This window comes from Peromyscus maniculatus, chromosome 1, assembly GCF_049852395.1.
Source record: "Peromyscus maniculatus bairdii isolate BWxNUB_F1_BW_parent chromosome 1, HU_Pman_BW_mat_3.1, whole genome shotgun sequence".
Taxonomy (NCBI): Eukaryota; Metazoa; Chordata; class Mammalia; order Rodentia; family Cricetidae; genus Peromyscus; species Peromyscus maniculatus.
Window position 1 is genome coordinate 51,437,037 of NC_134852.1, and position 118,971 is coordinate 51,556,007.

Sequence of the window (118,971 nt, forward strand, 5' to 3'; positions counted from 1 at the left end):
CCAGGACTCATGATGGAAGGAGAGAACCAACTCCGTTCTTTGAGATGTCCTCTGACCTCCATATGCACACCATGACTTAAACGTGCACACAGGCATGTGCGCGCATACACACGCACACACAGAAATAAAATGTAATAAAATTTAAAATAATTTTAAGATTAAGTATCGTACTAGGTATGCAGCAATGGACGGGGAGGGTCATATCACCCTCATGAGACCCTCCCCAAGATTTAAGTCCCCACTCCCTCCCGCCTGCCCTTCTGGTGCTGGTACTGGAGAAGAAGTGGGAAACTGACTGAGAATGAACTTTTTTGGGGTGCAGCAACTCTGAGTTGCCCACGCTCCTGTTAGTAACCCTAATAAAAGTATTTTCTGGCTGGGCTGGGCTGGGCTGGGCTGGGCTGGGCCGGGCTGGGCTGGAGGGAAACTTTCCTTGGCCCGTCATCTCCCTTCCTGTTTGGGGTGGACAAACAAACATTTCTTTCAGCTCTCCCCAGGAAAATCACAAGACGCAAGCAGCTGAACACACCAGGCCTCGTCACACCTGTGACCTTGAACCTGACGGCCAACTTACCCACACTCCCCCAATCCACTCGTCCCCTCTCCCGACTCCAGGACACCCTGTCACTGGGCCTAAATCCCTGCACCAATGCTTTCTTTTCGACATCTTTGGTCCTCAAGAGGCTACCCCTGACCATCAGCATCATGGGAAGCTGTGGAGATGCACAGCAGTGGGGCCTACCCTGACTGTCCTTCTGGTAAGTGTCAGCCAGTCCTAAGACAGCCACAGATCTGAGTCTGTGTCCTAGTTACTTGTCTATCTTGTAATAAGACACCATGACCACGGCAACTTATAAAAAACATTTTATTTGTGGCCTACAGTTCCGGAGGGCCAGAGTTCTTGACCATCATGGTGGGGAGTGCTGTGGGATGTTCTGTATGGCAAATGTGTTAATAAATAAAACACTGATTGGCCAGTAGCCAGACGGGAAGTATAGGCGGGACGAACAGAGAGGAGAATGGAGGGAACAGGAAGGGGAAGGAGGAGCCTGCCTGGAGCCACCGCCAGGACAAGGAAGATGTAAGGTACCAGTAAGCCACGAGCCACGTGGCAAAGTATAGATTAATAGAAATGGGCTGAATATAAGAGTAGAGCTAGACAATGATAGGCCTGAGCTAATGGCCAAGCAGTTTAAATAATATAAGCGTCTGTATGTTTATTTTATAAGAGGGCTAAGGAACTGCCAGGGCTTGGTGGGACCCGGAGAGAAAACTCCACTTACAGGGGAGCATGGCAGCCGTCAGGCAGGCATGGCCCTAGAGCAGCAGCTGAGTGCTTACATCCTGATCCAAAAGTAGGAGGTACAGAGAGCCAACTGGGGATGGCATGGTGTGTTTTAGTTTTCTTTTCCAAGGTTTGTTTTATTTGTGTGTGTGTGTGTGTGTGTGTGTGTGTGTGTGTGTGTGTGTGTGTGTGTGTGCGTGCATGCGCATATGAGCACGTGGCTGCAGAGGCCAGAGAGGGTGTTGGATCCCTTAGAGTTGAAGCTGCAGCCAGTCATGAGCCACCCGATGTGGGTGCTGGAAACCAAACTCCGGCTCCGTGCAAAAGCAATCACCTTCCCAGCATCTTGCTTTTCTTCTGAGTCTCACTGTGCAGCATAGGCTTGAGGGGGTGGGGGATGGTGGCGGTGCCAGAGCGGGATCCAAGACCTTGTGTATAACTAGGTAAGCAAGTGCTTTACCACTGAGCTACATTCCCCACCAAAAACTTTCTTGACAAGTTCCCCCTCCCCCATTTCCGTGCTCCTCAGTCCACATCCTGACTGACAGACACAAGTAAAGCCAGGCCAGGGCACGACATTCATCTAAGGAGGCAGGGTCACACCCCAAAGGCTCTAGGGGAGTACAGTGGTTTGCATGCAATGTCCCCATGCTTGGTCCCCAGTGGATAACAGTGTTTGGGTGCGTTTAGGAGGTATGGCATTGTTGGAGGAAGTATGTCACTGGGGGTAGGCTTTGAGGTTTCAAAAACTATGCCCTGTTTCTGGCATGTGGCCTTTGCTTCCTCTTTGCAATTTGAGATGTGAGGTCTCAGCTGCTGCCCAAGCCGCCATTCTGGCCCCTGTTGTCACGTCATGCTGTCCCCACCATTATGGACCCTAACCCTTTAGGACCCCGAGCCCCAAGTTCATCCTTGGCCATGGTGGGTTTTTTCTTTTTAAGATTTATTTATTTATTTATTATGTATACAGTGTTCTGCCTGCAGGCCAGAAGAGGGCACCAGATCTCATTATAGATGGCAGTGAGCCACCATGTGGTTGCTGGGAATTGAACTCAGAACCTCTGGAAGAGCAGCCAGTGCTCTTAACCACTGAGCCAGCTCTCCAGCCTGGTCATGGTGTTTTATTACAGCATAGAAAAGAAACTAAGATGGGGTGTCTCAGTCCCAGTCCCAGGAGTCTGGACAGACTCATCCTCTACATTTGATTGGTGGATTTATGCACGCCCACCTCAGTGCCTTGATGAGGGTGTGTGGTAAGGGGTACTTGCCCTGGATTTCACCGTGCCCACTGCGTCCTCCCACTTAGACTGTTCACTGGGTTGGCTTCCCTCATGAATGCTGGTGGGACTTCAGCCCTGTCTCCTTCAAGAACTCCAACTGAGCCGTTATCAGCCCTGCCCGCCTCGGGGGCTCTGCATTGCTTCCCACCCTACTGGCTCCTCCTACAGACAAAATCTCCCAGAACATCCTTGGCAGTCCCTCAACTTCTGCCCGGCAAGAGAAAGAGTCCCGAGGAAACCCAAACATCAGTTCACAATGTCCCGGCAGCTTTGATTGGCTCCTTCTTGAATCTGTCCTGTAGCCTGGGAACAGGATTCTCCAATTGGTGTCTGCCTGACCCAGGCTTGGCCCCTGGGGGCATGGCCTGGCAGAGGCTGGGATGAGGTTAGTGGTGGCAATAGGTACTGGCCAGTGCCCAAAGGACAAATGTCCACTTCCCGTGTCCTCGTCTTGCTGCCAGGCAATCTTTGTCAACAGCATTAAGCAGTTTCAGCAGTCACTGTGATCATGATTTTCAGTTCCAAGGACCAAAGCCAGGGCCTTGTGCATGTAAGAGAAGACCTCTACCACTGAGCCACACCCCAGACCCTCACTGGGGGATTCTAGGTAGGGGCTCTACCACTGAGCCACACCCCAGCTCTTCACTGGGGGATTCTAGGCAGGGGCTCCACCACTGAGCCACACCCTAGCCCCTCACTGGAGGATTCTAAGCAGGGGCTCTACCACTGAGTCACACCCCAGTCCCTCACTGGGGGATTCTAGGCAGGGGCTCTACCACTGAGCCACACCCCAGCCCCTCACTGGGGGATTCTAGGCAGGGGCTCTACCACTGAGCCACACCCCAGCTCTTCACTGGGGGATTCTAGGCAGGGGCTCTACCACTGAGCCACACCCCAGCCCCTCACTGGGGGATTCTAGGCAGAGGCTCAACCACTGAGCCACACCCCAGCTCTTCACTGGGAGATTCTAAGCAGGTGCTTTCCACTAAGCTACATGCCTAACCTTTTTGTGTTTTTTTTTTCTATTTTGAGACCAGACTTGCTAAGTGGTCCCTGCTGGGCATGAACTTCCCATGCTCTCTCCTTAACCTCCAGTGTAGTGGAGATTGCATGTCCACATTGCTAGGACCGGCTCTGCTGTTGTCTTTTTTTCTTTTTTCTTTTTTTTTTTTGGCAGGGTCCCAAACTATGCAGCTCAGACTTGCCTTGATCTTATATCCTCCTGGCTCAGCCTATCCCAAGTCCTGGGATTGCAGTTCATTCCATTCTCCTTCAAGGTAAGGAATGTCTCCACTTGCCTGTGCAGCGTTGAGGAAAACCCAGATCCCAAAGCCAAGCTGCCTGGATGAGAACCCAGCTCCACCACTTTCTGTGCGCCCCTGGGAAAGTTGCTGAACACTTCTGTGCTCTGTACCCTTTAAAATAAAAAAATAAAACAAAATAAAAACAAAAATGTCAAGAGTGAGGCTGTCACGCCCACCTGTGCAGTCGTGAGAGTCGACCAATGAAGGGCCACACAGCCTGTCAATCAAGGGCTCACTGTGGGTGGGACTGACACTGGGGGAAAGAGCAGACACTGAGACACAGGTCCAAGCCAGGCGCGCCTGCGCACTCATGTCTCTACCACTAGAAGGGGGACAGGAAACACAGCACTGCCCACAGTTTAATCCTGCCACATCAGATGCAGCTGCCAGCCACAGTAACTCTAAACAGTGGCAGCCTGGGGTGGCGGCCAAGGCCTGTTAGCCTAGCACTCAGAAGGCTGAGGCAGGAGGATTGTGAGTTCACTCCAGTCTGGGCTTACCTCAAGGAAACAAACAAAAATTGAGTGTGAAATAGCTCCAGGAAATGTGAGGTTTCTCAGCCCCTAAAGACACAGGGCCTGCCCTGGCTACTGGGGGCTGGTGGCCACGGTGCTGGGTGGCACACACTGGGAGACCTGCCCAGGTGGCTGAGCCGAGATCTGAAGCCAAACAGGCAGGCTGCAAAACCTAAGATCTAACGAACGGCCACTCCCGCTGAGACAGGATAAAAACTGTTCGGGACTTTGGCCCGAGGTTCGGAACTGTTTCCAACAGGGCACAGGGAGCTGCAGCGGCTGGCAGTGAGGGCTGGCCAGGACAGAGGCCTGGAGGTGGCCCTGCTGAGACCCTGTGGTCTCCCAGCTGCTGGCAGGCCACTAGACATGTGGAGTCTTTCAGGGACAGGCCCCATGGGAAGCAGCTCACGGAGGTCCTGTTTGTTTCTTTTCTTCTCATTTAGTTGTGATGATAGGTTATTTACTTTTTTGCTTGTTTATTTTTGCAGCCCTGAGGGCAGAATGCAGACCTCCTGCACGCTAGGCAAGGGAGCCACTGCTGAGCCGCACCCCAGCCCTGGAGAGCTAACAAACAGCTTCAGGCCCTTCTCAGTGCGCCTGGCACAAGAACCCCGTGGCCACCATCACCACCATCTCCATCATTACCATCACCACTACCACAGCCATCACAACCTCCACCACCATCACCATCGTCACCCCGTACATCCATCATCATCACCATCACATGGCCACCACATCTTCACAGCAGTCCCTCTCTGCTCCTTTGGTACCCTTCTGGTAGGCAATGCCTCCAGCAGAGCAATGCTCAGTCAGGCAGCCCAGCTGTCTTCCTCTAGCACCAGCCCGCTCTTCCCACAGCCGCTGTCGGCTCTGAGACTCGTGTCCCAGCTCCGGTGCACACACTGCCCTTTGGCAGCTGCCTGGCACCCTGTCCAGAGGGCTGTCAGTGTGACTTGTGTTTTGTGCTCAGGGCCGCTGTCCGAGTGGCTCAGTCCAGCATGGCTGCCCCACGTGAACAAATGCACGTGTCCAGAGACGCCCTCTGGCAGAGTATGTGAGCCCCCCCCCCCCGTTGCTGTGGACGCTCCACCTGCACTGAGCTGCCCCCCATCCTCTGGTGGGTATGGGACTCCCAGGGGCACCTTCTGGCGCCACCCACTCTCTCCCAGCGCCTGTCACACAACCGGGTGCTCCCATCCCACCGCACTGGCAAGAGGACGCTTGAGTTCCCGGCCCCTACAGGGCTGTCTTTGTCTTACGGTTCCTCTTGCTTGCTGTGCTTTAAGGAAGAACAGGTCCAAATGCTCCGTGGTTCTTATGTCCAGGCTGGTGGAACCCCGACTGACTGAGGACCCCTGACCTGGCTGGAGCAAGCACTCACAATGTCCAGAGACTCTCGTACTGACCGAAGCCCAAATCACCACACAACGGCTCAGACTCAGTGAAAAACCATACATACTGTGTCTCCCAGTGAAAGCGCAGACACTGTGGGTCCACAGAACCCCTTCATACACCAGTTTGGTTGTCTGGGGTACAAATAACTGCAAACATCATTAAAACAAAACCAAAATGAGTCAGATTTTTCGATTATGTAGCTAATATTTCCAGGTTACAGGAACTGACCGAGATACTAATTTGGTTTCTTGGCTTTTCTCCTGGTCTGGGGTCTTCTGTAATATTAGGTTTGTTCTCAAGTTGACTTTTCTTTTTGAGGGGATGTGAGGAAAATCCCAGGCTGGGCCGTGGGTGGGTGCCACAGCATCCTCAGGTTGGGTTTTCTTATGGTGGGAAAACGCCCAGCCCTTTGTACGGCCTAAATTCTAATTTTTTTCCACTTTAGTTATGTGAGCAAATCCCTGTGACCAGGAGGTCACCTCAACTCTACCTCATCGGAAGGTGGGGGCAACCCCTCCCCAGCTTCACTGCCGCTCATAGCAAGGAGAGGGACATAGAAAGCCCCAGACACTGCAGTGTCTTCCTCTTCCAAAAACCAGTATTTCTTGTTGCAGTCTTCAAAGAATGTGACCGCCCTGGTAATCCTCTCTGAGACCTGGGACTTTTGTCCAAGACCCACAGGGCTGGACATGTTCCTCCCCCACCCCCCGGGGCCATGCCCACAAGGGTTCCTTTGTTGACTGTTGAAAACCCCACCGCTCCACCCCGCCACTCTCCCCTTCCAGGAAGGGAACCAGCTTCCAGAATTAGTCACGCTGTCTGTATCCCACACAACAGCCCCATTGAAGCCAAAAGGGCAGCCCTGCGGGGGACTGGCTATTATTATCCCAGATGCCACAAGGGGAAACTGAGGAGCAGAGTGAGAGCTGTGCCCACCTGAGGTCACATGACGAGAAAGTGTCAGCGCAGGGATCTGACCCCAGGTACCTGGCTGTGAGTTCTTTCCCCCTCCACCTACATAGGCTTCTGTATTCTCTCGGTGGTACCTGCCTTCAGGAAGACGGGTCTGGGACACCGGAGCTCACGAGTGTGGCTCTCACTCAGCTGCCCAGGAAATCATCTCTGAGCTGTTGTCAGGCGCCCGTGCTCTGTATGGGGCAGGTGGAGGCATATGAGCCAGCCAAGTTCCTTCCTCAGCCCCTTCCAGAGAGGAGAGAGACACAACTAATACCCAGATACTAAACCGTGTGCCAGGAAGTGATGTCAGGCAGAAAGTGGACTTTAAGGGGCTTGGGGGAGATGACTCAATTATGGGGACCGGAGTTTCATCCTCAGCACCCACATTTTTTAAACGGGGGCTAGAGAGATTGCTCAGTGGTTGACAACACATTATAGCTTTTGCAGAGGACCCAGCAGGCGACTCACATAGCTCTAACTCCAGCTCCTGGGGATCCGAGACCTCTGGCCTCCATGGGCACTCGCATTCTCTCTCTCTCTCTCTCTCTCTCTCTCTCTCTCTCTCTCTCTCTCTCTCTCTCTCACACACACACACACACACACACACACACACACAGAGGCACACATACACATATTAAGCATGCCTAGTACTCTGGAGGCAGAGGCAGGAGGGTCTCTGTGAGTCCAGGCCAGCAAGGTCTACATAGTGAGACTCTGTCTAAAACAAAACAGGAGCTGGTGGCTCAGTGGTTAGAACACTAGTTGTTCTTAATAGCCTGTCCAGAGGACCCAGGTTCAGTTCCCAGCACTCACATGGTGGCTCATAGCCATCTGTAACTCCAGTTCAGAGGATCTTATGGCCTCTTCTGGTCTCTTTGGGCACTGCATACACATGGTGCACAGACATGTATGCAAGCAAAATACCCACACACACACAAAGAAAAAAAAATCTCAAAATAAATTAAAAAACAGCGACAGCAACAAAACAAAATAAAATAAATCTTCAAAACAGAAAAAGCTAAACATGCTATTGTTACAGTCTAGGAATCCTAGTTGGGTTTGTTTTCTCTGCCAGTTAAAGAATTAAAAGGCACAAAAACCATCTCAAGTGCCACAGTCAGCAGTGGAGAAACTGTGAACCGTGCAGACAGCACCAGACAGGCCTGGCAGTTGAAGAAAGACTTTTATTAGGATGAGCAGCAGGCACACAGAAAGACAGACAGACAGACAGACAGACACAGAGCACTTCTCCTTGAGGCCTAAGTCTGAAGGGTCTTCCTCACCTAACTTAGGGTTAGAGGGTTTGAAGAAAGACAGGCTGGCTGATTGGCTCACAGTTGCTCAAACTGTCCAGATCTGGCCTTGACCTTGGTGAGCCAGTCCACCACTAGGGCTATTGGCAGGAGAAAAGGAAGCCCGCCAGACCTTTAGCTGCCAGCTTTTGTCTCAGGTCAGGAGAAGGGAGAGAAGTCAGCCATCTTCCTCTGTCTGCCTCCCAGGGAGTGTGTGCATCTTCTACTCCCTCAGCGTGTGTCTGCAATCTGAACTGGGGAGAAGAGGCAAGAGGGCCCCTGGAGCTCACTGGTCAGCCAGTCTAGAATCTGCGAGCTCAAAATCCAAAGTTAAGTTACTGAGGAAGACAGCCAGTGTTGACCTCTGAGCACCATGCGCGTGCACGTGCACACACACACACACACACACACACACACACACACACACACACACACACACTGTGACTTTAAATTGAGTGGTCTCCTTGGGAGTACCTGAGTGGAGTCCAGGAGGATGAAGATGAGGGAGGGATGGACTGAGCGCACTGTTAGGAAAGATGCTTCATGGATGTGCAAAGGCCAGGGGACCTGGGTGGCTGGCGTGCGGAAGGGACAGCAGAGAGGCCTGACACAGAGCTGAGTTGGTGACTCATGAATCCAGAGGTGATAAGGGGTCAGATGGAGGACTTACACGTGGTGACACTGAACCCTGGCTTTTAGCTGGAAGGAGATGCCTGGGGACAGGGCCGTGGGATCTGACTCAGCCATTCTGGCTTCCTCTGGCTGCAGTTGAGGACAGAATACAGGCACTGCAGATGGGGCAGGAGACCAGGCAGAGGCTGTTGTGACTCTGGGGTTGCGGGTAGAAGCTGGGTCTGAGTGAGGACAGTGGGACTGCTTCCGGATCACTCTCCGGGGAGGATGCTCTTCTCTACTCCGACTCTGTCTGTCCTGGGGGTCGGGGTGGCTTCAGTGGGACTCGGCTGTCCTTTGTCATTCACTGCACACACACACACACACACACACACACATATACACATACACACACACACACTACCTGGGTCTGACCCTTCATGGTGTGACTTGGCCCTAAGTCACAAGTCACTAAGCCAGTCACAGCTAGCCCGGGAGCCAGAGGCACTGGGATAATGCCTTGAAAATGCCAAGATAGTCAACCACAACAGGGTGTGCCTGGCTCAGGCACGCTCAGAGCTCAGGATTGGCTTCTGGGATCAGGGCAAGGAGGCTCAGAGCCACTGAGGATGCGGAGACGGGGCCAGGCTGCCAGCAGGGAGCAGGAGTGCCAGCCAAGCCCCGAGATCTGCACACTCACGGTCCGCACAGCCTCAGGCCTGGCCACATACGCAAGGGGTTAAGTTAGGACAGGGTGTTGGTTGCCAGGGGTCACCGGCTGGAAACTGATCCCTGAACAAAGACTACGAGGCACAAGAACAAAGGCTTTTATCTAAGGGGAAATCAATATGTTATTTAATATATAAAAAGATATTACTATGTAGATCACACATAAATATGATTTCTTACCTTCAACTAAACTCTTAACTTTTAGGTTACTCTATTTTTCCTTTTTAAATGTATTGTGTGTGTGTGTGTGTGTGTCCGTGTCCTGTGGAGGTCAGAGGACAACTGTCAGGAGTCACTTCTGTCTTTCTTACCACCATGTGGAGCCAGGGTTGACTCTGGTTTTCAGGTTTGGCGGCAAGTCCTTTGCCCCTGGGAGCCATCTTACTGGCCCACGGTCATTCCAGCCCACATGTCTCCGTTCTTTCCACACAGTGTGTTAGTCTTGTGATTAATATTGTTTTGTGCTAAGGATGGGCCTCCTCCTCTTCCTCCTCCCAAAAGACCAATAACAAAGACTCTCCTGATGAGGACACGGCCCTGTTCAGCAGAAAACAGCTGGGGCAACAGCTGCATCCCCTTCTCCCACCCGACAGAAATGAGCGAACACAGCCGGGCCACACCACTTCAGAAAGCTCCCTGTTGCTTACACAGTGACAATCCCCAAAACCAAAGCAACTGGTTTTTATGCATCCTTTTCTCTCTCTCTCTCTCTTTTTTGGAGATGGTTCTCACTATGCAGCCCTGACTATCCTGAAATTGCTGTGTAGACCAGGCTGGCCTCAAACTCACAGAGATCCGCCTGCCTTCACCTCCTGAGTGCTGGGACTAAAAGTGTATATCACCACACCTGTCCTCATTTTTTCTAAATTCTTGCCCTTTCTGCCCCGTGGGTCCTGGGTAATGGTTGGCCCTGAGAGGTGCTTATCAGTCACGTGGAGTTCTTTAATTCACCATACACCCCATTTCTCTGCCTACACCCAGCAATGGCCAACCGAGGGCTTGAAAAGACAAATCTCTGGTTCTCTTCTCCCACTCTGCTCTTTATCCCCAGCCTGTAGGTGGGCAGCAGGCTTTGGTGTTTACACCACTGACCCCTCCTCTTAGGGTGGCCTCAAGAAAGTCTGCTGCAGTCCAGCCCCTCCCTTTGTCTGTCCTTCTGGCTTTACAGGAAGACTGGGTTGTTCACGTGTTTATATATTTGGGGTGTGCCACAACGCACATGCAGAGGGCAGATGTTGTTGGTTGTTCTTGCTCTTTTACTCTTTTGACTTTTATTCTTTTGGGGGGCCCGCCACCCAGCTCCCAAGTAAACCACACACAGAGTCTTATTGTTTATAAAGCCCAGCCTTAGCTTGGTTTGTTTCTTGCCAGCTTTTCTTAACCTAAATTAGCCCGTCTACCTTTTGCCTCTGAGCTTTTACCATTTTCTTATTTCTGGATATCTTCCTTTCGTATTCCGTTGCTGGTTGTGTGGCTGGGTGGCTGGCCCCTGTGTCCTCTTCCTTCTCATTTCTTCTTTTCTTCCCAGATTTCTCCTCCTATTTACCCTCTCTGCCTGCCGGCCCCGCCCATCCCTCTCCTGCCTTGCTATTGGCTGTTCAGCTCTTTATTAAACCAATCAGGTGTTTTAGACAGGCAAAGTGACACAACTTCACAGAGTTAAACAAATGCAACATAAAAGAATGCAACACATCTTTGCATCATTAAACAAATGTTCCATGGCATGAACAAAGGTAACACATCGTAAAATAATATTCTCCAACAGCCAGAGGACAACTTGCAGGAACCTGTCCTCATCCTCCACCATGTAGAGCCTAGGAATCAAACTCAGGTCATCAGGCTTGGCAGCAAGCACCTTTACTCACAGAACCATCTCGTCTGTCCTTTTTTGTTTTTGAGACAGGGTCTTGATATGTAGCACAGGCTGGCCTTGAACTCATGATCCTCTGCAGGTCATGTCCAGCCCCAGGCATTTTGTCGGTTAATTTGCCAAAGCCTTTGGGAGTAGGAGGAAGCCCATATTATTTCCTTCTTTCTCTTTACTGTGGACAGGTGTGCCCTGGTTTCTAGGGCTCCAGAGACATCTTGTGGGGGCCTTGGCTGCACAGACATCCCCAAAGATGTCCTTGTCTAAAGTCAAGAGTCAGTCTCCATCTACAGTAATCCTCAATGAGAACCAAGGACAGATGGACCTGGGTCACCCTGGGGAGACAAACCTCACTAACTGCTACTGACAGGTGATGATGCCCAGTTAGACTAGGCCTTCCAGGAGAAGCAGGAAATATAGCTCACTGTGCTGAAATAGCCTGGTCTTTAAATGTTACCATCTGTCTTCCTCCATTTTCTGCCGTCCTAACAGAATAGCTGCGCAGAGTCACTTAGAATTAACTGGTCTGTGTTTGGCTCATGGTTCTGGAGGCTGGGAAGTTCAAAGGGTGTGGGGCTGGCCCCTGGTGAGGGCTTTCTGGTCTCATCACCCCACGGCAGAAGACAGAAGAGCGAGTGAGGGCAAGAAGAAGCATGCGGCTTGCTCTTAGAACAGTCCACTAGCGAGAACTAACCCACACCCACGGCAACATATTAAGCCATCCATCAGATCTAAAGCCCCGCCTCTCAACTTCCTTCCGCTGGAATCAAATTCCCAACAGACCAAAGCTCCAGCCACACTAGCTACTGTTACTTTTTTTGGTAACACTGTGTGAAGTAAAGGAAACTTACAGTGGTTGGATTCAGACCAGGGGTCTCCAGGTTGCCAGGATCAAGGGTGAAGGAACGAGCTGGGCACTTAAAGGGGAAGAGATCCCAAGAGGAGAGAATTGCTGTTGGGAAAGCAGGCGCCCAAGGTGGGGCAGGGGGCAAACTCCCCCGGAGCATTCTGGGATTAGTAGCAATTACTGGGATGATTGACAGTTGGGGTGGGCTGAGTGTATCTCTCAGTGTATCTGGTGCCCTCAGCTGGAGAGCTCACACTGGAAGCCCCAGGGCCGCATTCAACCACAAGATACATTTGTTTGGTCTACAACCTGTTAAGCACTAGCAGGTGTGTTAACTGCACACCTGTAGTCCCAGCAGAGGCAAGAGGATCATGAGTTCAAGACCAGCCTGGGTTACACTGTAAGCACCTGTCTCAGAAACAAAACACAAAATAAAAAAAAAAAAAAGAAAGAAAGAAAAAAGAAAAAGAAAAAAAGTTAAGTCAGCTTCTTGGGAAATCTAGAAAGGTCATCATAAAAAAAAATACACTTTTAAGGGGCTGGAGAGGTGGCTCAGCAGTTAAGTTCACTGTTCTTCTAGAGGACCCAGGTTCAGTTCCTAGCACCCACCTGGTGGCTCACAGCCATTTGTAACTCCATTCCAGGAGTCCAAGACCTCTTCTGACTTCTGTGGGCACTGCACACATATGACTCACATACATACACACAGGCAAAACATCCATACACAAAACACGTGTTAAAAATACACTCTTAGGGGGCTGGAGAGATGGCTCAGAGGTTAAGAGCACTGCCTGCTCTTCCAGAGGTCCTGAGTTCAATTCCCAGCAACCACATGGTGGCTCACAACCATCTGTAATGAGATATGGTGCCCTCTTCTGGCCTGCAGTCATACATGCTGTATACATAATAAATAAATAAATCTTTAAAAAATACACTCTTAGGGGCTAGAGAGGTGGTTCCGATGGTAAGCATGCTCGCAAGGTAAGCATGCTCACACAGCACAACAACCTGAACTCTCCCTTCCTTGTGTTCTTAGACTCAAAAATAAAAGAATTTTAAAGCAGACTCAAAAGGAAGTGTCCTATTAGGGTTTTGTTTGTTTGTTTGTTTGTTTTTGTTTTTGCTGTAAAGAGATAACATTTAATTGGGGGCTGGCTTAGAGTCAGAGGTTCAGTCCATTATCATCATGGTGGGAAGGATGGTGGCATGCAGGTAGGCATGGTGCTGGAGAGGGGCTGAGAATTCTACATCTGGATCCACAGGCAGCAGGAAGTGAACTGTCTTGAGCATCTGAGACCTCAAAGCTCACCCCCTAGTGACACACTTCCTCCAACAAAGCCACACCCACTCCAACAAGACCACATCTCCTAATAGCGCCTCTCCCTCTGGGCCCGAGGGGGCCATTTTTATTCAAACCACCACGGGAAGTTCGAGGGCAATTTTATCAGAGGTTAAGCAGCAAACATCAGGCCAGCAAGCTGTTGATCTCAGCAGCTGCCCAAGGAAGGAGATGGAGAAGAGGGAGAGACAGTCACCTCTTTGGGAATGGAGGTCTACAAGCACCTACATGGTAGAAGAGGTGGGGGCGCTTCAGAGAAACAGTGAAAAACCCTGAGTGCCGGGGAAAGCATGCTTAGGATTTTTGTCAGGTACGTGAAAGAAAAAGATAGTAAGGAAAGAAAGAAAACATTCTCTGGGGGAGGGGGAGCTCAGAAAAATTGTTAGGCTACAGTGTTATAGGATAAAAGACTTTCAAGCATCTGTACCAGGGAGGGGCTTTGGTGAAGGATAAATACATTATGGCATTAAGGGGTAATTATTCCTCCCATCTCCTTAGCATGGGTTTAGTGAAATCCTCTTTTTTGAGGGATGATCTGGCCAGGTGGTTGACAGGCCCAGTTGGATTAACTCTTAAGGGAAGTGTCCCAATTAACTTTAACTGTCAACTCGACTGCAGCCTAGATCCTGAGAATGGAATCCCAGTTGTGGAATTGCCTAAATCAGACTGACCTCTGGACATGTCTGTGGAGAACTGTTTTTAAAATAATGCAAGAGAGCTCAGTCTACTGTGGGTGACACCATCCCTGGACAGGTGATCCTTGGTTGTGTAGGAAGGCTAGCTAAGCGTGAGACTGTGAAGGAGCCAATCCAACAGTGTTCCTCCATGGTTTCCGCTTCAAGTTCCTGCCTTGACTTCCCTCAACGTTGGACTACAAGCTGAAATAACTGTCTCCTTCCTCAAGTGTGGCTTTTGTTCAGAGTGACAGCAACAAAAGCAAGCTAGAGTCGGAGGAGACAATGGCATGTCATGTTCTATCTTTGGAGCAGATCAGAATGTCATGTCTCCACCCAAAGCCAGAGGTGGATTCCATTCTTTTAACCAAGGGGCACAGCTTTTCCTTAACAGGCTGGGAAAGAGCCTTTCGAGCCACCCTCCAGGCCCCTGAGGGTTTCACTAATACCCATGCCTTTGACTCTGTGCTTTCATTGAATTCCTGAAAATGTTGTGATGCCCAGAGACCACTGGGAGGGTTGTTTTTTCTGAATTAAGTAAGAATACCCACAGTGCTGAGAAACCACAGCCTGTTCCAGGTTCCACAGGTTGCTCTGGGCCAAATGATTGCCAAACATGAGGGCTCTGGACAGATGATTTAGAGGCGAAAAGCTCTTCCTGCTCTTTCAGGGGACCTGAGTTCCATTCCCATCACCCATGGTGGGTGGCTCACAAAAACCTGAAACTTCAGCTCCAGGGGGATCCAATGCCCTCTTCTGGCCTCCGAGGGCGTGCGCACGCGCGCGCGCGCACACACAAATTAAAATGAAATAAAGCAACATGGAGGGAAGATACTTCCAATAACTTTATCATCTACATTAATACATGTTGTTATAAAATCTATGGTATACACAATCATCCCTCTGCACCTGTCAGTTCTGTGTAGGAAGAGTTCATCCACTCGGGAGAAGCACTCAGGAAAAACAAAGCTGTGTTCTCCTGAGGATGTCTGACCTTTTGACCTTGCAACATGATGTCTTCTACAAATATGTTGAGTAGTATTCATCGCTCTCTGGGGTGGACACAATTGCCAAGATAACAATACAGAGTAACAACTATTTACCCACTATTTCCACTGTGTTGAATATAACAAGTACTCTGGAGGTAAATTTAAATCTCCAGAAGACATGGCTAGATTCTGGGCAAATACTACAGCACTGTAAATAAGGAACTTAAAAGGTGAAGCATATGGGCATCCTGGCATCCATATGTGTAGACACTGAACGTGTATGTTTATTTTAGTTTATTATTTTAGTTTACTTAATATTTTTAACAACTGAAACAGGATCTTGCAACACACCCTAAGCTAACCTAGGACTTGCTGTGTAGCTCAGGCTGGTCTCATACTCAAATTCTTCTGGCCTCAGCCTTCCAAATGTTAGGATTACAGGTGTGTACCAGACTACCCTACCCATAACAGTTTCAATCAAGCTTTAAAAAAAATCTTAGTTTATTTTTAATTATGTGTCTTTGTGTGGGTATGTGCATGTGTGTGCACTACCTCAGAGGCCTTGGATCTCCAGGGGTTTTGAGCCATGGGTTCCGGGAACCGAATTCAGGTCCTCTTCAAGAGCAGCTAGCACTCTTAACTGATGAGCCATCTCTTCAGCCCCCTCAATTAAGCTTTTTAAAAAGATAGTATGTTTTCAGGATGCAAAATTCCAAAGTGTAAATGGAAGTACAAATCTCTCCTCCACCTTCTCCCAGGTCCCCTCCCCGCACCCATGGGTATGACTTTCCAGAGATATTTCATCCCTATACAAGTTACACACACATACACACACATCTCTCCACCACAGTGACATCATGCCCTGCTCACCCACGCCCCCCACCCCCCACCCCCAGCTTTGGTCCCTTTGCAAGAGGCCTGGAGATCCACTTACATCTGACCACAAGGCTGTCATTCTCACTGTGCTGGATGGTCTCACAGTCTCCGGCCTCACAGCTTACTCACAGTTCTCACCTGATCCTTCTAGCATCTGGGCTTTCACCCAGGAAGCACAGAGACCCAAGCCTCCCGCCCCTCCGTTCTCCGATGCTTGTAGTTCCTATGATATGCAGTAGAGGGAGACACCATCCTATTCTTGGGACCACCAAGGGTTTTGGTTGTTTTCCTGAGGGGCAGTCAAGCTCGTGGTGTGGCTAGGTACAAAGATCCCCTAAGAGGATCTGGGATCCTCTGCACAGACCCCTACTAGGTCTCTCTTTCCTCAGTTTCTATCTCTGCATATGCCTCTTACCCTCAGGGAGAGGTCTGCTCGTTTATGGGAGACAAGAAACTTTGTCCAGCTAGGGCTTGGAGCTCAGGAGTTGCCCCAGGGAACACAGGCCAATGTAGCTAAGTGAGCTACATCACTGAGGGAGGCCATGATGGGAAGTGCGTGTGGGGGGTCTTTTTCCCCCTAGAACGTTGACCCTAAGTCCCCTTTAAGTCTCCCACAACAGCAGCCTCTCCCTAGCCTGGTGCCTTAAAGCTCCACCCCACGGTCCTCACCATAGTGTTGGGGGTCGTCTGGAGTCCAGCTGGTGGCCGAATAGAAGCCACCCCTTTCCTGGTCCTGCCCCTCCCAGTGACCCCAATCCTCTGCCAGCCATTCAATGGTGCCTTGTTCTCCATCCAGCCCCCAGACAAAAGTCCTTCTGTATAAGAAGGCGGAATTTGGGGGGAGGGGGCACCCCCAACAGGGACCATGTGGGGGCTTGTACAGACCCCAGGCGGAAGGAGCGCCATGAGGAGGGGGCAGGAGGGAGGAGGACAGGGTCGGGGCTTGCAGAGTTCGGGGGCTTATCTGTAGTGGAGAAAGGCAGTGCTGACATCCACACCCACACCCTCTCCGGAGCACCCTCCCATCAGCCCCGCATTCCTGGGAGAAACATGGCTCAGGACTACAGCCTGTGCCCAAAGCCAGTTCCTTCCCAGTTTTCTGGGGCCTGGCCTATGAGCCCCGAGAACCACAACCCCACCTTTGCCCACCAAAGTGTCTCCTTCGTGTGGCAGCCTCAGCCATGTCAATGTCTTCTATTAACCCCTGAGTCCTGCCAGCAGACTCCAGGACAGACGGACGGATGGACAAGGGCTTTAACCCCTGTAAGCGCCGGCAATCCCACCCCACACAGAACCACAGCTGGTGCCGCGCACCTTTAACCCCAGGCAAAGGCGGATGGATCCTGATGACACCAGAGCCAGCCTGGGCTACAATGTGAGTTCCAGGCCAGCCAGAGCTACACAGTAAGACCCTGTCTCAAATAAACAAACAAAGAAAAAGTATCCCCAAACCTAAATCAAATAAATGTTCCACTTTAACCCTCCAAAAAGATGGTTTGTTGTTAAGGAGCTGGGAACCTTCCCCATAAACCCGGTCTCCTTGGGAGTTCAGGAGACTGGACAAGACATCTCCCCTCCATTGTGGTGCCAATCCCCAGCCCACCACAACCCCCTCTCACTTCACTTGAGGCTACTACAGCTAGAGAACGGGTAGAACTGTCTCTTTAAGGGAGGAATGGGGTGGGGGCGTCCCTCGCCTCAGGGAGACCTAACTTGTGCCTGCCTGCCCAGGTTTGCTCAGGGCGTGGCAGTTGTGGATAAAGGCTGCCCAGGCTCGGCAGTCCACATTCTGCTCTCTCCCTCCCGGAACCACCTCTCAGCCTGTTGAGCTAATCAGGTGAGCGGCCTGGGGGCCCCTTCCTCCCAGAGACCTTTGCCTCTGTCCCCCAACTCTCCCTGGCTCTCCTCTGGCTGTCCCTGCTACATAAAAACTGGGGTTAAAGACCCCAAAACCTTCCAGCTTCAAGACTTCTTTTCTGGGGGCAGGAGACTACCCTCTCCTGCTTCAGCTGCCTGTTCCTCACGGCTCAACTCTGTGGGACTGGACTAGACATCTGGGGTAACCCACCTGGCATTCACAGTGGGGATCAAGGAAGACTTGGGGGGGTCTGAGTGGATGAGAAGTCTGGTTTTGCTGATGGTGTCTGAACTGGGTGGGGGTGTCGGGGTGCACGGGAAATGATCATACTGTGGTATCACGATTGGGGGTTTCTCAGCGGGTGAGGTGGGAGGAGCATCTGGGGTAACTGAGCAGACAAGGAGTAGTTTAAGTGCATGGAGGGATGAAGTGAATGGGGGCTGTGTCTGGGTGGACAGGGAGTGGGGTCCATGGACGACGATGAATGCCAGGAAAGAGGGATGCTCTGTTCTAGGGAGGTTGTAAAGTGGGGCCTGGTTAGGAGACGTGGGGGACTCAGATGACAAGTGTGTACGCAGTGTACCCCCGCAGAAGTGGCCGTCCTCCACCATCTTGGAGGAGGAGAGAATGCAGGAGGCAGGTGGTAGCTACTGTCCTCCGACTGGCACAGCCAGGAAGTAGATGAGGTGGGGAGCATCCCAGTCAGACTTCTCGTGCTGGCTCCACTATGGCCCACTCCAAAGCAGGCAGCCTTTCTTCAGAAAACAGCATTAGCAGAGACAGGACAGTGAGGGGGGAACGGCGGCTTCCGGCTCCCGGCAGCCCTCCGCACGCCAGGGTCCAGACTGTGCAGCGGCAGGGCAACCCTGTCTTCCCCACCCCGGTTCTGAGTGTCTTGTGGGAATGGGAGATTGGGGGCCGGGGGGGCCTTGGAGGAGTCTATAGGGAGAAATGTAAGGGGTGAGACCCAGCAGCCGTGATGACAGCGTACAGTGTTAAGATGAACTCAGACGTGATGGTTGTGACAGCGGCGTGGAATAATGACAGAGCCAGCTTCATCAAGCTGTGATGATGATATGAGGGAGCATCATGAGATCCTGAGAAAATGCCCGCATGGGCTGGACACTCAGCAGGAGCACTGCCGTGGCTAGTGTTTTTACCCGAATGGGTAACAAAGTGTTAGGAGGCAGCCTTGGCCCGCAGACACCTGCAGCATGTACCCCTAACCACCACTTCAGCTCCCCAAAGCGCTAGCTGGGGCCCTAGACATCTGAGACACAGCCCCCAAATCTACTACAAAAAAAAAGAAATGCATGTTTAATCTAAAACAATGAGAGGTGTGTGTGTGTGTGTGTGTGTGTGTGTGTGTGTGTGTGTGTAAAATGAGTATTAAATATTAAATCCAGGGCCTGAAGAGCAGGCTAAGCAAACCTCCACTGCTGGGCCAATTCTCCTAGGCCCTCACTGGGAGATTCCAGCCAGGGGCTCTACCACTGAGCTACACCCCCAGCCCCTCACTGGGGGATTCTAGCCAGGGGCTCCACCACTGAGCCACACCCCAGCCCCTCACTGGGGGATTCTAGCCAGGGGCTCTACCACTGAGCTGCATCTCACGTCCTCTTTTGACTTTTTTTTTTTTTTTTTTTGGTTTTTCGAGACAGGGTTTCTCTGTGTAGCTTTGCACCTTTCCTGGAACTCACTTGGTAGCCCAGGCTGGCCTTGAACTCACAGAGATCCGCCTGGCTCTGCCTCCCGAGTGCTGGGATTAAAGGCGTGCGCCACCACCGCCCGGCCTTGACTTTTTATTTTGTGAAATCTCACCAAATTGTTCAGTCTGACCTTAACTCTGTATCCTAGGCTGGCCGTGCATTATTAGCATTTCTCCTGCCTCAGCTTCCCTGGTAGCTTGCATGACAGGCCTCCACTGATTTAGATTAATAGAGAAGCTGAAGGATTTCCCAGGCCTCTGGGGGTGGGCCCACGGAAATGGAGAAGTCTGTGTGAGCATATGGGACACCCCGCACCATCGGTGGCTGGCTCCACCTCTTCCGAGTGTGTGCTTTGGTGTGGGTAGAAAGGGCCAGCTCTGAAGGGTGACATTGGGACTGCTAGGGATTGAAGGAGACCCACAAGGTCACTGGACAGTGTTAGCATGTGGGGAATGGGGACAAATGTTAGCACTCACTGTCTTGAGTGTGCGTGTGCGTGTGCGTGTGTGTGTGTGTGTGTGTGTGTGTGCACGTGCACATGAGCTCACGACACTTGAGCAGGACCGGTGGAGAGGTGCAGAGACCAGGAGTCTATTACAGGCCTCCAGGGTGACGGAAAGGCAGACTGTTAGGGCCCGAGCTGTATGGAAAGGGGCTCTGGGCTGAGTGGGCCTCACCGGGGAACTACCGAGGGTTTGCTGCTAAGAGAAGCCCGCGGGGCTGCGGCTGGCATGAGGATCAAGAGCAGAGGCTGAGCCAGGGAGGGGTGAGGGCTAGGGTAGGGGCAAAACCCGGGCTTGAGCTGGGACTGGGGAGAACGCTGAAGGGACAGACCCAAGGGTGGGGCAGACGATGGAGGTAAGGCTGCAGCCAGGAACCCCTCTGCACATGTCCCACCAACTTGGCATTATTTCTGCCATACACCCACCCAGGAGCCCAGGGAGTCAGCTCAGGCCCCAGCTAGAAGCCTGCAGTGTGTGGGCAGAGCCAGGCAGGCTCCAAGCTGTCTGTGGGAGCCACTCCCGGAACCCGGGCCTCTTGCCACCTGGCTCCTGACACCCTACTCCCCAAAACACCCCGAGGCCCTCACAGTTCTGAGTTAGGAACAGCTAGTGGGGGACAAGGCATTGTTTAAATCCTGTTTTCTGGACCAAGTGATCTTGGACATCAGCTTTCACCTCTCAGAGCCTCAGTTTCCCCCATGGTACAGATAGGGATAATAAGCTGAAGGCGATGGTGCACACCTGTGATCCTAGCACTTGGAGAGCTGAGGCAGGAGGATGGCAAATTCAAGGCCAGCCTGGACATAGAAAAACACCACCCCACCTCTTCTCTCCAAGAAAAGATTCGTTACGGTAAAACCTGAAGTCGCGGTCCAGGGACGACAATGGCTGTTCCTTCGTGGAGCCCGAGTGCTCGCCCAGCCCCCACTTGACTTTGGGGCTCCTTATCTCCCAGCCCAGTGAGCTTCAGGCTCACTACCAACCTTCCTGTGTGTACCTTGGGCTGTGCTCCTGGTGAGCAGCAGGCGGGATAGGGAACCAGAGGCACATGGCCTTACATCCTGGACACTCTGCTAAGCCTGGGCCTCCTCTCTGGACTCTTCTAGATCGACGCTGCGACATGCAAGAGGTCACTCTGAGCCTGCTGGTCCTCCTAGCAGGTGAGAATCTGGCCACCAAAATGCCCTTTGCCCGGGGCCTCTCAGCTAGGTGATGACAAGCTGTGTGTATGTGTGTGTGTGTGTGTGTGTGTGTGTGTGTGTGTGTGTGTGTGTGTGTGTGTGTTTCCTTTGGGGAATGCCATTTACTTTTCCGTGACAGCAAGCCGAAGGCTCGGCCCAGTACTCTTGGGTGTTATGGCCTCCCTACATTGCCTTCCCAGATGCCTCTAAGAACCTATCAGTGATGTAGTGGGTAACGGGAATACCTCATGCCTCAGTTTCTCCATCCCTGAAAACACAGAGAACAGCAGCACTTGGTCACGGGTTTTGTGAGGCTTAAATGCGTTAATGTTTGAACAGCAGTGGGATGGGGCCTGGGTGGGGTGGGCCCCAAGCATTTGTGCCTCAGATATCATTAAGCCTTGTTTTTCCCTCCCTGTAGCAGAACTCGGGCCCGGGACGAAACCAACCAAGCTTCCGGCCAGAATTTAATCCTTACTCCTCACTTTTGCCCTGTCTTCTCCTTCCTTCCTCCCTCTGCCTCCTTTGTGTGTGCATGACTGTGCGTGCTCATGTGTGTGTAGCTGTTCGTGCGTGTGCATGCTTGTGCGTGTGGCAGCCAGAGGACAACCTTAGGCCTCGTTTCTTAGGAGCTATCCACTTTTTTTTTTTTTAATTATTTCATGTGTATGGGTGTTTTGAGTGCTTGGTGACTGTGGAGGCCAGAAGAGGGTGTCAGGTCCCCTGGGACTGCAGTTACAGATGTTTGGGAGCCATCGTGTGGGTGCTGGGAACTGAACTTAGGTCTTTTGCAAGAGCAATCAGTGTTCTAACCACTGAGCCATCTCTCTCCAGCCCCCCCCCCCCCCTTCTTTTTAAACTGCTTTTTACTTTATCATTCTTTGGGCACAAGTAGAATTCTATTTGGAAAAAGGATGTAAGAATGAATTGTTGCCAACCGTGAGTCATTTCAAAGTGTCAGAAGGTCAGCAACCCTGATAACTGTGGGGTGCAGCCGTGGGGGGCTGTGGGCACTGCTGCTGTGGAGCAAACAGGCCTGGGAACAGAAACCATCTGCTACCTTGAGAAGCAAAGCCTCTTCAGCAGGAGGTGTGGCCTGGCCATGTGTCTGGAAACACTCACTCACACAGTGGCCAAAAGGTACCCGGAATAGGATCTGTTTCCGGTGGCAAAATGCTGGCATGACTCACAGGTGGGGGTGGGTGGGTGAGCCCATATCTCCATGATGGCGCATGTCCAGGTGAGACTAACCAGCAGCCAAATCCTGTGCACTTTGGCGGTGGGGCTGTCCCCCCACGGAACATTTTTCTCAGGCCACAAACTGACCCTGCCGAGGGCCACCATAGTCACCCTTGTCCTTCCTTGTCCCCGCAGGCCTGCCTGCTCTGGATGCCAATGACCCCGAAGGTGAGTCAGAGCCCACCCCTCCATCCCACTTACCTCAGACCCCTGCTACTGTCTCAGACTCATGGTGTGTCCTTTCTCTCTCTGCAGACAAAGACAGCCCCTTCTACTACGGTAAGAACGCTGTCCCTCTTCACTTCTTCCCAGTCCTATACATTATTTTGTGCCAACGGTCCCACACAAGGGAGGCTGACAGTTCACAGTGACCCAGGGGACAGCATAGGGGAGGGTTTGAAATGGGTCCCTGAGCATCCAGGTATCTGGAATCAGCCGTGAGGGAGAATTCAAGACAGACACGGGGCTGAGTCCAGTCTGCAAGAGGCGTTAGGTTCAGTTCAACCACCAGAAAGTTGGTCACAAAAATCTCCCCAGAGAGGGTGGGGAATTCGGCCCCACTCTTCCTGGCAGCCACCCATCTCACGACCCGTGCACCTTTTGCTTGGACCACTGTCTTCCATGTGTCTTCAGGGCTACCTCTGTCTTCCTGCGAACTCCATCCCAGCGGGACCTCCTCAGGCAGCCCTTGCTTGACCACTCTCTAAAGACCCATACCCCGACTTTCTAGCCCCGACACTGATCCTTTCCCTTCAGACGGCTCCTCTGCCTCTGAACGGACATGAAATATCTTGTTTGCTTGGATCTTAACTGCAATGTATACACAACAGGGCGGGGCTTCTCCCTTTCACTGCTATCAAATGAATCGGGAGACAGATGCAGGGACCCGGGCCAGCTCTGAGGTCTCCCGTTTCTCTCTCAGATTGGTACAGGCTTCGAGTCGGTGGGCTCATCTGTGCAGGGATCCTCTGTGCCGTGGGCATCATAGTTCTTATGAGTGAGTACGGCGCTCTGGATGGGGGAGAGAACAGGGAAGATTTGGTGTGTTCCTCTGACCGTATCCCTCCCCAACAGGTGGAAAGTGCAAGTGCAAGTTCAGCCAGAAGCCCAGGTGAGATGGGTTCTGGGCATGCCCAAAAGGCTAGCCTTGTGCAAAGAGGACAGGCCTGGCTGCTCTGCCCTGAGCTCTCCCGGGCTTGGCTTCATGCAAATCATCCTCAGAAGGCTTTGGTCCCTAGCTCTGTATAAACCTACAGTGGAAAACCAGCCAAGAAACTGTCTAGGCAAGCTGAGAATACTTAGCCCTAAGGGAGAGAACAAAGGGGATTTATTTGTATGTTATCACTTTTCTATTTTCCCAGTCACCGTCCAGGGGATGGGCCACCTCTCATCACACCAGGTAAGACACTCAGGGTGACTGGGGGTGGGGTCTGGGGGTAAGGGTCACAAGTGGCGGCTGGGGTAAGGGGAGAAGGGACTGGATAGACCTTTGCAAACTGGCCCCATCCCTCCACCAGGCTCTGCTCACAACTGCTGAGGATGGACCAGTTGAGCACAGCACGCCTCTGGGCCAGGTCCTGGCTCTGGAGGTGGGCCTGAACTCCAAGACAGCCGTCTGTCCTCTCCTGACACTGCCTTGCCTGGGTCTCATCTTACCTCTCTCATGATAGCTGGCTCTTTGTTCAGTTTCTAATCTAAAATGGTTTTACATCGTGCTCAGGTGAACTCAGACTGTGTGCATTCTGGAGTGTGGCTGTGGGCAGTGGGGGGGGGGGGCGGGCAGATGTTGGGGTGGGCCTGGGGGCCTTGATGAGGTGGGCACTTGTGTGTCATGACCTGATGACAGGCATGAGACGTCCCGCTCCCTCCATGGGCAGCCTCCTGTGCCACTTAGATGTTCTAGTGGTAAACTAGGGACGCTTCTAGGGGTGAAAAAGAGCCCTAATCGAGTACAGTGTTGACATTGAGAATAATTAATAGGCCATCCTACCGTGTTGGGGCCGCTCAGATAGTTTAGCCCCACCCCGACCCCCACAGTGGCTTTCTCATCCATTCTGAGACCTCACTTTATCCTGAGACCTTTCCATATACCAACTGTCCCTGTGAAACCTTTAATTTCCCCAGGACACCCCTAAAAATATGCAGCAGGCACAGGGTGAGACCCTCCATTAACCCCAGGCTTTCTTGAGATTCCCCAGTATCCCTGATGCCATGTGACACCCTGGAAAATGCCTAAAACCTTTCAAAGCAAAACTGTTACCCAGGATCCCATCCAGGGCCATCACCCGCCCCTTAGCAACATTCACAAGACCTTCCTGCCATGAGCCCACAGACCGGGCAGGTCGGGAGCGCAGGGCATTTATTGAACTCACACACTTTCTGTTCTTGCCCCTGTCACATTCTGGGGACGGGGTACCCACGGCTTTCTCTGACACCTCTAGACTCAATTTTACCGAGTCACTTTTTCTGCGCATGCGTAAAAGCTTCAAAACCCCCAATCGGACTCTGGCAGCAGACATGCGCACAAGCAGCAAAGTACCAGTCCCGGAAACTGCCCAGCAACTGTGACGTCACAGAGATACGCACTCCTCCACGAAAGCCAATGGCCAGTCTGGGTTTGAGTGGAAAAGAAAGCTCTCTCTCGGTACTTTATATGGAGCGGGACCAAGGAGTCGCTGAGGGCGGGATATCCAGACCTCTTGAGCTCAGCAGATTGTTCTTTTGATTTCTGTATCCCAGCTCCCTGTTGTGTCCCAGGCTGAGCTCCCAAGCCATTGTCTAGGGAGCCAAAATGTGGCTTCAGACTGCAAGAGCCTCAAACATTGTTGGGAGCAGAGAGACCTCCTCCCGTTTCCCCCTAAAGTGCAGATCTTCCAAAAGGTGGGCTAAGCCTGACCCAGGCTGATGCACTTGGATAGTAGTCTGTATCACACAGGACAGGCTGTGATGGCCAGGATGCCAGGCCCGAGAGGGTACCCAGATGTCGTAGGATGTCCTTGCCAGCCCCACAGCCACTTCCAGGGTCCTGCCCAGCCTCAGGCACTGAGATCCAACTCATGGTGCTGGTAGATCTGCGTGGGGCCCTTGAAGCACGCTGCGAATAGGAAGCGTCTTCCTGCTACCATCACTTGGGCAAAGGCTCGAGGGGCCACCAAGGCCGGGGGTCCCAGTTCCTGTAGTGGCTCCAGGATCCCTTTATCAGGCTCAAGGCGGAAGACTTGGCTGAAGGCAAAGTCGCTGCCCAAGATGGCCAACTGGTCTCTGGCGATGAGCAGTGGCTGGAAGACATGGGAACCTCGAGATGGAAGCTGCTGTAGCAGTCGGAACATGGAGCCATCCCAGCGCATGACCTGTAGGGTGCAGAATCCAGTTAGAGCCTGGGTCATGAGGCACTGAAGGACTTGTAACACGAGCCTGTAGGTCCTCAGTCTCACCGTAGCTCTTTATTTTTGTTTGCTTGTTTATTTATTTATTTTTAGGGAGTCCTGCTGGTACTGATTATCTCAGACTCATGGTTTTTGTGCCACAGCCTTTCACTGTAGCTCTTTATTTTTGTTTGTTTATTTATTTACTTATTTATTTATTTGTTTGTTTGTTTATGGGGAGTCTTGCTGGTACTGACTGACTGTCTCAGACTTATGGTCTTTGTGCCTCAGCCTTTCACGGCAGCTCTTTATTTTTGTTTATTTATTTGTTTGTTTGTTTGTTTGTTTGTTTTGGGGGAGTCTTGCTGGTACTGACCGACTATCTCAGACTCATGGTATTTGTGTCTCAGCCTCCCTGGTACTGAAATGCCAGACCCTTGACTGACACCAACACTGTGCCCAGCAGCTTTCCTAATTTACAGATGATAACATCTGTCTGCTCAGAGCTGATCTTTGTTCTAGACCTTTCTCTTTCCCTCACATGCCACACAGAGTGTCCAGCAAGGGTCTTTTGATCTTACTGTCACGAGTCACGTTTATGCCATCTGTTCTGGCCACACCCTGACGCAGCTTTCACCTTCTCCAGTCTCCTACCTGACCCCTGACTCCCATTCTTATCTCCACTGTTTTCCCCTACAGACCCCTCAAATAACTGCAGGGGGCGGGGGTGTCTGTCCCTGACTGCACCTCATTCTGAAAAGAGAGCCCTGGAGGCAGTGAGCAGGGCCTACCACCAACCATTTCAACCTTGAGGGCGTAGTATCCCAATGGGAAGGGTGTGGTTGGGGTTATCTGTCATCCTGGAATGTTCTAGAGTTACAGAGCCAAGCTTATCGGAGTAGAGTAAGTTCAGCGGTCGTGTGGGCACCTTCCTGTTACACCGGCACAGGGCATGAGATTGAGGCCAGCCTGCACTACATGGTAAGACCCTGGCTGAGTCTCTGCCTCGGGCTGTATTCAGCAGGCAAGCCCTCACGTTAGAACTCGTCAGCTGAGGGCTGCGGCTTAGTGGGGCTTGCTTGCCTAGACTTCATCAGGGATTGGTTGTGGGTGAGGCTCAGTTATGGAAACCACGCCTGGAATTCACCAGTGAGAGGCTGTGCTGAAACGGGGTCCAGCCCCCTGTCAAATGAGGGTCAGCTGTTGTGCCCAGGCTTGGCTTCCACTGCGTGCCCCCAGCCTCACCATGGAGTCCCCAATGTATCGCGTCAGGCACAGGAACACGTCTCCACCGGCCTGAAAGTGTTTCGTGGCATAGACGTCCTCAGCCTCTGGGATGTCTGTGCGCCTCTCAAAGTGGCCACCAAACCAATGGAAGAGCACTGGCCTCTGGGAGGCCGAAGCAAGCAGCAGATGCGGTCGGCCATCCAGCTCCAGGGCCTCGGCGTCGGTGTCGCGGTGCCAGGCATGCAGGCTCTGACGTGGGTAGAAGCCGGGCCCATCGCGGCACAGCAGTGTGGTGCTACCAGCTTTGGAGGCGTCAGCCACCACGAAGCAGGGCTGCCCATCCAACCACAGGAGCTCTGCATCATTGGGTCGCAGCAGCCTTTGAGGGGCTAGGACCTGTATTGGGGCCAGACGCAGGTCGGGGCTAGACCGAGACCACAGCTGTGAGCCTCCCCACAGGCGGGCAGCCAGGATGAAGAGGTGTGGGCCCAGCACCAGAGGTTTGCAGGACACCACGGAGGGCGCTGTAGGGAGAGTGTGACAGTCAGGCTCAGGGGCAGTCTGGGGACAGGAGAGAAGGGGCCAGGACAGGAGGGGAGCTCACCGGACACCTCTTCCTCAGGCCGGAAGCGCTGCAGACTGTAGTCCCAGACCAGGATCAAGCAGCGGCCAGCGAAGGGCTGTGCCAGGATCACGTGAGGTTCCCCCTGATAGGAGAAGGACTCCACGCTCAGTGCCGACTCCCCAACAGTCTGGAGCCAGGACAGTTCTAGAGGCAGCAAGAGAGTCAGAGGTGCCTGGGGGTGGGCTGGGGACCCCAGTTTCTGAGCCTTCTTAGCACATCTTTGAAATGAGAATTCATAGTGTTCACCACATAGGAACCTATGGAATGTAACCTTTTTGTCTATAGATATCTCAGGAACACGAACATCTTTCTTTTCAAAGCTGTGTGGCATCACCAAATAGTCCATTGGAAACTGTCTTAGACAGATGTTGTGGGATGACATGCTTATGATCACAGCCTAGGGGAAGCTGAGGCAGGAGGATTTCTGGTTACTGGTTAGCCTGGGCTACATAGCCTGATCAAAAACACAAAACAAATCAAACAGCATGTTTAGTTACTCAATGAACTTTACAACAGCATTCCTATGAGCTACATCCATTCTCCCCAGACAGACCGTCAACCCAGCTCCTCAGGAGAGTGAGCCATGACAACTGAAAGTTCAAGGCCTGTCTGGGATACAGGAATTCAGGATAGTCTCAGCAACTTAATAGCAGACCCTATCTCAAAACAAAAAAAGTAGAAAGAGGGCTTAGGATGTATGTAGATCAGTGGTAGAGCCCCTGCCTAGAATCCCCCAGTGAGGGGCTGGGGTGTGGCTCAGTGGTAGAGCCCCTGGCTAGAATCCCCCAGTGAGGGGCTGGGGTGTGGCTCAGTGGTAGAGCCCCTGCCTAGAATCCCCCAATGAGGGCCTGGGGTGTGGCTCGGTAGTGGAATGCTTGCCTAACATTTGGAAGGCTCTGAGTTTAGTCCCTAGTAACACACACACACACACACACCACTTTTTTCATAAAGCAGGGAGATGACCGTCAGGCAGCCCAGACAGAATGTTTCAGCACCCTTACTAACACACTCCCCAGATATCATGATCAAGTTCACAACAGACAAGAAGTGTGATATTCACTTCATTGTGTGAACATGACTTGTCCTGGACCTGGCCTCCTTCGCCTCCTTTTTGCCACATCCAAAAGCACATGGAGGTGTCACAACCTGGCATGAACCATAAAATCAAGGGCAGCGACTAGGGGCTACTCCCCCTCCCCCCGCCGCCGCCCCATGCAGAAGACAGGTCATCTGCTCCCATTTGTGTTTATGCGTGGGATGCATGACCCGTGTGTGGAGGTCAGAGGGCAAGGGTGAGAGCTGCCTCTCTCCTTCCATCCTATGGGTTCTGGGGATTGAAGCCCAGTCATCAGACTTGGTGGCAAGTGCCCTTAGCCACTGAGCCATCTCACCAGTCAGGGAGTTCTTTAATCCACTCTCCAGGTGGTCAGAAGAGACCCAGGCTGTGTGTCACCCTATATACCGGCCCTGTTCCTAGGTGGCAGGGTTGACACAGGAGGCTACAAGCGGGGACATCCACACAAACTGAATCTCATTTTGTTTTTGAGCTAGGACTGCACCATGTAGCCTACACTGCTCTCAAGTTCACAACTCTCCAGCCTCGGCTGTCCCAGTGCCGGGATTGCATGTACTACCATGCCCTGCAGAATCTTCTTAAAAATGTCCTTTTAATCAGCCCTTTGTGGGCTGGGGAGATGGCTCAGTGAGTAAGGGCACCTGCCACCAGGTCTGATGGAGCTGAATTCGGTCCCAGAATTCATAGGTACAAGGAGAGAATCGGTTCCCACTTGTTCTCTGACCTCTGCACATGCGCCATGGTACCCATGCAGCCACCTTCCCCCACACCCATATTTTAAAATGTAAATGAAGCCAGGCGGTGGTGGCGCACGCCTTTAATCCCAGCACTCGGGAGGCAGAGCCAGGAGGATCTTTGTGAGTTCGAGGCCAGCCTGGTCTATAGAGCAAGATCCAGTACAGGCACCAAAACTACACAGAGAAACCCTGTCTTGGAAAAACAAAAACAAAAACAAGGCCTTAAACAAAACCCACACTACCTGGTGTTTGCACCCTTCCTTGGCTTTCCTGGTCCTAGCTCTGGGCTTCCTCAGGTGCTAATGACTTCTCGAGTCCTGACCTCACTCCTACCCCAGGCTCTGCCTGTGCCTTCCAGCTCTGTCGTGGCCCCCACCTCCCTCCCACCCCCACCCCCACCCCGCCTGTGCCTCCTTGTTTTTGAGGGATCCTCCTGAACTCTTTGGGGTCGCCTGACTTCTCAACTGTAGCCTCAGAAAGGGAGGGACCCGGGGCCGGCCAGCCGAGCCACTGCTGTCTCCTGCATGACCCAGCACTCAGGAAAACGTCCCGGTATTCTCTATATATTTGTGGAAAAGCTAAAAGAAGACAAGCCCCAGGGAGGAGGGAGTACCCGCAGCTCCCAGTACAAAATGGGTGCAAAGGAGGGGTATTTAAGTGTCGTATTAACAATACCAGTGAATCCTTACAAAAGCCTCTTGTAAGCCCGGCATAGTGGCGCACGCCTGTCATGGCTTTGGGAGGCTGAGACCAGAGGATTGCTACAAGTCTGAAGCTAGCTTGGGCTACATAGTAAGACTTTGTCTCAGAAAACAAAACAAAAATAGAAACAAACAAGGGCTGGAGAGATGGCTCCGGGTTAGCAGCGTTTGCTGTTCTTGCAGAGAACTGGAGTCCCCGTTCCCAGCACCCATGTAGGACCGTTGACAACTGCCTAGAACTCCAATTCCAGGGGATCCAACATCTGCACTCGGAATGCACATACCCATACACCGACATACACACATACATAAAACAACAACAACAATAAGCCTCTGCCAGGACTGGCCTCGAGAGCTGTGCAGAGACCAAGTGTGATTCATGCAACCCCAGCACACCGAAGGTGGAAGAGGCAGGAGGGTCACAAGTTCAATGCCAGCCTTGCTTGGGAATTGAGAGCCTGTTAAAAAGTAAAGAAAAATGCTGCCCAGTCTTTACTCCTCACAGCGATCTGAGATCACTGTTTACACCCCGCTTTACAAATGAGGAAATGAGGCTCAGGGAGGCTATCTCCCCACCCCTGTGGCTTCCCCCCCCCACTTGATTTCCTCTCTTCTTCTGAGGCCCTGTTGCCCCTCCCACTGCCGAGGAGTTGGGGAGGGGGCAGGAAGCCGTCACCTGTGGCTCTGCACTTGAACTTCTTAGGGTCAAGATGGTTGAGTTGCATTCGGGCAAGGGCAGAGGGGCCTGCACAGGCCCCCAGGCCCACACTGGCATTCACCGTAGGCATCCACTGCAGCAGCCACAGTACTCGGCAGTCACACTGGAACGGGTTCCCACGGAGGTCCCTGGGGCAAGAAGCCACGAAGAAGCTGGGACCCAGTTTCTGTGGCTTAGAGGCCGAGTCACCTTCCCAGGTGAGGGTCTAGGGTGGCATCCTCAGACGACAGGAAAGTATAAACCAAGCATACTCATGCATTAGCCCAAGGAGGCCCAGATCTCCCTCCCTATTAGCATTCCCAAGCCCCACCCTCAGCCCCCCTGAGCCCGAGCTCACACATGAGTCAGAGTCTCCAGGTCTCGGAACAGGAATCTGGGTAGGGCCTCGAGGTGGTTGTTGGCCAGGCTTCTGATAGAGCGGGAGAGGAAAGAGTGTCAGCTGTGGCCAGGAGATGCCATGGCCTTGAGGGATGGGTCGGGTGCCTATGGTGGAGGACTGGGCTGTGGAAATACACACAGGTGTGTGAGTGAGCGGAGTCCTCTCAGGGCGTTCTTGGAGATGGAGCCAATCTTGTTGTCCTCAATGAAGCTGTGGGGAGAGGGTGGAGTGAGGGCGAGGCCCACAGTGCGGGGGAAACTGGCCCTAGGAAGTCACAGGAATGGCTTCTTTCTCCTCTCTCACCTTGAATGACCACAAGGAAACTGGTCTTCACCAGGGCCGCTCTCACAGCAGCCAAGGTCTTGGCTCTATGGTCATTGTCAAGCTTACCGTAAGTGCAACCACCATCACACCGCCACCACCCTGGCACCGTGGCACCGACATGTGTGCCTCTGTCATCACCACTGAGCTCAGTGACCAATAATTAACCCCAGCACTATGCGCTCATCCCCATCCTCTTTCAACACCCATTGCCAAACCCCACACCAATGACACACATAGGGTCACCAACATCACACTTTCATGGCCAGAACCAACACTGCCACCACTGTAACAAACCTCGGCTGGTGCCAACAGCATCACCATCACCACCAACATTCACACCATCCACTACCAGCACAGTATTTTCATGAATACCAACAACTTCGTCATCATTGGCAAACCCAGAGCCAACAACACCATCAAAACTAACAACAGGGCCGGGGCATGGCTCAGCAGGTAAAGGCAGTTGCCACCATGCCTGATAACTCCAGTTTTTGATCCCCAGAACCCATGTGGTGGAAGAAGAGAATCTGCTCCCACAAATGTGGGCCATGGCACATACATTGTCACCCTCTCCAATAAATGCAACATTTTGTTTGTTTGTTTTTTCGAGACAGGGTTTCTCTGTGTAGCTTTGCACCTTTCCTGGAGCTCACTTGGTAGCCCAGGCTGGCCTCGAACTCACAAAGATCCGCCTGCCTCTGCCTCCCGAGTGCTGGGATTAAAGACGTGCGCCACCACCGCCCAGCTAAATGCAACATTTTTAAAAAAACATGACACCTGGTCTGAGGTGTGCCTCAGTGATAGAGTACTTGCCTAGAATATTCCATGGAAGGCTGGGCATATGGTGTGGTTCAGTGGTAGAGCCTCTGCCTAGAATCCTCCAGTGAGGAGCTGGGATGTGGCTCAGTGGTAGAACCCCTGCCTAGAATCCCTCAGTGAGGGGCTGAAGTGTGGCTAAGTGGTAGAGCCCCTGCCTAGAATCCCCCAGTGAGGAGTTTGGAACTACTTTAGGAAAGTAGCATGTCCAAGACCCCAGTTTCCAAAACAAACAATCGAATAGGAAAGAGCCCCCAAAACACAAAACTAGAAAACCTCCACCAACATTCTACCCATATCCATGACCAACATCCACAGACACCATAAGCACATACCCCTACATTGATAATCCACAAACAGCAGCCCCCCACACCTTATAGATATCCCCAATAACACCAACAATATTGTGGCAGCCATTTTGGTTAGCAACCCTCATACTCCATCAGCAGGCAGGGTGGTGGTGGCACACGCCTTTAATCCCAGCACTTGGGAGGCAGAGCCAGGCAGATCTCTGAGTTCAAGGCCAGGCTGGTCTACAGAGCGAGATCCAGGACAGGAACCAAAACTACACAGAGAAACCCTGTCTCGAAACAAACAAACAAACAAACAAACAAACAAACACTCCATCAGCAATAATATAATCATCATCGAAAGAGAGGTAAGGCCACATGGCAGAATGTACGTTAAAAGAAATGGGTTACTTTAAGTTGCAAGAGCTAGTTAGTAATAAGCCTGAGCTATCGGCCAATCATCTATAATTCCTATTAAGTCTCTGTGTTGGTTATTTGAAACTGGTGGGCAGGAACAAGGACACCCCTACACACCACCCTCCACAGCAGCATCACCAGGCCACCAGCAGCACGCAGCCCTGTCATACAGCCAACCCCTCCAGCAACCTGGCACCCCCACATTGGCACGGCACCCGCACTGTCACATGGTCACTGCATAGCTCCAAGTGGTTTCCGGGTAATTTTAAATGTTTCCTGCTCCTAACCTCTTTGTACACCCTTTCCTGGAATCTCCCTGAATCAGGACAACTGAATATGGCTATCTAGGCCTTTTGCTGACTCTTGATTTCCAGGGCTGGGACTGAAACCCGGGGTCTCACACATGCTAAGCAAGTACCTACTCCCAAGATGTACCCCTAGTCTTTTATTTTCTCTTATTTTAATTATTTCTTATTATGAGACAGGGTCTCACTGAGTTGCTCAGGCTAGCCTTGAATCCATTCTGTAGCCCAAGCAGGCCTTGAGTTAGCCATGCTCCTGCCTCAGCCTCCTGAACAGCTGGGATTACAGGCCTGAGCCACCAGGCCCAGCTTCCTCTGTGAATCTGAAGTACACAGAGGTGAGATTCACTTCTGATCAGTAGCTCCTGAGCTGTCCACACTGCAGCCTTCCTCCTAGGTACCTGCCACTGGCCAGATGCCCCCTTCCCCAGACCACCTCCCTTTGTCCTCTTCCACTGGGGGTCACAGAGAGGCTCGGCCGCCCCTCCAGACCCACCTTTCCCCAGCAGGGCTGTACTCACAGGTACCGCAGGTAGGACAGGCCAATGAAGGCATCGTCCTCGATCACGGAGAAGGTATTGGATGTGAAGAGCCTGGCAAGGGGGCAAGACAGATGCTTTCAGAGTTGTAGACTGGTACGTATGGCTGTCCTCTTAGCCCCCATCCAACCCAAAGGCCCACGTGCAAGCGTAGGCATAGGTGAGCGGACACGGATGCTTCCATAGATATACACAAAGTACACAAGTCCTCACAGGTGTCCAAACGCCCCCCCATGCATGTACATGTGCACACACACACACACACACACACACACACACGCACACACACGCACACACACATGCACACATACACACACACACACATTCATGCACACGCACACACACATTCATGCACACACACGTGCAGGAACACTCATTTTCTTGAGCAGAGGGTCGTGGGCCCAGCCAGGCCGTACTCACAGCAAGTGCAGTGATGGTATCTTCATGAAGCTGCCAGCCTTCAGCTGGGAGACCCCCATCTTGATGAGGGAGCTGGGGACATGGGCAGAAATCAGTGAGCAGAAACCCATTCCAGTTTTCCTCTCTCAAATCAGAGCCCTTGGCTGCTCTGGAGGCCCTGACCTTCCATGTTGAGCCCGGGGGTCCCTCCTACTGCCCTCCATCCCTGCCCTCTGCCCTCCACACATGTACAAGGTCCCTGGCAGCCCTCAGCCCCTGGATACTGCACCCCCAGTGTCCCCATTGATTCTCCCTCCCCTTTGGGACACCCCCAGTGTCCCCATTGATTCTCCCTGCCCTTTGGGACACCCCCAGTCGGCACCTTTCCAAATCTCAGCAGCCCTCTTTCAGACATGCCAGAATTCTGTGGTGTGCAAGATTCTGATAGAGACCCCAGCTCCCCACCCCACGCCCTGGAGGCCCAGGTCTCCCCCCTCCCTTTAGGCCCACACAGGGCTGGCACTCACAGTGACAGGAGCGTGGCGGAGAAGCTCTCGGGCAGCTCAGAGGAGCCCTCACACAGGGTGCTGTCCTTGGAACAGGAGCAGCGTGGGGGACACTTGGCCTTGGGGGGACTCCAGGCCACTCCTGTCCCAGCCCCGGCCAACAGCAACAATAGAATGCCTGCCCCTCCCATGCCCCTGGCCCTGCCCAGGCCCCCACTCCCCCTACCCTGCAGACCCTGACCACTACATCTTTGTGGGATGCCCCTCCATCCTGCTGCTGGCCACGCTGTCCTGTGGCTGGTCGCCTTCTTGCTCTCTCTCAGCCGGTCCCTCTCTCCCTGTATCTGGAGTGTGGGATTGTCTGTCGGTCTCTCTCCCGATCTTTCTATTATTCTGTTTCCTGCCCCTGCAACCTCATGTCTGTTTCTGTCTTTGTCTCTCTGCCTCTGGTTTGGTCTGTAGATCTCTGGTGTGTGTGTGTGTGTGTGTGTGTGTGTCTGTCTGTCTGTCTGTCTGTCTGTCTGTCTGTCCGTCCAGGTCCTTCTGCCTGGTGTCTGTAACTCTCACCTCCCTGGCCCGTTTCAAGCTTCCAGTACTTTCTCTGTGTCCTCCCACACTCTCGTCCCACTTGCTGTGGCCTGGGATGTGCCCAGCAGAAGGGTAGGAAGGAGCCGGTCAGAGGCCATAGGAAGAAAAGGCCCAAGGAAGGGACTGAATGGCCTTTGAGGGGGCGGGGCTGCCAAGGGCTTGAGCCACCCTAGGCACTCCCAACCAACCCCCTCATCAGAGTTCCCACTCAACCCCAGTTGGGGAGAGTGGGAAGGATGTCCCCAGGGTGGAGACCAGATGGCTTTCAGACTGCAGATGGGAGGGGCTAGGAAGAGGAGTCACTGGGGGATGGGGGGAAGCCTAGCTGGTCCCTCCTGCCCCTTCTCTTAGCGGGTGTGGTCCACCCTGTCACCAAGGCACCACTAGGCCAGTACCGGTCCAGCTGCTCCCCCTTGTGGTCACTCGTGGCAGAACTGCTGCCCTGCCCCAAAGCCAGAGCTCCCTCCAGGTGCCTGTAATTAACACTATGAAAGCCGGGGATCCAAGACTGGATACAAGAACTAACAGTGATGATCCCGCCTCTCTCTTCCACGTCAAATTAATCGAGCTTTGTCCTAAAACTTCACTACCAGCCCCTAATCTTCCCATGAAGTTCAGGCCAGTGTCATTTTCATAACTAATTTGAAGAAAGGTCAGGGGATCAGGGTGGCCGGCTCTGGTGGAGGCAGAGCCAGGATCCAAACCCAGGAAGCCCGCTGCAGGGCCAGTCTGTATTATTCTCCATCCTGTCTTTGGAAGCTGGAATTTACGGTCATGTGCACAACTGTGTGTTTTCATCTGAACTAAATAAAGCTCTTGGAAACTCAGACAGATCCTCTCCATTAAATGAGAAAAATTCATAAATCACACACAACCCAACCTAAGTCCTGATCCCTCCTACGCCCCTCAAGCTATGTGCCAGTCTTTTATGTTTGCTTGCTTGTTTTGAGACTGGCCTGGGATTCATTCTGCAGTCCAGGCTGCCCTCAAACACAAGACTCCCCTGGCGTAGCCTCCCAAGTGCTGGGATGACAGACGGGCGCCGCCACACTCAACTGTGTGCCAGGTTTTACATGTGTTAGCTCACTGACGTCACAGCGACTCTGTGAGCTGGGGGATTGCTGTTCCTGCTTTACAATCCCTGCTCCAAAAAATGGGGAAACCGAGGCATGAGGCTCTTAAATGATTAGCTTCACGGGGCCAGTTGGTTCTAGCTTAGTAGGAACAACCTTTGTTGTCTGGGGTCAGAAGGCTGAGGAACACGTGGTCTCTTGACACTGGAGGACAGGAGCCCAACAGATCCTGTGTTGCCTCAGTCAAGTTACTCAACCTCTGTTCCTCGGTGTCCTCGTTTGTCAATGGGATCATTCCTGCTGTCCATGCCCAGACTGAGGAGAGGACTCGGTGAACTAACCAAATAGCTCCCCTCTTTGGGGTTCAGTCAGGCTTGAGGGGCAATCAAGTTATGTGAGACTGCCACATAACTCAGGCTGGCCTTGAACTTTCTGTATAGCCTAGGATGGCCCTGATCTCCCAACCTCTGGCCTCCACTTCTGGGAATAAACGTGTGTGATCACTCCCAGGTTACTTGGTGCTGAGCACTGAGCCCAGGACTCCATGAATGCTAAGTAAGCACTCTGCTAACTGAGCCACATCCCCAGCCCTACATAGGAATACGCTGATAAAGGTTCAGAGAGGTGATAACACTTGTAATTCCCAAACTCAGAAGGTGGAGGCAGGAGGATCGAAGGCTGGAGACTAGTCTAGGCTCCACAGTGAGTTTGAGGCCAGCTTGAGGGTGCAGAATAAGAGCCTGTCTCAAAACAAACAAACAAACAAACACAGAACAATTCAAAAGCTTCCTGCTAAGGACGCCCAGGGGCCAGTGACAGGCCTGGAGCATTCCAGCAGGTGCTCACTCCCGTTCAACAGGAGACAGATGACTTAATACAGTGAAGCAGGCATAACTTTGTAAACACAAACATTTACTGTGCACCAGCCTTGCAGGAAATGCACCAGTTTTCACTGCTTTGCATGGGCTGTTCTAGATAACCACACCACCGCCCTCTGTTGGGGGAATACTGCTATTCTTTCCATTTTACAGAAGGAACAACTGAGCTCCAAACAGACTGTCACCAGCCTGCATCACCCAAAGAGAAAGGACTGAGCTGCTCCACCCTGGGGCGGTGAGCACTTCAGAGCCATTCTGTAAGCAAAGGAAGCTGGGCAGGCTGGGCAGGCTGGTGGCAGCCCCCTCCACTCCTGGTGCTGTGTAAACAGCAAGGCTATCTTCAACAGGGATGCTGGAACAGCATGGGTGAAGGCTCTGGGGCCACAAGGATATCTGAGGCTAAGCTTGTGTCCGCGACAGGGCTAAACTCCTGTCTGTAGAGCACAGCGTCCGGGCTGCTGTTGGCTGGGGACATTTCTACCCTCAGCCGACAGGGAGACTTAAGGAAAATCAGTGATCTAGACCTCAGTTTACCAGTCTCTAAAACGGAGGTGACAAGAAAATACTAAGTTTGTGGACCTCGGAGCCTGGCCAGGAGTTGCAGATAGAGCATTAGTGGTTTTTCCCTTATGTAGCCCAGGACAGTCGAGGGACAGTGAGGTCTCAAGAGCTGCCCAAGGTCACACAAGGAGTCTTGAACCCATGCCTGCCCTCCTTGTGGTGTGGGAATTGGAGGGAGTACTGGGCGTGAGTCTGTCTTTGATGTGTTCCTATGGGCTGTGTGTGATAGTGTGTAACGTGTGTAAGAGCAGACCGGCACAGCAATGTCTTTTTTATGAAAAGGGATGTGTGTCTCACTCTCTATGTAGCTCACTCTGCAAGTCAGGCTGACCTTGAACTCCCAATCCTCCTGCCTGAGACCCATTCAGTGGTTATATCCTGACTGTATCTCTGCACAGAAACGTGTGTGTGTGTTTGTGTGTGTGTGTGTGTGTGTGTGTGTGTGTGTGTGTTACTCCTGGTGAATCTGAGTCAGCAACACACAACATCCATGCAAAATCAAAGCACCACTCATTTAAAATAAAAAAACTAGTTACCAAAGGCTGGCAGAACACTAGGTCAGAGGTCAGTGACCTCGTAAGCACTTAGGCTGTGTGACCTTAGGCCCCAGCTGGGCCAATTCCCAGGAATCCTAGCAGAAAACATTCTCTGACCCTGGTCTAGAAGCAGGCTTGCGTTCATGCACACGAGCGTGTGCGCATGTACACACACACACACACACACACACACACACACACACACACACACGCCTGTGTCACCTCACAGGCCAGTCCACATGCTGCTCCTGGGGCTGTGCTGAGAGAGTTAATCTAGCGGCCAGGGCGGCCTGGGCTGGGGGCCGCCCCCTGGCCCCCCTCCAGCCTGGGCTCTAGTTTCAGTTGCTTGTTGGGGAGGGCAAGAGTGGGGTAGGGCCAGGAGGGGAGCCTGCGGGGGTGGAGCGTCCAGTTCTGGGCCAGGGGGTCCAAAGTGCTTAGCTCCCCGGGTGCACAGCTGGACATTTGGGGGTCTTCTGTCAGCGGGGACAGCGTGAATGGGGTGAGCGTCCCCCAGCCCTGCCTCCAGGCCTCTCTGCTCCCCTAGCTGGGAGGCCTATTTTGGGAACAAGAGTGGCCAGCCTGTGGCTTCTCAGGCAGGCCTGACCCAAGAGGGAGGAGAGTGTGGGGACGGTTTGTACAGGGGCGGAGCAGTGACTCCTCCCTGTTTCAGTGGCTGCTGTGTGAGACCCCTGGCCGGGGGGAGGCTTGTGTACTCATTTGTACAGGTCTGTTTCTGTCACAGAAGGCCCGGAGGAGTATGTGCTTATGTCCACACCCTAGGTTCCTCTGATCAGCAGTTTGGGAAGAGGGTGTTGTCTGTCCCCATTCTAGCCACAGCCGTTGTGTGTGTGTGTGTGTGTGTGTGTGTGTGTGTGTGTCCGTCCATGTATAAGTGTGTCTGTGTTCGCATGTGTGTCCCTGAACCAAACAACTGGCTTCTCTCAGGCGCACCAGCATGGGCCTCTTGTCATGCGCTTGTCTAATGTTGTCTTGTTATGAAAGATGTCACCGGGGGAGGCCAAAAGGAGGGGTGTTTCCCCCTTTTCTCACAGCTTCCAGGAAAGGATGCAGGGTAGCCTGTGGGGATGTGGCTCCTGGCTGAGCCTCACCCCAGTAGTGTTATACAGGACCCCCCGAGTCGTTGGGAGAGGGGGGGCTGTTGCCATGGTGGCCTGTGTGCAGCGAATTCCTCCAGGGTGAAGTGGGAGATATTTATACCCAGGGTCAGGGAGAGAGCGGGCAGGCAGCCGGGGGCAGGAGAGCGGGACTGTCCGGGTGCAGAGCGGCCACTGCTGAGGTGTGTCGGGCAGGTGGGGCTGGGCGTGTCCTTCTGTCTGTCTCAGCATTTCCACCTGTGTCCAGAGGCAGCTTGCTTCCCTCACAAGGGTAAGTTTCGGGACTCGGGGACCAGATGTTGATGGGAGTGGCCCGTGGGAGGCCCCCCGAGGCCTGTATGTGTGTCTCCCCACCCCGCCTTGTTCTTGTGTATGCTGCGGAGTCTCCAGATTCCCGTTATGGAGTTGTTTTGGGGACGTGGTTCCTGGGAAGCAGGGGAGCCCCTGTTTCTCAGGCAACTAAGTTGAATGGCTTACACTCCCTCCTTAAGTCCTTAGGCTGTCCTTGACTTAACCCCGTGGGTTCAGGCCCTTTCTAGGCGGGGAGGAGAGCAGGGGAGAGGACATTCCCTGACCCTGGCTGACTCCCTAGGGCAATGGCATCTCCCGGCCACATCCTGGCTCTCTGCGTGTGTTTCCTCACGGCCAGTGCAGGTGAGTCCAAGGAGATGCCTTCCATCTCAGCCCTGTGGGCGCCAGAGGGAGGAGAAGGCCCCCCAGAAAACCAAGTGGGAGACACCAAAGTAGAGAATCCACGCTAGAGGAAAGCAGGCATCGCCACGCAGGCTCTGGTCACGGCTGGCATTTGGGGGAGAGAGGAAGATGCCCGAGTTAGGCAGAAGTGGGGTGGATAGAAGCTGGGTCCCTGGCTGATGGAAACATGAACAACCTGTAAGATATCAGGATGCTGGGTCACCACAGGAGGTTGCTAGAACACAGAATAGTCTGGCAGCCTGTCTATGGTCCTGTAGCACCCAAACTCCCAGTGCGAGAAGGTAGGTAGAGCTCCCAAAGGGTCCTCTTATGGTTCTCCCTGTCGCCAAGAGATACTCAAATGTTCATTTTTATTTTTCTTTCTAGAAGGTCCACAGGAACCCGATCCATTTACCTACGGTGAGGGGAACTGCTATGGGGTTTGGAGAGAAGGCCTGTGTGTTTTCTCTCTCTCTCTCTCTCTCTCTCTCTCTCTCTCTCTCTCTCTCTCTCTCTCTCTCTCTCTCTCTCTCTCTCTCTCCACTCTCTCCTGCTCTCCGTGTCTTAGACTCCTTTGCCTGTCTATTGGATCCCCCTGTCTCACCCATCCCCTACTGCCTCCACTTTTGGTGGCACCCTCCTCTCCAACCTTTCTCTCCTCCCACCCCCCTCCTCCTTCCCTCTTTCCTCTGCCCTGCCCTCTGCTCTCTCTCACACATCTGCTCTCCCCTCCCCTTGGCCCTGCATACTCTTACCCATGGGAACCCCCTTCCCTGCGCTCACTCTCCTCTGGGCTGCCCACAGATTACCACACCCTGAGGATCGGCGGCCTCACCATCGCTGGGATCCTCTTCATCCTGGGCATCCTTATCATCCTTAGTGAGTGTCTGCACCTGCCTTCTCGGCCCCGCCTCCAGCCTTCCCTCCCAAGTCAGCTCCCAACAACCTACACAGCTTGCCCCACCCACGCCCAGCACAGGCTCAGCCTCCAACCACATCTCTCACATCCCACCCTGACTCCAGCCTCGCCCCACAAGACCACGCCCACCTCAAACCACGCCCCCACTCCCACCCCTTTCCACGAGGCCACACCCCCAATTCGACCACGCCCCCACACCCTACCCTTCCTCCAGCCACGCCCCACGCCCCACCCCCGCGGCCTCCCCAGTTTGGAGGAGAGCCTGCAGATGAGGGAGTACGAGGAAAGCTCAGCCTATACCCTCCCACTCCACAGGCAAGAGATGTCGGTGCAAATTCAACCAACAGCAGAGGTGAGTGCTCCCTCTGGGCCTCCCTCGCTCCTCCCGCAGTGGAGAGGCAGTTGGGGAGAGGCGGCAAGCGCACCCATCCTGCAGTCGAACGCGTATTAAGCGCTGAGCATGTGCCAAACCCAAGCCAAGTTGCTGGCCCCCGAGCGATGGTCAATCTCCCGCTTTGCCTGGCCCAGCTCCCAGCCAGTGGGGGCGCTGGGCTCCCACCAGCCCCGCAGATGGAAACTCAAGCACAGTGAGGCGAAGCTGGGCAGGAGCAGCAGTGCTGAAATGAGATCACCTCACAGGGCGGCCCAGTTTAGCTCCAGTCCCCATCCTCGCGCAGGATCCCTCTCGAAATAAACCTTTCAAGCGCAGGCAACGTAGGCATGCCTTCTGCGTGCTGAGACGATCACAGATGCCTCCATACCGACCCTCTAGCGTGCGTGAGTGCGCACCACGCGCCAGGCGCCTTTCCTTCCCTGTTCTCTACCCCTCACCCCACCTGGATGAGATGGGTGCCATCAATTCCGTTTTGCAAATGAGGAAACGGTGGCACGGGGAGGTGAGGTGACTTAGGCTCACTCACTGGACCCAAGTCCCATCAGGGCCGTCTCCCAAGACCCTGTGACCGTCCCTCTCCCCAACAATGTCAAGTCCCTTCCCCAACCGGCTGGGAGCACCTCCTGCCGCACCCCAGAACAGAAACAGGACGCTTCTTGGATGGACCTTTCCCGTATCCAAGTCCCCCTTGCGGTTCGGGAAATAAGGCCTGCACTTGGGGCTTCTCGGAAGCGGCTGCCCATCCTGGTCCATCCGAATTCCTCTGTTTGTCCCTTCCCAGAACTGGGGAACCCGACGAAGAGGAGGGAACTTTCCGCAGCTCCATCCGCCGTAAGTTCGTGGACACGGCGGGGGTTTGTGGGGCAGCTGTTTCCAAGAACCCCTCTTCCTGGGCGCACAGCACGATGGGTTTGGCGGGGAGTTACCCCTGCCCCCGCCCCGCCCCTGAACTCTTTGTGTCCCCCCCCCCCAGGTCTGTCCACCCGCAGGCGGTAGACCTTCCACCTGTCTCCAGGAGACTCAGCCAGGTCCTGCAGCTGATGGGCTGAAGTTGGGACGGAGGGAGGCAGAGGGGCACAGTGCCGTGGTGGGAGTGTGGCGAGGAGAGCTTGGGGTCTCTGCTTGCCATTCACTCCCTTCAACCCCCACAGGACCCCCTTGACACCTGACGCCTCTCCCCACCCAGCTGCTCTCCCGTGGCCACCTCCAGCGTCCCTTGCCTCAGCCCTGCCTCTCGGACACCCCTTTTACTGCTAAGACCTCCAATAAAACTCGGTTTTCCCTCTTGATAGCGCTTGGTTGATCTCTGCCTCTTGCGCGAAAACCCGGGAGCCCCCTTGGCCCCGGCAGGGGGCGCCCCCACCCTTGGGGAAGGGGCGGGGACGTCAGCAGTGGGCGGGGGCGGGGGCGGGGGGATGGCCTGGACGGGGGCGGGCTCTCCCGGGCCCCCATTGGCTACAGGCCCCCCGCCCTACCAGGGCTCCCCCACTTTACCCCCCCACATCAGTCTGTCCTGCTTCCAGCTGCTGCAGCCGCGCCTTCGCTGCCTCAGCATTCAGCAGCCCCCTGCTCGGGCTCAGCATGGCCACCCCAACCCAGAGCCCCACAAACGGTGAGCGTCGCCTGGGGAATGGGTGCTAGCACGGAGGTGGGGGATCCTGGATCTAAGAGCTTAGGGGACAGGATGTGGGGAGGATCCCGTACTGAAGGAAAAGGGAGGGGAAATGTCTGCCCCTATCATGGGTGGAAGCCCAGGAGCACATTCCTTGACACCCCTTGGGGTTTCTTGGGCACCCTGTACAGGACCTATGATTAGAGAGTGACAGTCCCAAGAGAAAGGATGCTCGGACAGGTTGCTATGGCAACCGGGTGCCTGGTCCAGCACAGTGGTGGAAGCTAACGGGAAGAGATGGGGCTTTAAGGGTGGGAGCTGATGGATCTGCAGCCACTGAGGTTCTGGAAGACTTCAGCACCCTGAGGTGGGCCAGTTAAAGGGGTCGTTATCCTAAGACTGCCTTGTGTAGTGTGGGTATTTACTGAACTCCGACAGGCAGATGCTAAAGGACCAGAGGGACTGTTGAAGGGAGAAGAGGGAGGTGGTGGTGTGACAAGAGATGGGCTAAGAAAACCTGAAAGAGGTAGAGACCAAGGGAAACAGGAGAGCCAGAGGCACGAAAACCCAGGTGACAGTCTCTCGGAGATGGGGAGAGAGAGAGAGAGAGAGAGAGAGAGAGATACTGAGACAGAAAGGAAGAGAGGCAGATTTTCAGATGTAGAGACACTGAGATAGAGGAACATAGACAAGTATGGAGGGAGGGGGGACGGGTGGGGCTGCAGCACTGCGGTGAATCCGCATGGTGGGAATGGAATGTCGGGGACCCCCCCTCCCCAGCCCACATGTACTTATGGTTTCATCTCGGAGACACATCTCGTCCCCCTGTATCCAGCCGCACTAGGTTTACACTTAGCACCCATTAACCCAGATCTGCGTGCACCCTCTTAAACACTCTCTGACTCCCTGGCTTCCTGATCTCCCTCTGTTGCCCGGTCCTCTGCAGAGGAGCTAGGGGTAGGATGCTTGAACAGGAGTGCGGGCAATGCAGAGGACTTGGGGTGCTGCGGAGCCCCTAGCGGTGGAGGGAACCCCAATTCCATTCTCACGGCACCTTCCCTTTCCTCTTTCCCAGCAAACGCGCGGGGGGGGGGGGGGCGGGGGGAGAGGCTGCTGTGCAGAGCCCTAGCTGCAGAATCCCAGGCAGGGCGGGGGGTGAGGGGCTGCAGAGGCTAGGAGCCACCCCAGGGAGAGGGGGCAGGGCTGAACCAGCAGGTCTGGCGGGAGCCCAGGGCTTCTTTTTCGCAGAGGTGGCGGTTAGCAGGATCGATGGCAGCAGACTGGTAGAGATGGGAGGGCAGATGCCTCGCCAATCCCCTTCTCCCTGTCACAGCCTGACAGGGGACCGCAGGACTTGGGAAACCCCGGGGGAGGAAAAGCTCCGGTGCATTCTTCTCAGGCAGCCTATGGAAACAAATTAATGAATTGTTGAGGGAGAGAAGGGAGATGCGGTTCTTGTCAGAGAATAAGAGGGAGAATCAGGGGTGAGCAGAACGGGGATGTGAGCATACCTGTATGGATCTAGGACCCTATTTTTGGGAGCAAAGACAGTTTGGCCGGAAGCCATGTCTGCAGGGGCAAAGAGGGGAGGTAAGATTGGCCCATCCCCCAAACCTTACACAGGACCCCACCCAGCTTGGAGTGCCAGGACCCCAATCACCTCGCAAGATGCCCTGGTTACCATAGCAACCACCTCCTTCTTGATCTCTCCCTGGCAACTGGCCAAGAGTGGTGTACATTGCTTCTCCTGCCTCCTGGCTCCACCCTTAACCCAGCCACACCCTGAAGACTGAGACTGCGGTGGTCAGGGACCCGCAGGGGATCTTTGGAGGAGCCCAGCAAGATGCTGGGACAGGCAGTCATCTGGAGAAGGGATGTATGGAAAGCCAGGAGACTGAGAGACAGGCCAATACCTGTCTTTGATGCAATCACCTGCAGCCTTGGAGGCCCTCTCATTCATTCACTCGTTCGTTCATTCATTCATTCATTCCAGAAAACTTCTTGAGACTGAGCTTCAGAGACCAATTTGCCCACCCTCTGGTGGTGAGGCTAAAATGCAGCCCAGATGGCCCTCAGACACAGGGTCCGGCTGTATGCGTCTGAGTTTTGCCGTATTAGAATGTTCCTTTTACTGCTGTTTATTTAAGATTTTTTTTCTCCCGAGGATTAACTTCTTTAAAAAAACATTACTGGGCTTTATTATTTTTTTTAATCACCACCACAAATGGGAAATTCGTATTTTTCCCCTCTCTTGCCCTAAAAGCCAGGAGGCAGGTGCGGTGGTGCATGCTGGTAATGCCAGCACTCTGGAGGCGGGGACAGGAGGAATGTGAGCTTAAGAGCAGCCTGGACTGCATATTGAGATCCTCTGGGGGGGGGGGGGTGAAGCAAATCTAAGTCACATTCCCCAAACAACAATTCAGTTGACAAATGTTAAAGACACATCAGCACCAAAACCAGGATTTCTTTAGAGCCTGGACAGAGACCTGGGAAGGACACACCAAATAAACCAAAGCTTTTTATGGTCATGCCTCATAGCCAGCTGTATCAGCCAGTTTGGGCTCCAAGTAGTATTGGTAGCAAATAGTGCCAAAGGTCTCAGGGGAGGAAGGCCACTAGGACGCACTGCTAACTTAGGGACGTGTGGATGGAGGCAGGAGGCATCCACACCCCAAAGACAACTAAAGCACTCACCATCTTGAGCATTCATGGGTCAGATCGAAAGACATGACCCCACCCAGTCCCAGAGAACCCAGAAAGGGGGAGCACCAGTGCCATCACCCGCCCCCCTTTCTAGTGGCACAAGCTGCAGAATTCTGCTGTAGGCCGGGCAGAGTGGTGAGAGCTGCAGGGAGGAGTTGACAGAGCAGGGTGGACATCTTTGTTTGTTTGTTTGTTTGTTTGTTTGTTTGTTTGTTTTGAGACAGGGTTTCTCTGTGTAACTTTGTGCCTTTCCTGGAACTCAATCTGTAGCCCAGGCTGGCCTGGGACTCACAGAGATCTGCCTGGCTCTGCCTCCCCAGTGCTAGGATTAAAGGCATGCGCCACCACCGACCGGCTACAGGGTGGACATCTTTTAATTTAATTTTTAAAGACAAGGTCTCACAATGCAGTCTCAGATAGTATGGAACTAACTGGCCTCAAACTTTCAGAGATCCACCTTCCTCTGCCTCCCTAGTACTGGGATTAAAGGCATATGCTACCATGATTGCCCAGGGCGCACATCTTACACTGGAAGGATGTTCTGAGCTCCCCCTCTACCTGGCAGGGTCTCCTTGTAGCCCAGGCTGTCCTTGATGTCTCTATCCTGTCTCATTCTTACAAGTGCTGGGGTATAGATGTGGGCCACTATGCCTGCCTCTCCTAGCCTGCTAAAAGGGATTTAGGGCAAAGGTGAGAAGTGTGTGTGTGTGTGTGTGTGTGTGTGTGTGTGTGTGTGTGCGCGCGTGCGCGCGCGCACTTTCTGAGGTTGGAGGAACCCAACCTCAGGAACCTAAGGGCCTTATGTTTCACATGATGGAGATGATTCATTTACAAAGGAGCACAGAGTTACCACAAGATTGATCCCAACTCTCCAAACTGCTGGTGTCTTAAATGATAGAGAATATAGTCAGCACAGGTTGCCCATACTGGACTTGGTGACAGCCTAAGCAGACGGGAGAACCCTGCATGGGGCAGCCTTGTGGCCTCAGGGGCCCTTGGATGACTGGGAGGGTTGAGAGAATCTTTTGGGGAAGCCAATGCGTCCATCTGGTGGTCCTCTTGTGAGACTGGGCTCTGATAGGTCCAGTGTGTGTGTGTGTGTGTGTGTGTGTGTGTGTGTGTGTGTGTTTCACAGAATGACTCCGAGGGGTCTAAGACCAGGACTGCCATGTACAAATGGGTGGGTGGTACACTGCACAGGGCATGGCACTGACTGATGGGTGAATGGGTGTGGAGAGCATCCTATGTGCTCTATTGAGAGGCAGTATCATCCACCATACAAAGAAGCGCTTGGTCCATCTTGGTCCTCGAACATATCCAGAAAGCCAGTGTTGAAACATGTTTTCCCCTCTTCTCTGTCTTCTTTTCCACAGTTCCCGAAGAAACAGACCCGTTTTTCTATGGTGAGTGTTGGATCTTGTGCTGGGGTTGCCCTAGGGCTGGAATGGAAGGGTAGTTTCAGCTGGGACTACAGGACACTGGCTCAAAGGGAAATGTGGAAGGTAGAGCCGGAATGGGGGAGGGAGGTGGTCTCCTACACCCTCCAGCCCCTGATGGAGGCTTTGAGCCTTGTAAAGCCTGTTTTCTCTTGGGTTCAGGGTAGAGATTAACTGGGACTGGCAAGCCCCAGCCTAAGGCTCCCTCTTTGGAGACTAGGAAGAGACTGGGAAGGGCAAATGCATTCATTACATCAGTACTAGATAAACTACATCAGTCAGAGGAGGCGGCTGCGTGCCTCAGTAGCAAATAATACTCAGCACCTCCAAGGATTCTGACCAGGACTATGGCTCGTGCACCGAATTAATCAAAGAAGCAGCTGGGGGAGAGTCATAAAACGACTCTGAGATTCGAATCTTAATTTATCCACTTCCTATCTGTGTGGCCTAGGGCAAACAACTTTACCCCTCTGGACCCTCCTATAAATAAGGTATAGTAATGGTTCCCACCTATGAGGACTACGGAAAGAGTTTCTATAATGATGCCTTTCTCTCATCCCTAAGACACAGAAGCCCTGGGTCTGGCAGACTGAGAGCTAGCCTGAATTCCCCCCATTTTCTGTCCTTACTCGTGAATACAGACCCTCTCATAGGCCAAGCTCCTTACTACCTCAGGGCCTTTGGACTTACTCTTCCTTCTGCCAGGAACACGATTCCTCGCCCCCAGCTCTCCACACAGTGAGCTAGGGCTCCTCTCCTTGCTGGCCTCAGATCAGATATTGACTGATTTGCTAGGAGGCTGTCCCTGAGTCCCCGGCCAAAGCGGCCACACCACACCCTGCTGGGACTTGGGGATGTGTGTGTGTGGTTTTGTTTTTGTTAGCAATTTTTGTTTGTTGATGAATGTTTGATCAGCACCAGAGCTCCACGGTCCCCTCCCTGTGACGCCTGTGTGTGCTGGATGCTAGGCCCCACACCTGACTCTGGGGACACCATGGCGAGGTTCTAGACCAGCCTTTCTGCCCTAACAGCCACATGCTCTCCTCCTATTCATCACACATGTACAGCAAACAAGAATAATTCTTCCCAGCATTCAAGAGGCTGTGGCAATGGGATTGTGAGTTTGAGATCAGTCTGCACTATGTAGTGAGACCCAGCCTCAAAAAAGAAAAAGAAAGAAAGAAAGAAAGAAAGAAAGAAAGAAAGAAAGAAAGAAAGGGAATGGGGTTAGAGAGAGCTGGGGCCATGAGACTTTTTAATGGAGCGTTTCAGTTAAACCCACAGGTTGGTGAGGAAGTCAGGTGCATGGAGCCTTCCGGCAGAGGAAGCAGCTAGTGCAAAGGTCCTGAGGTGATGGCTGGCATGCTCGAGGATTGGGGGTTTATGTAGCTAAGCAGGGGACTGGTGAGAAGAGAAGGGTGTGTGAAGCCTCAGTAAGATCAGGGCTAGGTCATCCACTGAGAACTCTCATTCATTATATCAGAGCTAGACGGACTCTGTCAGTCAGGTGAGGCTGCTGCCTGTCTCAATAACAAGCGGTACTCAGCATCTCCACCTAAGATTATGACCAGGGCTAATGGGCTCGTGCACTGAAATAATCAGAAGTCATTTTACGACTCTGAGGTTCAAATCTTGATTTATCTTGGTTTTTGCTTGGAATACTGTGGGGGCCATTTGGGAGGCCTCTGCAGGCCCCGATCTGACTGGGAGTAATAGAGTTCTTGTGGCTGTGGGAGGAAGAGTGGGGGCAGGGCAGCAATACCATAGAGAGATCTGCCGGGATAGTCTAGGCCCTGACCATGGAGGACAGATGAGGACCCGGGAAGGGGCGACTGATGGGGCTTAGTGTCCCGTGTGAGAATCCAGAAGGGCAGCATTGGGAAGGAGGGTGGAGGGTAGAGAGGCACAGAGGTCTCAGACTGGCCCAGGCAATCTGAGTTCTCCCCAAGTCCCTGGTGGAGTTGGGGGCTCAGCTGGCAGATTTCTTGTCCTGTTGGGCCACTGACCTGAGGCTTGGGCCGGCCTGAGAGCTGCCCTGCCCTGAGGTCCTCCCGCTGTCTCCCTCAGACTATGCCACCGTACAGACTGTGGGGATGACCCTGGCCACTATCATGTTCGTGCTGGGGATCATCATCATCCTCAGTAAGTGCCCTCCCCACTTGTGGGGTCCCCAAATTGAAAGTGTCCCCACCCTAAGAGGATCTCCTGCCCACCCCTACCCCGTCTGTCTGCACTTGCAAAGGTCCCGATTGTCAATCCTCAGGGGTCCCCTGCAGGCCTCACCCACTCCCTCCTCACCTGTGAAGGTCCTCTGCTTGCCCTGCCCTGTCTCTTCCTGCCCACTGGCATTGCCCCCTGCTGTCTCTTTCCTAACAGGCAAGAAGGTGAAGTGCAGGAAGGCGGACTCCAGGTCTGAGAGGTGGGGCAGCCTGGGGAACTGGGATGGAGACCTAACATAGGGCCTGGGGAACCTAGCCACCCCGCTAACCTGCTTCCTCTCTCTCTCTCTCTCTCTCTCTCTCTCTCTCTCTCTCTCTCTCTCTCTCTCTCTCTCTCTCTCTCTCCACAGCCCAACATGCAAATCCTGTAAGTCGGAACTGCCCTCCTCAGGTGAGCATGGTTTTGGAGGAGGCTAGCAGGATCCTTAGAGGGCTACGTGGGGGGACTGGAGCCTGGGGCCCCACCAGGCTGCAGCCGATCCTGGGTCCTTCAGGGGGTGAAGTTGCAGAGAGGGGGTTCCGGCAATATCTCAAGGAGGTCCCCACAAAATGCAGGCATCAGAGAGCTTGGTGGGTGGGGTGTGGCTGGGGGAGTCTGGGAGGATGGAAGGGGCCAGCTAGCACCTGGGAAACCCACACAGGCTTCCCCTCTACCTTCCAGTGGGCCCACAGGGAAGAAAGAGGAAGGGCAGGAGAGAGAAAGGAGAGCGAGGGAAGAGAGGGTGGGCTTCTGAATAAGGGCGACCGGATGAAGCATAGAATGCAGATTTAAAGATGGAGGGAAGGCAAGAATCTATGCCTTTAATCCCAGAACTTGAGAGTTGGAGTGAGTTGGGGAGAGGGGGTGCATCTCTGTGAATTCCAGGCCAGCCAGGGCTTCATAGTGAGACCCTGTCTCAAACCAAAACAACAACAGCAAACAAACAAAAAGATAAGGTTTGGAGGGGCATGCCGCTGGGGTGCTTGCCTCCATGCATGCGACCCTGGGTCGAATCCCAAGCACTGCCTAAACTGAGCACAGTACCTGTTCATAATCTCAACACTCTGGAGGTGGAGGCAGGGGAATCAGGAGTTTGAGGCCATCCCTAGCTATGGAGAGAGTCAGAGAGCAGCCTGGCCTACATGAGCCTGTGTCTCAAAAAGAAGAAAAAGAAAAATGATTCCAGCTGGAAGGAAGTGGGGAAGAGGAAGCTGGTGTAGAAGAGAGAAGAGGAGAGCATGGAGGGGCGGCGCGTGGAGGGGTGGCGCGTGGAGGGGCAGCGTGTGGGGACAGGAAGACGATAAAGAAGGCTGGAAAACGATGGGGTGGGGGTGGGGGAGACGAAGGTGTGAGGAGAGGTTGTACAGGGGAGACCTTGGGCGTGTTTATTAGCAGAATTACCTCCTTTCTAGGGACTTTGGGGAGTAAAACATATCAGAGGTGGGGCTGTCTTCCTCTTACCGTGTCTCTCTTTAGTCCTGGATGTCCAGGACTCTGTAAAGAACTCACTGTGTCAACCTCAAACTCACAGCCATCCCTCTGCCTCCGCCTCCCAAGTGCTGGGGTGTTTACAGGTGTGAGCCACTAGGCTAGCTTCCCATTAAAATCTTACGACGAAGGGTGGCACTCTGAGGATATAGGGTCTGTGGGGGAGGATGGGTGAGAAATTAGGTCTTGTTTCGTGTCTTCTTAACAAGAGTTAAGAACATCAGAGGTGTCTTTGTGGTGCTGGGGTAGGGTGGGTGCAGGTGTTTGGCTCAGCCCTAGTCGGGGTGGGAGAACAAAGGCGGCCTGTCCGGGAAGGGAAGTGGAGGCCTGAAAGATGCCTGCCTGATGTTCAGGTTGTCAAAAGCAGGTATAGAAAAGGAGCTTGGGGGTGTAGCATGAGGTGGGGATTCCTTCTTCCAAGGAGACTTTAAACCCCCGGGAACATTCAGGTCAGCCTTAGGTGTCCTTTACTCCATGGCCCGAGATGGAGCCCATAGCAGCAATGAAGATGTCCTCATGGTGACCAGATATCAGGGGATGGGGAAGACATGAGGACTCCCCAAGGCTAGCCAGAAGGAGACCATCCCTGGACTCTGGTTCTTTCCCTCACTTGGGTCACTAACGTGGGTTCTCTTCTGTTCCCAGCACCCGGAGGTGGCGGTGTGTAGGACCCTCTACAGATCTCCACTGCTGTCCCTGGCCGCAGCGCAGGAGCCCGAGGACCGGGTGAAGGCGGTGGGGACCCAGCCTGGCGCCGGGGAGTGTGCCCCCAATGAGCCGCCACACCCACCCCAAGGCCGGAGCCACTGCACCCCGCTGTCCCTCCCCAGGCCTTGGCAACGACGATCCCCCAAAGAGCCCATTTGCACCCCAGACCCAGAGACTCAGGCCTCCAGCTCCTGGGATCCAGGAGTCCATCCCCAGGCCCCTGGGATCCTCGTATCCCTCCCTCCTGCATCTCCTGGTCACCTTCTCCAGGACCCTCCCGGCTGTCCCCTCAGGGTCCATGTCTTGAGCTTAATAAATGTGCATTTGTTTTTTTCCTCCCGTTCTGTCTGTGTGTTGTCGTCTGTGGGCACCCAACGGCTGGGTAGGAGGCTGAGGTAGCCGTCCTGTTCCTTCCTCCCTCTCCTTCCCTCACCACATCCTTCCCTTCAAACCTACCCAAGAGGCTTTCCCTCCTCGGTACGCTTGTCCCCATCTGCGTCTCCCAGACCCTCGAATGGAGGCCACCGCCCTCAGTCCCCCATCGCCCTCCACCGCTCCTGCTCCCACCCCTGCTGGTGGGGCCTGGAAGCCAGAGAGGAAATGACTGAGCCGCTCTGGTCCCCGCCCGCCCGCGCCCGCGCCCCTGGCCACACCCTCCGCCCCGAGGCGGCTCCCACGCGGTACTCTCACACTCCAGGCTAGAGACCCTGGGCTCGGACGTAAGTCCCTCTTTTGCTCTCCCCTCTTGCTGAGGGCCACGGCATGCAGATGGGAAGCAGCTTGGGCGGGAGGGGGGGGGGACCTGGATGCTTCTCTACCTCGCATCACCCTTGGTTCCTCTGTGGGCACACCTCCTGCCTCAGTCTCCCCAGAGAGGAGTCTCTCCATCCCGGGCAGACTGGTTCTTCTGAAATATTCCTAGCATGGGTGCGGTGGTGCCTGCAAGGCAGCCGAACACCAGCTCACTTTTTCCTCTGAGGCATTAGTCACCCTTCCTCTTCCCCTCCGGGCCCCACCGCTCTGGGCTGCGTCCCCGAGGGAGCAGACACCGCGGGGCCCCTGGCTTCCTCTGCCAGGGAACCACCACCGGCGGCGAGGAGGTGCAGGAGCAGGGAACAGCCTCTCTGCCTCAGGGCTGTCAGGAGGCCAGGCTTAGCTGATGCTTCTGGCTTTCTTTGGGGATCGGCTCATGGAAGAAGGGCATGGTGACTTGGGACGCGGGCTTCTGAAAAGCATCCCTTCCCAGAGGCAGGTACCAGAGGATCCTTGAAGCCAGGGGCCTGCTCCAGGAGGACGTGGGGCTGCCGAGGGGTCTTGCCTCACTCACCTTTCCCTCCACTCACCCCACAGATGTCACCATCCAGTCGTCTGTGTCTCCTCGTCTTTGTCGTCCTGATTCTGCCCAGCAGAGGTAAGACGACCCCACCACCACCACCACCCCATCTCAGTGGGCGGCTAGGTGGGTGACTGAAGATTGAATGCTCTGTACCATCTCACGCCCCTTGCCTGCAGTGAGCTGGCACCAGGAAGTGGGGCGAAGCCTGGCGAGGCAGGCTCTGGGTTGCACCCTCTTTGGACACTTCAGACCTGGGGTGGCTGTTTGCAGAGGGTCTGGCTGGAGCCTGCCCTGCTGAGCACACTCCCCTTCACCGCTGAGAAGGACTTGTTGAGTTTGACTTGGCTGGGAGATGGGTGTCAGTTTTCTACTCGGCAGCCAGGAAACCCCAGGCTCCCAGCAAAGCAGAACTGCTGGGTTTTCTAAGAACACAGTCAGGCAAACGGGTCCAAGTGGGGCTAGGGTATAGAGTAGGAGCCCCTCACCCTCACCTGGAAAGCACTTCTGAAAAGGGACAAGCCAGGTCGGCACTTGCTAGTGTGTCTTGTGCTTCAGCTCACGCACTTAGTTGCCCTGTTGTATGGACTGGGATGCTGGGGGCGGGGCGCAAATGTGGGGGCACAGGAAGAGGAAGGAGCTGTCTGTGTGGATCTGAGACACAGTGGAAGGCTGGGTTGGGGTGAAATCAGTAACAGGTGGAGAAGATGGTGGTAGGACTGGAGGCGGGGGAACTTGGGGACCAGATGAAAATTTTGGCTTTCCCTAGAGTGAGGCGCAGCTGCCCTGGGCTCTGAGCCTGGAGGGTCTGTCCTGACTTGGATTTCCTCACAGGTCCTTTCTGGCTGCAGGAAGCCAGAGAGGGGCTGCTGGGCACCCCAGTGGGAGGAGACAGGGTTTAGCCCGGGAAGCAGTGAGGCACCCCCACTTTTCAGATGGGGCAAAGGAGACATAGAGTGGGGGCATCAGTGGCTCAGGGCACACAGCAAGGAGAAAGTGGTTGGGAGCAGAATGGAAACCATGGCCCTGGCTGACCCAGCACCCTGACTCTCAATGAGACTGTCCTGGAAGGGTGAGCAAAGGCCCTGGAGCAGTAGCAGCTAGGCTTAAAGTGTTCTCAGGACCATGGAGTGACCCAGCCAAAGCTGGTTCCCCTGGGAGTCAGGACCTTCAGGACTGCCAAGAGGCTTCAGAAGGTCTGGCATGGTGGGGCCAAAGGGAGTTCGAGGCTCCTTCTGACCGCTCAGCCTTGGTTCCCCAGGGCAGACACCAGAAAAGGCCACATCCAGTTTTGCGGAGGACCAGACTTCTGTGAATACTCATGTCCCAGGTAAGAAAAGTGATGCAGGTCTATAAAATTCTCACTGCGGGTAATGATGCCACCATGCTTGGACCAAACAGGGAAATTAACGTTTGTGTAACTGGAAAAAAAAAAATCAGGGATAGAGCTTCAGGCATGACCTGATCTAGGTGCTTCAACGCTGTCAGGGATCTAACACCAAATCTGGCTTCTGGGTCCTCTGTGTTGGGTTCATCTCTAGCCAGCTTCTCATCGAGAAGAATCTAAAGCCAGGGAGGTTAAATCTTTCCACCCATCAGCTGTCCCATTTGATATCTGAGGAGGAGGATGCTCCAAGCACAATCCACCTCCTGAGTACCCAGCCCAGGGGCTCTTATTAGAGCAAGTGATACTGGTTTGTGGTCAGGAAGGTTTGGGAAACTGAGTCAAACATCCTTTTTTCAGGAAGGCCTTCTGAGTCTTGCTAGTGGTCTGGAGGCAGGGGAGACCCAGGCATCATGTTTTAGTGCTTATCAGAGGGCCTGAATTCCTCTTATCACCTCAAAATGGAGTTGAAGGCAGTCAGTAAAGCACTTGCATCACAAGCATAAGGACCCAAGTTCAGTCCCCAGAAGTCACATAAAAGGCCAGGCATAATGGCACGTGGTTGCAAACCCCAAGGTGGGTGGGGGCAGAGACAGATGGCTCCCTAGAGCTTGCCAGCTTGACTTACTTGGAGAGTTCCAAGCCAATGAAACAGCTCTTAAGGAAAGACAGTGGAGATTGCCCCTGCCGCTCTTGCAGATGGACAGGCAGTGAAAAAAAAAGATGGAGTTGCTATGGAAACTCTCCAGTCTCCACCTGCGGAAACTCTGCTGCTGTTCCCTTCTCACTTCTCTCTCTGACCCTGTTATTACCCTAATTCCAGATAAAACCAACCCAGAAGTCCAGCCTACCACTCCCATTCCGCACTGGGAAGCTGATGGTGAGTGGGGTGGGGCAGGGTGGGGGGAGGGCCCAGACACATACCCCTTCCTCTGACATCTGATGTTTCCTTGCTCACTTCAGCCCACCACAGCTCTGGACCCTTGTCAGCTCCATTCTATGTTTATTTTGTCCAGACACTACTGCTTTGTCGCCCAGGGTGGCCTTGAACTCAGGGCAATCCTCCTGCCTCAGCCTCTGGAGTGTTGGCATTACAAGCTGCCTGAGCCTATCTGGTATCCAATTCCATTGACTTAAAAACACAATATTTTTTTAAAATTGACCCACTTTCAAAAGTTGAATACTCGATCTTTACAGACACTCCCAGTGCCTGCTCAGGTCTGTATCTCCTTAAAAGTTGTTTTTCAAGTAATTATTGTACTTTTTCTTAGAGTATAGCATAATTTAGAGTGTCCCTTTTCATTTCTTCAGTTAATGATTAATGACGCTGGAGATGTGGCTCAGTAGTAGAGCCCCTGCCTAGAATCCCCCAGTGAGGGTCTGGGGATTCAGTGAAAGAATGCCTATCATGTATGAGGCTCTGAGTTCAATCCCCCCCCAAATGAAGTATAAATTGTTCTATGCCAGCACACAGGAAGCCGAGGCAAGGAGATGAAAAACTTAAGGTAGGCCTAGGCTACTCGGTGAGACCCTGTTCTGTTTTATTTTTAAAGAAAAGTTGTCTAGATGGTGGCCACAGACACACATTTCATTCCCCTGTGATGTTCAGAGTCCCCGCCCCATCCCAAGTGACACCTGATATTTTTCCCGTGTGTACCAGCATGTGGAGGGAACTCTGCCTGGCAGTTCTGTGGCCGAGCACGTCTCATCCCTCACCTCTCACCCTTCCCTCCTCTTCTTCTGACTGGAGTAGAAACCACACAAAGCCAGACAGTGGCCAGAACCAAGACCGAGCAACGGACAGAAATGGGAGTGACCACCACGAATCCAGGGACAGATCCGGGGACACACAGGAGCAGTAAGGAAGGTAGAGCCTTGGCTGACAGCGGCGGCCTCGAGTTTTTGTTTAATTGCCTCGGTTCTGGGTCAGCATTCCCCAAGTGCTCTTCTTTAAGCACCTGCCTGGGGAACTGCTAATAAACTCTCAGGGTGTGTGTGTGTGTGTGTGTGTCTATGTCTGTGTGTGACTGTGTTTGAGAGTGTCTGTGAGTGTATTCGTTCATGTGTCTGAGTGTGAGTGTCTGTGTCTGTCTGTGTGTGATAGAGTTCACATGTGAGTGTGTTTGTGTGTATCTCTATGTGAGTGTGTCTGTGAGTGTGTGTGTGCGCGCGCATGCGCGTGAGTGTCTCTGTGTGAGAGCGAGCAAACGAGAGTGCATGTGTATGTCTGTGTGTGATAGAGTTGATGTGTGAGTGCCTGTGTGTGTGTGAGTGTGTGCAAGTTTGTTTCTGTCTGTGAGTATGTGCATGTGTGAGTGTCTGTGTGTGTGAGAGAGCATATGTGAGTGTGTGTGTGAGTGTGTGTGTGAAGCTATTTGGAGGATTCTGAGTTAAAGTTCAATGCTTCTTTATGAAATACCTTCTCAGACCCTTGATGAAGCTGCTCCATAGCAAGTAACTCCATGCTGGAACATTCTAGCATGTTACCCCAGTGCAAAGAGAAGCCGACTGCCTGTCCTTTCCCTATCTCTGGGCTGGCGGGCGCTGAGAAATGGAATTGTGGATTTCCTTTGTGTCTTCTTTTTCTGTTACAGTGGGGTCTTTTCAGTTGCAAAATATACCTTTTAAAAAAGATGTATTGGGCCAGGTGATGGTGGCACACACCTTTAATCCCAGCGCTCGGGAGGCAGAACCAGGCAGATCTCTGTGAGTTCAAGGCCAGCCTGGTCTACAGAGCGAGATCCAGGACAGGCACCAAAATTACAGAGAAATCCTGTCTGGGAAAAACAAACAAACAAAACAAAACAAAAACAAAAAGATGTATTGGCTCAATTCTGTAAAATCTGAAGATACGGTGTCAGGGCACAGCTGGACCAAGGGACGTAGGAACTGTCGGTGTGTCTTGTCTGACTTGCTCCCTCAGGCCTCCACCGTCTTCATTCCCTTTGCTTCTGGGAAGCAAAGATGTCCCATACTTGAGCAGCTGGGTGACACAGACCTCTTTCCCGTAAGCCCTGCCCAAAGCCTGAAATTGACTCTCATTGGTCCCGTTGAACTCACATGTCCTTGTCTGACCCAATGGAAGCCTGAAAAGTGGGCAGTTCTGATTGGTCGATGTTCCTCACCTTGAGGCTGGAAAAGTCCACACAGCCCAGAATCAGAAAGGAAGTAGTTTCCTACAGGTTGATGGTGACAGCAGGTGTGAGGAAAGAGGCTGAGCTGAGACTGAGGCAGCAGATGACCCCTAATCCTCACGTAGTACCAGAACTCGGGAGGCAGAAGCGGATGAGAGAACGTGAGGCCAGCGTGGGTTACATGGCAGACCCCGCCTCCAATTTTTTTTTTAATTAAATTAAAAGTAAAAAGAAAATGCTCTGCTATTTTTGGTCCCAAAGCAGAAGGGATGCTCACAATATCTTCAATAAGTGTCTCCAGGACAGTGGGAACCAAGTCCGTGAAATCCTGGCTTCTGCGCTTGGGTTATGAATAGAGTTCTGGGAGAGGGGCCAGCCTGGGGGGGGGGGCAGGCAGGTGCTCGCTGCCAGAGTGTCAGTGGGAGGTGCCTGGTAGCTGTCCCCAGAGGCAAAGATGTATTCCTGTTGTTACATCCACATCTCTGTGTCTGTCCCTGTGGCCATTCCTGCCCTCCACCGTCTTCTGAATTTTTTTCTGCCTTTCACCTGAAGGTACTACGACGCTCCCTGGGATCAGGACTCCAAGACCAACCAAAGACAGGATGTCGCACCACTTACCCGAGGCACGAGGTTAGAACCTCCTTTTCCTGACTAGAAACAGGTGCCCCGTAGTTTCCGCTCGGTGTGGGAAAGTCTGCAAGGCTCATGCCACGGAGGAGGCTGGCAGAGGGTAGGAACGCTGTGAGGTCTGACTGGACAGACGGCAGCACGTGGGTAAAGGCCGAACAAGCCCAGGTGGCTGCTTTCTGAACTCCTGATTCTACAAATTGAAAGTCAGGCTGGGCTCAGCTGTGTGGCTCTTCTGGCCGTTGTAGACTCGCTCACACACCTAAGGTCAGTTGTGGACCAGCTCGGGCCCATGTGGTCCTCTTCATTCCCCCACCCCTTATCTCCACTTCCTGCCTACTGCACACTCACTGAAGGCATTGAAGCCATATGCCCAGGTCACCCATTCATCTGTGTGTTCAGCACAGATTCATGTGTGTTTCAGGCAGCCATGAACAAGACAGACAAATATCTCTCTGTTGTTGGGCATGGTGGTACATCCCTGTAATCTTTGTACCTGGGAAGCAGGGAAGGAAGATGGCTGCAAGTTTGAGGCCCCCCTGGATTATATAGCAAGTTCCATGACAGCCTGGGCTATAGAGAGACCCTCTGAAGCTGACGCGTTAGTAAGGGGAGATAGCATGTAATAGTTGGAGTACTTTTTATCGGGTGATTTTTAATTTATCAAGAAAAAGAGCATGAAATTGGGGATTCGAGAATGATCAGGGAGTGTCTCATACACAGATCCAAGGAAGGTTTTCTGGTTAAGGAAGTGCCAGAGGGGTCTTGTGGGTGTCTAGGGAAAGGCTGTTCATACAAAGGACCTAAGGTGAGTGGATGTCTGGTGGGACTTGGGAGCAGGAAGGCCAGTGAGTGCCAAGAGGGAAACTGAGTAGAGAAGGCTCAGGAGCCACGCGGCATGTCACAGTGAGGACTTCCGTTTTTGTCCTAAGGCTTAGGAGGCTGAGTCTCAGGTGTCCTCACTCCCTGCTCGGCACTTATTCACCCCACAACCCTCTGCCCAGCTCTGACTCACTTTTATCTGTCCTCTCTAGATAAGGATGAGAACGACCCCTTCTACTATGGTAAGTTACCGCCTCCCACCCCACCACCGCTGGAGGTGGGACAAAGGCCCCCTGCCCGACACCTCCATTTCTGTCTCCGCAGATGATTTCACTCTCCGGAAACGGGGGCTGCTGGTGGCGGCCGTGCTGTTCATCACGGGCATCATCATCCTCACCAGTGAGAGTGGGGCTTGGGCAGAAAGGGCGCCGAGACTCGGGGCGGGGCGGTCCGGGCTGCCTGGTCAGGGTCATGAAACCCCTTGGGCAAAGCTGTGCAAACTCAGGTTCCCTACAGCTCCGAGCCTGCCCTGTGGAAGCCGGCTGGCCCCGCTGGGAGCCTCTTCTGGTTGCAGCTGGGCTGAGTCAGCAGGGGGCGCTGTTCCCAGGGAGCACGCCGCTTCCCCTTATCATCTTAGTCTTCCTGGGCTTGTGCATGTGGTGGTGCCCAGATGAGAGAGACAAGCAGGCACAGACAGAGAAGACACGCAGGCTCAGACGGCTGCTCAGAGTCCACCACACTCTGCTTCACTGCAAGCCAAGGGCCAGCTTCATTTGTGAAATGAGAAAATAGATTGCGTTATTTTCTTTTTGAGACAGGGTCTCACTATGCAGTCCAGGCTGGCCTCAAACTCACCACCCTTCCGCCTCGGCCTCCTGAGGGCTGAGATTATAGGTGTGTGCCATACCGCTCAGCACTTTTTGGTGTTTTGTTTTGGGTTTTTTGTTTGTTTGTCTGTTTGTTTTGAGACAGGTCTCATGTAGCCCAGGCTGGCTTTGAACTTAACTATGTAGCCAAAGATGGCCTTGAATATCTTTTTTTTTTTTAAGAGATTTATTTTTATTTTTAAATGTGTGTAGGTGTGTATCTGTGTGGGTGTGTGCACATGTGAGTGCCGATGCCCATGACAGCCGGAAGAGAGTGTTGGATCCCCTGGAGCTGGAGTTGCACGAGATATATAGAGCCTCCCTATATGAGGATGGGTGCTGGGAAACAAACTTGGATACTCTCCAAAAGTAGGAAGTGACCAATCCCTAAGCCACCTCTACCACCTCAGCCTTGGACTTCTGATCCTCGTGCCTCTACCTCCCAAGTGCTTAGACTATAGGCACACTTGGTTAATGACGCACTGGGAATCAAACCCATCACTTTGTGCGTGCTGGGCCAGCACTGTGCACCTGAGCCACATCCGCACCCTGACACTGACCGGAGCTCTGTTGGTTGCTTTTCTCGTTGTTGTGATCAAATACTCAGCAAGGAGCGGCTTAAGGTGCTGCTTCTTCCGGCTTGTAGCTTAAGGAGGGATCCACGGGACTCGGGAGCTATCAGTGGGTAAGGTGCTTACGTGGACCTGAGTTCAGATGCCCAACCCTGGGGTGGCAGCAAGTGTCTGTGACACCACCCCCCACCCCATGCTGAAGAGAGAGAGCCAACCAGTGTAGCTGAGTCGGTGTGCGCCAGGTTCAACAAAGAACTCTGTCTTCAAATAAAACGAAGTGGAGAGTGATGAACACACCCCACGTCCACCTCTGGTGCGGGAGGGTGTGTAGCAGGAGAGGCCACATGACAAGACAGGAAGTGAGAGAGCAGAGAGGAGACTGGCTGATCTTTCTAGGACAGCTCCTCCTCCTGAGGGTTCACTGACAGAGAGCGGACCAATGACTTCCTGGCCACCAAAAGCCCCCAGGCCTGGTACTGAGGCCCCAGGGCTAAGATGGACATTTAGAGGGCCACACCCACACCACGAGAGACTCAGTGCAAGGTCTTGACACTCTTCCAGAGTATGGAAGAGAGGAGAGTCCTCGTCAATCAAGCAAGAGGTGGGGGTGAAATCCTAAGGGCCAGGTGACTGCAAACTCCCCGGCCGGAGGGAGCAGCATCTGCAGAGGTCCAGGGCAGAACAGCTGGGCACTGATGGGACACAGTGAGAAGAGGCTAGGGTGTCGCAGGCAGGCAGGGGAGGGCACGAGGCCAGAGAGGCAGGTGGGCTGCCATAGCCTCGCTTCCCCGGGGCTTCTTTACATCTCTACCCATACCCGGTTGACTCTGATCCAGGTCCCAGCCTCTCTCTTGTCCTTGGAACTCATCCCTGCCCTTTTACCCCAGGGCCTTTGCACGACTGTTCTGTCCCACCTGTGCTTATTTATTTCAGTGTGTGTGTGTGTGTGGGTGCGTACAGTGCACATGCAGAGATCAGAGGACAACGTTCACGAGTTGGTTCGGTCTGTCTGTCTGTCTGTCTCTCTCTCTCTCTCTCTCTCTTAAAACGAAGATTAGCTGGGTGTCGGCACACGCCTTTAATCCCAGCACTCAGGAGGCAGACCCAGGCAGATCTCTGAATTTGAGGCCAGCCTGGTCTACAGAATTACACAGAAAAAAACCTGTCTAAAAGCAAACAAACAAAAAAACTACAAAGATTTATTTATTTTATGTATATGGGGGTTTTGTCTGTGTGTACATCTGCACACCAGAAGGCATCGGATCCCATGGGACTACAGTTATCGATGGTTCTGAGCCTCCATGTGGTTGCTGGGAATTGAACTCAGGACCTCCAGAAGAGCAGTCAGTGCTCTTAACCTCTGACCCACCTCTCCAGCCCCTTGTTTCCTCTTTCTACCACATAGGTTCCAGGAACAGAACTCAGGTTGTCTGGCTTAGCCGCAAGCACCTTTACTGGCTGAGCCCTCTCACTGGCCCTTTACATGTTTGTTAAGTGGACTGGGAGCTTCCTGAGGGCCAGGATTGGCCTACCTGTCCCCCTGCTGGTCCCCAGTGTGCATGTGATAATCAACACTGTTTCTGACTCATGGGAGAACTGCTTCCTTTTCTGCTAGGTGGGAAGTGTAGACAGATGTCCCAGATGTGCCTGAATCGCCACAGGTGAGTGGGGACTGACACCCAGCTGGAGTCTCCATACCACAGCGGCTGCTCACCATCCCCTGCCTCCTTCCTCTACCCCAAGAGCCTACAGAGTGGTCAACACAAAAGGAACCCGGGAAGAAGAGGCCACTGCAGGGAGCCTGGCCTAAGGCTGGTGGCCTCCCCACCCGGAGGGTGCCTGGCTCCCCAGGCACTGCCCTGCCTGCCCCTTATCTAATCTGTTCAGATAAATCCATATGGTGGTTCTTCCACAGCCTCTGTCTTCTGTGAGTCTGTGGTGGGGGAGTGGGAGGTAGAGTCAGGGCTGGGCTTGGAGCCCTTGGGAGTAGGCCAAGGTGCTCATGAAAATCAAGTGAGCAGGGGGAGGAAGATGTGTGTGCAGGGAAGAGAGGAAGAACCCAGGGCCAGCCCACTTTCAGAACGTGGGTTAGAACCAGCATATCTGGGTATCAGAGCATGAGTAAGGATGAAGTGGGGACCCCTGTCCACAGTCACCCCCTTACCTTCCACAGCCAGTCCCTCTGCCCCTCAGGGTACCTCATGCATAGGTGTGACTGTGCAGCCGGCACCCCAAGCTTTGTCTCCACCAGGGAGGCTGGGGGGGGGCTCTGGGATGGGCTCTGAGCCCAGGTCAGGAGTGAGCAGAGTGGAGGGGGCCGGGCTCAGGCAGACATTTCCTGGGATCCTTGGACTCTACCTCATGGTCAGGGCTCAGCCAAATCTGGCCAGCCTAGTCCTTTCAGGCTCAGGGTGTGGGGGGAGGGGTAAGTGGCTTCTCCAGGGTTATGGTCATTGTCACACTGCAGTCAAGACACCAGATCCCAGGCAGGGGTTTGCGTAATGCTGCTGCGGAAACTTCAAGTCAGAGTGAGCTAGGGGTTATGAAATCATTCCAGCAGGCCCTGAGCCATGTGAAATAAGAAATGAAGTCACGAGAAGAGAAAAATCTTGGGCTGGGTGTGCGAATGATCTGAGCGCCTGCCCAGTCTGGCCAGAAGTTCCAATTTGAACCCCAACACCATGTGAAACCAGTCATGGTGGAGTGTGCCTGGAATCCCAGAACTTAGATGGTGGAGACGAGGGATCAGAAGTTCAATGCCCTTGGTTGTGTATCCCAAGTTCAAGTCTAGCCTGTGTGACATGAATCCCTGTCTTAAAAATAACTAACTAGGCTGGGTGTAGTGGTGCATACCTGTAATCCCAGAACTAGGTGGTGAGGGGGCAGAGGTAGGAGAATCCCTGTGAGTTCAATTTCAGCCTGGTCTACATAGCAAATTCTAGGCTAGCTAGAGCCTCATTATGAGACCCTGTCTCAAAAACAAGTAAAAAAGAAAATGAACAAAACTAAATAAATAAGAAAGAGAATGTCAGAATGTTTCATATAATAAACAAATTGCACCGGGTAGATGGCCTAGTAGGGGAGTGTGTGCTCACAGGAGGGTCTGTGAGCCTGGGTGTGGTAGCACATGCCTTTAATCCCTAGGGAGGCAGAGACAGGCAGATCTCTGTGAGTAGGAGAACAGCCTGGTCTACAGCGTAAGTTCCAGGACATCCAGGTCTACACAGAGAAACCTGTCTTGAGAAACAAACAAATAAACAGAAAAGCCAGTTGTGGCAGCTCACACCCAGAGACCCAGCAAGCTAGTCTACAGGACAACTAGGCGGGGTTCAGTGAGAGATTCCTGTCTCCAAAAACAAAGGGAGGGGCTGGGAAGGTGACTGTGCTGTCCAGAGTGCACACTGATTTCTGGTGGCTCACAGTCAGTTGTAACTCCAGCTCCTGGAGAATTTGGTGCCCTCTTCTGGCCTCTGTAGTCACTGCACACACACACACACACACACACACACACACACACACACACACGTGAAAATAAAAGAAGGTTTGGAGAGCTGGTTCATTGGTTAAGAGCATGTACTGCTCTTACAGAGGATTGCAGTGTGATTCCCAGCACCCATGTTGGGTGGCTCCACCTCTAACTGGAGCTCCAGAGGGATCTGATGCCTCTGGCCTCCATGGATGCTCTAAGGTGTATGGAGGGGTATGTGCAGACACTACACCATTTATGTAAGGGACCTGAGCACCCATAGGCTTTGGTGTCCTGGGGGGGATTCCTGAAGACAGAGGGAGATGGTATCTGTCCTAAGAGAGAGGGCTTGCTTTACTGACACCCACCACCTAACTGGAGCAGGAGCAACTGCTGGGAGCTGCTTCCTTACAGTCGAAACATCCCTTGGAAGACTCAGGGAGTGACCTGTCCAGTGTAAACAGACCTTTTTTCACATCTCAGGGGAAAAAAACAAGCAAAATCCACCTGTCAGCAAGAAATCTCTCTCTCTCCCTCTCCCTCCCCCTCTCCCTCCCCCTCCCCCTCTCCCTCCCTCCCTCCCTCCCCCCCCCCCCTCTCTCTCTCTCTCACACACACACACACACACTCAAATCATCTGAAAATGTCACTATTCTATTTTTTAAGGTGGGGCTCTCTCTGTAGCCCAGGCTGGCCACTTGTGGCAGCCCTCCTGTTTCCACCTCCTGAGTGACTGCAGACATGCACTCAGCACTTACCGTACTCAGTCTCGTGTGGTGCTGGGGACTGAGGCGAGGGTCTCCCACATGCTGGGCAAGCTCTTCACCAACTGAGCCCTGCTTATCATTGCTGTCTTCTTTTAAAGTTCTGAGACAGACTCATTACTTAGCCCAGGCTGGCCTCACACTCATTGCCCTCTGCCTCAACTTCCCAACTGTTGGGATTATAGGTGTGTACCGACCACATCTTGCTGATTTAAATATGTACAACCTGAAAAAATTAATACACAATGATGATGATATGACGTTTATTCCCAACTATGGGTCACTTTATTCTATTTTATTTTTGAGACAAGGTCTCAAAATGTAGCCCTGCCTGTCCTGAAACTCTCTGTGTAGACCAGGCTAACCTTGAACTCATGGAGATCCACATGCTTCTGTCTCCCGAGTGCTGGGATTAAAGGTGCGCCACTATGAACAACTGTGGATCACTTTTTAAAAACACTGCACAGCCCCAGGAAGGGGGAAGAAGACTGTTACAGGAGGGAAAGAGCCTTTAAAATGGGGAAGCTAGCTGTGGTCTGCCCCTGGCTGGGCAGTCACACCAGAATGCAGATGCTCTAGGATGTTCCTAGGATGGTACTTCCCAAACGTCAATCATGGCATCCTCCAACCTTTGCCGAGTTCTCATCCACCTATACAGTACACTACTTCCAAGTAAGGACCAACTCCTTTTTAACTTAATAAATTTACTCTAAAAGCCAGTCCTGTGGGAAGTCAATACTGGTCGATATAAACAGAAAATAGCCATTAAGATAACTGCAGTGGAGACACATGAGGACAAAGTATTATATTGCCTTCTAGCTGAGGATCAGGTTGCTGACCAAGGGCTCCAAGCCAGAGGCCAGTCTTCCCTATTGGATGAGGACCATCAAATATCAGGGATGTGACTGTCACACTGACACCCACAGGGATGGCAGCGTTTTGGTGGCTCAAGAACACGCATTTCTGGCACCAGTTGCAAGTTTGAAGATGCTTAAGGTGGCCCTTGGTCCTGTGTTTGGATTTGAAGTGTCCCTCAAAAAGGCTCTTAGGTTGAAGGGTGGGTCTCAGCTGAGAGGTAATTGGACCACAAGGGTGGTGACGTCATGGATGGATTAACCCATTGGTGTACTCAAGGCTGGATGGGGCTGTTAGGAGGTGGGGTCTGATTGGAGAAAGTAGATAACTGGGGGTGTGGCTTGTCTTTGGATCCTCCCTGTTACTCTCTGCTTCCTGGTTGTGGGATGTGAGCATCTTTGTCCTGGATTTTCTATGGTGTTCTGCCTTGCCACGTATCCACAGCAACAGGGCTGACTGAGGATGTTGGATTGAATCCTCTGAAATTGTGATTCAGAATCAATATTTGTCCTATAAGTTGTTACCCTTGGGTAGTTTGTCCCGGTAATAAAATGCTGACATCCATGGGTATGGTCAGTATACCCATGGATGCACAGACCCCACTGGGTGCTGTGAGCCTCACGGTCACAGAGGTTTTATTTTATTATTTTGCATGTATGGGTATTTTGCCTGCATATATGTCTGTGCACCCCCTGTGTGCAGTGTCCCCAGAGGCCAGAAGAGAGCATCAGATCTCCTAGATCTGGAGGTTGTGAGTCACCACATGGGATTTCAGCCTCATCCTCTGGAAGTTGAAACCTCTAAGTCATCTCTCCAGACCCCGGTCACAGATTCTGACAGCAAAAAAGAAACATGTTAAAACCCACTAGAGAAACAGAGAACTGGTTTCTGTTTGGTGTTCTGCCTTGCCACAGAACCACAGCCACGGAACTCTGGTGGTCCAGGCACAACGCTTCCAAATGGTCGTTCCTGATGTAGTCATTTGTGGACACTGTTAACTTCTCCCAGCAACAGAGTGTGACAAGACACATGAGATATTGCCAGCTGTCATGGTCCCAATATCAAATGTCCCCCAAGGATCATTCTTGCTGTCAAGCCAGTGATGGCATAACTTTGGATGGTTCTAGAAACACGGAGCCACATTGGAGGAAGTTGGCTCCAGGTGGAGTGGGGGCATAACTTTAAAGTAATAAGATATGTGGTCTCTCATCCCTCTCTGAAGTCTGCTTCCTGTCCACCATGAAGTGAACAGCCTCTATCACACATGGCTATCTATCGTCAGGATGTCCAAGTCCAGGGGGCCAAGTGACTGGACTCTCTGGAATCATGATCCAAGTGGTCCTTCCTCCCTTAAGTGTTGTCTTGGTTTTGCAGAACTAGCTAGCCAACCGGGGAGACCCACTGTTGTCTTGGTGTCTGAGTTTTTTGCTAGGGCTGCCTTACACCGGATGGTCTGACACACCACCATGGCTGGCATTAGCTTCCAGCTGCTGAGGAGATGGGACTGAGACTGTGTGACATTCATACAAATCACACTGTTACACATCCTCTAGTATGACCAGAAACCATGGACATTCTTTTTTTTTCTTTCTTTCCTCTGTGTAGCCCTGGCTGTCCTGCAACTTGCTCTGTAGACCAGACTGGCCTTGAACTCAAAGAAACCGACCTACCACTGCCTCCTGAGTGCTGAGATTAGACATGTGGGCTACCATGCCAGGATGACATGGACATTCTTCAGGTAGAGCTTTCCAGGGACTGAGAGATGGCTGCCCAACTTCCAAGAGCAACATGAGGGGACTCATTCCTTATGACACACGTGCTTAGAGTGACCTTTGTTATAATGAAATAACAAAAACAAAAAACCTGCAAGTGTTGGGTGTGGTGGCGCACGCCTTTAATCCCAGCACTCAGGAGGCAGAGGCAGTTGTATCTCTGTGAGTTCAAGGTCAGCCTAGTCTATGTAATGAGTTCCAGGACAACCAGGGATATGTATATATTATCTGTCTCAAACAAACAATCAAAAAAACAAAACCTCTTCAGAACAGTAATTATGTTCACTGTCAGCCTCTATTATGTCTATAGGGTAGGGGTGACTGCAAAAGACACCTTGGGACCTAAGGAATAAAACAATGGTCACTTTGTTGGCCTTGTCAACCTGCAGTTTCCACTATTAGGCTGATAGTTCTTGCTCTGAGTAGATAACCACCAATCACCTCACAATCTTGGTGACTTGTGCTCAGGGGTGGTTTTCCACTCACCTTGCTTGTCTGTCATGGCCAGCCTGGAACCAGAGCTGAGAGGGAAGCCAATGTTAAGAGTGGTTTATAATTGTGATAGAGGAAAACAAGAATGAGGGGAAAGCCTTTGCCAAGAAGAGACATGCCTTGTTTCTTCTCACCCTTTCATTGGTCACAAGTCACATGGCCACATGCAAGGTCAACAGGGCAGGTATATTTGTTAGGCTGGCCCAAAGATGGAGTTCCCTAAGGCTGTAGGTGGAACTTTCCTGTGCCAGAAGCCACTCTCAAATAACTACTCAGAGTCTTAATATCAATTATAAATGCTTGGCCAATAGCTCAGGCTTATTTGTAACTAGCTCTTACAACTTATGTTAACCCATATTTCTTATTTATGCCTTGCCGTGTGGCTTGGTCCCTTTTCTCAGTGTGGCATGCCCATCTTGCTTCTCTCTCTGTGTCTGCTGGTACTCTAACTCAGCTCTTCTTCCCACCAGCATTCTCAGTGTGGCTTCCCACCTACCCTTATCCTGTTCAGCTACTGGCCAGTCAGCTTCTTTATTAACCAATGAGAGTAATATATATTCACAGTGTACAGAAAGGGTTATCCCATAGCATAAGACACCAAGATCATGGCCCATGTGGAACCCAGCCTCTCCAGGGCAATGGAAACTGAATGTTCTGCATATCTCAGAAGTGGTTTGACCCCTTATCTCAGGAGAGCAGCGTGATCACAACCTCCTGCTACCTAACAACCAGAGGCCCCCTGTGAATTATTCTTACAGTTCCCCTTTTGTCAGCCACAGTTCCTTTCTCCTCCATGCTCTTCCTCACTCTTGCACACAGTTTAAACCACTTGATAAAATCTAAACTCCCTTTTTCGGTAGGACTCATTTCCCCTTTCTTAGAGCACCCTGACAGTTCATACTGGAAATAAAACTATCTTTCAGCCTCCACATGGCTCTGGCAGCTGGTTCTCTTGTTAAGCCCCATAATATTAACTACTTTTGCTTGGCTGTGACACAGAATCCTGACAGAAGCAACTTTGGGGGCTTTATTACGGTTCACAGTTTCAGGGGATTTCAGGCCACATGGGGGGATAGTATGGAGGTGCGGCTTGGTCTGTGGAAGTAGGTGCTAATGTGGAGACAAAGCAGAGAACAACTTGTAGAAGAATAGGCTGGGCTAGAATCTTTTGAATGTGTGTGGTGCTGGGGGTGGACCTTGGGCCTCGCACGGGCTAGTCAAGAACTCCATTGCAGCCGGGCGGTGGTGGCGCACGCCTTTAATCCCAGCACTCGGGAGGCAGAGGCAGGCGGATCTCTGTGAGTTCGAGGCCAGCCTGGGCTACCAAGTGAGTTCCAGGAAAAGGCACAAAGCTACGCAGAGGAGAAACCCTGTCTCGAAAAAAAAACAAAAAAAAAAAAAAAAAAAAAAACAACAACAACAAAAAAAAAGAACTCCATTGCTTAGTCATACCCTAGCCCCTCCCTGGGGAACTCTAGGCAAATGTTCCACAGGCTATAGTCCTCCAGGTCCTGCATCTAGTAACCCACTTCTGCCCGCTAGGCTCCCACCTTCTAAAGGTTCCAAAGTTCCCAAAAATAGCACCTCCACTGTTTCAAATGGTGAGCCTGTGGGGGATGTCTCAGATTCAAGCTGCTGTGGAGTAATACTTTTGTACACTGGTTTAATAAAACACTGATTTGCCAGTAGTCAGGCAGAAAGTATAGGTGCGATAAGCAGACAAGGAGAATTCTGGGAAGAGGAAGGCTAAGTCAGGAGATGCCAGCCCACCATCCGGGGAGCAACATGTAATGGCACACAGGTAAAGCCATGGAAAATGTGGCAACATATAGATTAACAGAAATGGGCTGAGTATAAGAGCAAGAGCTAGACAGTAGTTAGCCTGAGCTAATGGCTGAGCAGTTTTAATTAATATAAGCCTCTGTGTGTTTACTTGGATCTGAGCAGCTGCAGACCAGGTAGGACACAGGAAAACTTCCAGCTACAAATGGCACCCAACATGGGGCAAGAGTTTTCTTCCTAAAACCTGAGAGAGCTTAAGAAGAGATTATAAATGTAGCTAAGAGCACATTTCTAGTTCATGTCGCTCATGGTGGGCCTACAATGCTGTGTCCCCTGACTGTGGCAGCTTCATGGCATGCAGGCTGGAGCTACAGCATGGCAGATTTCCACTGAGTTACACAGAGGTTTCTGCAAGCTGTGCAACATGGTGCATGGTGGATATAGCTTTTGCTATTTAAAAGAAAAAAGAAAAAAGAAAAAAGAAAAAAAAAGAGGTTTCTAGGCTATATGCTGCTGGATGGAAGCATAGACTCACTGCTTCCCAGCATTGGCAGTGAGCTTGATTCTCAGAGCTGGCTGTAAACTTAACACCACCATATTGGAAAACTGAAGTAGGCAGAGACAGCAGCCAAAGCTGCCATTTCAGTCCTAATAATGCTGCAGTTCAAAGCAATAGTCTCACAATAAGACAGATTCAAATAGAACAAGACTTTAAATAGTTTACAATGTGTGTAAAAATGTATGTAGGCTTGGAAGAGAGAAAAATAAATATAGATAGTTATATAAAGAAATAGTTTTAAAAAATGAAGTCTTTAAAGAGACAGTAAAGGTAGTACAAAAAATAAGCCACATAAAGATGGATATTACACAGAGACTCTGGATTGTGTTGTCTTCGATATATTTAACTGCAGAAAGACATTTGATTGTAAAGACTGCTCAGTTAAGCTAATATGTATATTTTAAAGGTGTTTTGACTTCAAAATTTGGATCTAAGGATATGTTGCTTTGGAAAGGAGGCTCTGTTTTTGTTTCCACAGAAAGCAAGAGGCTATGGATTTGTTCCAAGTTAAGATGGATCAGATTTGATCAAGCCAAACCTCCTGAACCTTAACAGATGGTACCTATCAACAAAAGTTATAGTTGGTCTTCCCAGAACTTGACCATTATCTCGAATTTTCTCAGGATCTTCATAAGAATACAGTGCCCTTTATCAGCAGGAAGTAGCCTAGAAAACTATGCCCACATTCCCAAAAAATGGATTATGGATGTTTGTCTTTGTTTAGGTTGTTGGCTACAAATTGTTATTGGTCATAGTCAATATCTTTCTAAAGAAAAAAGGAGGATAGGATATAGATATGATAGGATAAAAGGGTAGATGATCAAATCTACTTTTAAAGAGTAACAACTTATTTGAAATGTTTTATATTGCTATAGATTTATTTTATTGATACAAATTTAAAGTTCATTTTGTTATACTGTATGTATATTTCTACTCTTGTTTAAAGTATTTTGTGTGACTTACTTGAAATTGTAGTGTATAGTTGAGAAATACAGATTAATAATTAGTCATCTATGATAATCAAACTTACAATCATGTTAGTTAAGTTTTCTAGGTATACATAGATATATTTCAATTAGGTAGGTAATCTTCAAACACTTCAAAGACCTACAGAATATGGCATTTAAAATGTTTTAAGAACTTTGACTTTCTGAACATTGAGACATGTCTGCTCCTGGCAGCACCAATCTACTTCAGAGAAGATAATGGGCATTGAAGAAACTCGTTATGGAGTTTGCTTTCTTTGTGGCAAAAGTTAGCCACTGGACAAAAAGTGCCCTTGTGTCGACTGCTTGATAATATGTTGTATAAACTGGACATGCTGGACTCATAGGAAGGCGACCACTGAACTTTCCAAGGTGAGATGGTCCTTCAGGTTCCTGCTTCACAGAAGAAACTACCAGATATTCTACAGGACACAGAGAGAAGCACCTGAGAGATTCTAGGCCTGTAGGCTGAAGATGGATGCCACAACATTGCAGAGGAACTTTGGGTAATTGTCCAGATAGCTGGCTGTCTCTGTCATTCTAGATCTTTAGAAGTTGCTTACAATTCTCTTCCTATTTACTTAGGCAATATATCCTTCTGAGGTCTTTGGTAGTTGAAAACTAGATAGTTATAATTTTCCTTGGTTATGATAAAAGATAAATTGATATAAAACTTTAGACACACAAATAAAGGATAGATAGGATATTTTCTTTAATTTTGCCAAATACAAGTAAACTAGATATTGTAACTGTAATTCTTGCTTGATAACTGTTTGTTATATGTAATTTTACTATATTAAAGTTAAAACCGTCCTTTTTAATTAAACAGAAAAGGGGAAATGCTGTGAGATAGTGCTTTTGTATGCTGGTTTAATTAAACACTGATTGGCCAGTAGTCAGGCAGGAAGTATAGGTGGGATGATCAGACAAGGAGAATTCTGGGAAAAGGGAGGCTGAGTCAGGAGACGCCAGCCCACTATCTAGGGAGCAGCATGTAATGGCACACAGGTAAAGCCATGGAAAATATGGGAACATATAGATTAACAGAAATGGGCTGAGTATAAATGCAAGAGCTAGTCAGTAGTGAGCCTGAGCTAATGGCCAAGGAGTTTTAATTAATATAAGCCTCTGTGTGTTTACTTGGGTCTGAGCAGCTGTGGACTGGGTCGGACACAGGGAAACTTCCAGCTACATCAAGCCATAACAGCAGGAAAATATAATGTTTTTGGATGGAGAAAAACAGACATTGATGGACAATAGTACAGCTTACTGTAAGATGTGCTGGCCATGTCGTTTTGTGAAAACTCTGCAGGCAGAAATAACAGTGACTTAGAAGGGGCCATTTATTTCTGTCACACCACAGAAATTGAAGTATTTGTGTTCAGGTCTGCAGAAACATGTTCTCTCTCCCTTTCCGTCTCTCTCTCTCTCTCTCTCTCTCTCTCTCTCTCTCTCTCTCTCTCTCTCTCTGTGTGTGTGTGTGTGTGTGTGTGTGTGTGTGTGTGTGTGTGTTCCATCTGTATGTGCAAAAGATGGGGGCTACCTTTTATTAAATGCCAAAGAAAAATGTAACTCGACACTGTGGGCTCTTGGGACTTTCAGGGCTCAGCCACATGGAATCTCCAATTTGGAAAACTTCCAGGAATCTCTCCTGGGCTCCCAAGAGGGTACTCACCAGCTACCTGTAATGCTTCTGGACATAAGGCATCTTTTTTTTTCTGTCGCCCTGTGGTCTGCCCTCCTCCTCCAGGCTGAGATGAGGCGTGTTGAGTGGGACGTATGCCAAGAGTTAATGGAGTTGGTCTTGTCATTCGGCCAGCCTCCTGCACACAGTTAGTTGTCAAGGCTTTTGCCTTGAAAGAATCAAGGCCAAATTGCATTAGCTGGAAATAATCTGTTTAAGGGGAAAGGTAGCTCTTGACACTGTGGGCTCTGGGGACTTCCAGGGCTCAGACACAAGAGCCTTGACGTTGCAGTGGGGTGCATATGCACAGACCTCCTGTGCCCGCTTCGGTGCAGGGTGCCCCAGGCTGGTGAGTGGATGGCTCTGGCTCTCAGTGATGGGAGATAGATTAAACGGGATTTGAAACAGTGTAAGCTGGGTGTGGTGGCTCACACCTAGGCTGGGAGACGGCTCAGTTGGTGAAGTCTTACCATGCAACGATGAGGACTTGAGTTCAATCCCCGGAACCCCTGTGAACAATCTGGGTGTGCGATGGTGTGTTTGCAAACCCTGCACTGCACAGACGGAGGCAGGAGGCTCCTGGGGCTTCTGGACAGCCAGCTTAGAGGAGACGGTGAGTTCCAGGTTCGGTAAGAGACCTGCTTTAAAAAGAAAGTGAGAGCAATAGAGTGAGATACTCAGAGCCTACCTCTGGCCACCACGGGCACCTGTGTAGGGGAGAGCCGTGGTTTGAATGCTATGTCCCGTGTTCTCAGGCATGTGAAGACTTGGTCCCCAGTTGATGGCCCTATTTGGATAGATTAAGGAGGTGTGGCCTTGCTGGAGAAAGTATGTGATTAGAGAGCTTTGCTATTTCCAAAACCACACATCATTTCAAGTTGCTCTCTTGGCTTCCTGCTTGGGGTTTAAGATGTGAACTCTCAGCTTGCTGCTCAAGTCACCATGCCTGCCTGGGGCCATGCTTTCTGGTACACACACACACACACACACACACACACACACACACACACACACCTGTATAAACTGATGACATGACTGCTCCATGATATGGTTAAGGGGAAGGTTTTCACATCAGAAAACAGCATAAAACAAACAAACAAACAAATAAACAAAAACAGGTAGATGGTACCTGAAGAATAAAATCCAAAACTGTCCCCTGATCTCCACTTGTACACACATGCAAATGTATATCTACGTGTGTGTTTGTGTGTGTGTGCATGTACATACATACACATCCCAAAAAGCAATCAAGCAAACAAATGAAACCAATCTGAGATGTCTTTGCAGTGTGAATGTGGCTATTTTAAACTCCATTCCCCAGAATTCCCTCCACCCAAATGGTGTTTTTCCCTTGATCCTCCTTCAGCCTCTCCAACTCTGAGTATAGCTTGTGTGCTTGGCCTTCTGGTGAAGGAGACAGCCACACTGTTGTTGGTGTCCTAGGCCAGGAGCCCTACTGTGAGTCCAGATTAATCAGGTCAAGCTCTGACTCTGAAAACCAGACAGGAAAGGGAATGGTCCAGGACAAGAGTGTCCACCAGCACAGGGACTCCTGGAAGTCAAGAGCACAGGGGTCCTCAGCTGTGTCCTCAGAGGCCTGACAAGGTCCTGCAGTTATGTGGCCAGCTTGATCACTGTCTGAGGTTGGTCAGGCAGGGCCTTTTCAACAGAAGAAAGCCATAACTGCCTGGGGGGATTTTGACTCCAGTCACAGGACGTGGACCCATCAGACCTGTTGCCCAAAAGAGGATGTTTGAGAAAGCCCCGAGGATCTGCTGGCCCGATGCTTTAACAGCAGCTGCCTCTGGGTCCGTTACAACACCCTAAAGTCAAAGGCAACACAAGCTCACCCCAACGACGGGCTCGGCCCCCTGCCGGCTCTAACTTGCACTTGTGGGTTCTAGGTCATTCTTCACTGTCCTTGACCCCACCTCCACATGCCTGCCCTGATCGGCCCTGTGGACTTTGAATTCCAGCATCAGGCCCAGAGATGACAGCTTTAAAGAGAGTCTCACTAGCTTCAGCACCTGTTCAAGGTTGACTGTGTGTCTATGTGTATGTAGAATGTGTATATATGTGTGTGTATGTGTGTATATGTGTGTGTATATATGTATGCGTGTATATGTGTGTGCATAATGTATATATGTGTGTGCATAGTGTGTATATACTTGTGTGCATACGTATGTGTGTGCATAAATATGTCTGTGTGTTTATGTGTGTGTATAGTATGTATATACCTGTGTATATATGTGTGTGTGCATAGTGTGTATATACTTGTATACATATGTATGTGTGTGCATAAATGTGTGTGTGTATGTGTGTGTATGTTTGTGTATGTGTCTGTGAGTGAGTTGAGATTAAGCTTTGCTGATACAGAATTTGGTACTGAGAGTAGCTCAGTAGAACTCCTGAGAACTCAGAAGAACAGAATTTTACTGGGGGTAGAGTTCAATGGTAGAATGTTTACCCAACATGCATTCCTGGGTTCCATCTCCAGCCTCCCCAGAGGAAGAGGAGGAGGAAAAGGAAAGGGGGTGGGGAGAAGGAAAGGGGAGGAGGAGGAGAAACTCACAAATGTGTTTTGGGTTTTCTGGACTTGTTCTCTGACCTAATTAGATCTAAAGGCATTTGTTCATTATCCTGTTTCCAGTGAGAATGGGGACAGCAATAGCCCATGGCAGGAATGTGGCTAATTGTTACTCAGTCACCAGCAGCTTCCTCTACCAGTTCCTGTAGACTGCCACACTTTGTGTGACAGGATCTTTGCTCCCACAGAACACTTCAGCAAGAATGAGTGGTGGGGTGTGGGGGCGGCTTCATCACGTCTCACTATGGAAGAGTTGAGGAGTCAAGTGTTGAGCTCAGAGCTTTAAGATACCTGCTCAATTTCTTCCATCCAAATCCTAACCAGGCCAATGCCTGCTTGGCTTTGGTGACCAGATGAGGTCAGGATCATGTGCCAGACACCCAGCTCAGGAGCTCCATGAAGGACCCGAAGCTCCTCGAAAACTCTCTACATGAATTGTTTCCCAGTCACATGACTGGAGGTTTCTATGGTGGTTTGAATAAGAATGGCCCATAGGCTCATATAATTGAACGCTTAGTCACCAGGGAGTGGAGCTCTTTGATGGAATTAGAAGGATTAAGCTTTGCTGATAATAGATTGGTACAGACCAAGAGGTGTGGCCTTGATGGAGGAAGTGTGCCACTGGTGTGGGCTTTGAGGTTTCAAAAGTCCTTGCCACACCCAGTCCTTCTGTCCCTCACGGATCAGGATCTGTTCCAGCACCCGCCATGCTTGCTGCCAGGACGATGGTTGCCTGACCCTCTAAACCTGCAAGCCAGCCCCAGTTAACGCTCTCTTCTACGAGCTGCCGTGGTTGTGGTGTCTCTTCACAGCCACGGAACCTTGACTAAGATGGTTCTGAAAAGAAAATACTAAGTCTGATTTTGAGGATAATTCACTTACAGCCACACCTGAACTTCCAAGCTTGCTAGGTTGTTTGTTAAAAGTCTGAGCATAGATTGGAAGGAAATGTAATCCGTCTTGCAGGCATGGGGACATGTGAGCAGATTCCAACATACCTGGTGTCTTACTTAGGAACTGTGTTACTGCTGTGAAGAGACACCAGAGGCAACTTAAACAAAGAAAACATTTAACTGGGGGATTGCTTACAGTTTTAGAGGGTCAGACTGTTGCGGGCCGCAGGAATATATCATAAGAACTCAGCTGGTTATGGCAAAGTCACTACCTGGAGGGATCATGGAATTCCTCCAGAGGAAGCCAAATCCCAAGGAGTTTTTGGTGTTACTTGGCTTGTTATATATCAGCTGTCTTCTGTTATGAAAATCATGTGTGCCTTCATAGTTTTCCCAATTGACTTTCCCCTAAGAAGGGCTAACAGTGTAGACTGATCACTCTCTGGACATACACATTCCAGGTATTTGGAGAACAGCCTCAGGAAAGGCTTTCTCTGGAATCAGATATCTCCCCTAGCCACTTACAAGGACTAAAGGAGACATCGCCCAGGTGGTCACCCAATTTCCGAGGATTAACAGTGATAACAACCCACAGGCGAGTCTCCTGACTTAAGGTAAATTCCACAAGGGGACACCGCCTAGGTCAGGTAGACATTAAGTAATAGCTTTACACAATTTAGCTCAGACCCCTCCTTTCTTACAGCCTTACTAACTTTATAGACCTCTAACTACTTACCTAACCACTTCTAGGAATTTTTAGATAACCTTCTGTGCTAACAGCTATGCTCAGCCAGAACTCCCAGTTCAAGCCTCCCTGTAATTATCATTATTGGTAGCATCCGGCCAGGTCCATCACCGGATGGAGGAAAGTACCTTATCAGAGATACCTCTGTACTCTCTAAGGACAGACTTAAGCATCCAGGTTACCTGTTTGAGAAGGCCTGGCGGATGTGTCAATTAAGCCTATTCTTATCACCCCTCCATTTGACCCTGGAAGCCTGGCTTTGCACTGCTAAGGAAATACTGCTTGTAAGTGTATATATACCAGAACTCCCAGGGCAGGAGAGGACAGAGAAGAGAGAAGAGAATGGAAGAACTAGATGGGTAAGAACTTGAGAGAAACGAACTGAGATGGGGAAGAACTAGATTGAAGAGCTAAAAGAGAGGACTAGAGGAACGAGATGGAAGATGAGGAAGAGCCAGATGGGGAAGAACAAGATGAGGAAGAGCCAGATGAGAGAGAAGGAAATGGGAGAGGAGCTGATAGGGGAAAGAACTAGATAGATGAGAACCTAGAAGGGACAGAACTAGATGAAGGAATTAAGATAGAACTTAGAGGGACAGTAGATAAATATAGAGAGAAATCAGGCAAGAAAGGAGCTAGACATGAGAACAGAGCTGAAGCTGTGTATAAAGGATGTTATGCCAGAAGAATTAAAGCGAATGACCAAAGAACTCTGCGTGCGTAGACTGATTTACCGACCCTAAAGAATAGATCCTCAGCTGGTTGATAGAGCCTTCCGCGGACCCTGGGAGGGGACTATCGAGGGGCTGGACCCCCATAGTCCTCGATATCAGACCATCATTGTCACAGTGGCAGGCAGGCAGACAGGCAGGCATGATGATGGAGCAGTCACTAAGAGCTGATGGAGCAGTCACTAAGAGCTCACATCCTGAACTGAAAATATTGAAGTCAGAGAGAGAGAGGAAGAGAGGGTGGGGGTGGCAGTGGGGGAAGGGGACCGGGCTTGGCATGAAAGTGGCTAGTTCCTCAGTCACTAGTATCTTTTGAAACTTTTGAAGCTTTTTGAAACCTCAAAGCCCCACCCCCAGCGACACATCTCCTCTAACAAGGCCACACCTCCTGATCCTTCCCAAACAGTTCCACCAACTAGGGATCAAGCATTCAAACATAGGCCCCTATGGAGGGCCATTCTCATCCAAACCACCACACCCAGGGACCACAAACCCCTAGATCCAGCCACTTCTTTTTTGATAGTAGAAACCTTTTCTTCTCTATGTGCGGGTGTGTCGTCCATTGCCCGGAGCTGCCGGCATGGTTTCCTGAGGAAGTTGGCTTGTGCGGTGCAGCTGATGCTCCTGGGGACCTCCCCCTATTTCCTCCTCTTCTTAAACCTGCTACTAGACTCCAGGTTCAACTGAATTCAAAGGCTGATGGAGACTGGAATGGATGACGGTGACTCTGTTGTTACTTATCTATACACGCCAGGATGACTAAGGGGCCAGTTTTCACTGTGGGGCTCAGAAATAAATGTGTGAAGTCATAAGCAAACTGACAAGCTCTGAGGTGGTTCTTGTAGGTCATGCTAACAAAATCACAACCATTGAACTGGAATTTCTGTGTTCGGTGGGAGTGGGGGGGTGTTAACGGGTGTGTATGTGCAGGTGTGAATGCACATGTATGTATGAGTATGGAGGCCAGAGGTCAACACTGGATATCATTCCTCAGGAGCTGTCCACCTTTTTATTTTTTTATAGCCAAGTGTGGTGGTGCACACCTTTAACCCCAGCACTTGGGAGACAGAGGCAGGAGGATCTCTGTAAGTTTGAGGCCAGCCTGATCTACACAGAAAGTTCCAGCCAGCCAGGATTACATAGTGAAACCCTGTGTCTTAGTTAGGGTTTCTATATCTGTGAAGAGACATCATGACCATGGCAACCCTTACAAAGGAAAACATTTAACTGAGGCTGGCTTATAGCTCAGAGGTTTAGTCCATTATCGTCATGGTGGGAAGTGAGGCACCATGCAGGCAGACATGCTGCTGGAGAGGTAGCTGAGTTTCACATCTGGATTGGCAGACAGCGGGAAGAGAGAGAGACACTGGGCCTGGCTTGAGCATCTGAAAGCTCAAAGCCCACCCCCAGTGACACACTTCCTCTCACAAGGTCACACCTACTCCAATAAGGCCATACCCCCTAATAGTGTCACTTCCTATGAGCCCATGAGGGCCATTTCCATTTATTTATGTGTGTGTCTGTCTGTCTCTGTCTGTCCTCTGTGGAGCTGTGCTCTCTCCACCTTCCCATTTGTCTGGAGGCAAACTCAGGTCACCAGGCTTACCTGGCACTTTACCCACCCAGCCATTTCTCCAGCCCTTTGAACAGAAAACGTTTTTTTAAATGCAAAAGCATGATAGGAGTCTGAGATGCCCAAGGTGCTGGTGGCTCTCTACTTACTGATCTGTTTTCTTAATTATATGAGTCAGGATTTCACTGTGTAGCCCTGGCTGTCCTGGAACTCACTATGTAGACCAGGCTGGCCTCGAACTCACAGATCTACCCACCTCTGCTTCCCAAGTGCTGGGATTAAAGGTATGCGCCACTGTGCCAGGCTGTGTGGTGTTTCATTACAGAGACAGGTGAGCAAGGTTCTTTCCGTGGGAAGTGAAGCCAAAATAGCAACAAGAGAACTCTGACTCACAGATGCATTTGGCATTCGTGGGCTTATAAGGAATTCCTAGAAAGGAAATGCATGTGAGTTTACTGAGTCTCACTTCATCTAAGTGGGTGGGTTCTGGGTCTAGAGTCTTGAAACATACCCAAACAGTAAAACCAGGATCAGAGCTTTCAATCATTTCCCACAGTTGGATCTGTGACTGAAGGAGAGGCTGGGTACCTGTGAGTAAGGAGTTTGGTATGGTGCCAAAATGTCATGCTGTTCGTCTCCCTCTCACATACTACTTCTCCAGATAGAGCTGCAGGCTTTTAGAGCACGCTTGTGCGGTGGAGAGAGGGACGTGATTCAACTTTCCAAAGATCACTGGGCTCAGGGTCTGAATGCCTCTTATTCCCAGAGAGCCAAGTGTTGCTGTGGTCTGCAAGTGGGGGGCGCTAGGGAGCAGGGGTGGGAGGTAGGGAAAGCCTATCTTACAGAGGACCAAAGGGGCCTCCGAATCCACTCTGTGTTAATTTACACACACACACACACACACACACACACACACACACACACACACACACACACACACACACTGTGGTGTTTTGAATGAGGTGTCATCCATAGTCTCAGACATTTGAATTGCAACCCAAGTCCTCCAAAAGAATAGCCAATGCCCTTAACCACTGAGCCATCTCTTCAGCCTTTCTCCAAAGAATTTTAACAGACATGAAAGATAACTTTGAAGGTGAGTTAATCCAGGAGTTTGCTTCTAAAGGGCACACAGCTTGACTTAGTTAGGGTTACTATTGCTGTGAAACACCGTGACCAAAGCAACTTGGTAAAGAAAGGGTTTATTTGGCTTATACTTCCATATCATTGTTCATCGTTGAAGGACAGGAACTCAAGCAGGGCAGGAACCTGGAGGCAGGAGCTGATGCAGAGGCCTTGGAGGGGAGCTGCTTACTGGCTTGTTCAGCCTGCTTTCTTACAGAACCCAGGACCACCAGCCCAGGGATGGCACCACCCACAATTGGCTGAGCCCTCCCCAATTAATCACTAATTAAGAAAATGCCCTACAGGCTTGTGTACAGCCTGATCTTATGGAGGCATTTTTCCAACTGAGGTTCCCTCCTCTCAGATGATTTCAACCTGGGTCAAGTTGACATAAAACTATCTGTTGTGGAGTATTCACCAGAGAAGACTGCTCGGACATGGGTTTAAGCCAATAGAAAGTCTTTATTAGCCTGCCAGTGACCATACTGGGTGCTCAGGATCCCAGCACTGAGTCTTCCTCAGAATGAGCTTTTAAGCACAAAAACCATGTCCTGCATTGACAAACTTCAGTTAACAGAACGGTTAGCCAGAAGCAGAACTACAGAAGCCAAAAAGCAAGGTTAGCACATTTAGAGACTTTCCCAGAAGTATGGACTTTGATCCATCTTTGTTTTTGTTTTTGCAGGTGATGCTGTCTACATGCTGAGTTTTACCACCTGAATGGCACTTCCATCATGGAGTCAGTTGTGCTAAGGTCTGGGGCCTGTTACATTCCCCACTGGTCTTAGTGAAGGAGTCAAATCATGTGCTCATCCTGTTTTAGTTTAAGATGCAGGACCTTGATGTTAATCCAGTCAGAATGAGAATGAAAGGCCCAGCCAGTGCTGATTGCAGAGTAGTTATCCAGGGGGACCACGAGAACAGAAACTGGTACCAATTATTTCCCCAACTATGGCAAGATGTTTTCCTAATTACTTCTGACCACAACAGGTTTCTCCCAAAGCCATATGTAGTTTCCTTTATCTCATGAGAAGTAAGTCTAAGCCTCTCCAATTTAGTAGGATCATTTCTGCAAAGGAGTCTAACTGTTGTTCTAATACCTCGAGGTCCTGGTCAATCCATTTACTCAGTTTGGAAAGCATGAGAAGAGGCACATTTAGTCAAACCATGAGTACATGCCCACCAACTAGTCTCAGCAGCCCAGTGATATCGTTATCCACGTGAATTAATCCACAAGGCAGAACAGCAGGCATCAGAACAGGGGGAAGTGCGTAGGTCAAAGATTTTGGGTATTAGACAAGTGTCAGCCCCTTGTAAGTCCTCTAACATAGATTTGGGCTGTCCCCAGTCACAGAGAGTTTTGTCAGTCAATGGGCTGACAGTCTGGTTAGTTCCTATCCTATGTAGTACAGGGGCCAGGTGTCTAAGCATAACCATCAATCCTGACCAATTTCTGGCTGGGAATGATTAACTAAATGGTGGACTTTGTCAAGAAAAGTAAGGCAGGGGATTCCTCAGCTTCCTGGACAGGAGGCAAAATTCTGGCCCCAGGTATGGAAGGAAGAGTGGTTTGGGATTTGACATGGGTAGGCGATCTCTATAGGACCCAAAGTTTGGAGACCTAGAAGGGCAGGGTTTTGTTTTGTTTTTGTTTGTTTGTTTGTTTGTTTTTGTTTTTGTTTTTTTTTGGAAAGTAAGCCTTTCCCCAGGGTCCATTCCTATAGCATGGAGTCTAATTCCCTCCTTTTTCCTGTTTCCCAAAGGCCAGAATCTTCTTTCCAGACCTTTAATTTTACCCCCATTGGATTACATTTTTTTTACTGTGCATTTCTTGGGGGGGGGGCTCTCTTTCAACATATATGTATTCATCTGAGTGTTTCCAGGAAGCCTCTGTTTCACATCCCCAATTTTGCAATGGAAACTCTCTTGTTCCTGGCAACTAGAGACAGCTGCTGGGCATGCAGAGAATTGTAAACTCTGTATTCCTACCTCAGAAGATAAGCTCCCACATCTCTCCTTTCTCGAATACAACCAGACACTTAAAGTGGGTGCCAGTGAGCAAAGGTCAATATGGAATGTGGGTTGCTGGTCGGTAGTCACACTAGCTGATACCTTCCCTGTGTCTGTCTTCCTCAGTTTCCAGGCCAGGCCTGAGGGTGGTGGGGGTTGCACCATGATCCCATAGTCATACCAAACCTAAGACTCAGGACGAGGTAGAGGGGCAGGAAGTGTAGGGGCCAGCGTCTGATGAAACTTTAGTTTTTCCGTAGTCCAGAGACAGTCCATTTGGCAACAGTGTCTGTGGCTTCTGCTTTCTTGACCTGGGTGTGGTGGATCCATGGTGTGATGCCAGCTTCCTTCATAGCCATAGGAGTGGAGAGAATCACCTGTGGAGTCCTCTCCAGGTAGTTCCAGCATCCTTTGGCTACCTGCCTGACCCAGACAGTGTCCCTGGGCTCGAACAAGGGGAAACTGGTGGTGGACTCAGAGGTCGGTTGTCTCTCAGAGAGTTCAATAAGTAGCCTGGATGGAGGCCTGGAGGGCCTGTAGTGACTTGAGACAGGAGTGGTTAGAGCGTTCTGACAACTGCTGGTCTCTGAGCCTGGGCAGCAGTGGGGGGGTCTTCCAAACACAATCTCATAGAGGTTAAGCCCCTCCTGTGGTGGTTTGATTAGGTGTGATCCCCATAGACTCATGTGTTTGAATGCTTGGCCCGTAGGGAGTGGCACTGTTGGGAGGTGTGGCCTTGTTGGAGGAAGTGTCACTGTGGAGGCCGGCTTTGCAGTCCCATAGATACTCAAGCCACGACCCTGTTGCCTGCGGATCAAGATGTAGAACCCTCAGCTCTTCCTCCACCATGTCTCCCTGCACACTGCCATGTTCCACCATGATGATAATGGAATAAGCCTCAGAAACTGTAAGGCAGCCCAACTAAATGTTTTCCTTGTAAGAGTTGCCATGGTCATGGTGTCTCTTGACAGCGACAGAAACCGTAACTAAGACGCCTCCTCATATGGGGTGCAGCAGGTTAAAGCAAGGTGAAGGATGGAGGCCTACCCATCTTCAGTGGACTCTAATGAGAGTTTTGTTAGTTGTTTGTTTGGTTTGGTTTTTTGAGACAGGGCTTCTCTATGTAGCCCTAGCTATCCTGGAACTCATTTTGTGGACTAGGCTGGCCTCAAACTCACGCCTGCCTCTGCCTCCTGAGTGCTGGGATTAAAGGCGAGTGCCACCATGCCTGGCTCTAAAGTGTTTCCTCCCTCCCTTCCCCCCTCCCTCCCTCCCTCCCTCCCTCCCTCCCTCCCTCCCTCTCTCTCTCTCTCTGTCTCTCTCTCTCTCTCTTTCTTTCATTCCCTATTCATCTCCCACCCCCAGCCAGAACGCTGAGGTTTACTTGCACAATGGAGTTTTAAAGCCTTAGTTATTAACCGAGAGGTTTGGGCTATGAAAGCTGGGCCATCATTGGACCCCCTTGGCTAGGAGGAGGCCAAAGTTCATGGAGTAGCTCTTAAGCTGCTGTTTGAGCAGTTTTTGCCCAGGTGGAGAACACTTTTTCCCACCTGGAAAAGGTATCTATAAAAACTAGCAAGTACTTTTCTCCTTCCCCAGGAGTCTGGATCATGGTTGAAGTCACTTTTCCCAGAATTTGCTGGGGTGTTGGTCTCTCATTTGGACCCCTTCCTGGGTAAAAGGCTCTCTGTTTTGATTCATTTGAGCACAAACCTGGCATCTGGCTGAGACATCCTGTGCTAGGCTGTCGAGTCTAGGCATAATATACCTTGATCTGAGCGACTCAGAAAGTTTTGTGGACCCCAGATGAGTAGCCTGGTGAATGTTGGTTACAAAGTCTGGCCAGTTGTTTCTGGGAGAATGATCTTTTCCTCTGGTGTCCCCCATCAACCTGTGAGTTTTAGCTGTGCATTTCTTCTTTTCCATGGAGTCTCAGGCAGCACTGGGTCATGGTATGTCATCAGAACATCAATAGGCCCCACTGGCCTTATGGCTGTTTGTCGGGCAGCCAGGTCAGCAAGCCTAGCAAAGGAGGACAACAATTTGGAGGAGAAGCCAAATAGCCTCTAGGAAGGCCATAATTTTTGTATTGTCCCTTTTCCCAGTGGTGAGAAGCCCTCTTTCTCTATAGATCATACTGTGGACACATCTGGAAGTAAAATCATACCGACCGACGGTCTATGTAGATCTATAGTCGTGGACTTTCCTTTTCCCCATCTGAGAGCCTGGCTCAGATCAATTGGTTCTGCTCTCTGGGCTGAGGCACCTGGCTTGGCCCCAGATCATTTCGGTTAAAGTAACTCCTGTGGTTCTCATATGCCTGGTTTCATCTTTCATCTCATCCAGAGCACCTGTGGGTTGTCACCAGGAAGAAGGTGGCAGGATTGATGGTGGTGGCGTTCTCAAACTGGACTTGAGGGTGGCCAGGAGTAGGACATGAGCATTCTGGTGTTCCTTGGAGGAGGGTCTCACCCATGTTGGATGCAGTGAGTTATAAGATCCTGACCCAGAATTTCATTAGACTGGCAGTGGCCACCACAGCTCTCAGACAGGTGGACCATCTGTGGCTACAGGGTCCAGTCATTTGGACAGGTATGTCACAGGGCATTGCCATGGCCCCCAAACTGAGGTTAAAACCCATTTTGTAATGTCTTTTGTTTAGTCTCAGTCCAGATAGGGGCTCAGTGGCCCCCTTTGTGCTGGTGTATAGAGGCCTTGCTATTTCCCCAATCTCTGCTATCCAGAGGCAGCAATATCTACCTGCACCTAGTGAAAAAAAGTTCAAGTCTCTTGGTCAGTGTTGGACAGAAGGGAAAATCTGTTCTGTCCAGGCTGTGTTGTCTGGCATCAGTCCTGGTTTTTCTACCTTTTTTTCAGAGAATAGTGGGTTTTGAGTTTTTCAATTGTATGGATCATTGATTAATAAGAAGACATAAATCATGAATAAGAAAGGACTGGAACTTTCTCTTTTCCTTAGGGCTCAGCCCAGAGGAACTTTTCTCCTTCCCTGGGGCTGCTTAAAGCCGGCACAGAGTGGAGAGAATGCTCACCTGGAGGACTGTTTCCCCCTCCCTGTGTGGGCTCAGCTTAGGTGGGAGGTGGCCCTGGATGAGAGGCCCGGCCCCTCCCGCCTCCTCACAGGGACCAACCCTGACCCTGAGCAGGAGTCAAGCTACTAAAAAGCAAAACAAGCAAGCGCTCCTGCTCCCAGAGAGGGGCGGGTGGAGGTGTTTGTTTTTCCCCTTTGGGCAGCCTGGTGGAGCCAAAAGGATTTGGGTCCCCAACTGGAGGGGGCACAGGTCTTATGCAGGGTTGGAGGAGGGTCTCACACCAGAGAATCCACTGTCAGTACAGGGAAACACATAGAAAGACACAGAGAGACACAGTACAGACAACCAGGGGTGGCCACCACACGTCATACACCTGAACAGACAGAGGGATCCAGTGACACCTCACATGGAGCCCAGACACTGGATCAGGTGCCGTGTCTGACCTCTCCTAAGGGCTCCAACACAAGGCGCCTTAACGAGATTTACCTCAGAGGTGACAGACAGGTGACTTTCTAATTTGTTTCGTTTTGAGGTGGAGATGTCAGATGCCTTCAACACACCAGGCATCATCTGATTAAAGGGAGGCCTGGGAACCCGGACCTCAGCTTGTGTCCTGACCACTTCACTCTTCCTTGCCCCAAGGGACTCCGGAAACCCCCATGTCTTGAGGTCTTGTTCTGGGATTTTAGTGGGACCTCCAGACGCGCTGTGGGGGTATTCACCAGAGAAGAATGCTTGGACATGGGTTTAAGTCAATAGATGTTCAGGATCCCAGTGGAGTCCTGATCCTTTCCCAGGGAGCTTTTAAGCACAAAACCATGTTCTGGCTTGACATACTTCCACTAACAAGCAAAGTTAGCCTGAAGCAGAAGCCAAAAAACAAGTTACTTTCCCGGAACTATGGGTTTTGATGGATTAGACCTTTGTTTTAGTTTTGACAGGTGGTGCTGTCTATGTGCTGATTTTTACAGCCTAAATGGTACTTCCATCATGGAGTCAGCTGTGGTAAGGTCTGGGGCCTTTCCATTCTCCAGCACAGCACTCTTAACCACTGAGCCATCTCTCTGGCCCCACAACTTATTTTAATTAATTAGCTTTTAGATAAGGCCTCTCACTGAACCTGGAATTCATCAAAGCTGATACAGCTTTACTGAGTGGGAAATGAATGAATGAATGAATGAATGAATGAATGAATGAATGAATGAATGAAATTGATTCCTCACAGTGGAGGCTCCTCTTCCCATGTGTATTCACAGATCCCTCTCATCTGTCTGAAACTATTTGTTTATTTACTTATTTATTTATTTATTTGGTTTGGCTTTATTTTTTTTTTTTTTGAGAGTGTTTCTCTATGTATCCCTAGCTGTCCTGAAACTTTCTCTGTAGACCAGCCTAGTCTTGAACTCAGAGATCTACCAGTCTTTGCCTTCCAAGTGCTGGGATTAAAGTTATGAGCCACCATGCCTAGATGAAAATGGATTTTCAAAGGCAAAGATACAGCATTTTCATCAAGTAATATATATTTACCATGAAGTAGATGCTGTGGCTTCAATGACCTCAGAACATGGTGAATTTTAGTCCCTGCTCTAAGCAGTAAGAAGCAGGAACAGAGGAGGCTGGTGGGAGATAACGGCGTAAAGAAGCAGACAGATCCACTCAGGGGTTAATAAAGTCATGGGCTGCTGGGAATCAGCACGTGGGAGACTGAGATGCCCCAGCTGGTAAAGATGGTTGCTGCCAAGCCTGATGACTTGAGTTCAATCCCCAGGGCCCACGTGGTGGAAGCAAAGAACCAGAAAACCTACTCCTGAGCGTGGTCCTCTGACCTCGCTGTGTACACTGTGGCATGGATGGGCTCATCTGGAATCCCAGCACCTGGAAGGCAGAGGCAGGAAAAACACAAGTTTAAGGATAGCCAGGGCTACATCTCGAGATCCTCTGAAGGGGAAAAAACCCAACACGTTTGGGAGTCCGTTGGGTAAGACCATGTCTCTCGTCCTCCAGGAGGAAGGCCTCTGAGAGTCCAAGTTTTGGGAAGGAAGGTTTCCAGAGAGGCTGGTGAGGAGGCCGGGGGACTCCCCCATGCCACTGCAGGCCAGACCCCCCTCCTAACTCCCTGAGCTGGGTGTTCAGCCTAGAGCACTGGGATCAGCTTCCATTCAGATGTCCTCACTGAGGACATCATGGTGGGCTGGGAGCAGGCAGGGGACAGCCTGCAGGTGACCCTGGAGCACAGAGATTGGGCTTGGCTGGAAGTGAAGGCAGTCTCAGGCTGAGAGCGAAGTCACGTGGACTGCCGGGAACTCTCTCTAGATTGTATTTAGCTAATTACATCATAAATCGTTTTTATATTCCACCCAGAATCTTGCAGCAGACTAGTGTCTGCATGAGGTCATTAAGCCTGTACCACAGCCTGAGTAAAAGAAAGAGACAGAGACAGACAGAGACTGGGTCACAGGAGAGTGTGACGGTGCTGACCCCGCTTTACTTCAGTGGCCTTGTGGATCTAATGCTTCCCATTTAAAAAAACAAAAACAAAACAAAAATCTTCTAAATGTCAGTTACAGAGAGCAGGAGGGCTGGCAAGATGGCTCAGTGGGGAAAGGTGCTTGCTAAACCTGATGACCTGAGTTCAATTCCCGGATTCCATAAAAGCTGCATGGGAGGGGAGACCCAACTCCTGCAGGTCGTCCTTAACCCACATGAGCGCGGTGGCACATGTGTGCGTGCACACAGAGTAAGTGTAACTAAAAATAATAAAGACGTTTAGAGAGGAGGAAACAGGCACAAAGGGCGCGTAGTCACTGGGGTTAGGAGTCTGCCACCGAGGAGCTCTGGGCTGCTGCATTCTCTGCCCCAGGGTTCTGCCAGACCCTGGGGTGACAGCCCTGACAACCCCCCCACTCCCCCACCCCACCCCCACCCCCGCACAACGACTTCCAAGAGAGGAAGTGGAGCTGGGTGTTGTGACCTACAAAGGAAGAGCTGGGTGTTGTGACCTACAAAGGAAGAGCCGCAGGGGCAAGGGTGTGGCTCTGAGGAGGGATGGGGGGGGCAGGACGGAGTCGGACTAATACATTTGGAGGGAATGGGGGGGGCAGACAGAGTCGGACTCTGAGGAGGGGATGGGGCGCAGGACAGAGTCGGACTGATACATTTGGAGGGGAGTGTTCCAGGTAGAGGAACCAGCAACCAGTAACCAGAGAAGTGCAGAAGCCCCGGGTGAGAAGGAGCTTGGTGAGTTAGAACAACAGAAAAAGGAAGAATGAGGTGGGCAGGGAGGGGACGAGAGGGGAGGGGGAGGGGAAGGTAAGGGAGGGGAAAGGAGGGGAGAATTTACAGAGGATGTTCTCCAGGTAGCTCAGCGGCCTCTAGGTGTGATGCACACTGATTCTAGCACATAAGATGCCAAGACGGGGAGTGTGAGTCTGATCCCAGCCTGGGCTGCATGGTGAGACCCTGTCTCAGAAAAGGAAAGGGGAAGAGAAAGGGAAGGAAGAGGGAGAGAGGGGGGCAGGGAATGAAGAACACCCCATCTCCTCCTTCCTGTCCTTGCAGACAAGTTTGTCTGCTCTACCACTGCCCCTTTAGCTTCTCTTTGCATTCAGCTCACAAGCTGCTTCAGAGCAGTCAAGGATCTTTGCACAGTCCCAGCCCGTGGCATTCATCCATCCATCTGTCTGTCACCATCCATCATCCATCCATCTGTTATCCATTCATCCATCCATCCATCCCATCTATCATCCATCCTTCTGTATCCATCCATTAATCATCCATCCATCATTCATCCATCCATCATTTATCCATCCATCCATCATCCACCCATCCATTAATCATCCATCCATCATCCATCTATCCATCCATCCATCATCCATCCTTCTGTATCCATCCATCCACCCATCAATTAATCATCCATCCATCATTCATCCATCCATCCATCATCCATCCATCCACCATTATCCATCCATCCATTCATTATCCATCCATCTATCCATTATCCATCCATCTATCCATTATCCATCCATCCATCCATCCATCCATCCATCCATCCATCTATCCATATGTACCACCCACCATGTTTTCCCATGGATTACTCCCTACTGATTTTCCACAGGTAGTTTGCCCCTGAGGTGCCTGTCAGAAACAGTCTTCATTCTACTTCCTGTGATGCCTCCTCTGAGAAGCCTTCCCTGACCACTGCAACTACCTTAGTCCCAGTTCGTTGTGCTCAAACAGGACATGACCTGTGCTGTCTCTGTGAGAAATCTGCCCACCTCATACATTTACTTCTCCCAGCCTTCCCTCCCCTGTGTAGCTTGGACAGGACCAACCCGCTCCCTAGATCTCAAAATGAGCACATTGTTCAAGTTATGCCAGTGGGAGAGATAACTGCAGGAAAGGTCTGGAAAGTGGAGTTTTCCTTTTTGCTGCTAAAGTAAGGCTGGGTTGCTGGAGGCCATGTTTGCCCCTAGAAGGAGAGAATATGCAAGCAGAGGAAATCAATATTAACGTAGGGAAGAAGGGCTGAGGAGGAAAGAGGGGAGGGGAGGAAGGGCTCGGTGAATTGCTTAAGCACTTGGATTCAGCCATTCCTGAGACCCATGCTCTCCTGAGTTTTTCATAAAAACCAATAAATTGCCTTTTGCACTGGGTTTCCATCACTCCTGATAGAAAGCCTGATACAATCTCAGAGGCCTGCAGATGTAGCTGAGGTACTCTACCCTGGAGAGATGCGGGCAGAGGCTTCCTTCTCTCGGAAACCACTCCTGCTACAGGGACTACAGTTCTCTGAGACCTTAGCCTGGGGCTGCAAGGCAGAATCGAAGTGCAAGGTCAGAGGGCAAAAGCCTGCAGAAACAACGGGGGAAGGGGGCAGGGTTTGTATTTTTAATGAGCACATCCCTTTTCCTTGATTCTTTTTTGCGGAGACAGCCCTAACTTTATTAGCCTGCTTATTAATTCTGGCCACTATTCAGGAAAGGTACCTCCCGTCACTGTGTGGTCCAGGATCACCATCCCCACACCCCTGTCTCCTTGGTGGGGATTGGTTCTGGGAAAAGTTGTCAAGAAGATGGGAGGGGGATTCTACTGGGGGCTGGTAGGCAGGGGCTTTAGGGGTGAAATGTTTTTGTTTGTAAAAAGTAATGGGGGGAGGCCTGGAGAGATGGCTTAGGAGCCTAAGGTTAAGCCTTTAAGAGCACTGGCTGCTCTTCCAGAGGACCAAATTTGGTTTCCAGAACCCATGTGGTGGCTCATAACCATGTTTAACTCCGGCTCCAGGGGTATGATACCTTCTTCTGGCCTCTGCAGGCACCAGACATGCATGTGGTGCACAGAGCACAGACATACCTATAGGCAAAATATTCATACACATGAAATATAAACAAATAAATAAATCTCCGTTTGTGAAAAGTAATACAAGCAGCTGGAGAGATGGCTCTGCAGTTAAGAGTGCAAAGTGCTCTGGCAGAGCTCAGTTCCCATCAGTGCCCAGCACCCACACTGTGGGGCTCACAACCAACCACCTGTGACCTTATTTAGCTCCAGGAGATTCCATCTTCCAAACTCTGCAGGTACCTGTACACACACACACACACACACACACACACACACACACACACACACACTAAAAGATATCTTTTTTTAAAAAGTAACATAAGAGATCTAGGTGTAATGATATGTGGCTGTGATCCCAGCAATTTCAAGTCCAAGATAAGTTCAGGACCAACCTGGGCAACTCAGTGATACTATTTCTCAAAAGAAAAAGTAATAACAGGGCTGAAAGCATGACTCCATGGTAGAGCCCCTGCCTAGAATCCCCCAGTGAGGGGCTGGGTGTGGCTCAGTGGTAGAGCTCCTGCCTAGAATCCCCCAGTGAGGGGCTGGGGGTGTGGCTCAGTGGTAGATCTCCTGCCTAGAATCCCCCAGTGAGGGACTGGGGTGTGGCTCAGTGGTAGAGCCCCTGCCTAGAATCCCCCAGTGAGAGGCTGGGGTGTGGTTCAGTGGTAGAGGCCCTGCCTAGCACCAATCAGGACCAGGGTTCAATCTGCAGTACTATAAAGAAAGAAATTCCCCTCCATCCGTCCCTCCCTCCCTCCCTCCCTTCCCTTCCTCCATGTAGCCCTGTGTGAATCAATAGCTGCTGTGGAGCTCTCTGCAGACTTCTCTACCCAAGACTGACATCTTTGCTTTTCTCCCATCTGTGTGGGAATTGAGGGAATGGTAATAACATAGTTCTGATTTAGCAAAGAAAAACCCACTAATATTTACCCCTCTGAGTCTATGCGCCAACTTCAGTGTTATTCTCAGGGCAATAGATTATAAAGACATTTATTCCCAATTACAGCTTTGGGAAGGTGTGAGTTTCCCTTCACAAGCCACACTGAGCCCTCTGAAGCTTCCTTGGCACATAAAGAAAATGGTTGTGTGTGATGTGGGCAAGTATGTGTGCAGAGGCCAAAGGAGGATGCTAAGTATTCTTTATCAAACTCCACCTTATTCCCTTGAGACAGGGTCTCACTGAACTGGGAGTGATGGTGGAGGTCTGCAAGCTTCAGCTATCCTCCTGTCTCTGCCCCATCACGCTGTGTAGTCATTTCTTCTCAGTCAAAACATTTCATGCCGGAAGGAAACTTCTTAAGACTCAGGAAGGAAACAACTCAAAAGTCTTAGGAAGTTCCTGAATGTGACCAAATTCAAAAGTCTTCCCTCCTGCCCTCCAGATCATAAGCAGTAAGAATATTGGAGAGAGGAGAGAGACTCTCTGACCTGTTGAGTTCTCTGACTTTCAGTGAGGCAGCTGCCTCTGAGTCATCCACGCTCCTGTACGTGACACCAGCCACCTCACTGCCTCCTCAAGCTGGACTTTGGTGTGACAGCTACTTTGGTCTGTGCTGGGTTCCTTTTCTGGGCTGAGTAGATGTTTATTTATTAATTACCTACCATAAAGAACAAGATCCAAGAAGCTAAGCTCATTGAAGAAGGAGGGGAAATGGACAGAGTAGAATTTGAGCAAAACAAATTTATGGTTGTAGTGCTTTGCATCTATACGAAATGAATACTTGGAACTATGGCAGATATTTTGCTACCCCAAGCAATGACAAGCCAACATGCCAAAGAGACTGAGTCCCTGAAGATGTCACGCAATTGGTGCATTCACCACCGGGACGGGGAGGGGACTTTCTTCCTTCTGTATTATAAAAAACTCCTTAGTTCTTAGAGATGGTTGAAATTTGTTCCTCCTCACGTGCAGACAAGAGTTTCTCACATGGTTTGGGCAGGTGGGTGATGCCTATAACATGTGGATAAAGTGGTACTGTGGAGGCAATTAGACATGTGGCCCAGATCAGTGGCCTCTCTGAGCATTCTGCTAGCTGTCCACATTGAGACTCCTTGTTGTCCTCTAAGCCCAAACACAGTTATGGGTGACAAAGGGGACCCCATACAGAAGGGAACTGTGAATGTTGTTTTCCTATTTTTAGTCACAGTTTGCTTCCTATTGTTGTGGTAAACACCACAACCAAAGCAACTCAGAAAGGGGGTAAATTTCACCTCATAGATTACAGTCCATCATTGAGAGAAATCAGGGCAGGAACTCAAGGCAGGAGCTGATGCAGAGGCCATGGAGGGGCGCTGCTTACTGGCTTGCTCCTCATGGCTTGCTCAACCTTTCTTATTGAACCCAGGACCACCACCAGGTTGGAACCCAGGGATGGCACCACTCACAGTGGGCTGGGCCCTCCTACTTCAACCATTAACCAAAAACATGCCCACAGGATTGTGTACAGGTCAATCTGATGAGTGCATTTTCTCAAGTGCAGTTCTTATAACTTATGTCAAGTTGACTGAAAAAAACAACTAGATAAAGCACCAACCACAAAGTCTAATTATGATTATTCCTAGAACAGCTTATTGTCAACCCTGATAACAGTAGAACCATGCAGAGCCTTTGGGGTGCCCTAGGGTTGGGGATTGTCTTGGATAAAATCAGACAGCTTTATTGCTGGTAGAAATGTTATCATAACAGGGTTTAGATTATGTAAATGGTTGCTAGGACAGAACTAAGCCAGTGTCTGCTTTTTTTGTTATTGTTTGTTTTATTTTTGGGGTGCTAGGGATTAAACACAGGGCTTTGCGCATATTAGGCAAGGACTCAATCACTGAGCCACACCCCAGCCCCTCACTGGGGATTCTAGGCAGATGCTCTACCACTGAGTCACACCCCAGCCCCTCACTGGGGGATTCTAGGCAGGTGCTCCACCCCTGAGCCACACCCTAGCCCCTCACTGAGGGATTCTAGGCAGGGGCTCTACCACTGAGTCACACCCCAGCCTCTCACTGGGGGATTCTAGGCAGGGGCTCTACCACTGAGCCACACCCCCAGCTCCTCACTGGGGGATTCTAGGCAGGGGCTCTACCACTGAGCCACACTCCAGCCCCTCACTGGGGGATTCTAGGCAGGGGCTCTACCACTGAGCCACACCCCCAGCTCCTCACTGGGGGATTCTAGGCAGGGGCTCTACCACTGAGCCACACTCCAGCCCCTCACTGGGGGATTCTAGGCAGGGGCTCTACCACTGAGCCACACCCCCAGCTCCTCACTGGGGGATTCTAGGCAGGGGCTCTACCACTGAGCCACACTCCAGCCCCTCACTGGGGGATTCTAGGCAGGTGCTCTACCACTGAGTCACACCCCAGCCCCTCACTGGGGGATTCTAGGCAGGGGCTCTACCACTGAGCCACACCCCAGCCCCTCACTGGGGGATTCTAGGCAGGTGCTCTACCACTGGGTCACACCCCAGCCCCTCACTGGGGTATTGTAGGCAGGGTTTCTACCACTGAGCCATGCCCCACTGAGCCCCAGTCCAATTTCATTCTTGAAAATTACAAGGATAACTAACAGGGAAACACAAGTATGATCATCTTTGAAGAGTCAGAGCCAACTCACTAGCCAGATGGAGCACAGCTGTGGGCAAGATGGTTCATGTGAACCAACTCATTTCTCCTCACGTCTAACCTAGGAGGTGAGTGTGGGTCTTCCACAGATGTAGAAACTGTGCCCCAGCAGGGTACATGGGAAGGGCTGGGCAGTGAATGGAAACCTTCCTTTGGAAACAGGAAGTCAACAAAGAAAGGCTTTGTGGGTAACAGATGAATCACACACCAATGGTATAAACATCTTGCTACAAAAATCTCTCACCGCAGAAGCTGGGCCTGTTGTTGGCCTGGGAGGAAGGAAGGGGTGGTTAGGGAAGAGATGGGGTGGCATGCCCTGTGATAAGGACAGGAGACCGAGGTCATGAGGCCTGGAACCTGCAGGGTCCCCTTGTTCAGCCTTGGCCTCACTCCTTCAGCATCCACATCCTCCTGATGATGGCTGAAGCCAGGGACATTAAAATCAGAAGTGAGGATTGAGGCTTGGGGACCAGTCTGGAAGCTCAGACACACAGCTTCATAAAACCTGGAATATTCCGAGCGTATCCAGCCAGGCAGAGCCTTCCCAAGTGTGCTGGCAGCTCTCCAGAGCCAGGCTGATGCTCACAGCTACAGGGACTGTCTATGAAGCCCGTGACTGGCATCAGAGGTGTCTTCACTTAACGCACATGTTCCTCCTCCCCTCCTCCCACACGAGAGAGTGAAGCACGTACAGGCACCAACTTTTCTTCACACCTCCAGACACAACGGAAGGAGACACTACAGAAACCATTGTACCAGGGACCCCTCCCTCCGTGAATCCTGCCGCCGAGGGTCGCCCAGCATCAGACCTTCCATGGCGGGGCTGCTGACTCATTTCTCATGCTCTCTCTTGACCTTTAGCCACACAGAACCTGGCACGGGTAAAAGCAATGACTGTCCAATCTTGAGGGCACCAGGGACAGCAGGGATGGACCACACAGTCGCCATGTGTGCCTGACCTTCATTTGTAAAGTGGGGCTACAGTGCTGTTCACTACAGAGGGCACCGAAGCCAGGTGAACTGCCTCATGGGGAGGAGCTGAGACCCATGAGCCCCTTCAGTACCAGATGTGTGACAAACAACGTTGGCCTCAATAAAATGAGTAAGCAGAGCAGAGCAATCCACACCTAGAGTTATAGCTGCTACTCTGGAGGTTGAGGCAGGGGGATCACTTGAGCCAGGAGTTGGGTGACCACCCTGAGCAACATAATTAAACTTTATTTAAACAACCAAGGAACAAGGAACAATCTAGTCATGGTAAAACGTACCTGTAATTTCAACATTCCAGAGGCTGAGGCAGGAGCATTCTGAGGCCAAGGCTAGCTTGGGCTACGTAGTGGGACCTTGGCTCAACTATGTATGATTAAATATATATATTATACACACGGGGGGGGGGGCGGAGAATATGAAGAAACATAAGGACAACATTTTTTTTTTTTGGCTTTTTCGAGACAGGGTTTCTCTTGTGTAGCTTTGCGCCTTTCCTGGAGCTCACTTGGTAGCCCAGGCTGGCCTCGAACTCACAGAGATCCGCATGCCTCTGCCTCCCAAGTGCTGGGATTAAAGGCGTGCACCACCACGCCCGGCTAAGGACAACATTTTTACCAACAAAGAGAAGGAGGAAGATGAGATGGGAGAGAGGCTGAAGAAAAACAGGAAAGCCTGGCATGGGTAGAATGTTCCAGAGTATTCCGGGAGAAAGACTCCAGTTCCCCACGGAGCTGACGGCTGTTTGGTGATCGGAGGCCATTTGCTGGCTATGGGTCTATATGTTTGTTTCACCAACCTGTTGCCATGTGGCTATGAGCAAGCAACCGTGCCTCTGAAACTCAGTTTCCCCACTGGAGACCACAACCTCCACATCTGCAGGGTGGCTGGAGAATTTGAGTCCGTGCAGCCAAACATGTTCTTGCCTCTGTGGAGCAGCAGGCGGCTTCCCACACGGAGATGCCACTGCGTCCACCCAGCTCGCGCTTGGCAGACAAATCAAAAGACTATAAATAGACATGTCTCAGTTCTCATAAACGGGTTAAATATGCCTTGGCGTCCTGCCCAGGCTTCCTGTTAGGGCAGTGGGTGAGGACTGTTCTCTGCAGGGGTCTGCTGGGTGTCAAGGTCACCAGCAGTGAAGAGGGCGGGGACTGGAGCTAAGTGCAGGTGAAGTCCCTCCTAGACACGGGCTGCTACCAGCACTCTGAGCCCTGGCAAGAGCCCTGCCCAGTGACTCAGGCTGGGCCACTGGCCCGGTTGCCTGGACTCACCCCTCTGGCCCAGCCTGCATTAGGTCAGCCTGTCTGCAAATGAGTCCCGAGACTCTCGGCAAGCACTGGGGGGGAGAGGGGAGAGGAACAGGAGGCAGCACCCTGCTCTAGGAGAGCCTGGGTTGTCGTGGGGTCCCCTCCCATCGGACTCCAGAAAGAGCTCAGAAGTGGACCTCACCCTGGCACCCTAATACTCAGAAGTACTTTCTGGAGATAGCACTGACGGGTCCCCAGTGCCTGGGTTCAAGTCCTAGCTGCCTCAGTTTCCCCATCTGTGGAAGGCAGAAAATAACAGTACCTCCCATGCAGGGTGAGGGGATTTTCTGACTTTCAGCAGAGAGTTGGGCAGAGGATCTGCTCTGGATGAGAGAAGGGTGTGCCACTATCATTTGTTATGTTTTAATTTTGAGATAGCATCTTAAAATGTAGCCCCTTGCTGGCCTGGAATTCACTATGTAGATCAGGCTGATCTCAGACTCATGAGATCCACTTGAGTGTTGAGATTTAAGGCATGCACCACCATGTTCTACGTTGTTATTATTATTCATTTGTTTTTATTTATGTGTAGGTGTGTGTGTGCATGTGCTTGTCTGTATACGCACCACATGCATACAGTATGAGAGCATCCCGGAGAGGATGTTGGATTCCTCTAGAACTGGAGTTTGAGCTGCCATGTGGGTGCTAGGAATCAAACCTGAGTCTTTGTCGAGAGCAGAAAGTGCTCTTAACCATGGAGCTCTCTCTCCAGGTGTTGTGATTTTAAGACAAGGTCTTACTGTAGCCCAGGGTTGGTCTTGACCTTGCAATCCTGACCCTCCTCAGTGCTGGGAATACAGGTGTGTGCCACCCTGCTTGGGTTAATATGACTGTGTTTTAGCTGGCACTATGTGGTACTCAAAAGCAAGTGCTACAGTCAGATGAGCTGGAGGGTGTCTGTAACTCCAGTACTTGGAAGGTGGAGGCAGGAGCATCAGGGCTTCAAACTGTCATCCCAGGCTCCATGGCCAATGCAATGCAAGCCTGGGCTGCCTTCAACTTTCTCTGAAGCAGAGAATAAACAACAACAACAGAACAAATGAAGGCAAGAGTCAGAAGCCACCGAACGGGGTTCAGTTCCCAGGCTCACCACTCCCAACCACTGTATTCTCAGATGTGGGTTTCATTTCTCTGTGTTTCTATTAATCATCTGTAAATGTTGGTCATTTCTGATGTGTTATGAGAATGAATTAATGCTCTTGTACTAATTAGCCTTAATTGTCCCTTAACACAGCCTAGAGTCATCTGAAAGGAGAAGCCTCGACTGGGAAATTGCCTAGATCAGACCGGCCTGTAGGCATGTCTGTGGGGGACTGTCTTGATTGTTAATTGCTGTGGGAGGAAGCAGCCCACTATGGGTGGCACCATCCCTAGGCAGGTAATGCTGAGCTGTATTTAAAAAAAAAAAAAAAAAGCTTCTGTTTTGAGTTCCTGCCCTGACTTCCTTCAGTGACAGACTGTGACCTGGAAGTGTAAGCCAAATTACCCCTTTTCTCCCCTAAGTTGCTTTCAGTCAGAGTGTTTTGTTATAGTAACAGGAAGGAAACTAGAACACCCTTTATTCAAAACAGGACTCAGCACACAGTAAATACCCACATATGGCTACAGACACTTGGCCATACTGTTCTAAAGGTATGCTCTATGTCTGTTGAGACTGCTGGTCCATGGTGTAGCTGGAGCTGAGGAAGGATGTGTCATCTCCTCTTGGGAAGTGTCTGATGAATGACTAAGGCTTGCAGGAAAACATGTGATGGACAGATGGAGGGAGCCGGCTCAGAAGAGCACTGTATGAACATCTGGATCTAACTGCCTGAAGCAGCAGCCATCCCTGACTTCTCTGTGAGCCCCTTCTTAGCTTAAGCCATTTTTCTTGGATCTCTGTTCCACATAGCACATGCATCCTGGCCCATTAAAAAAAGCTCCCGAGGGCCTCTGAACATAGATGAGGACCACAGGGAAAGCAGGAGGGGCATGGAAGGGACCCAGTTCAAGAATGATAGGATGGTGAGGCAGTGTGTCTCTGTTGGTGGCCCAGGTGGGCCACTTACTTCCTATAGTGAGTGCCTGCAGACGGCACACAGCTTCCCTCCCCCAGAACAGCCCCACCCTGTGACTCTGACCATTTGCCCATCACGAGGTGGGATCCATTTCCTCGTCCTTGTGTCTGGCTTCATAACTTCTCTGGCCAACAGACTGTGGTGAGAGAGATACCGCGTGGGGTTCAAGCTTGAGCTATGAGAAATTTTGCAATTTCTGATCATTCTCTTGGTCACTTGCCATGACCTTGTGAGTACGACCAGGCTGGCCTGCTGGGAGGGTTGGGGCTGGATGCTCCCCACCCGAGTGCCCATGTATCCTCCTGAAGAAAAGCCATTTAGCCACCCAGAGGTGATGATGACAGAGGAGGCAGGAAGGAGCTGGGCCAGGCCCTAAGAAGTGCCCAATTGATGATTCAGGATTCCACCACGTGACATATACCTAAGAAAAATAATCTAATGGGAGAAGGATGTATTTGGTTCATGCTTTGAGAGGTCTTGGTTTGTGGCTGGCTGGCCCCACTGCTTTCAGACTCATGGCAAGGCACAGCATCGTAGTGGTGGGGGGTGGGGGGCTGGCAAAGGTGGGGAGTGGGGGGAGTAGAAGAGGATCTAGCTGTTTACTGCGTGGTAATCAGGAAAGAGATGGGGGGACAGTGAAGAGAAGGGAGGGGAGGGGAGCAGAGGAGAAGGGAGAGGAGAAGAACAGTGTGTATCTCCCAAGGACGCTCTTCCAAGCAAGCTACTCCCTCAGACCAGTCCTCACTTTCTAGTTCCTGGCATCTCCTACGAATGTCACTTAGAAATCCACTTCTACCCACTGGGAAGATGATAAAGAGCACCTGTTCTGCAAGCTTGATGGCTTGAGTTCGAATTCCCACACTCATGTTAAAAAGCTGGACGTGGCCGCCCACACCTGTAGTCCCAGCTTTGGCGGGCAGAGACTGAGGATCCTGAAAGCTCACCGATCAGCCAGAGCAGCTGAAACCGTGAGCTTCCAGCTCCACCTGAGACCCTGCCTCAAGGCAATTGGTAGGAGGGTGAAAGAAAAACCCCAAGTCCTGTTCTGGCCTCTGCATGCATGCAGGAGGTTATGCACACCCACATGCTCACGAACACACACACAGTTTAGGAAGTCATCCATGGAGGACTCCATTGATCTGCTCAGAAGCCCTCAGAGTCACTGCCCTGTGATTGAAATTGACCGCTGGAGACCAGGCCTTCTTGGGGACGCTTCAGGTCTAATGTACACTGCCTGTAAACTACCCGCCTGTAGCAAACCTGCCTGCAGCATGGCGGGGAAACACTTTGCTACTGTTTGAAGGGGCGGAATTTGGGCTGATCTCGTATGCAGTAGTAGGTGATTATTACATCTCCGTCACCCCAGTTTTGTCAGATGTTAGAAACATCATCTGAAGGTTTATCTTCAAAGGTGCCTGGAGCCAACTTAGGTCCAGCTCCAAAGAAATGGAGACACTAGTCTGCTGCCAACACCTGCTAGTCTGGCTATTCCCCTCCACCCAAAACTTCACTAAGCAAGACCCCATCCCATCCCACCCCAACACACAGCACACACACACACACACACATACACACACACACACACACACACACACACACCATGCAAACCAGAAGTTGAGAGTAGAAAAGTACAGTGAAGCTTGCCTACTGATAGGCTTTCTGTAGCCCAATAATAGGTTTCTCCACTACTGCAGTAAGCCAGACCAAGCCGAACAGGAAAAGTGAAAGAATGGGTTTATTTGAGCACAGCAACTCCCAGGTGAGTTCTCCAGTCCCTGCAGAGATTAAGGCAGGAGAAGTAACACGCCTGAACTAACACGGGGAAGTTATACAGCCTGCAGGTGAGGGGTGATGACATGTCTGCCACAAGCTGGGTTTGTGCCCAAGCCTGGTCAAAAGCTGAACACTTCAGGCGGGGACTTAGCGGCTGCTAACTTCAGGGGAGAAGCTGCAGTAGCCACCAGGAATGAGGAACTGGGCTTTTTTGTGCCTTCCCTCTGTTCAGAGACTCTCTGGGTGGGGCTTTCTGGATTGTGCAGTGGCAAGCCGGACGTTCCAACCAAACACCTGGGTCATGCGTCTGATAAACTTTAAAATAAACATAGAATTGGAAAAATTCCCAACAGCTAAGAGCAGGTTCTGCTCTTGTTGCGGGCCGCAGGAATATATCATAAGAACTCAGCTGGTTATGGCAAAGTCACTACCTGGAGGGATCATGGAATTCCTCCAGAGGAAGCCAAATCCCAAGGAGTTTTTGGTGTTACTTGGCTTGTTATATATCAGCTGTATTCTGTTATGAAAATCATGTGTGCCTTCATAGCTTTCCCAATTGACTTTTCCCTAAGAAGGACTAACAGTGTAGACTGAGCACTCTCTGGACATACACATTCCAGGTAATTTGGAGAACAGCCTCAGGGAAAGGCTTTCTCTGGAATCAGATATCTCCCTTGGCCACTTTCAAGGACTACAGGAAACACCACCCAGGTGGGCGCCCATTGTTAGTCTCAGGTGGACTAACAATGATAACAACCCACAGGCGAGTCTCCTGACTTAAGGTAAATTCCACAAGGGGACACCGCCTAGGTCAGGTAGACATTAAGTAATAGCTTTACACAATTTAGCTCAGACCCCTCCTTTCTTACAGCCTTACTAACTTTATAGACTTCTAACTACTTACCTAACCACTTCTAGGAATTTTTAGATAACCTTCTGTGCTAACAGCTATGCTCAGCCAGAACTCCCAGTTCAAGTCTCCCTGTAATTATTCTTATCACCCCTCCATTTGACCCTGGAAGCCTGGCTTTGCACTGCTAAGGAAATACTGCTTGTAAGTGTATATATATCAGAACTCCCAGGGCAAGAGAGGAAGAGAAGAGAGAAGAGAATGGAAGAACGAGATGGGTAAGAACTTGAGAGGAACAAGCTGAGATGGGGAAGAACTAGATTGAAGAGCTAAAAGAGAGGACTAGAGGAACGAGATGGAAGATGAGGAAGAGCCAGATGGGGAAGAACAAGATGAGGAAGAGCCAGATGAGAGAGAAGGAGACAAGAGAGGAGCTGATAGGGGAAAGAACTAGATAGATGAGAGCCTAGAAGGGACAGAACTAGATGAAGGAATTAAGATAGAACATAGAGGGGACAGTAGATAAATATAGAGAGAAATCAGGCAAGAAAGGAGCTAGACATGAGAACAGAACTGAAGCTGTGTATAAAGGATGTTATGCCAGAGGAATTAAAGCAAGTGGACTATAGAACTCGGTGTGCTGAGATTATATTCCCTGATAATAGTTCTCGCCGTTAGTAGTTCTCTCTCCTGAGCCCCTGGGATGTATAATATTAAGGCTGGTCCCTCTAATATTATACAAGACCTGGCGCCCTTGGGTACCCAGTCTCAGGAAGAGTAATCTACCAAGCACACTCAAAAAGCAGTGGTGTGCTTGGCGGAGGCTGTCCAGAGACGAGGCAGTCTCTCCGGGGAGTCGTAAAGGTGACCCCTGAAGTGCCGGCTACCGACGGACCTCACCAAAGGTGCTGCAGACCGGGAGGAACCCCAGGCCTCTTTGTGGTGAGTAGTTGAATATCTCCCTTCCCTATTAAGAATCCTTCTTGCGGACAGGCGGTGATGGCGCACGCCTTTAATCCCAGCACTCAGGAGGCAGAGCCACAGGATCTGTGAGGATCTCTGTGAGTTCGAGGCTAGCCTGGTCTACAGAGTGCGATCCAGGAAAGGCGCAAAGCTACATAAAGAAACCCTGTCTCGGAAGAAAAAAAAAAAAAAAAAAAAAAATCCTTCTTGCACCATGAGTCAGAACGAGTCAAAAGAGAATCAGTTTTTGATAGAAATTACAGGACACAGGCTTACGACGAAAGGCATTTCAGTCAGCTCTAGTCTGTTTACAGGCTTAGATAAGGAAGCAAAGACTATCTTAATTCCATAAAGCCCCCCCTAAAAAATGTAAGGAAAGATTTAGGAGACCCCTAAAAGCCACCAACCTTATGAAATTGATTTACCATCAGAATATGATAAACGGCAGAGATTCTAACCCCTCCCTTTTAGGGAGAAACCTGCCGTTACTTCATTCAGGGTCTTACAAGGAGGTAACACAATATTCTCACACTACCAGACCTCCTGAGAGCATAAACCAGAGCTAATGAAGTTCACTATGTTCTCCATAGTAGTAGCAGCGTCCTGCTACCAACAGCCTTTTTTGCTAAAACTACTGGAATCTAAGGGCTAACTTGAGCCCTAAACTTGCCCTGCAGCTAACTAGGAGCTCTGCTCCAGCAGCCTTCATTTAAATTAATGCAAGCCTCATAGCCAGTGCCGATTTAAAAACCAATGGCAACTCACAGCTCTCCTAAAAAAGTGTCTCTTTCTCTCTCTTTCCTTTTTCTGGGTTGACTATTAAGTTCTTGGTAATTTACAAAAATCTTGGCCAAGTACAAGAACTTCAGTTAACCCATTTCAAAAAAAACAGGTCCTGGTTAGGGGACGCCCTACTACGACCTGTATGGATTCATCAGACCCCTGAAGACGTTTGGGGGTCGGAATCCTAAACATCTGCCTTCTTCCCTCTGAACTTAACTATCTGCTATCTGCATCTCAGCTCACTTGGGCCTTTGAGTCGTCTCCACCCTTCTCCTCACCTTGCCATTCCCGGTGGCTATCTGGCTTGATACAGACTAGACAAACAGGCTGCAGCTGCTAAAAAACAAAAAAAAATTCCTCCTCCTTTGTTTTAGTTTGGGCCTGTAAATTTACTGTGCTTATCTCATTTCATGATACACCTTAAAGGATTTATTAAATTGTTACTCTCCTCATATACTATATTTTTGAATAAGAGTTCCTGTTTCTATATTTAAAAAATTTCAGTACAAACAATATTTTTAAGGCTAAACTGGCGGGTATAAAACCAAAATTCTAAGCTTATAAGGGCAACTAACTTAAGAATAAGTTTACTTTAATTAAAGATAATTAAGAAATAAAACGGGGCTGGAGAGATGGCTCAGAGGTTAAGAGCACTGGCTGCTCTTCCAAAGGTCCTGAGTTCAATTCCCAGCAACCACGTGGTGGCTCATAACCATCTGTAATGAGATCTGGCGCCCTCTTCTGGCCTGCAGGGATATGTGCAGACAAAACACTGTACATGATAAATAAATCTTTTAAAAAAAAAAAAAAAAAAAGAGAGAGAGAGAAATAAAACTTATTGATTGATTGGCCGACCTAAACTGTAAACTGTTAAGGATAAGTTGTACTTAAGCTACAAGCTATTAAAGATAATTTTCAGGATACTAATTAAAACTTGATCATCATAAATGATCAAATTCTCTAATGTATACAAAATCATATTTATATACATGCTATGTATTCTAAATTTCATATAACCAATTCATTACTTATCCCCTAACATTTAAAAAGTTTACACTTTGGACAAAACTGCCATACCCCTCATTGCCAGGGTTTTGTCCAAACTATGCTTTGAGGACAATTGGCCTTACTATCCAATTTCAAGTAAAAGATAGCTCACCTAACAGATTTCAAAATGACCCTTTACCATTCCTTTATTAAAAGAAATTCACTTTACATTGGCTATTTTTAATAATCAATCACTTATTTCTCCTGACAAGTTTAATACATAGATGCTTTTGGATATAAAGTTTTTATAGGGATATAAAGGTTTAGATATAGAAAATGTTTAGGAAAGTTAAAAAATAACATGATATATAAATTGCCAGTTATTAGGATAGATCATTGTAACACATAAACATCTAGATATGTTATTAATGATACATGAATCTCAGTAATAACCTAGAGATACTGAGGATGTATGCCTAAGTTAGATCTGTGGATAAAGTTTTTATTGAGGTCTGAGATATATAAGCTTTATGGATGGACTTTTATGTCTTAACACAAGAGTCTGGACCTCCCCAGAAGGAACACTGGGGCTAAATATAGGCTGTAACTCCTCTGCTGTACAAGGTATAAAAATTGTCCCAGTAAAGGTTGATCCTGACTTTACTAAAGAAATTAAGATTATTGTACAACCCTCTACAAAAACAACTCAGATTCATGCAGGGCAGAACCTAAGGGAGCTACTGGTGTGAATTCCAGTGATATGGCCTTCTGGATTCAGGAAATTAAATATTCCAAACCAACTAAACACTTAAAAAACAGGGGGAAAAATAATCGGCTTGCTAGACATAAGCAGGGTTGTTTCTTATATTTCAGGAAAAGATTTGCCAAGTACTTAAGATGACTATTACTCCTTTGTCTCTTATAGGCCTAGGTCAACCTAATATTATTGCTAGCAACTCAAATATATTAAGATGGTCAGATAGATAAAATTATGACATATTCTGACCATATGTCATCCGCCATACCTAACACACTATGGGAAAGAGACATACTGTAACAAATGGATGTACCATTAATCTCTGCTATGAACTAATATCATCTCAGATGCATTAGATGGGTTTTAAACTTAAAGGAACTTGAGTAAACAAGCTCAAGGCATAATTGGGCCCTTTATTCCAGAAATCATAAATGACAGACATGGCCTAAGGTATCAAAATTTATCCAAGGGGCCACTGTCCACTGTTGATCCCAATACTTCTAAATCTGATGCTCCTATCTGGGTTAAGCAATGACCTTTAAATGCTGAGAGAATTGTAATTGCTACCTGTCTGATGGAGGAAAAACTTAAATATTGGGCATATAAAGCCCCCCACCAGCCTTTAAATCACCCCAATATCTTTTTATTTAGGAATATCAGGATTATAGACTGTTACAAGAAATGTACAAGATTGCTTCTTTACCATGCCTCCTCACCCTAAAGATTGTCAGCATTTCAAATACTTTGTTTGCCTACTCACCCTGCCATGATGGAGGCCAAGGCTGACATACAGAGCAGGAAATGTGAGTTCTGTTTATCCAGGACTCATTCTTTGAACAGAGTTCCTCATTTTATCCATACAGATTAACTTTCAGAACTGTCAGTTATAGCTTCTTCATGGTCCCCCAATCTAATAATTGTGTGTGTGTATGTGTGTATGTGTGTGTGTGTGTATGTATCTTACAATAATTTTATTCCACAGTTGATGCCAAATTATGAAACTCATGAGTCTATAGAATGGCAAATAACTCTACAGGATATACTGGCACCTTTTCTTATTTCTGTCCAACAATTACAAATTCTTTCCCTATGGAAGCTCACCATGAGGCTTACTTATGATTTTTGGTTATGAAATAAGAAGTAATACACCATTTATTTTTACTGCTTTTCAATTTTAGGAATGCCTAGAACTCATATATAGACAATAGCCTTACTTATACTTCAAGAACTCTTAAGAATTGGCGCTTAGATTTTTCATATGTCCCACTACAGGCATTCCTTATTACTCCCAGGCCAAGCCACAAAGTTACACCTAAGCCTCTGTGATCTTCTCACGGGTATTTGAAAAAGTCCTGATGTTTTCATACTGTCAGGAAGAGGATATGCTTACATGTCTTCACAGGACATTGACCTGCCTTTATGAATCCTGGATCGCCTGGTCATGCCATATACTAGGCCACTGCAGGACAAAGGCGCTCTAAAGCTGCCAAACTGAATACAGACTGTTATTTACATCTAGATTCTTAAATATTGAGTGTTAAATATAAATAAATTGATACAAGTCCAGATCCTTTTGATGAACTGTTCATCAATGATATAAAACTCATAGAAATATGATTAAAAATAATAATTCTCTTCTAAATGTATTTTATTAACTTTTGTCAAAAGATAATGAGACTTGAGAGATATATAAATGACACATTTCAGATATCATTCTCTGGCTATCCTGATTCTGTTGAGACTCCAAGGATTCATATTTTTGTCTGACAAAATTTACCTCTGTTATATAGCTAGCATGTCTAAGCTTTTGTCCATTAAGGTTCTCACAAGCTTCAGGAAATCAAAATTTGCCAACGCTCACAAACCAAAAAGGACTGGGAGGAATGCAACCTAACTACAGTTCTTATCTCCCACTTACAAAATTTCTTTTTCTCCTCTGGGTAGGGGAGGGGCCTTCCCTCTCCCTGGCCTGGTATCCCCTTCTCTTATCTGCTAACCATGCATTTAATATTCCATAGGTACACCTAAGAAAAAAAGTTTCCTCTTTAAAACTCATCTTTAAAACTCCTCGGCAGCATGTTCTACCATTAATACACATATTTGTTCCCAGCAGAAATTCTAACCATTTAAAGAGTTACAGGTTGTCATTCTCTGGACCATGGACATGCTGTCTAGCTGCAGGTCTGCACCCCACCCTCCAGCCCACACCGATGTGCTGTCCAGGCCAGCCCTGCGTCACGCCCTCCAGCCCACGAGACAGAAAATTCTGCTACACTGCCTGTCTCACAGAGCCTGAAACAGCCTGCGCTTCCTGGGTGTCCACTGCATCCCAGGCCTCAAGACCCCCAGCTTCGCCCCCATATCCGCAGGAAGTAACCATGAGAGATTTCTACAGCCCCCTTTGTCACGTACCCCTCTTTGTGAACTGAACTTTCCAGCCCAGGGGCTGGACTGCCCTTAAAAATGCTCTATTGTTAATTGTATAAGTTTTGCCCATGATCCTGAATTGTATGTATGTAAGTCTTGCTATGTATACCCTGACACAGGTTATTACTGTTCTCTCATAGCTAATAGTTTAATATTGCATTGATTACAAATTTAAATTAGGTAAGCCTCAGCTGCAGCCTTGGTCCCACAGGTGTTCAGGACTAGCTCAGGTAACTCTTTAACTATGCCTCATTAAATTACAGGTTAACCAAATTAATACCACTAACCAAAGATTAATAGATAGAGTTAATGTTCCAAACTAACCATTTCTTTTTGATAAGTCACAATCATAGTATTCAGACACTTTTTGACCACATCATGCCATACTAGCTAAGGATAGATTTTTATGTTATTCCTCTGCTCCCTTTTTGAGACAGAGCTATTCTAACTATATACAGCTGTGGCAATTAGATGGTTAAACTAATCCTCAGCCTGCCATCTATATAGACTATTGGTTATAAATATATATATCATAGGTACAATATTGATTAAATATCAATGTTAATCATTACTTATCATTTTTCAGAAATCTCCAAACTTAAGTTTATCTACATATTCACTGTCCTACAAAAAAATTTTTTTTAACTAAATGAAAAAAGGGGAGCTGTTGCGGGCCGCAGGAATATATCATAAGAACTCAGCTGGTTATGGCAAAGTCACTACCTGGAGGGATCATGGAATTCCTCCAGAGGAAGCCAAATCCCAAGGAGTTTTTGGTGTTACTTGGCTTGTTATATATCAGCTGTATTCTGTTATGAAAATCATGTGTGCCTTCATAGCTTTCCCAATTGACTTTTCCCTAAGAAGGACTAACAGTGTAGACTGAGCACTCTCTGGACATACACATTCCAGGTAATTTGGAGAACAGCCTCAGGGAAAGGCTTTCTCTGGAATCAGATATCTCCCTTGGCCACTTTCAAGGACTACAGGAAACACCACCCAGGTGGGCGCCCATTGTTAGTCTCAGGTGGACTAACAATGATAACAACCCACAGGCGAGTCTCCTGACTTAAGGTAAATTCCACAAGGGGACACCGCCTAGGTCAGGTAGACATTAAGTAATAGCTTTACACAATTTAGCTCAGACCCCTCCTTTCTTACAGCCTTACTAACTTTATAGACTTCTAACTACTTACCTAACCACTTCTAGGAATTTTTAGATAACCTTCTGTGCTAACAGCTATGCTCAGCCAGAACTCCCAGTTCAAGTCTCCCTGTAATTATTCTTATCACCCCTCCATTTGACCCTGGAAGCCTGGCTTTGCACTGCTAAGGAAATACTGCTTGTAAGTGTATATATATCAGAACTCCCAGGGCAAGAGAGGAAGAGAAGAGAGAAGAGAATGGAAGAACGAGATGGGTAAGAACTTGAGAGGAACAAGCTGAGATGGGGAAGAACTAGATTGAAGAGCTAAAAGAGAGGACTAGAGGAACGAGATGGAAGATGAGGAAGAGCCAGATGGGGAAGAACAAGATGAGGAAGAGCCAGATGAGAGAGAAGGAGACAAGAGAGGAGCTGATAGGGGAAAGAACTAGATAGATGAGAGCCTAGAAGGGACAGAACTAGATGAAGGAATTAAGATAGAACATAGAGGGGACAGTAGATAAATATAGAGAGAAATCAGGCAAGAAAGGAGCTAGACATGAGAACAGAACTGAAGCTGTGTATAAAGGATGTTATGCCAGAGGAATTAAAGCAAGTGGACTATAGAACTCGGTGTGCTGAGATTATATTCCCTGATAATAGTTCTCGCCGTTAGTAGTTCTCTCTCCTGAGCCCCTGGGATGTATAATATTAAGGCTGGTCCCTCTAATATTATACAAGATGCTCTCACAGAGAACCCAAGTTTGGTTCACAGTACCCACATGGAGTTGCTTACAACTACCTGTAATTCCTTTTCCAGGGGAATTAGTGCCTTCTTATGGCCTCTGAGGGCACTGCATGCACTCAGTGCACATAAACTCATGAAGCTACACACACATACACCTAAAAATAGATAAATCTGCAGGGCAGTAGTGGCACACACCTTTAATCCCAGCACTCAAGAGGCAGAGGCAGATGGATCTCTGTAAGTTTGAAGCCAGCCTGGGCTACAGAGTGAGTTCTAGGACAGCCAGGGCTACACAGAGAAACACTGTCTCAAAAAAAAATTAAAATAAAATAGTGGAGCTGGAGAGATGACTCAGTGATTAAGAACACTGGCTGCTCTTGCAGAGGACCTGGGTTCGATTCCCAGCACCCATATGATCGATAACAACCATCTGTAATTCCAGTCCCAGGGAATCAATTGCCTCTTCTGGCCTCTTTGAGCCCTACATGTACTTGGTGCACAGACACACATTGATAAACATTAAATACATCAAGAGGGTATGGTGGTGGCACACACCCTCAATCGCAGCACTGGGGAGGCAGAGGCAGTGTGTGAGTTAAAGGCCAGCCTGGGCTACACATTGAGTTAGGGCTATATAGTAAAACCCTGTCTCAGAAAAAGAAAAGACTCTCAAAAGATAATTAAAATATAAAATAAAATAAACATGATACTGGAAAGATGACTCAGCCATTGTGAGCCCATACTGCAAAGGATCTGAGTTAGATTTCCAGTACTCAAGCCGGGTAACTCCAACTCCATAGAGATCCAATCCCTCTGGCCTCTGCAGGTGCTTGCACTCACAGGCACACACCCTCACACAGACACATGCACACACAAAAATAATAGGAAATAAATCTTTCATAAGTAAACAGGATTTAAAGTGTAGCGAAGAAGCCACGCGTGGCTTTTTGCTGAGAAAAAAGACAAGCGTGAGCTGCAGAGGAGCAGAAGGAGCCGATGTAAGAGTCTCCCTCCTGGTTACCCTGAATGGGGAGCAAGGCCCCAAGGGAGGGTTTATCCACTGTACTTTGTGCTCGATCATCACACCTGCCATTCTAGAATGATGCCTTCTACAGTAGTGAATAAAACTGCTTCCCTTTCTCTTTTCTGAGTCTCCAATGCTCTTATTATGAAGTGAGGACTGTCATTTCTCACATCAGGCACTTTCCAAAATCCTGAACTTCAGTCCCAGGCCACACACTGGAGGCACTGTGCTAGCCCACTCCCCACCCCTCTCCATCCCCACCCCCATGTGGCCTTGTAACCTTTCTTTGCTTTCTTGGATCTGTGCCACCACCTTGAGGACAAGTCTGGGTTCCCCTGTTGGAGAGACCACCCTGAAAACTCAGGGACGACATGCAGTCTGACTTTCAGAAAGCCAGCTTCCAGATGAGAAAGCCCTGTCAAGCTCAGGAGAGCCAATCTATGATAGCCAATCTTGACTATCAACTTGATTGGCTAAAATCTCCTAGGAGATTCATGGACCCACCTCTGAGCATGTCTGGGAGGATATTTCCAGGGACAGGCTGTGGAGGATCTGATCCAGCCACGGTTTAATAGAGTGATGGATCCAACATGGGAAATGAGGGAGCAGAAGAGACAGCTCCATGGCTAAGAACACTGGCCGACCTTCTGGCTGAGTTCAGCTTCCTTCAAACATGCTGGACAGCTCACAACCAACAGTTCTGGGGATCCAGCATCCTCTTCTGGCTTCCACTGGCACTTGTACACACACGCGCGCGCGCACGCGCACACACACACACATAGGCACACACACAGGCACATACACATGTACACACACAAATGCCTTTAAAAAATGAATAGACTGTCGGGAGGTAGTGTGACTGTGGAGGTTGGTGCCTGGTTGGAGGGACTAGGACACTGAGCGGGTGTCTTTGAGGGGTGTGTCATGTTCCTCTCCCTGTTCCTCTCCGCTTCCTGGCTGGCATGAAGGTTACAGATTTCTTGTCATACAATCTTTCGTCACAATCTCTCTTCCTTGCTATTTGCTCTCACAGCAATGGAGCCAGCAAGCCATGGCCTGGAGCTGCTGAAGCCAGAGACAAAATAAACATCAGATTCTGTAAATTCTCTCAGGTATTTTGTCCCAGTGACCAAAAAAAAAAAAAAAAAAAAAAAAAAAAGTCTAACACACAATCCACAGTTGCTGCTGACCAGAGAAGCATGCACATTCCCAGAGGGGTGTCCCGCTGACTTGTAAATGTGTAAAATGTATTTTTATCATTATTTGAAATCTCTGATTTGGGATGTGTTGGACGTCGTAGCCATAACTGATGCATGACCATTTCACCATGGGGAAAGGAACTCACCTTTCTGAGTCTCCACCCCCTCCTCAGTCTGCTATTGTACATTTATTGACTCCTTATGTTCCAACTCTTTCAGAAGTTGGGTGTACCATGCAGAAATAACAAATTTATTTTACAGAAGTTATTTAGCTTATTAGAGAATAAATATTAACTCTATGGTGACAGATACAAGTGAAGAAAAACCATAAAATTTGTAAGATGGAAGGTGTTTCAGTCAGGATGCACCAGGCTATGCTGTGGTAACAAACATCTCCTTACAATCTCACGAGGTTATGTCCTGTGTGATCTGTCTGTTGTGGGTTGACTGTAGTTCTGCTGGCTGGACAGCCTCTATCTCTGATACTGGGACCTCCACAGAGAGCAAGAGAACCCAGGGTTCTCTCTCTCTCTCTCTCTCTCTCTCTCTCTCTCTCTGGAAATTAGTTGTAGTCTGAAAGTGTCTTGTGTTATTCCTTCCCACAGCTTGTCTGCCAGGGCTGGTTCATGGCCTTCTGCACCATAAAGCAGTCAGAAATTGCCACCTCATCCTATGATGGGGAGGTAGAGGGCCAGGGAGACCTTGGAGAGGCCCAGTGACTGTTCTAAAAGCATCTATGTGGTTGGAAGACTCAGTGTTATTGGCGCTCGTTCTTGCTGGCTGCATGACTAAGGACTCTGGATCCTGCTGTCAACTGGAGGCCATGGTCAGGTCCCAGAGGACACTTGCAGGAGTTCCCACAGTTGTCCCACAGCTGATGAGAGCTGGCTTTCCATCACTGTGACAAAATGTCTGAGATAATCAACTTATCAGGAGAGAAGATTTATTTGGCTCACAGTTCCAGAGGCCTCCATGCCAGGTTGGTCGGTTAAGCGGCTTCTGGGCCAGTAGCGAGGGAGTTCGGCTAGGCCACACGGCACAGGAAGCTGTTCATCTCGTAGCAGCTGGGAAGCAAAAGGAGATGGGAAGCACCAACATCCCCTTCCAGGACACACCCTCTACATTTCTAAAGATACCTCTGCTCCCAACAGTGCCACAGGCTGGGGGCCCGGCTTCACCAGGTGACTCTTTGGGGGCACGGATTGAAACCACAGCAGCTGTGTATGGCATCAGGCCATCAGACTCTGTAAAAGCCTGAGACAGAATTGTGTAATGTCACAAAACCATGGCAATGATGGCCTGATACCTTTGTCAGAGAGTCAGAAGCAAGGGGTCAGAGAGACAGCTCAGTAGTTCTGTGCACTTGGTTCTCTTCCTGAGGATGTGGGTTCGAATCCCAGCATCTACATGATGGATCACAACTACCTTTAACTCTAGTCCCATGGGATCCAGTGCCCTATTTTGTGTGCAGACATATGTACAGACAAACACCCATATACATAACTATATGTATTTTCTGAGAAGCAAGGTCCCAGGTCCACTCCCCTCACCTCTGTGGCATACGCCTAACAAAAGCAACTTCAGGAAAGATGCAGCGGCTGTCACGAGGGAGATGGATGCTGGTGCTCAGCTTGCCTTCCCCTTTTACTTCATCTGGGAATCCAAGCCATGGAAGGGCAACCACCCACAGTTAGTCCCTGGAAACCCCTTCATAGACACACGCAGAGGTGTGTCTCCTAGGTGACCCCAAATCCCTCGAGTTGACCATCAATCTCCACCATCATGTCTGGTCCACATTCAAGTGGAAAACCACACAAAGATGTGGGCACCAGGAGGTGGGAAGTCACAGCGGTCACATTGGGGTGCCAAGACCGTCCACGTTGGTTTTGAACCTTCAGTGCTGTGTAGAGTGGCCACTGACTCAATGAAGAGGCTTCAGCTGTTTGACATTGTTCCTTCTCCAGCTACCACAGTGGGGGCTGCTGCAGGTGGAGGACACCTGGGGGTCCCTGCTGGGGAGGGCGCTAGAGTCTGTGTGTGTGCAGGTGTGTGTGTGCACAGGTTTGTGTGTGTGTGTGTGTGTGTGTACAGGTGTGTGTGTGTGTGTGTGTGCAGATGTGTGTGCAGGTGTGTGTGCAGGTGTGTGTATGTACAGGGTTTTTTTGTGTGTACAAGTATGTATGTGCAGGTATGTGTGCAGGTGTGTGTGTGCAGGTGTGTGTGCAGGTGTGTGTACAGGTTTGTATGTGTGTACAGGTTTGTGTGTGTACAGGTATGTATGTGCAAGTGTGTATGTGCAGGTATGTGTGTGCAGGTGTTTATGTGTGTGCAGGTGTGTATGTGTGTGCAGATGTATATGCAGGTGTGTGTGTGCAGGTGTGTATACAGGTGTGTGTACAGGTGTGTGTGTGTGTGCAGGTGTGTGTACAGGTGTGTATTGCAGGTGTGTGTGTCTTTGGGCAGTGTCTGTGTGTACAGATGTGTGTGCCCATGTGCACAGGACACTGTGTGTCCTTCTCTATCACTCTCATTCTCTGCCTCATTCCCTAGAGACAAGGTCTCTCACTGAACCAGACAAACCCCAAGACCCCTCCTGTCTACCCTGAGCCCCACTCTGTGGCTATTGGTACACAATGGCCACACACACCTTTGTTTTTTTGTTTTTAACACGAGAGCAGCCCAGTTCCTTATGTTCTTACCCACTGAGCCATCTCCTCAGCCCCTGAGATCTCTTTTGAATGACCTGTCACCTGCCCTCCCCCCAAGCTCACTGTGTGACCTCAGGCCAGTTGCTTGGACCTTCTGTGCCTTACTGTTTCCAGCTATGAAACAAAAGGAAGCTAATAGTGGTGGTTTGTGGGGACACGATGTTTATGGAAAGTCTGCATTTTGACACATGAAGAGGGCCAAAAATATTGACTATTTTTAATCATTGTTATTCTCAGCTTCTGCCTCCCAGCCAGTCCCAACCGACTCCAGGGGAACCTTCTCTCATTCTGCAGGAACCTTTACATCTGCAGGTATCAGGGGAAGCTTTTGGTGTGTGGTACATGGGGGGAGCTCTACCCTGTCTTCCTGGGCCCACATACTGCCCTGGGAGCCCTTCCTGTATGCCCTGTCAGGACTTCACCGTGCAAATTTAGGGCAATGAGTCTTAAGAGGCATTAATATTTCATGTCTTGCTCTGGTGTTCTGCTAAATCGTGTGTGTGGTTTCTGGGAACAGCCAGGCCCAGCTGTTCCTGCTGATCAGCTGAGCAGGGCCCTGTATCGTGTCCCAGTGCGGCACTGGAGGGCTCTCCCCTCACCACAAGAGCCTGGAACAATGACATGTCTAAGCTAAGGGGATGCAGGCAGGTGTGACTGAGTCTGAGGCTGTGGCACAGTAGAGGAAGATGTCCTGAGGGACAAGCAGGGAAAGGCATCAGGGGACCAATGCAGACCTGGGGTGCCTGGAGATGCCCATGGGAGAGAGGGGTGAATGAAGAGGCCGCAATATACAAGACAATAGAGACACCCTGTTGTGAAGCTATTAACACTCCTTTCCTGTTGACATGTTCCTTTTGGGAGAGGGAAAGGGAGGCCCAAAAGATTCAGGAAGCAGAGGGGATATACAAGGCTCAGGAAGCTTGGAAAGTTCCATGAGTCACAAGAGCCTCCCCATGGTTGCATAAGCAGTAGACATTCTCTGGGGAAGAGGAGGCTCTGGTGGAGCTGTCTACAAGTTGTACAGAAAGTTTAAGAAAGCAGCTTTCATGCATGACATCACCTGTGCTGGGCCTGATGACATCACCTGTGCCAGGTCTGATGACATCACCTATGCTGGGCCTCATGAGTGACATCATCCATGCTGGGCCTCATGAGTGACATCATCCATGCTGGACATTTTGGTAGCTACAGAGCTGGAGAGGTAAGGCTGGTGGCTATCACTATTTCCCTGATCTCTAAGGCTTTCATCCCTGTACCTGGCTCTGTGTTTTTTATTTGATAAGACCATTTAGAAATTCGTCTACAGTTGGTGCCCATGTGGCAAGAATCCATTTAAAAAAAAATTGTTGGTTGTCTTACAGGCCAGGGGTTACAGGCCTCTGGCTTGGCCAGAGCTTACAGGCCCTCAGGCTATAAACGATCCGGGCTACACACAGCCAGAACTGCACTCGGCCGCAGCTACAAGTGGCTGGACTGCTTATGGGTCTCTCTCTCTCTCTCTCTCTCTCTCTCTCTCTCTCTCTCTCTCTCTCCCCCCCCCTCTCTCTCCCTGAATCCCCATTTTGGACTGTCACCACACTAGATAGCTGCTTTGAAATTCCCTTGGACTTCTATTGTCCTATGCAGAATTGGTAAGTAAGTTAAGATTAAGGGAGAAACTAGTTAAAAGGGAATTTTTTTCCCACATTAAAAAATGAGAAATATTTTTGCAATGGAAGGAAATTGGTCTTTGATTGATAACACATTAGGCAGTCTGAAAATGGAACAACTAAATGAGATAATAATTAATGTTGATGAGATGTATGTAACATCAGTTATGAATATTATTTGTTTAATTATCCTTATTTTAGTATTAAAAAGGTTGGCCAATTTAAGTGCCAAGATAAAAGCTTTAGAAAAGCCTGTTAAAATGAATTATAGAGAAATTCAGACCCAGCCAGAAGAATTTAAAGGTGAAATTATTTCAGAATTGAATTATACGGTTACAGAGAAACAGTCTATTTTCAAACAATCAAACTTAATTTATCCTGTAGCCTTACAAGAACTACCTGCTCAAGGGCATGTACAAGCTAATTGGACTCTAGTGGAAATGTTAGATTTAAGGAGATTTAAGGAAGCTATAGTATCATATGGCATGCATTCTCCATAAAGATAATGTTAAACTCGTGGTCAACTTGTAATAAGACTGGAAAGAATTGGTAACAACTGTCCTGTAGTCCAGAGCACAATTACAGAGGAGGCAAACCTGGCCTAAGGAGGAGGCTAACGCAATAGAACATCAGTGTAGAACTAGAGGTGTGGAAATTTCTCTGGATCAGCTTCTTGGAGAAGGCGAATACTCTGATATACAAAGACAATGTTTATATGATAACCAAACCTTAATTCTATGCCACATGGCAGTCATGAATGCTTAAGACAGAATTGAGGAAGCAGGGAAAAAGATTGAATCATTCACAAAAGTTATACAGGGCCCCAGAGAACCCTTCGCAGATTTCTTGCAAAGGCTCTCTTCAGCAGTAAATAGAATGATACCAAATTCAGAAGCTAGACAGATAGTAATTGAATCTTTGGCTTTTGAGAATGTGAATGTAGCATACAAAAGAATAATCAGGCCATTAAAGGCAAGATCTGCACCCGTGGAGAATTGGATCAAAGATACAATTAATATTGAGTTTCATGACCATGATGATATGTGGATAGGAGAAGTAATTTCAAAAGTTTTGAGGGAAAATGTCAGATGTTTTGGGTGTGGAAAATAAGGTCATTTAAAAAGGGAGTGTAAACAGGGCATTCCTAGAAAGAATGTTTATTCAAGGAACAATGGCAACAGAATACTCCTCCCTTCTGGATTATGCAGAAGGTGTGGTAAGGGTAAACATTGGACCAACTAGATCAACATGGGACATACAAGTCAATCCTTTACCTCTGTCCTCGGGAAATTCCCAGAGGAGCCTCATGCAAGCCCCCACAGAAAATTCAGTTCAGACCTTTCCTTCCATCATAGAAGAAAACCCTTCTCAGAGCAATTAAATAACCAAATGCCTATTGGAATAAACCAGACTGCTCAGGGTGATAAAACAGCTGTAGCAGAAAGAACATAAAATTCAGGAGAAACCATAAAGTGAATTTTTTGCAAACTTCTATAAATGAACAAAGACCAAAATTAAAAATACAAACAATTGACATTTTTCTTGGAAGGTTTAGTAGACACAGGTGTGGATGTGATAATGCACCAGAATTTTGACATCCAAATTGGCCTCTTTAGGAGGTAAGTGTTCAGCTGTTAGGAATTAGAACACTATCTCAAGTGAAATAGAGTGCAAGATGGCTCAAATATATAGGTCTAGAAGGACAGAGAGGAAAATTAAAGCCATATGTGGCTAATATAGCTATGAATTTATGGGGCCGTGATCTATTACAACAATGGAATACTCAGATTAACATTACTCCACCCTCAGAAACAAATCATAAGCTAACATATTTCTGAGGGAATTTATTAGGAGCTATTATTCTAAAGAACGGTCACCAGCCATCCAGATTGTACAAGAACAGGACACAACAACTGATGATCTTCCAAAGACACCAACAGCTCTAACTTTAAAATGGTTAACAGACAAGCCTGTATGGGTTCAGCAATGGCCATTACAACAGAGAAACTGCAGGCTTTAGAAGAGCTGTTGTAAGATCAGTTAAATGCTCATCATATTAAAGAATCAACCAGCTCTTGGAATTCTCCTGTATTTGTTATTAAAAAGAAATCTGGTAAATGGAGAATGGCAACAGACCTAAAAGCAATTAATAAGGTAATTCAGCCAATGGGCTCTCTACAATCTGAAATTCCTTTACCTACTCTGTTAACATAAAAGATGGCCTCTTATACTTATCAATTTAAAAGACTGTTTCTTTTCAATACCCTTACAAGAAAAAGACAAAAAAAGATTTGCCTTCATGGTGCCTACTTATAATAATTCTCAACTGGTTAAGAGATATCAATGGAGGGTCCTCCCACAGGGAATGTTGAATAGCCCAACCCTGTGTCAATATTTTGTACAACAGCCATTGGAAGTGATATGTAAACAATTTCCTAAATCTATAATTTATCATTATATGGATGATATTTTACTAGCTGACTCAAATGCAGATACTTAGAAAGAATGTTTGAAGAAGTAAAAAAAAAAAATGCCTGTTGGGGATTACAAATTGCTCCTGAAAAGATACAAAGAGGAGATTCTATTAATTATTTAGGATATAAAATAGGTCTATAAAAATTAGACCCCAAAAGGTGCAAATTAGGAGAGATCGATTACAGACTCTTAATGACTTTCAAAGATTATTCAGAGACATTTCCCATCTACAAACTATTGTTGGGGTAAAAAATGATGAACTGAGTAATTTGTTCAAAACCTTAGAAGGTGACAAGGACCTAAATAGTCCAAGAGAATTATCAGCTGAAGCTGAGAGAGAATTGGCCTTGGTGAAAAAGAAAGTACAGGAAGAACATGTGGATCATGTGGATCCAAAGCTTGATTGCATTTTGGTTATTTTACCCTCTAGGCATTCTCCTACAGAAATTTTAATGCAGAGGGAAGATATTATATTGGAATGGATGTTTCTACCAAATAAACAGAGTAAAAAATTAAAAACTTGGCCAGGCAGTGGTGGCGCACGCCTTTAATCCCAGCACTTAGGAGGCAGAGCCAGGCGGATCTCTGT

The 118,971-nt window shown here is 50.0% G+C and overlaps 5 protein-coding genes and 2 long non-coding RNA genes across 14 annotated transcripts; 4 read left to right on the forward strand and 3 right to left on the reverse strand.

Annotated features, from left to right (window-relative positions):
- Positions 1-1,414: 1,414 nt before the first annotated feature.
- LOC143269185 (uncharacterized) lies at positions 1,415-12,378 on the reverse strand. The gene is made up of 2 exons (XR_013045581.1): positions 12,088-12,378; positions 1,415-11,365 (listed from the first exon to the last, which is right to left on the reverse strand). It is a non-coding gene; the product is annotated as an uncharacterized LOC143269185 (long non-coding RNA).
- Positions 12,379-17,653: 5,275 nt separating this feature from the next.
- On the forward strand, positions 17,654-24,166 carry Fxyd3 (FXYD domain containing ion transport regulator 3). The gene is made up of 8 exons (XM_006982084.4): positions 17,654-17,798; positions 21,138-21,191; positions 22,587-22,619; positions 22,707-22,730; positions 23,374-23,448; positions 23,526-23,562; positions 23,813-23,850; positions 23,969-24,166. Exons 2-8 carry the CDS (start codon positions 21,152-21,154, stop codon positions 23,986-23,988), a joined length of 267 nt encoding a protein of 88 aa, XP_006982146.1. The 5' UTR covers positions 17,654-17,798; positions 21,138-21,151; the 3' UTR covers positions 23,989-24,166.
- A 120-nt stretch (positions 24,167-24,286) lies between these two features.
- Positions 24,287-38,844, reverse strand: Lgi4 (leucine rich repeat LGI family member 4). 2 transcript variants are annotated; one of them, XM_016000656.3, is made up of 9 exons: positions 34,893-38,844; positions 34,387-34,458; positions 33,924-34,020; positions 31,417-31,488; positions 31,237-31,308; positions 30,858-31,027; positions 27,648-27,812; positions 27,062-27,567; positions 24,287-25,801 (listed from the first exon to the last, which is right to left on the reverse strand). In XM_016000656.3, the coding sequence occupies exons 3-9, from the start codon at positions 33,980-33,982 to the stop codon at positions 25,487-25,489; spliced, it is 1,359 nt and encodes a 452-aa protein (XP_015856142.1). In that variant the 5' UTR covers positions 33,983-34,020; positions 34,387-34,458; positions 34,893-38,844; the 3' UTR covers positions 24,287-25,486. The 2 variants fall into 2 exon arrangements, with proteins under 2 accessions (XP_015856142.1, XP_006982145.1); XM_006982083.4 differs by having other exon boundaries at positions 24,289-25,801; positions 33,949-34,020.
- Positions 38,845-38,883: 39 nt separating this feature from the next.
- Positions 38,884-42,917, forward strand: Fxyd1 (FXYD domain containing ion transport regulator 1). 5 transcript variants are annotated; one of them, XM_006982078.4, is made up of 9 exons: positions 38,898-39,006; positions 39,870-39,893; positions 40,215-40,276; positions 40,703-40,735; positions 41,120-41,194; positions 41,550-41,586; positions 42,410-42,459; positions 42,602-42,656; positions 42,780-42,917. In XM_006982078.4, exons 1-8 carry the CDS (start codon positions 39,002-39,004, stop codon positions 42,622-42,624), a joined length of 309 nt encoding a protein of 102 aa, XP_006982140.1. In that variant the 5' UTR covers positions 38,898-39,001; the 3' UTR covers positions 42,625-42,656; positions 42,780-42,917. The 5 variants fall into 5 exon arrangements, with proteins under 5 accessions (XP_006982141.1, XP_006982140.1, XP_076408722.1 ...); XM_006982079.4 differs by lacking the exon at positions 39,870-39,893 and having other exon boundaries at positions 38,884-39,006; XM_076552607.1 differs by lacking the exon at positions 39,870-39,893 and having other exon boundaries at positions 38,899-39,006; positions 40,151-40,276.
- Positions 42,918-43,071: 154 nt separating this feature from the next.
- Fxyd7 (FXYD domain containing ion transport regulator 7) lies at positions 43,072-52,114 on the forward strand. The gene is made up of 6 exons (XM_006982076.4): positions 43,072-43,240; positions 47,317-47,346; positions 49,447-49,521; positions 49,756-49,798; positions 49,949-49,989; positions 51,712-52,114. The coding sequence occupies exons 1-6, from the start codon at positions 43,210-43,212 to the stop codon at positions 51,732-51,734; spliced, it is 243 nt and encodes an 80-aa protein (XP_006982138.1). The 5' UTR covers positions 43,072-43,209; the 3' UTR covers positions 51,735-52,114.
- A 245-nt stretch (positions 52,115-52,359) lies between these two features.
- Positions 52,360-62,422, forward strand: Fxyd5 (FXYD domain containing ion transport regulator 5). Of its 3 annotated transcripts, none has more exons than XM_076552260.1 (9): positions 52,360-52,493; positions 53,125-53,185; positions 54,369-54,437; positions 55,315-55,371; positions 56,245-56,358; positions 58,178-58,255; positions 59,287-59,316; positions 59,399-59,473; positions 62,128-62,422. In XM_076552260.1, the coding sequence occupies exons 2-9, from the start codon at positions 53,125-53,127 to the stop codon at positions 62,175-62,177; spliced, it is 534 nt and encodes a 177-aa protein (XP_076408375.1). In that variant the 5' UTR covers positions 52,360-52,493; the 3' UTR covers positions 62,178-62,422. The 3 variants fall into 3 exon arrangements, with proteins under 3 accessions (XP_076408375.1, XP_015856145.1, XP_076408426.1); XM_016000659.3 differs by lacking the exon at positions 52,360-52,493 and adding an exon at positions 52,587-53,026; XM_076552311.1 differs by lacking the exon at positions 52,360-52,493 and adding an exon at positions 52,587-53,022.
- A 19,778-nt stretch (positions 62,423-82,200) lies between these two features.
- LOC143269169 (uncharacterized) lies at positions 82,201-96,849 on the reverse strand. The gene is made up of 3 exons (XR_013045573.1): positions 96,328-96,849; positions 84,305-84,558; positions 82,201-83,343 (listed from the first exon to the last, which is right to left on the reverse strand). It is a non-coding gene; the product is annotated as an uncharacterized LOC143269169 (long non-coding RNA).
- Between the last annotated feature and the right edge of the window lie 22,122 nt (positions 96,850-118,971).

What these genes read in the sequence shown, in the direction of transcription:
- Fxyd5 (XM_016000659.3), top strand. Translation starts at nt 52,934, where the DNA reads ATGCTTCTGGCTTTCTTTGGGGATCGGCTCATGGAAGAAGGGCATGGT. An exon ending in TCCGCACTGGGAAGCTGATG is followed by an intron (nt 55,372 to 56,244) that starts GTGAGTGGGGTG and finishes TGACTGGAGTAG; the next exon opens with AAACCACACAAAGCCAGACA. An exon ending in CCACTTACCCGAGGCACGAG is followed by an intron (nt 58,256 to 59,286) that starts GTTAGAACCTCC and finishes TGTCCTCTCTAG; the next exon opens with ATAAGGATGAGAACGACCCC.
- Fxyd7 (XM_006982076.4), top strand. Translation starts at nt 43,210, where the DNA reads ATGGCCACCCCAACCCAGAGCCCCACAAACG. An exon ending in AACCCAGAGCCCCACAAACG is followed by an intron (nt 43,241 to 47,316) that starts GTGAGCGTCGCC and finishes TCTTTTCCACAG; the next exon opens with TTCCCGAAGAAACAGACCCG. An exon ending in GCGGACTCCAGGTCTGAGAG is followed by an intron (nt 49,799 to 49,948) that starts GTGGGGCAGCCT and finishes CTCTCTCCACAG; the next exon opens with CCCAACATGCAAATCCTGTA.
- Fxyd1 (XM_042268725.2), top strand. Translation starts at nt 39,593, where the DNA reads ATGTGGCTCCTGGCTGAGCCTCACCCCAGTAGTGTTATACAGGACCCC. An exon ending in TTTCCTCACGGCCAGTGCAG is followed by an intron (nt 40,277 to 40,702) that starts GTGAGTCCAAGG and finishes TTTTCTTTCTAG; the next exon opens with AAGGTCCACAGGAACCCGAT. An exon ending in AAATTCAACCAACAGCAGAG is followed by an intron (nt 41,587 to 42,409) that starts GTGAGTGCTCCC and finishes GTCCCTTCCCAG; the next exon opens with AACTGGGGAACCCGACGAAG.
- Lgi4 (XM_006982083.4), bottom strand. Translation starts at nt 35,062, where the DNA reads ATGGGAGGGGCAGGCATTCTATTGTTGCTGTTGGCCGGGGCTGGGACA. An exon ending in ATACCATCACTGCACTTGCT is followed by an intron (nt 34,021 to 34,386) that starts GTGAGTACGGCC and finishes CCCCCTTGCCAG; the next exon opens with GCTCTTCACATCCAATACCT. An exon ending in CTCCGCTCACTCACACACCT is followed by an intron (nt 31,309 to 31,416) that starts GTGTGTATTTCC and finishes CCGCTCTATCAG; the next exon opens with AAGCCTGGCCAACAACCACC.
- Fxyd3 (XM_006982084.4), top strand. Translation starts at nt 21,152, where the DNA reads ATGCAAGAGGTCACTCTGAGCCTGCTGGTCCTCCTAGCAG. An exon ending in CCTGCTGGTCCTCCTAGCAG is followed by an intron (nt 21,192 to 22,586) that starts GTGAGAATCTGG and finishes TTGTCCCCGCAG; the next exon opens with GCCTGCCTGCTCTGGATGCC. An exon ending in AAGTTCAGCCAGAAGCCCAG is followed by an intron (nt 23,563 to 23,812) that starts GTGAGATGGGTT and finishes CTATTTTCCCAG; the next exon opens with TCACCGTCCAGGGGATGGGC.